Genomic DNA, 144,179 nt, shown 5'->3' with positions numbered 1-144,179 from the left:
TTCTTTTCTTCTACTGAGTTTAGGCTTAGATTGTTCTTCTTTTTCCAATTCCATAAGATCTCTTGTGAGATTGTTGATGTGCTCTCTTTCTGTTTTTCGAATGTAGGCATCTAAAGCGATGAATTTTCCTCTCAAAACTGCTTTTGCAGTATCCCACAGGTTTTGGTAGCTTGTGTCTTCATTGTTGTTATGCTCAAGGAAGTTAATGATTTTCTGTTTTATTTCTTCCTGCACCCATCTGTTATTCAACAGAAGATTGTTTAATTTCCATGCCTTTGGGTGGGGTCGAGCATTTTTGTTAGAGTTGAGTTCCACCTTTAGTGCCTTATGGTCTGAGAAGATACAAGGTAAAATTTCAATTCTTTTGATTCTGTTGATATTTGTTTTGTGTCCCAGGATATGATCAATTTTGGAGAATGTTCCATGGGGTGATGAGAAGAATGTATATTCTTTATCTTTGGGGTGGAGTGTTCTATATGCGTCTATCAAGCATAGTTGTTCTAGGGTCTCATTTAAATCTCTTATATCTTTGTTTAATTTCTGTTTACAAGATCTGTCCAGCTCTGTAAGAGGAGTGTTGAAGTCCCCTGTTATGATGGTATTATCAGATATCATATTGCTCAGACTGAGTAAGGTCTGCTTCAAGAATCTGGGAGCATTTAAATTGGGTGCATAAATATTTAGAATTGAAATGTCTTCTTGTTGTAGTTGTCCCTTGACCAATATAAAGTGACCATCTTTGTCTTTTTTGACTTTAGTTGCTTTAAATCTACATGTATCTGAAAATAAGATTGCAACTCCTCTTTTCTTCTGAATTCCATTTGCCTGAAAAATTGTCTTCCAACCCTTGACTCGGAGCTTTAATTTGTCTTTTGAAGCCAGGTGTGTTTCTTGCAGACAGCAAATGGATGGCTTGTGTTTTTTAATCCAGTCAGCCAATCTATGTCTCTTCAGTGGGGAATTCAAGCCATTAATATTTATGGAGATAATTGATAAGTGTGGTAGTATTCTATTCATCTTATTTGGTGAGAGTCCATTGCTTAGTTTTATCTTTTGCATCAGTGTGGAGGTTAGGTTCTGTCCTTTGATTTCTGAGTTCTTACTTTGCTGCTGATCCATTGTGGTGGTCAGTGTGCAGAACAGGTTGAAGTATTTCCTGTAGAGCTGGTCTTGTTGTGGCGAATTTCCTCAATGTTTGTATATCCGTAAATGATTTGATTTCTCCGTCAATTTTGAAGCTTAGCTTAGCAGGGTACAGAATTCTGGGCTGAAAATTGTTCTGTTTAAGTAGATTAAAGGTAGATGACCATTGTCTTCTTGCTTGGAAAGTTTCATTAGAGAAGTCTGCGGTCACTCTGATGGATTTGCCCCTGTAGGTCAAATGGCGCTTACTCCTGGCAGCTTGCAGAATCTTTTCTTTTGTCTTGACTTTGGACAGGTTCATCACAATGTGTCTTGGAGAAGCTCGGTTAGAGTTGAGGCGACCTGGGGTCTGATAGCCCTCTGAAAGCAGTGTGTCAGAATCGTTGGTGATGTTTGGGAAATTTTCTTTTATAATATTCTCTAGTATGGCTTCCATTCCTCTGGGGCATTCTTCTTCCCCTTCTGGAATTCCTATAACTCGTATGTTGGAACGCTTCATAAAGTCCCATAATTCTGACAGTGAACGTTGTGCTTTCTCTCTCTTCTTTTCTGCCTCTTTTACAATCTGAGTTATCTCAAAAACTTTGTCTTCTACCTCTGAAGTTCTTTCTTCTGCATGGTCTAACCTGTTGCTGATACTTTCCATTGCATCTTTAAGTTCCTTGATTGACTGTTTCATTTCCTTCAGCTCTGCTATATCCTTTTTATATTCTTCATGTCGTTCATCTCTGATGTGATTCTGTTTTTGGATTTCCTTTTGGTTATTTTCCACTTTATTAGCAGTTTCCTTCATTGTTTCCATCATTTCTTTCATTGTTTTCAACATGTGTATTCTAAATTCCCTTTCTGTCATTCCTAACATTTCTGTATAGGTGGAATCCTCTGCAGTAGCTACCTCATGGTCCCTTGGCGGGGTTGTTCTGGACTGGTTCTTCATGTTTCCTGGAGTTTTCTGCTGATTCTTCCTCATGAGTGATTTCTTTTATCTGTTTTCTTGCCCTAATTTTCCTTTCACTTCCTCTTGCTCTTTAAGTTCTTGTGCCTGTGGACTAAGGGTTACAGGACCAGAAAGTTGAGAAGGTTGAAGAGCATAAAAGGGATGAAAGAAAGGAGGATCGAGTGATAAGAAAAAAAAAGAAAGATAGAGAAAGGAGAGGTGGTGGGTATAAGGAATATTGACAAAAAGAAGAGAGGCACAGAAAGAGGGAGACAGGGCAATATAGGTGTACAGTAGGGTACTTTGACACAACCTTAAAAAACCCCACCTTCTGGGGGTGCCCAGTTGGGTGGTTCCCTTGAGGTCAGCAGCTCTTTGCTAACCTGATCAGACACAGTACCCCACCTCCACCAAGTAGAGAGGAAAGACAAAAATGCTATAAATCAAACCAAAACAAGCAAACAGAAAACTTTACGGGGATAAAATTGGGTGAAAAACCAAATGTTAGCAGTAGAAACACTAGCAAAAATGAAGTTGTAGTTATTAAAAAAGGCAGCAATGGGAAATTATAATTAAACTAGAAAAATTGAGAAAGAAAAAGGGATCTGTATGGAAAAGATTGAAATTAAAAAACAAAAGAACATCAACAACGTCAAAATATACAAACAAACAAAAAAAACAACCAAACAAAAAAAAAGAAAAATATACACAACCAAAAACAAAGCAGTTTGTATATGTTATTGAATATTGTCTGGGCAACACGTGGTTTTCTGGGGTTTGAGATGTTAGTCACAGTTCTGATACGACTGGAGGCTGCTTATTTCTCAAACCCCAGCAGGTAGACACCCTAAGTCTCTCTTCAGACCACTTAAAAGGCACTTTGAACTTGTAAACTTGCTGAGCAGAAGCTTTCCCATCTTTCTCGCTGGAATCACTGCTGAAATGGCTATTCACTTACCCAGTGTGCCAAAACCGGTCTCAGTCTGCCCCTGAGGGTTAGGGCTGCAAGGCGGCTCAGACCCCACCCTTAGGCTACTTGGTTGCTGGGTTACCAGCTCCCACCCGTTTCTAGCTCTGCAACCCTGAGGGCGGAGCTTGCCGGGGCAGATCACTGACAATGGTTCCGTGTGACCCACCGCCAAACACTATTAGCTCCGTGTGGCTCAGCGGCTCAGACTGGGGCCCTAGACAACGGCCAAAGTTCTCCGCACTCCCGCTCAGGCCTTCCCCAAGGCAGTTCAACTCAGTGCCAAGTCCAAGGACATCAAAACAGTTCACAGGTAAGGCCTTTCTGGTTTGCAGTCTCGCTGCTACTGAACTTACAGTTGTGGGCGGGTTTAGACGGATTGAACACACGCGACCACTTGCCGGTTTTCCACTGTTTTAGTCCTCCTCTTGGGGTCCAGAAGTCTCTCGCTGACTCCCTGTATCCTCATAGGAGTGATGATAGGCAGTTCCCACCAGCCAGAGATGCCTGGAGTCCTATCTCCCCAGACTCACGGTGCCCAGATGCAAGGAAGCTGTTACTCGGCTGCCATCTTGCTCCGCCTCAGTCTAGCAATTTCAATTACTATGTAACCTTAGCATTAGTATTTACTGTCTTTTATCTGACAACTTGTTGAGATTTTCCTGTTTCTTATATATTGGAGAATTTTGAATTATATCTAGGATCTTTTGAATATTATGCAGCTCTAGGTTTTATTTAAATTCTATGTAGAATATTTAGCCATCTCTCTATTCGATTGCTTTTGCTTTAATAAGAAATTGACTTATGAGATTAAAGCAGTAAGCTTCTACTTGGTTTCTGGGGGCTGTAGTTTCATCTCAGTGTCAAAAATCTGCTCCTAGTTCAGTTCTTTAAGCCTTTGGTTAAGTGGTGTAGGGTCAGATCTGAGCATGAGTGAGAGGGCAAGCGAAAAAAGGTAATACAAAATTTAGAGTATTGCTTTCTCTGCACTTTCCGAACAGCTTCTGACTCCCAGAGGCCCCTTTTACTAATCCTCTTTATTAAAAGCTATGGCTTTAGTTTCTACTATGACATGTACTCCTGAAACTGCCCCCACAGGCAAGTGGTGAGAGGGCTACATCTCACACTCTGGAAACCACCGTTTCTCTTGGTAAAGGTAGAACTCCACCCCCTTTGAGTTTAGGCCCTGGATCACCCACTGATGCTGTTCCTGCCACTGCCACTATAGGTTTATTTGGAAATTGAGGTTCCTAAATTTTTTTTAAATGTAAGACATTTCCCCCACTCCGACTGATTTACAGGGCCTCCTTTTCTGCTCCCTGGAGGGACCCAGAAAGAGAAAACATTTTTTATAACTTTTTCTATCTGCACTTGGTAGACATTTCTTGGTTTCAGGCTGCTTTGAAGTCTAGGTCAGGAGATACCGGGGGAAAAATGAGAGATTATGGGTTGCATAGTACCTTACTTTCTAGTTTCTGTTCTCAATCTACCAGCTGAAAAGAACTAGAAACGTCTCAAAAATTTTAAAATATAATTATTTTTCACATGATAGCATTTTGACTAAGATACATTGTTGAAGACTTTGGATGGTACTTGCTTCAAGAACTCCTTTTTTTTTTTTCTGTCTGGCAATTTTAAGGGTAAAATGGAATAAGACAGTCATAAGGTGGGAGTGACAATTTCTCGGCAAAAGTACACTGCATTTGTGAATATATCAAGACCTTAGCAATGAATCTTTAAAAAATAAAATAAGTTAACTGAGCTGTGATTTACAGGAGAAAAGCTGATTCTAAACAGAATAGCCTCAAATAAATAAAGAAGAAACTAATTTGTACTTTAATTCTCTAAATTAGAATCAGAGAGAGTAGGGAACTCTCCTCAAATACATGTGTTAGAATTTGTATTTATTTTTGATTATTTAAGTTTTTTGTAATTTAAGTAGACTTGTGAGAATCTGTAAATTAATTATGAAAGAAATAATTAAATTTTTGGTGTAGGAACTGGAGAAGATTTCAAGGGATCATTTGCTACAGGAATGATTATTTCCAATATACAAAAGCAAGAAGTGAGGGTGAAATAGTATTGTGCAAAGGGAGCATGTGAGAGGAATTATGAATTACAAACAAAAGTAGAAAGATTTGAAAAAGTCAGAGGAGTGAGGAGATAAGAACAGTGGGAAAGGTAAGATGTTATTGTACTCTGCGTGGATCATGAAATTGGAATATTTATTATAGTTCTCTATAGGGCCAAAAATTAAAATAAAAAATAATGGAATGCATTTTCCCAGGGGGAGTGTGAGAAACTAAAGTTCCTGATTAATATTATCTTATTTCTACTTGTTAAATTACGGGAGGACCCAGAACATTTTTCTTTCTTTAGCCTCATTCTATTCACAGCCAGCCTGAGCTATTAGAACTTGTTACCTAGTTACTTCCAGAAAAAATTATATGATGTTTTATTGTTTCTTTCAGATATTAAAAAGGATAAAAATCGAGTTTCATTTGTACAAATAGAATCATTTCTTCTGGGAAATAACTTCAATCCAATTAAATGTATCATTATGATTTTTACCTTGTATTCATGTAAAATTTGTGCCCAATTTTATGCTATTATAATCCACTTTCATCTTAATCTTTACAAGTTCAAGTTATTTTAGTGATTACTTTGTTATCCACTTAATAATAATTAAGTTCTATTATTAAGTTATTAAATTATTTCAATCTTGTTCAAATCTCTCTGCTTCCTAATTATTTCTCTTCTTTTCAAAATTATCTTCAACTTGTCACCTGGGTCCATATCTTTTATAGATACTATTATACTTTTATCATAATAGCTTAACTTTTACTTTTAATCCCAATAACTCCCTGAAAGTTTTAAATATCTTTGCTCTTATCGACTTTTAGGGTTGGGTATGGTTTGCATTAGAAAAACTAAATACAGAAATAAAAGAGAAAAAAAATGTTGGCCAAAATATCTCTCCTGCCATGTTCATCATCTTTTACGTTTACAATCTGAACAATAAAAAATTAGGATTGAAATGTAATAACGTTACAGATAAATATACATCTGCTATAATCAAATTGAGTAGGTTTCATGAACCTCTAGTGGATAATACCAGTATAGACCACCAAACAGATACCCTTAACTTTTTTTGATGACTATTCAGTTCTGGACTGTGTTTTGGCACTTAATCTTATCCAACCATTGTGCCAAATGCTTCCGATTGTTGAAAAGAGCCCATTTTTTATTTCACATAACAATGTGATATAGAAATGGTTCACCTTTATGATGTGACAGCAAACAAAGGCAAGCTTCGAGATCATTTCTCTTCTGATGCTCCTTTATTCATGCAGAACCCAAACCTTGCCAATTTGTTCAAAATGGTTCAATAGTAAGTCTAATGGACTTAGAATAGTAAGTCACATCTCTCTCTCTTTTTAACTTCAGGTTAATTTAAGGGTACAAAGAATTAAGTTAATATTTGCATTTTGGTCCATATCTGCATACCCCAGAAGGTATGCCATCTACCCCCACATTGTGCCAGTAAGTAGGAGCACACCAATCCTCTTCCTTTCTCCCTCTTCTCTTTTTCCCACTCCCCCCTTCTTGAATCTAGTTTTTCTCTTATATGGACAGGCATTAGATTATCTACTGCCTTCATTTTATTATTTAGTACATTGGATACTTGCTTTGACATTCTTGTGATAAATTACTAAGAAGAATGTGTTTCAACTCCACCCAGGTTAATACAAAATACGTGAGGTCTCCATCTTTTTTATGGCTGAGTAGTATTCCATGGTATACATACACCACAGCTTGTTAATCCATTCTGGGTTGATGCACATTTAGGTTGTTTCTACATCTTAGTGATTATAAATTGAGCTGTGATAAACATCTAGAGCAAATGTCCTGACGATAAAATGATTATTTTTTTTCTTTGGGTAGATGCCTACTAATAGTATTGTGGGATCAAATGGAAGGTCTCTGTGGAGCTCGATGAGCATTCTCCATACGTCTATCCATAGAGACTCTATTTGTAAGCAGTCCCAACAAGTGTAAAAGGTTTTGTTCCCTTCTCTTCACATCAATGCAGTAAGTCAAATCTTGCTGCTAATTCATTTGTAGATTGAAATGGTTTTGCGTCCACTACAGTTTTCAGTTCACATTATCCACCTAGGTCATGGAAGTGGCTCATTTTCAAAATTAAAATCACTGGATGGGACCCTCTCGACTCTTTAACATACTATGCACTCATTAACCACATCCTTCCCAAACACTTTTTTGATGTTTTGAGCTGTCTGTGCTGCATTAGTTCCATGACAAAACGCATATTAACAAATTTCACCTATCCAGGATTTCACACTGATTGCTCTTAAAAAAAATTTTTTTTTAAAGATAATCACAAACCCAAATGTGTGTTTGAAAGAATGAGGATGTACTTTCAGTATAATAATAACCAAAATGAGGCTGGGTGCCCATAGCAGAATGGTTCGAGTGCCAGCCACGTGCTCTGGGGCTGTTCGAACCAAGCCAGAGTCTGCTAAAGAAAAACAAAGAGTACATACAATTTCTCTCTCCTTGTCACAGATGGATGGGTAAAATATAAAGGAGCTCCACTGAAAACAAGCCTTTTTGGCTTTTATTTATTTATTTATTTATTTATTTATTTATTTATTTATTTAATTAAATCATAGATGTGTACATTAATGCCATCATGGGGCACCATACACTGCTGACTGCATGTAAAATACCGCCACTTTGGCAATCTTCTTTTTGTTTCATTTGCTATTTTTAATTTTTTCTTTTTCTTTTTGAGACAGAATCTCACTTTGTTGCCCTGGGTAGAGTGCCCAGGTGTCATAGCTCACAACAACCTCTAACTCTTGGGCTCAAGCGATTCTTTTGCCTCTGGAGTAGCTGAGACTACAGGTGCCCGCCACAACACTCGGCTATTTTTTCTTTCTTTCTTTTTTTTTTTTTTTTTTAAGAGACAGGGGTTTTGCTCTGGCTCAGGCTGGTCTGGAACTTGTAAGCTTAGGCTATCCACCCTCCTCGGCCTCCCAGAGTGCTAGGATTGATTACAGGCATGAGCCACCATGCCCAGCCTGCTTTTCTTGTATATAGCTATAAAAGTGTTCCAGGACCTCAGGCAATTATCCTCCTATTTTGTTTTAATTTATGATTTTTGAAAGGAGGAAATGAATGAGCCATGCATTTCATGCTATAAAACCCAAACTTCCATTGCTATAGCTAAATAAGTTTATAAATGCCTCTCCCAATCATCCTGCCACTTACGACCCCTTGTGGTGACCCTGGCATATTACCTCTAGGTCTCCAAACATGGACTGATAACATTCAGCAGTATCTTCAGCTTAACAATTTGCTGGTAGTTTCAGGTCCTAATATAAGGAAGAGAAAAATTTCCCTTGTTCTTACTTCTATCTGTGCCTTTTCTCATGCCATAGAAGATTTAACTCAGTCATGAATTCTACAGGAGGAAAAGTTTAAAAGTTCCACCATTTCAAAATGGTTGCTAGGATGAAAATATGTTTATGGGGCACTTGGGGGTAGACGCCATGCTTTGGAATGTGTTCTTGGTAACAATAATTCCTCCTTTGGGGGAGAATTGTTCTTACCTTCAACTTCTCTTTCATAAATATGGATATCAGGCAGTCATGTTAGTAATACAAGTAGTTAATACTATCACAGGCTCACAAGGATTCTCCTTCTTGAGAATTTTCAGTTGGTGCTTATAGCCAAGGTATGAGTCTCCACGCACTGGGACTGCAAAATGACGGTAGAGAATGCCTGTGAATGATCTAGAGAAACTACTGATGCTTTCCAGTAATTTTACTCTTTTGTGGAGGTCCAGCTGCATTCTTATTCTGGAATTCTTGCGGCACCTTGAATTTTTAAACCAACTCTCATGTCCAGATTTTTGTTTATTTTTTGTTTAGCTTAATAAGTTCTAGTAGATTTTGAGTACAAAAGAATTCTGAATTAAAATGTGGGATTGTGGGTAAATAGATAAATATATATTTTTGCGATGTTCTTCTTTGCTGTAACAGAGCCTAATGTTAATTTAATGGAACAGGAAAATGTGGCTGTGAAAAAGAAGGCAAAACACAGAATGGTATGTAGATTATTGATATGTAGCTTGAAAGTGAACAAAATTTAGAGCTTTTTATAATTTTAATATAGATTTAAGAGGTTATCTTCTCTCCTAAGCAGGGATTGCTAGGACCTTTTGCCTGCACTCGGAAGGGAATAGAACAAAGATTCTGTCCACTGCATCACACTTGGCTTCACAGACATCCTCTGCATTTTTGTAGTAACCAAACCTCAAAGCAGTTAGAGGATACAAGGAGAAGAATTAGAATGTTCTTTAATTTTTAAAAAATTACAACAAATACATATTGAGGGCTTTTGTGTTATTAGCCCTGTACGAGTGAGGGGGATTCAGAAGCAATCTGGAGCAAGTAGTTCCCGTGCTCATAGAGCAAGATAGACAATGTTCCCGCTATGATGGAGGGGAAGCCAAAGAGAAGAGAGAAGAAAGGCACTTCTTGGCTTAAGGACTATACAGATCCAAGAAGATGGTTAAGGCTTCCAATTCACTGATTATATACATTCATCGCTCTGGCTCTATCGTCCCTGTGTTTTCCTGATTCTCAATAGGTTTATTCCACGTGAAAGCCACATAGTCACCAGCACCTGATCCTACTAATAGCTAGTGACCTGTTAGTCAGGTCTCTGACAGATAGTCACCTAAATATGATTAAACATGCAAAGATTTTATTAGGGAATGTAGAAGACCGTGCACCAAGCTTGCGGAAGGTGTCACGGGTTCTTGAAGGCGCCGGGAGCGAGACAATCTCCTAGCTCAGGGAGATGTTTTGCTGTCCAGAGACAAACCCTCAAAAATGCCATAACAGAGGTTGCTTGGGGGATCTCCCTGGAGATATGGGAAGCCCGCCTCTTGCAGGCATTTGTACCTTCAGTCTGTGGTCCCAGCTGTTCTTATTCATGCGGTGAGGAAGTGCCAGTGTGAGCACCAACAAGGGAAAATGTCTGTGAGAGCCAACTGGAAGGGAATTGGAATAGACAGGGTATGCTCTCAGACTACAGGGTAAATCCACCCCAGAAGACAATAGAAAGGAAAGAAAAGTGAGGGGGAAGCTTTCTAGGCTGCTGTGTAATCCATAGCAGGTTCTCAGCCTCAGTTTCAGCCTCACCCTCACTCACAGCAACATCAAACCCTCCTACCTCAGCCTCCCAAGTAGCTGTGACTACAGGTGCCCACCACAATGTCCAATCAGTAAGTCTATTACTCAAAGTTGGTTGTTAAGGGAGTCCTGCATCTCCCAAGAATGGGCCTGCCTTCACATCTGTGCTCCCTGCTAGTATTGACTGGGAACAGCAAAGGAAGGGTGGCCTTGCTGGAATGTGGTGATGAATTCCTAAGTGAAGCAGCCAGGGCATATGGCTGACTCAGCTCCCTGTTTTGGTGGTCTGCAAGGTGCATTCTCTTGGTAGTTGCATGATAGGATCAAAGTTACATAGGATCAAAGTTATTATTCTCAAGGCTCACCCTGCCATTTTGCTAAGTCACTAATTTCAGGACCAAAGATTCATGGGACCAAGATTGGGTCCCATGATTACATCACCCATATGAATTCAGGTAATGGAGGAGAGGTAAAGAAATGTCAGACAGATATATTAGCAAATATCCTCTAGTATGTGTGAGTATATATACATAGAAACGTGTGTGTGTGTAATTCAGTAAGATAGTAAACATATATTAGTTTTAAAACAAAGAGAAAGCTTCAGAAACACTAAGCGACTTCAAGATAACATTTTCTTAATAATAAACTCACAAAATAAAAAATAATTGGATATTAAAGTTGAAATAATGGTTCTATAATGTGTTTGAATAATTGTTATGTAAGTTTTCATAAATTATACAATCTATAGTGATACTTAGTGTATGTATGAATTATTTAGAGGATGCTAACTGACCTTATCTTTAGGGATGAGGTGATATTGGGAGACAGTATTCCACAAGTCTTTTGCTTTATTTATTTTTTTTTTTAGAGATGGAGTGTCACTCTGTTGTCTCAAACTAGAATGCTGTGCCCTCAGCCTCACTCACAGTAACATCAAATCCTCCTGGGTTCAAGTGATCCTCCTACCTCAGCCTCCCAAGTAGCTGTGACTACAGGTGCCCACCACAATGTCCTGCTAATTTTTTTCAATTTTTTGTAGAGAGAGAGTCTTGCTCTTGCTCAGGCTGGTCTCAAATCCCTGAACTCAAGAGATCCTCCTGCCTTGGCCTCCCAGAGTGCTAGGATTACAGGTGTTACCCACAACACTCAGCCTCCACAGTTCTTTTGTATTTTTGCAGATCTTGTGATCAGAGTCACTCACAACTTTTGCTCCAGACTAACTTTTCAAGGATGTTTGTATAGTTAGAGCCATGAAAAAAAAAAATAATAGTGTCTCTCTCTCTCGCAGAAGCCAACACACCAGGTTTATTTGCTGTTTGGTGTACTAAAGATGCTAATTTCCTCTGAGGCAAAGACTGGGCTAGTTGGTATGGAGTTTCTCAGAAGTGGCACAAACTCACTTTATGCACATGAGCTAACTGGGGCCCTCCTCATTGCTCCTTTGGGACTTGGGAGCCAAAGAGAACTGGAACAAACATGAAGCTCAGGCTACCTGATGTTCAGTGAGTAAGAACAGTCCTTTGTCTCAGGCCTATGAGTCTTAACATTTTATGCTAGCATTCATGAAGTACGGCAGACTAGGGTAAAATCTCATACTCTTCACAGTTCTCAATAGATACAAAGTAAGCAATAAAAAAATTGAGTATGGGGTGGTGCCTGTGACTCATACCAGAGGTGGTGGGTTCAAACCTGGCCCTGGCCAAAAACTGCAAAAATAAATAAATAAATAAATAAATAAATATAGAAATTGAGTATAGATATTTGAGAATACTAGGCATTGAAATACTTCTGTTTAATCATTACTTTTGAAGAGTTAATATTATTTCAGATTCCTTTATACACATACACACAAAATATGGTGTTTTTTGATGCTTATAAGAATCTTCTTTAACCAGTGATTGACATATTGACAACCCAACTTGAAAGACATTGGACTCTAACAAAATATGGTGGGATGCAGAATTAACAGAAAATTCTTCCATGTATTAGATACATTGAATTTAGATATTTCCTCTCTTGTTCATAATTTCATAAATTTCTAAGTCATTTTACTTACTAATACATTGTACTTTTAAGTTATAATTATTTTCCTCTTTGATAGACCTTTTAGCTTCTTTCTATTCCTAGCTATTTACTAAGACAAGAATTGGCAAAGTATTTCATTTGTTCTTTTCCATGAGTCAGTAAGTACCAGAGCATTTTAAAATTATATACAGTGAACATGCAACAAATTACCTAGAGATATACGGACTGCAGTTTATTTGTTGTTGAAATTATAGTTGATTTATTAGCCTTTACTTTTAATTACTCTTATTTCATATCTTACTAAATTTTGGTCTTATTGAAAATTTTCAGACACATTCAGGATAAGTTATCAAATCAATAAGAACACTCTTAGCATTCAAATGTCTCAGAAAAGGCAACTGGACATGAAGAGGATCCAGTGCAGCAGGTATTTATTTGAAAGAATAGAGGACAAAACAATACCACCAAGTTATTCATTACTGCAAAGGCAGAGGCTTGGAAGACAAAGTTTAAACCAAACATCTGAACATCTTGTTTTTACTAAGGAAAACTAATGTTCTCTGAGTGAATATTTATCAAATTTACATAAATTGCCAGCACAAATGCCACAAATAGTCACATCATATGTAAAATTATCCATTATTTTTCACTTTTGTTCTCACTGTGTATTATATGGAATCTATGTTTAAAATAGTTTTTTGTATATTTACAAAGAGATATTCTTCTCTTTGACTAAAGAATATGCTTTTAAAAATTGGGTTATAAAGGATGTAAAATCTCCATTTTCTTTTAATGGCTTAATAGTATTCCATGGTATACATATACCACACCTGGATAGAAGTGGAAGACATTATTCTTAGTAAAGCATCACAAGAATGGAGAAGCATGAATCCTATGTACTCAATTTTGATATGAGGACAATTAATGACAATTAAGGTTATGGGGGGGGAAGCAGAAAGAGGACAGAGGGAGGGGGGTAGGGCCTTGGTGTGTGTCACACTTTATGGGGGCAAGACATGATTGCAAGAGGGACTTTACCTAACAATTGCAATCAGTGTAACCCGGCTATTGTACCCTCAATGAATCCCCAACAATAAATAAATAAATAAATAATTGGGTTATATACTGGCCTCCCCAAAATCTCAATTTCCAAAAGTAGAAATAAGAGCTTACCTTTGAAGATCACAGTGTACAGTACAGGTAGAAACGAAGAACTAAAAGACACCAATTAAAACAACAAATCCGGGAGGCTAAGATGGGCGGATCGCCTGAGCTCACGAGGGAGACCTTGTCTCTAAGAATAGCTAGGCATTGCTGCGGGCGCCTGTAGTCCCAGCTACAGAATTTGAGGTTGCTACGAGCTATGATGCCACAGCACTCTACCAGGGGCAACAAAGTGAGACTCCGTCTCAAATAAATAAATTAATTTATTTATTAATTAAAACAAAGGCTCTTAGAAATTTTAACAAAATACTTTCGAGTAATTCATGCATTAAAAAAAAAAGAAGACAAACCCAAAAGCAAAATTTCAGCATATCTAGAAGACACTAAAACTAATGAAAACCCTACGTATGAAAATCTAAATGATACATACAAGATCAAAACCAGAAAGGAAGATTTTAGTCAAAAGCTTTACTTAGCAAATGAGAAAGTTTGAAATTAAATGGGAACCAAGAATTTAAATTAAGAAGCTAAGAGAAAGATAAAACAAACTACAGAGTTTAGCAAAGAGTAACAATTAATGAGCAGACAGAATTGGTAAGTAAAACCAGTGATAATCTCAGAAAGCAAATAAAATAAACAAACTTTTGGTATCTCTGGCCAGATAGGTTAGTATATGAAATCAAATACTTTCTTTAGCCACTAAGAACAAGTTAGGAAGTATAACTTAAAAAAAAAAAAATCCCCAAAATGAAAGCCAGAAATTCTATATAATTCCTGGAAATAAATAAGATATATGAAAGGACATATATTAATAGACAACAATTTAGTGCTATTGGAGGATATAATAGACTTGAATAAATGAGGAGACTTAACATGCTTATTGGCTAGGCAAATGAAGTCTTACACAGAATTCAATTGTCTTTCAATTAATTGCTCGATTAAGAGATTCCAAGTGAAGCTCCAGAAAGCTTTTTTCTAGCTTCACAAAATATATATATTTTTAAAAACAGAAACCTAATAAACACATGTATATGTAAAAATAAAAAAAAACTCCACAAAATATATTTTTAAGTATGTCCAGAAGACTATATGGAAGAGATGAACCAATACAACACTGAAAATATATGATGAAAAGATACTTTCATTAGGTATCAAAATGTACCATAAAGCTACGTATGTTAGTTTTCTATAGCTATTTCACAAATTACCACAAACTTAGGGGCTTAAAACAACACCCTCAGGAGTTCGCAGTTCTGCCAGTCATAAATCTGAGAAGGTGTGAATGGGTTTTCAAGATTTTACAAGACCAAAATCAAAGTGTTAGCCAGCTAAATTCTCAAGTGCAGGATTTGGGGGAAAATCTGCTTTCAGTCTCATTCTTGCCATTGGCAGATTTCAGTTCTTTACAGATGTACTGCTGAGGTTCCTGTTTTCCTGCAGGCTATCCGCCTGGACTAGCACTCAGCTTCTCAGCCCCTTGCCACATGGCCCCTCCATCTTCAGTAAGGAAGACTCCTTTCCACCAAATTCTTCCCATGCTTCAAATCTTTCTCACTTCTTCTGCCACTAGCTGGAGAAAACCCTCTAACTGTAAATGGCCCACAAGATTAGGGTTGGCCCACCCATGACCTGCTTTTCTTTAGGCCAATAGAGCCATACCAAACAACCTATGGTGTTTTCAGCGGTGAAATTCATCATCTTCTAGTAGTGAGGATTAAGTTGGGAAATCTCAGGGGCTGTTTGAGAATTCTGACTACCTTATTAGAATAACAAACAACGTGGTCTGTTGTCAGAATACCTAAGCATATCAGTAGAAGAGAAACAGGACCATTTATAGTATGTGGAATGCAGGGTAACCTAAGATACTGTTCAAATCAATAGAGAAAATATGAGCTAATAGTCTAGGGACATATGGATATCAACTTGGGAAAAAACAAATTCCTGCATCAAATTCTATTCCCATTTTAGATAAAGTTTTTATGTAAAAAGTAAAATGATAAAAATATTGGAAGAAAACATATAAAATATCTTAAAATCTTTAGATTGGAAATACCTTTATAAGAACACTTCTGAGATAAAACTCAGACCAAAGAGATCATTGATTGTTATAAAAACACACATTTCTGAACAGCAAATGATAAAGTGAAAATATATGAGATAACTATTACAAAAATTATTTGATCATGAATACAAAAAAACCCCACTATCATTTTTAATTTATAAAGAACTCTTATAAATGAGTAATAAATGGAAAACAATTCCAAAAGAATGATCAAAGACACAAAAAGAAATTCTCAATCACTCACCCATGTCGTCACTTTTTGGCAGCACCTACATTTGCCAGCACTGCTTTCAACAAGCTGTGGTATATGTACACCATGGAATACTATTCAGCCATTAAAAAAAATGGAGACTTTACATCCTTCATATTAACCTGGAAGACACTATTCTTAGTAAAGCATCACAAGAATGGAGAAGCATGAATCCTATGTATTCAATTTTGATATGAGGACAATTAATGACAATTAAGGTTATGGGCAGGGGGAGGAAAAGCAGAAAGAGGGATGGAGGGAGGTGGGTGGGGCCTTGGTGTGTGTCACACTTTATGGGGCAAGACATGATTCCGAGAGGGACTTTACCTAACAATTGCAATCAGTGTAACCTGGCTTATTGTACCCTCAATGAATCCCCAACAATAAAAAACAAAAAAAGACTCTTTGAATGCCCTGATGCATAAGTTTTTGTTTGTACATTTATTTAATGTGTGGCCCAAGACAACTAAATCTTTACTTCTTTCAATTTGACTCCAAGAAGCCAAAAGGTAGGACATTCGGGTAAAGCTGGTGAATGACAGGAGTTGGGGAGAAGGCAAGGGATCCAGACTAGAGAGTTTTAGTGAGTAAAGTCCAACACAGAAAAGATAAAGCCTAGGTTAGTGTAACATGTGACATGTGACAAATGTTTTGAAGACTGTATAGACACCATTATCACGTTTTTTGTATGAAGAAAAAACAAAAAATAGTTACTATATCTAGGCAGGACAAATGGCCAGTTCTGAGTTTTTAAAGCTACTCATAATGTGAAAAAAGCATGAGCAAATTCAGTTTCAAGTTCAGTATTCCTCTCTCCTTCATAAAGCACAGTTGGCACAGGTACTACTTGATGCAAAATAAAAATACGTGGGAATGTGCTGATTTTCCTAAGCCATAATATATTTTTCCATGAATACCGTTAAACTTAATAACATTTTTCTTGATGTATGGGGATGGGTGAGAGGCTATGGTTTGGATATGATTTATTTGGCTCTGCCAAGTTTCATGTTGAAATTTGATACCTAATATTGAAGTGGGGTTTGGTGGGAGGTGTCTGGATCATGGGTACAGATCCTTCAAGAATAGCTTGGTGCTACTGTCCTAGGAATGTGTAATTACTCTCAGTTCCCAAGAGAAGTGGTTGTTAGAAAGATCCTGGAAAAATCAACATTCATAAATCGGTAGCCTTTCTATATACCAACAATAGTCAAGCTGAAAAAACAGTTAAGGAGTCTATTCCATTCACAGTAGTGCCAAAGAAGATGAAATATTTGGGAGTTGATCTAACAAAGGATGTGAAAGATCTCTATAAAGAGAACTATGAAACTCTAAGAAAAGAAATAGCTGAAAATGTTAACAAATGGAAAAACATACCATGCTCATGGCTGGGAAGAATCAACATGGTTAAAATGTCCATACTACCCAAAGCAATATACAATTTTAATGCAATCCCTATTAAAGCTCCACTGTCATACTTTAAAGATCTTGAAAAAATAATACTTCATTTTATATAGAATCAGAAAAAACCTCGAATAGCCAAGACATTACTCAGAAATAAAAACAAAGCAGGAGGAATCATGCTACCAGACCTCAGACTATACTATAAATCGATAGTGATCTAAAAAGCATGGAACTGGCAAAAAACCAGAGAAGTAGATGTCTGGAACAGAATAGAGAACCAAGAGATCAATCCAGCTACTTACCATTATTTGATCTTTGACAAGCCAATTAAAAACATTCAGTGGGGAAAAGATTCCCTATTTAACAAATGGTGCTGGGTGAACTGGTTGGCAACCTGCAGAAGACTGAAACTGGACCCACACCTTTCACCATTAACTAAGACAGACTCTCACTGGATTAAAGATTTAAACTTAAGACATGAAACTATAAAAATACTAGAAGAGTGTGCAGGGAAAACCCCTGAAGAAATCGGTCTGGGCGAGTATTTTATGAAGACACCCCAGGCAATTGAAGCAGCTTCAAAAATACACTACTGGGACCTGATCAAACTAAAAAGCTTCTGCACAGCCAACAACACAGTAAGTAAAGCAAGCAAACGGCCTTCAGAATTGGAGAAGATATTTGCAGGTTATGCCTCTGACAAAGGTTTAATAACCAGAATCCACGGAGAACTGAAACATATAAGCAAGAAAAGAACAAGTGATCCCATCGCAGGCTGGGCAGGGGACTTGAAGAGAAACTTCTCTGAAGAAGACAGGTGCACAGCCTACAGACATATGAAAAAATGCTCATCATCTTTAATCATCAGAGAAATGCAAATCAAACTACTTTGAGATATCATCTAACTCCAGTAAGATTAGCCCATATCACAAAATCCCAAGACCAGAGATGTTGGCGCGGATGTGGAGAAAAGGGAACACTTCTACACTGCTGGTGGGAACACAAATTAATACATTCCTTTTGGAAAGATGTTTGGAGAACACTTAGAGATCTAAAAATAGATCTGCCATTCAATCCTATCATTCCTCTACTAGGCACATACCCAGAAGACCAAAAATCACATCATAACAAAAGTATTTGTACCAGAATGTTTATTGCAGCCCAATTCATAATTACTAAGTCATGGAAAAAGCCAAGTGCCCATGGATCCACGAATGGTGTAATAAATTGTGGTATATGTACACCATGGAATATTATGCAGCCTTAAAGAAAGATGGAGAATTTACCTCTTTCATGTTTACATGGATGGAGCTGGAACATATTCTTCTTAGTAAAGTATCTCAAGAATGGAAGAAAAGGTATCCAATGTACTCAGCCCTACTATAAAACTAATTTATGGCTTTCACATGAAAGCTATAACCCAGTTATAACCTAAGTATAGGGGGAAGGGGAAGGGGGGGGTGGGCGGAGGGAGGGTGATTGGTGGGATTACACCTGCGGTGCATCTTACAAGGGTACATGTGAAACTTAGTAAATGTAGAATATAAATGTCTTAACACAGTAACTAAGAAAATGCCAGGAAGGCTATGTTAACCAGTGTGATGAAAATGTGTCAAACAGTCTATAAAACCAGTGTATGGTGCCCCATGATTGCATTAATGTACACAGCTATGATTTAATAAAAAAAAAAAAAAAAAATGAAAGAGCCTGGCATTGATTCTTTCTCTTCCCTTCCCTTTTGCCATGCAATCTGCACATGCTGGCTCCCGTTCACCTTCCACTGTGAATGGAGGCCCTCAGCAGAAGCAGGTGCTGGTGCCATGCTCCTCTGCAGAACTGTGAGCCAAATAAACCACTTTTCTTTATAAATTACCAGCCTCAGGTATTCCTTTGCAGCAACATAAACAGATAAGACAGGGAGTCAGAATTGTTTTACTAAATATTAATTATCTATATTGTCAAACATGATTATAATTATATATTCAAATTTTAAACTTTGAGAGAAGCATTGATTGAACATGTTCTGGGTATCCCATGATGTTAAATCCTGATAACAGAGCTGTTTCCAACCTTTTTCAATTCATATTTCCTTTAAAACAGCACTGTCCAAAAGAAAGGTAATTTGAGCCTCATGTGCATTTGTCTTTTTGTAGAAAAATAAACTGAAAAAAAGCTCAAATTAATTATATTTTATTTAAACCATTATACCCGAAATATAATTTTACCAATATAAAAATTGAGATAGTTTACATTCTTTTTTTACATTTTCAAAATCTGTTACATACTTTATACAGATAGCAAATCTCAATTCGGACTGGCCACATTCGCAGAGCTTAATACTCATGTGAATTTCAATTATAATAAAAGACACCCGGTTAAACCCTTCCATTGCCTGGCACAATGACTTGCAGACAAATGTTGTGACTCTGCAGACTCTACGTCCTGCCATTAGAGATTTAGATCATGATATGCCACTAGCAGCGTTTATTCATCACCAGACATTAAACTGTGAAACCAGCACTATGTACTAGATCAATGGCTGACATAAGGAATTTAATTCAATCATTCTTGTGTACAGATACTAACACAGATAACCATGAGACAATCCTCCTCTTCACAGCATTTGACAAACTCATTTTCTGCATTTTCTTGCTCAAACTCTGTGTGTGCGTGAGCACATACCTTTCTGAGTTTCTCCTGTGTCAGGCCCTGACGGAAGGAACTACATCTACCTTGTTTGCTAGCATATCCCTGGGCCTTACTAGAATGTGTTACACAAAGCACAGGTTCAAATATCTGTTGAATGAATGGATATGGCCATGCATCAATTCCCAACCTCAATCAGCTTGTCATTTCATTACTCAGTGTTTTCCAGTTAGTCAACACACATTTCGCACTTTCTCAATGAAAGTAGTACACTGTTTCCCCTTCAGAACAATTTCTAGTAGCCTATTCCAATCATTACTAAGTTGTCTGAAAATGTCCCACTAGTCAGAATCACACTTATCCTATCTTCATCAGACTCTTTTCTAAAACAGCAAAATGAGAATGCTTGAGGCACAAATGAATAAATATAAGAGAATAGCCGTTACTATGGACTTCTCAGAAGTAAAGAAAAAAGAAAATGATACACAGGCACCAGGAAGGAAAGAATAGTGGATCTTGTTTCCCACACAGTCAGTAGTGGTAGAGTTCTTAAGATCTCTGGAGACTTCAGAAGCTTCTTTGGCAAATCTTTCGAAGTTAAGTAACAGAAATACTATAGTAGCCATGATAAAAGAAAACCTTAAAGTGGTAAATGTCCTAAGTTTTTTAAAAAGCAAAATAAAATAGCATGTAGTGACTAAGGGTGAAACCTATTCAAGTCATATCAAAAGCCCAAACTTAAATCTTTAATTCTTTATCACATCATTCTTTAATGATATGAATAGTACTGTATCATAAAATCTTTTTGCTAGTCTTGGGATTATAGAAATAGTTTTATGTAAAGGGTAAAACCTGAAAGATTGTAAGATTCAAGAGTGAGAGATCTTACCTTTTTATTGTGTATACTATAAAATGACACTTTAAGAGTATTGGTACTCCTCAAATTAACTTATAGTCAGTTTTATAACACTTAGCAAACAGAATCTACAACTCTTAATCAAGTGTTCCCTGTTTTGTAAACTACTGGCCTATATAAGCTTTGCATATCATTCAAAACATTTTCACATCTATTGCGTATAAATCAATCTCTTAAAATCTGAACCATATTTAAAATGCACTAAAGAAAATTACTTTTCCCTTTTCTTTTTTGGTGAGCATGCCAAAGGTGGGGTAAATTCAGCTACTTCTTTGTGTTTTTTTTTCTTTTTTTTCTTTTTATGGTCACTTTGGTAACCACTGGAGTCACTGCCTTGGAAAACAGGGTCCTGGTCCTGACTTTCCTGGTGCTTTTTCTTCTTCTTTTTCTTTGGCTCTTCCTCACAGAGGCCATTCACGTTATTTGTAACCTGCAGGTCTGACTCTTCCTTTGGGGTGTCATCTGTAAAATCTGCTTGCTTTGTGGTAACTTCGTCCACTTCATACATCTCTGGGTCTTTTTTCTTTTTCTTTTTCTTCTTTGGAGGTTTTTCAACAACTTCTTCAGTGCCAGTTTCTGTTACTTCTTCAGAAACTTCTAAGCTCTTGAATTGTAAACTGCAAATTAAAGTTTAAAAGAATTAACAGAGCAATAAGCACCAAAGGCCAAAATTAAATGAAGAATATGTCAATATGCTAAAATTTTCTAAATAATGACAACAGTACAACACATGTAACTACGGCATCAATTACCCTATTATCCTTCAGCCCACTGAAATATCTGTGAGCTGTTGAATGTTAAATTCAACAATGTTACATTTAACATTAAATGTTAAATCCTTTGTTTATAAAATATTTCTCTAAGACTGTCAATAAAAATGACATACAAATCTTGTTAAAACATGTCTTCTAAATTTTGGTTTGATTCAGGAAAATTTGGTCACTGAACATTAAACATCATGATACCCAAGCTTCTTAGCCAAACAGAGAGAGAGAGAAAATATGCTTCTGATATGTATCAAAGTAATGGAGCGTCCTGTCTGCTATTTCAGTGATGCTTCAAATAACAGTCCATTGTTCTACTTAATCTATATTGAGGCAATGCTACTTCAAAGCTATGAATTATTTTACATCACGAAAATAAAAACAAGCATTAATGCAGTAGCTCTCTCTCCAGAACTGCACAGTCTTAGACACCAGCACTCAGCACATGTCATGATTTAAATTCATCTCAATCACATAACGTTCAAAAGTCAGTTCCTCACTCACACTAGGCACACTGCTAGAGCACACTATGCACATATACATTTGCGTCATCACAGAAAGTTCTAGCAGACAGCTATTCCAAAATGTTAACCCATATTCTTATTATCTAAAGGCAAAATCTAGAAAAAATTGTTAATATCAACAATATTCCAAGAGTTGTCCTCCACCCCAAACTTCAGTCCCATGGAACTACGCTCAAAATCAGAGTGATTCTTTTCAGAATTTCAATATAGAATAACACAAAAATTAAATATCTTCCTGGCAAAGATAATAATCAAATATTTTTTTGTTTTAAATATGTAAAAATAATAAATGCAGCCTAATAGCACTGCACATATAATTGTGCTTTCAGTAGTTTCCAGTTCAGAGATCAACTTTTAATTAAAAAAATAACAAACTAGAAAATAAAAGCAAAATTGAGTTATTAAAATACAGACCAGCTAGCTAGACATAGAATGGTAGAGTATATATATATTTGATACATTATTATAGAGTAAGATTACTATGTATATTGACTTTATGATTTGAAAGCATGAATACTACTATAAATAGATTTTTTTTAAAAGAGTAGCTTGTGTCCACTACTGTCAGAATTAAGGAGAGGTGATCAAGTAGCCAATGATAATTATGTGATGATGAACTAACCTGGTGATATTTAGTTTTCCCCGAATGCAGAATACTCCAGCAGCATCTGAGTCCAAACGAAATACTTCAAATTCTAGTTCATCACCCAAGTTTATCTCCACAGTTTGCCACTGCTCAGCTGACAACTGCTCAGGTTTAGGAATGGAAGCATTGAAACACCCATGTACTAAACAGCCTATGTGGCTAGAAGACACTTTATTAACTGTACCCTGGAGAGAAGGAGGAAGAAAAGATAAAACATTAAGAAGAGATCCACAAAGTTAAAGGTAAACTAAACTTCATGAGCTTCAAATAGAAAATATCAAATTAATGATATACAACAGAAGTTCCATAGTTGACCACCTCGCTAAGTTGACCTAATTTTCATAGACCCAACACTCACCATGTGTGTATTAGTACAGTAGGCCTAGTTCCTTATGTTCACCACCTCAGTATGTTGACTAGTTTGTGACCGTCCCTTGAATAGTCAACTTACAGAGGTTCTTCTATAATTTAATATAGAAAAAGTTTACCTCAATTAAAACTTACCACATGCCACACCAAAACATCACTTTATAACACTACCAAGTTTTTAGAAGGCTCAAATGTTATTTAATAAGTAATTGCACATCAATTGTCTAACTGAATAAACTACTAATCACTCCTTCCCCCCCAGCCAAAGCACCTTAGTCACCATTGGAGGATTCCTTGGGGAATAGATTATTACTCTAAAATTATTAACCACACTAAAACCAAGCAAAAAGTACTCTGATATGACCTACATCTGAAAAGACCTCAAGGCAGAAGCATATACTTTTTATAACTGGGACTCACATTACATTTTAAATTGCACACTTTATGGCAAATCTTGAGCATGGCTATTTTGGCTAACTCACAAAAAACATTATTAAAAGCTTTAAAACCACAAAAAAAAAATGTATGTGCTGATTTTAAGCTTAAAATAAAACTTTCCACAAAATTTATTTTTCCCCTTGAGACTAACATATACGAGGTATATAACTAAAGACCCCGAGATATTAAACAAAAATTTACATTTTCCAAAGCAGAGGACTCTAAATAATATTGACATATACACAATGCTGTTTAACATCAGCAACCCTTTACATATGTGACATAATAAAACTTCCTTATCTGTCATTATCAGAAGTCTGGTGTCCTCACTGGTAATTTTTGGAAGGTCTAAATAAACTGTGCTACATCAGTAAAAATGGAATATTTTTCAGCAATAAAAATAAATAAGCTCTCAACCCATAAAAAGACACAAAGGAATCTTAAATGCAAATTGCTAAGTGAAAGAAGTCAATGTGCAAAGGATATATACTGTATGATTCCAACTATGTGACATAGAAAAGACAAAACCATGGACATAGTAAAAAGATCAATGATTCCCAGGGATTGAGAGGAGAGAGAAATGAATAGGGGGAGCACAGGGGACTCCCAGGGGGGTGAAACTGTAGGATACTATGATGGTGACACATGCCACTAAGCATTTGTCAAAACTCATAGAATGTGTAACACAAAGACTGAACTCTAACGTAAACTACTGACTTTGGCTTGTTATTTTTTTGTGAAGCAGGTGGGGCCGGGTTCACACCTACCACCCTGGTGCATGGGGCCGGCACTCTAACCACGGAGCCACAGGCGCCAAGCCTAAACTTCTGACTTTAATAACAATGTATTGATATTGGTCAATACTGTACAAAACGTACCACACTAACACAAAATGATGTCAGTAATAAGGGAAAATGTGTATTTGGGGGGCACATAGGGGAACTCTGTATTCTCTACTGAATTTTTCTGTAAAATTAAAATTGCTACAAAAATAGTCTATCAACTAAAAAACTCAATGAAAAAAAGTCTTTTGAATATGTAGATGTGGAACACCTGGATGGCTACATGGAGAAGAAAATGAAATCTCAAGGCCTTCATACTACATACAAAAAATTACTTAAGAATCATCACAGCCCTAAACAGAAAAGCTAAAACTAAGAGCTTCTTAAAGTTTACAGAAGAATATCTTCACAAATGGGGTATACATAAGTTTCTCTGAAAAGATACAGAAAGCAATAGCCATAAAAGCATAAAATGACAAATTAGAACTCATCAAAATTAAAAGTACTTGTTCATCAAATGATACCATTAAAAGTTAATAGACAAGTCACAAACTGGGGTGGGGGAGAATATTTACAATACATTTATCTGAAGAGGATTTCTACCAATATTAAAAAGGATCTATTGAAATTTAATAATTAAAAATGGGCAAAGTACTTGAGTAGGCCTTTCACATATAAAAATTACTCATGAAATAAATGCAAATTAAAATCATGAGACACCACTATATGCCTATCAGTAAAATTAAAAGACTAATACCACTAAATGTTGGCAAGGATTCAGAGAAACTGGAAGTGCTAAATGGGAAATTAGTCTGACAATAATTTATCATAAACACGTATCTCCTCTGTGACCTAACACTTCCACTTCTAGTTATTCACATAAGAGAAATGAACATGTTCACAACAGCTTTATTCATAATGGCCCCAGACCAGAAATAATCCAAATGTACAAGAAAATGAATAATTATATTGTGATATACTCATATATAATTTAATATCACGAGCTATAAAAAGGAATAAACTTCCAATACACACGAGAGCATGGATGCAACTCAAAAATATATGCTGACTAAAAGAAGTCAAATTTTAAAAGAGTGGACAATTATATCCATTAATATGGAATTACAGAATAAGCAAAATTAATTTACAATAAACAAAATCAGAATAGTAGCTATATCTGGGATAGAGTGGAAATTAACGAGGAAAGGGCAGGAGAAGCTTTCTTGGAGATGCAATGATATATTGACTTACCAAAATTTATTGAAATGAACAAAATAATCTGTGCATTTTATTATATGTAAGTTAAATCTCACTAAACACAAATACGAATTGAAAATAACTGGTTAAAAGTATTTAAGGACTGACTCGTACAGGTAATAGAATAAAGGGGACATTTTGCATTCCACACTTTCTTTACAACTTGAATGTTATTTCCATATGCATGTTTACATTTATAATAATAACTTACCCAAAACAGGTGGGAGTTTGAGAATGTTAGAATACAAAAATACTGCCAACTTTAATAGTATGTATGGATTACAGTTCTATGTATGATCCCAGTTTGGCAGGCAAAAGATAACTATTTCCATTAGTTTGATACCAAAAAAAAAAATTATATTACAAATACCTTGTGGATTTCTTCATAGTTAAATCTGATCAATATTTGTATTAACAGTAACAAGGGTTAATTAACAATTCTTATCTATTAGATTAAGCAATTCTATAAATCTTATTACTTCGAGAGAAAGGAATATATATACACATGCACATACAAATTTGCATACACATATGAACATATGTATACACACGTAGCACTACTGGAAGAAGAGAAAGGAAAGTAAAAAGGATAAACGTATATACTCTAGTAGATTTCACATCAATTTCTCCATTTCTAGCTTCTGAAAACCTGGAAGAACTTCCACCCAGAGCCTTCATTTCCAAGGCACAAACTAGCTACCCTGTCCTCACTCATTCATTTTCATTACTCCTGTTTTATATAATGCTATACTCTTTGAATCCTTTATAAAGAAAAAGTGTTTGGAACTAAAAAATTTTAAAATGATAACAATAATAACTGATTATTTTCCCTTAAGATCACTCCGGTACTAATCCAAAGAATAAATTGGACGGGACATATGTTGTGTGTAGGCATGCATTTTAGGACCCTGAAGTTTAAAACTAACAAAATCTAGTTTTTTTATTGTAAAATAATTTTTATTTGCCCACAATAGCAATCTATTCCAAATCTCTTAAATTTCTCTATACAATCTCTCTCTATACAATCTCTTAAAATTTTCTAAATGACATATACAAAGAAAGCTAGAAAAAATGATATACATACCATGAGCCTCTGCCCTGGTTCTGGGCAGAAAATAACAAAATCTGCTTCAATGTTAAGATGAATGTGCCCTTGATCATCATAAATATCTCCTAGTTCACCCACAACTTTAATGTTATCATATGCAATGGGGACACCTGAGAGGCTGTAAAAGAAGGAGAAAATATCTTTTATTCTCTTTTAAACTAAGCCACTGTCATACCGATTAGCTATTCTAATTATCCAAAATGCATGTATCTCCTAAATACATCACCCATATCAAAAACACAACAGCATATGATTAGTTTGTAACTATTAGCAGTCCCATTTCACAAGGGTTCCAAGGTGCTGGCGAAGATAATGACTATTTGAGATAGATATTCAGAAACAAAATGCCCAATTACGTATGAGGAATAAGTTGACCTTTCTCTATTTGCTACCTATCTGAAATCTACTTATTGTAGAAAGAGAAATAATAAGACTTGGCAAGGAAAATGTTTGTGTATTTCCTTGAGTATAAGACTGACTCACAGGCAATTTTGGTATTATCCGCCATTGCTGAATTTCTGTACTTGATGGTGGATGTATAGTAAGGGATGCATTAGAGTTAAAGTGGAAGCCCCTGAATATTAAAGCCAATATCATTTTTTCACATAAACAAATTAAAAAACAAAGACCATATAATTTTCTCAATTGATGCAGAAAAAGCTTTTGACAATATCCAGCATCCTTTCTTGATCAGAACGCTTAAGAAAATAGGTATAGAAGGAACATTTCTTAAACTGATAGAGGCCATCTACAGCAAACCCACAGCCAATATCATATTGAATGGAGTAAAATTGAAATCATTTCCACTCAGATCAGGAACCAGGCAAGGATGCCCACTGTCTCCACTGCTTTTTAACATTGTAATGGAAGTTTTAGCCACGGCAATCAGGCAAAAGAAGGCAATCAAGGGGATCCAAATAGGACTAGAGGAGATCAAACTGTCACTCTTTGCAGATGATAGGATTATATACCTGGAAAACCCCAGGGAATCAACTACAAAACTCCCAGAAGTGATCAAGGAATATAGTAACGTCTCAGGATACAAAATTAACACTCATAAATCTGTAGCCTTTATATATACACCAACAATAGTCAAGGGGAAAAAACAATCAAGGGCTCTATTCCCTTTACAATAGTGCCAAAGAAGAAGAAATATCTGGGAGTGTATCTAACTAAGGACATGAAAGATCTCTATAAAGAGAACTATAAACTCAGAGAAAAGAAATAGCTGAAGGTTTAACAAATGGAAAAATATACCATGCTCATGGCTGGGAAGAATCAACATTGTTAAAATGTCTATATTACCTAAAGCAATCTACAGATTTAATGCGATCCCTATTAAAGCACCTCTGTCATACTTTAAAGACCTGGAAAAAATAGTACTTTATTTTATATGGAAACAAAAAAAACCTCGAATAGCCAAGACATTACTCAGATATAAAAACAAATCGGGAGGAATCACGCTTCCAGACTTCAGACTATACTATAAATCGATAGTGATCAAAACAGCATGGTACTGGCACAAAAATAGAGCGGTAGATGTATGCAACAGAATTGAAGACCAAGAGGTGAACCCAGACACTTATTGTCATTGATTTTTGATAAGCCTATTAAAAATGTAAATTGGGGGAAAGATTCCCTATTCAATAAATGGTGCTGGGTGAATTGGCTAGCAACCCGTAAAAGACTGAAACTGGACCCACACGTTTCTCCTCTAACAAAAATTGACTCTCTCTGGTTAAAGGACTTAAACTTAAGACATGAAACTATAAAAATTCTTAGAAAGAGTGCAGGGGAAACGCTTGAAAAAATTGGCCTGGCAGTTGAAGCAACATCAAAAATACATTACTGGGATCTGATCAAATTAAAAAGCTTCTGCACTGCCAAGAACACAATAAGTAAAGCAAACAGACAGCCCTCAGAATGAGAGAGGATTTTTGCAAGTTATATTTCCGACCAAGTTCTAATAACCAGAATCCATGGAGAACCCAAACTTATTACTAAGAAAAAAACAAGTGATCCCATTTCATTGTGGGCAAGAGACATGAACAGAAGCTTCTCTGAAGAAGACAGGCGCATGGTCTACAGACACATGAAAAAATGCTCGTCATCTTTAATCATCAGAGAAATGCAAACCAAAACTACTCTGAGATACCATCTAACTCCAGTAAAAGTAGTCCACATCACAAAATCCCAAAACTACAGATGTTGGCGTGGATGTGGAGAAAAGGGAACAGTTCTGCACTGCTGGTGGGAATGCAAGCTATTACATTCCTTTTGGAAGGAAGTTTGGAGAACACTCAGGGATCTAAATGTAGACCTGCCATTTGTTCCTGCAATTCCTCTTCTAAGTGTATATCCAAAGGACCAAAAATCATTTGACAATAAAGATATTTGCACCAGATTGTTCACTGCAGCTCAATTCATAATTGCCAAGTCATGGAAGAAGCCCAAGTGCCCATCAACCCATGAATGGATTAATAAATCATGGTATATGTATACTATGGAATACTATGCAGCATTAAAAAAATGGAGACTTTACCACTTTTATGTTTACATGGATGGAGCTGGAAAATATTCTTAGTAAAGTATCTCAGGAATGGAAAAAAAAATATCCAATGTACTCAGTACTACTGTGAAACCAATTTATAATCACTCACATTTACATATTAAAAATGAAACACAACTATAGCCTAGGATGAAGGAGAGATGGGGAGGGAAAAAGAAGGAGGGGGGGTGATAGAGAGAGGGATTGTAGGGGGACTACACCTATGGAGCACATTGCAAGTACAAGTTGCATCTATCAGGTGTAGAACACAAATGTCTTAATGCTGTAATTGGGTAAATGAGGTGAAAGCTATGTTGATTAGTAGGATGTAAGCACTCCAATTTGTACAAATAATCAACACATCGAATCCCATAATGGCACATGTATTTATGGTGTACAAATGACTTAATAAAAAAATAAATTCCTACAATTTCCGAGAATTCATGGAATTTCTGAAGGGCAAAGATGAACTCTAGGGAATCCACTCACCCTAGTTTTTGAGCCCTTCTTTTGAATCAAGTCCAGAATAATACTAAAACATATCCTCTCACACCCCCATAATTCTGAGTTTTCATATCACTTTTGAATACCTTAATTTAAAGGCACAAAGAGTGTTTTGGTTTCTTTTCTCTCCCAAGAGCAATAAGCTCATCAGTCCGAATGAATAAACTCTATAAAAACAAAGCAAAACTAATGGTATTTTACTCATCCCCGATAGGGTCCGAGAGAAAAATTCCGGGGAAATTAACAGGGCCCAAACAAACAAAATCTGTCATTCATGTTGTACAATTAAACAGTGTACTTATGCTTCATGTGCAATCTTCTATGGAATGAGAAAATCTACCAAAGTACTGCATACCAAATCTTCATTGCCAAATGAGAAAATACAGTATTACCTGAAAGAGGCTAAATGTAACATTCAGTGCCAAACAGGCCTACCAAGTCTGCGGACCCCTGTTGTATTCTTCCTCATACAACAGGGTTCTGGAGCGAAATTCTCCGCTCCCTTCGCCAAACACTTCAACTTCTCCTTTAAGTTTTCTTCTCCGCCGAAGGACGAAAGGCATGCTGTACAGGTCTCTGCCAGTGCGGGGTGCTGGCTTTAAGAGGCAGATCGCGACTCTGGAAACCTGGAGACCGGTGCGAACTCATCTTTCACCCCTTTCTTTCTGCGCGGTCACCTAATACACCCACTACCTCTTCCCGTGCCCGCCCCCCCGCAAAAAATGGGCGGTAGGCCCACGCTATATCATTGCCTGCTCAGAGAAAAAAAAAAAAAAAGGTAAGAAGACCTTTTTACCTCTCGGAATAGCGAAGGAGCTCCGCATCCAGCTGCTCTCGGATGCCGGTGCGTTTCCGGTTAAGGTAGCGAGGCGCCAGCGCGATGTGCCTTCGGTGTGGCCCGGCCACCAAGCAGGAATAACGGTTATTCACCAGTGCACAAGCAGCAGCATAGGTAGGAAGCTCTAGGCAAGGCAGGACGCCTTCCGATCCTATCAGGGACCCATCAGAGGCCTTCCTCGGCAGTCTCACCTCTGTACAACCTGCAGCCATGCTGCTTGTCAGGTTTCCCACGGCGCGCGCTGATGACCAAATCATAACTGCCCCGACCCTCGGTTACGTCATCACCAACTACCACGCCCCCAGGAATTTCCTCTCCTTGAGCTGCATAACTCAAGTCTGACCAGCAGGGGGAAACCGCTTTTTCGCGTTTCGGAGAACTGGGAGACTGGAGCCTGTGTTTCGTATTGTGCATGCGCAGTAGCCAACCACGTCTAAAGAGCCGGCGAATGGGTTTCAACGAATGTCCTTATTGGATTTAGTAGTGGGGAGGAGGTTGCCTCTTAACATTTCCAGTAGTAAAGTGCTTGTGGAATCTTGCAAACTTGGACTGTACAATAATAAATAAAAAAACTCTTATGGAGTATATTTTATGTGGTGAACCCAGTTATAAAAAGCAGCCCAGATGCCTCAAAGGCAACATATCTGAAAATGAATCCACTATTTCTTTCCAGTGTAGCTTCTCCCCTCATTGTGCAATCACTAAACCAAGGAATGGCACAATTGATTCCCAAGTAGTTCAGCCCAGCTGTCATAGTTGGGGCCTCTCTTGAACTGCCAAATCAAATCAAAGCTGTATCAAGGCCCATGTTGCCCAACTCCAAAACATAACTCCATTTCAATATTTTTCTCTGTCTCGGCTGCCAAAAGTACGGGATTTCTTTTCTATTTGTGTAAGCCTAGATTAATCATCAGGAGGACACTCTGGGACAGCCAGATCTCTGAAACACACATACTATCGTGTGCCCTGCTTAAAGCTTTTCGTAAACACTGCTTTGTTCCTAGAGCAATACAAACACCTTGATATGGCTTGGAAGGTAAAAGGTCATTTTGCAATCAGCCCTTACCCTCTTTCTTCAGCTTAATTTGTCCTCCTCCCCACCCTAATATTTCCATGCTCATTAACCCACTTTCAGGTCTCTCTCTCTACTCTTATCTTTCTCTCTCTCTTCAATTTGTGCCTTTCCTTACACCAGGGAATAAGGTAGCTTCTGTCACATGGGTCAGTTCTACTGGTGTGTCAAGTTTTAGCTTAGATTTTACATTCTCGTCCTTTGTAAAGAGTTTACCCCCACCTTACTCCTCTTTTCTCATAAGAATTAGTTAGTGACCCCTCTTTGCAGGTTGTATGTAAATTTTATGTTGCTGGTCTGGTGGCTCATGCCTGTAAGCCCAAGCACTTGGGAGGCCTAGGCAGGTGGATCGCCTGAGCTCACAGGTTCGAGACCAGCCTGAGGCAGAGCAAGATCTCTAAAAATAGCTGGGCATTGAGGCACGCACCTGTAGTCCCAGCTACTTGGGAAGCTGGGGAAAGAGAATCGCTTAAGCCTAAGAGTTTGAGGTTGCTGTGAACTATGACACCACAACACTCTAACAAGGGTGACAAAGTGAGACTCTGTCTCAAAAAAAAAAAAAAAAGATTATGTGAACTACCTATTTGCTTGCCTGTTCCATGACTACTCTCCAAGCTCTCTAAGGCAGAGGCTATGATCTCCATCTTTTTCACAACTGTAGATCCCACATAACTCAACCTCCTCCAACAAAACAAAACAAATCAACCCCCCTCCTAACCAAGCATCCTAAATGAATGACTGGATAATGAATGAACAAATGAAATAACAAATGGATAAAGAGCTCACAGCCTAACTGGAAATGGGATCTAAACATAAACACAGAACACAAGTTGTGCTTGATGAGTGACAAGAGAAAAGTTCAGGAAGGAGTGGTGTGAGTGTAACATACCTCCAACTTTCCTACATACTACCCTGTTTCCCCGAAAATAAGGCATCCTCCGAAAATAAGACCTACTTGCAGGAAAGATAAGACGTCCCCTGACAATAAGACCTAGCGCATCTTTGGGAGCACACCTTAAAATAAGACAGGGAAACAGGGTACAAAGTGCCTCCAACCTCTCTAAATCTGTTTTCTCACTTTTAAAATATGGATAATAATACTTATCTTGTCTACCTTAGAAGGGTAATAGGAAGTTCAAATAAGATAAATAAAAGGAATTTTCTTTAGTTCTCTTTATCTGACTGCAAATTCAGCATGAAATGATAATGGATCAAAACTGTTTTCAAAGCCATAGTGATAGACATTTTTAAGTCCATAAATATTTAGAAAATGTAGTAGCCTTTTCCTTGATTTTCTTGCAAAGTCCTGTAATACCCCTGTAGAGGACCCCTTTGATCAGTGTTTTCAAATTTGGCTACACACTGAAATCCCCTAAGGAGCTTTAAAAACTAATGCCCAGATGACACCCAAGACCAAGTAATCAAAACTTACCTTGGGTGATTACATCTTGCATTCAGGTGGTTCTGGATTTGCTGCAGGTGATTTGAATGAAAACAAATTGTAATAAACCAATTTAGTAAAAAGCAAAGTGGACATCATGACAATTTTGCCAAAACAAACCTTACCTAAATAAAATTCCCTAGTAATCATTTTCCACAAATATTAAATGTGGTGCACCATGTGTCCAGAAGCAGTTAGAAGTTTGATTGATTTTGAAAACTGTTTTCCAAGTTTTAGTTTTAAAAATCCTTGCTTGTAGCCATTATCCATACTCTGCATGATTTAGAAGAGTTCAAGGTGATTCTGCCTACATGGGAAAGTTCACCATTATTGCAGTACTTTACCAAGTTCACCTGGTCCAACTTTCACTCAGGAAAGAAGAAAAAAAAAGTACCATTAAATGCTTGCTATCTATCTCCAACATTATACACATACAAAGTTTATTTGTTCAATGACCCGTAGTTGGACTGAACCATTTTCTTTTTCTCTAAAATTTGTCAAAGTTCAACAGAAAGTAAGGCAGTGATGGTCTCTGCCTCATGAAAAGTACTATTAAGCCATAGTCCTATTAAGCCACACGTACACATTGAGCAAATCCTGTTCTATATGGAGGAGAGAGGTTAGATATGATTTTAATTCCATGATCAATTGCCCGAGAAAGAAGAGGGAGAAAATTCCCTGCAACAATCTATATTACTTTGTCACTGACCTTGCCACTTCCAACGTCCAAAATACACCTTATCATTATATGAAAGTGTATCCATTCCTTGCAACCAGAGCATCCCTGGAGTAATGTAAATATGCAATAAATGGTGCTTTGCTAAAATAAATTATGCTGGTTGCAAAGTAATATGTGCGCTATGTTCTGAGTTTTATAAAACAGATGCCCACTTACATGGTTATAAAGGAATCTCGGTGCACAAACACAATAATGTACCACATAACAACATTTGGATTTAGTGATAGAGCACCACATACACACAGGTGGTCCCATAAGATTATTAAATTGCATTTTTACTATACCTTTTCTATGTGAGATATGTTTTGATACAGAAATACCTACCATTGTGTTACAATTTCTCACAATATTCAGTAGAATGACATGCCCTACAGGTTCGTAGCCTAGGAGGAGGAGGCTGTGCCTTATAGCCCGTGTGTGCAGAAGGCTATGCCACCTAGGCTTGTGGAAGTACACAAGGATGTTTTCACAAAGATGAAATCACCTAACATACATTTCTCAGCCTGCGTCTTCATAGTTGAGTGATACATGATTGTACCCTATTAGTTATCTCGTAAGGGTGAGTTCATGCTTTTCTTTACTTGTGAACATTTCTGTATTATTTTAATTGCTGTGCATTATTTTATATTAAAAAAGAACATTCAGAAACTTAATCAGAAGATTTTGGTTCTTACAGAATATCTTCTTGTGTTAAATAGTTTAACAGTACAAAATGAGAAGCCTGCCCTGATGCTAAAGTCATATAAGTTGAGTTCAAATCATCACTCTGCTGATTTATGAAGATATGTGAAGTTATTATTTATATTTTTTAAAAAGATAAAATTATTAGAATATAATTTTATGAAGAAGTGGAATTAGACAGGAATTTAACTCTGTATGACAGTTTACATAAAGGAATTTCAGATAAAAGACATTCCAAGTAAAAACACCATTGTATGAGTTGGCTTTTGGCACATAACAAACTATCCCCAATTTTAGTAGCTTCAAATGAAATCAATAATTCAACTCATAGTTCTGTGGGTACAAATTTAGGCTGGGCTCAGCTGCACACCTACCATCATATGCGGCTCCACGTCTCCCATCCTTCAGCAGGCTACAGTGTTCTGGCTTTCCTCATAGCTATATAGGTTTCCAAGAGAGAGGGAACCCCCATGACCTCTGGTCTGATACAGGTTCAATCCAATGCATGGAATGCTTCTCATCTCACGTACCTTGTTCTTTGCCTAAGAGAAGTCCAAAAGCTAAGTCTTTCTTATATCAGGTGTGTACAGGAGTCTTTAGATATGCCCATCCTGGATAGGGAGCAAAATTATTACTGCCAGGAAGGGTTTAATCTCCCTTATTTGGCTGATTTTAACAAATTGGAAGAATTAATGATGAGCATAAACATCACTGCAACCAAGCGGATTATCATCCTCATGGCTCAGCTTTATTACAAGCCCCCCAGGTGCTGTGCTAAGTGCCTTATGCAAATCACCAATACAGAACACTTATGACTTTATCAAAATTATTACATACATTTACAGAGGAGGAGACCGAATTCCAGGGACAATTACAGAAAAGTTGGGCCAATGATGGCAATCCTACCTGTATTGTTAGCAGTCATTTGTTCAGGGCCTAGCATGGACTTCTTGAGTGAATGAATGAATGATTTTCCCAAGGACCCATAGGTATTAGTCAATCAAGGAATCTACCCAATGCATGACTTGTCCTATAATTACTCTTTGAGTCACTAAATGTTCTCACTTTTTCCAGACATATGACAAAAACTGATAAAGAAAGAAATTTTAATAGTCGGGAAAATGGATGTCTTATTTTTGGGGGGGCAGCAGCTAAACTGGTAGGATCAGAGAAACCTGGTAAATATTACCATTTAAAAAGACTTGGGGAAGTGTCAAAATAAGCATCAGTTCTATACAAAGTATGGATGTTGGTGGTCTTGCAGAAAATAGTTTAGGCCACATGGCTATGGCTGGTAGGAGCCAGACACTAAAGTCAGGTATCTGAGTACAAATTTTGGCTCTGTCATCTTGGATAACTTGCTTAGTGGTTTTAAACTTTAACTTCCTAATCTTTAATGTAGATGTATGATTTTAATGTAAAGTTGCAAGGATCTAACAAAATAATGACAGTGTGACACTAAACACAAAGACTGCCCTCTGTTAAGTGCTCAATGATATACTTTTTTCTGAGTCCATGATTGATGGCTGTGATCTAATACACTTGATTCAACCTGTTTAAAGCTGCAAAGCTTAACTTTAAACAGTAGCATATCCCCTTCTTGAGTAAATACCAAAGTAAAACATGAATATAAGAGGAAGATTTAAATAAGAGCATGAATAAAAAGTAGTGATTACTATGTGACCTCCCATACTCTAAGAGTGATTCCTTTTTGTTTTGTTGTTATTACTATGTCCAGTTTCACTCCTAACTGTACTATAATTATAAGCAAACTATAAAGGACATAAACATTTGACTCAGCTTAAAATAATTGCAGAATTTTATATAGCATATCTTTAAAATATTTTGTTAATAAAATTTACTTTAAATAGAAATTATGTGTAGTAAGATAGAAATTTTAATTTCATTTCTCAACAGAAAGAATTTAAATAGCTGCAGTGCAAACCAGTTGTTTGAAATAAATGCGATTTTTTTTTTTTTTGAGACAGAGCCTCAAGCTGTTGCCCTAGGTAGAATGCCGTGGCATCATAGCTTCTAAGCGATTCTCTTGCCTCAGCCTCCCAAGTAGCTGGGACTACAGGTGCCTGCCACAATGCCCGGCTATTTTTTGGTTGTAGTTGTCATTGTTGTTTGGCAGGCCTGGGCTGCATTTGAACTCGCCAGCTCTGATGTATGTGGCTGGTGCCTTAACTGCTTGAGCTACAGGCGCCAAACCTAGTTCAATAAATTTTAAAGTATAGTTATTTTATGAAATATACCTATTTAAATTTTTCCCAATAGGTTTAGAAATGAAAGCACAAAAAAAACAAAGAAAAAATCTGAACACACTATACATAGTATAGCAACCAAATGTTGATTGAAGCACAGTACTTGTAATTCATCCATTTGCCAGCAGATGGCAAACATGAACTTAAATTTGAGAGCTTTGCTTTAGCCTAATGGTTAGGCTAGAAAAATGGTAAAAATCGATGGCACCTATTTATCTACAGCTGGTTTGTACCTACATTGCTTCAAAAGAGGATTAAGGATCAATTTTTGACTCATAAAGTGCCTCCTATTTGCGTGTTAGATGGTTGTCACAAACAGACGCACACTGTACCTCTAGAAAGTGAAAAAAAATAACAGCATTTCATCTCTCTCTCCACCACTCCCACCCCCCTATGGTTTAAAACTGAACTTTAAAATATGGACTCAAGTAAAGTCATGCAATCTTTTAGCTGCACCCACCTGAGGTTGCAATTATCTCTAGATAGCTAACAATTATTAGCAAAAAGTCCAGGCAAGCAACTACAAAATACTTTGGATGGCTACCTAGAAAGGATTGGCTTACACAATAAAATTAATCTGAGATGTGTGTTTGTGTGTGTGTGCATGAATGTGTACACATGTAGTTGAGAGCATTGGTAATTGCTTCTCTTAGAGGTCGGGGTGGGGATAAAGAAGTTATCTCATGGAATGGGGCTACTTTAGGAGAATAAGAGAGAATCTTTATATTATTGAAATCTTCCTTTTATGAAAACTAGAATCAGTGGTTATTCTAAAGCCCTATTTCCTCTCCAGTCAGACCTTTATGTAACTGAATTTCAATGCTCTTCTATCAAAGTTTTCAAATCCAAGGAGTCAGTCTCATAAAATGAACCATGGTGCTTGCAAGGGAGTCTGAGCAAATTCTCATTTACTTCTACCTATCTTCAGCTCAGTGCACTACAAAAATAGAAAACCGTTTCCTTTTTAAAATTTTTTTATAAGTTACTTTTGAGAGAGATAAAGCGTCTGTCCAGAGATATCAGATGCCAGATCATCTAAGAAAGAAAAAAAAAAAATCTTAGATGAAAAAGATAAAACAAACAATGATAGATTGGGTGGAATTCTCAGGGAAAAGTGCCAGAGCCTATAATAGATTCCATAGAAAGAAGATGCAGAGCAGACCAAGAAGGAGCAAGATATCTGCAGAAGACAACCCCTGATAGGTTTAGAGTCCAGCAAAGAGGGTAGGTGGAGCAATTTATTTCTCCCTCCCTCACCTCTTGGGCAGTCAGCAGGCTCCTGAGCTGCTGGAGAGCCTTACTACCCTTTAGAGGCCAAAGTTGCTGCAGCCAGGGAACTGGGATCTTTTTGAGGCCAAAGCACCAGGCTGCTAAGGTCACTTCCCATCACCTCAGACTGAAACTGATGGGAGGTGGCATATTATTTCTGCACCCACTGTGTGCCTTTGTTTGGCTTTAGCCCCTCAGATTTCATCTTGTTTGTTCCCACATAAACGTTTTCCAACTGTAGCCCAGACTACAGGAGCCATGAGGAAATGATGGGTGGGCAGATATGTGTAACTCTAGTGACTGGTCATTCCAGACAAGCTGCCTTCCAGAGAGAGGGACAGAGATGACCAGAGCGCTAGCTTTCCTTCATCTAGAGTCTATTCCTCCCCTTTCCTATTCCACACATGTACCAAGCAACTCTCAGGAACTGCTTGCTCCTGTTGCTGCATACACCACACTGGGGCTTTAACAAGAGATGGGCTCACTCCTTCTTTCTTAAAGACCTGGAGAGGACTAAGGGGTGGGTGAACTGTGAGCTCCCTGCTCACAGATCCTCCCCAGTGTTGCCTCCCTGGCTGCTTCATCAGAGCAGAGCACACCCTGAAGGGGAGGAACACCAAGCTTGCTTGAGCACCTCATAGCAAACTAAGACCAGCAGCTTCTCCATAGCACAATCAGGGCCTTATGTTCTGGGACTTGGGGACAGGCCCACAGATCAGATTCTGTACTCCCAGGACTTGATCATGTTGCTTGGGGGCATGGAGGGGAGATAGGTGTACTAATCCCAGTGGGGGAGCCTGCATGGGAAAAAGTGAAAAGAGCAGAATGTGGGTCCCAGCTGCAGCACAATGGGGAACCCTCCCTCCTCCACAGGAGAGTGTGCTTTCAGCCCAGGGCAGGATCCTGAACATGGAAGCTCTCAGCCTGCAGTGCCATCATGACGGAGCTCAGCTACTTTGAGCTGCTGCCTACTGATAGAAGGGCAAGGGAGACTGTAGAGGAGGGGCGGGGGTGTGTGTGGGGCGGGGGGAGAAAGGAGTGACGCCCTTTCCTAACAGCCAGACTGAATCTCAGGCTGCACTCCCCTCCACGAGCAGACTTTCTGGCTGAGGGGGTCGACTTCAACACCTCTCTGGCAGCTTTCCCCAGAAGCTGGGAGCAGACATTTGATCTCTACCAAAACTCCTACCTTGTCAACTTTTGTGGAGCTGAGGGAGGGTTCACCCAACCCAGCCCCACCCAGCCTCATTCCCCAACCACTTCTGCTGTGGCTGAAAATAGGGAATCACTAGGAAGTTCCAGGGCCCCACCCATCACCTGGGGCATTCACATGCTTCTCCTGAGGGGCTAGAACTGGTCCTCAGATCAACACTGCAGCTCATTCTTCCTGGCAAGCACCACCTACTGACAGGGAGGTCCATTTTCACAGTCTTTATACTTATATATATACTTATACAGTCACAGAGGGTGTGGTTGATTCTTACCCACAAGCACCACCCACAGTCTCAGAGATGAAATTAAATTAGGTGTGCCAATACAGTTCCTACAGTTAAGAAGACCACAAAGCTGGAGCTGTAAACATAGGTATTTTTAACTTTTAAATTTCATTCCACCACTATCAGATGCAGTTCCCTATTTTGTTTAATGAAGGGATATATAAACTTTCTAATGGTATTTTCAGAAATTTATAAAATGTAAATACTGATTTGATTGGTCTTTAAGATATGTTTAACTGAGGCTATTTAACTAATAGTGTGGATGTGATTTGTTGTCTATTGTTAAGTTCTTAGTCATTGATTTTGGGGTTTTAAAAATAGGAAAGAGGGAAACTGCAGCTTTGATTACAGATTCCTTGATTGGTAAGCTCTTCAAATGATGAGTTCTGGGAAACTCTGATTTTTGCAATACTGGATCTTGAGCATTTCTCTCAGGTTTTACTTTGCTAAAGCTGTGTAAAAAAAGAGAGAGAGAGAGATATTATTTTAGGGGAGATGTAGGTGTAGAATTAGTGTTTATATCATTTGTTAAGCAGTTATTCTCTTAATGCTTAAAAGGAGGCTAGCATTGTTTTCACAAAAATGTTGGTGATTCCCTTCCCCCAATAGTAATGAAATTACTTCTGTTGAATAAATTTTTTATTTCATCTTATATTAAAAGCTAAAAAAAAAAATCCCTTTTTTTCTATTTATAAAATAAAATGCTTTTCTATATGTACCCTTAATAATAGATTTTGAAGAAATCATGTAAGGTGATAAAGCATTTGAACAGTACAATAGATGTTTTAAAAATTCAGTATAAAAGAACATTTGTTTTTACATTAAATGTTTATTTGAAATCAATTTTGTACATGAAGTTTTGTACATAAAGTTCAATAATATAAAAGCAAAAGTAAAGAGGACCACAAACCTTGAGAAAGAGAATGAATTTCAAAGACCTCAATCCTGGGTTTTCTCCCTTTCTCTATTTAGAGAGAACACTTGGGCCTAATGAAGATCAGCGCCATGTTGGAGGCTCTACAACCCATGGAGACGGCACTACCTTCACATCAACATAAATCTTTGAGGAAAAGACAGACTGAACTTCCTGTTGGGAGACATCGGTCCTTTATGTTCTTCTAGAAGAAGTAGAACCATCTATCAGGAAGAGCTACAGCCATAATTTAAAACCACATTTCTGTTTCATGCTGAAAATACCAAGACTTAAAAAGGACCTGATGCCCAGATCTGAAGGCTGCAGAGCCCCCATCCTCATCAGAGTCCATCTCTTCCAACGTACGCACATGTGCAGTCCATCTGCCGGGCACGAGCTCTGCAGTGAACATCACTGGATTTGTCTTTGTGTACACATGTGTGAAAGTTTGTCAACAGAGACACCCAGAATCATCCGGATGCCTGTGACTATTCCGCTTTGCCCCTCCATCGAACTACTGGACTGTGATCTTGGCAACTTTTCATGAAGATTAATCTAAAAGAAAACAAAATTTACTGGTCAACATTGATTATGATCCTTTGACATAACTAAGTACTCTAATTCCACAGGAGGACTACAGGACTGTATTAGCCCAGTTACATACCTTAGGAGAAACTTATGTTGGCTGTGCTTATCTCTATTAATTTTGAATCAAAACATCACCTTACCTGAGTAATTTTTTCTTGGATTAATTTCACTGGAACATTTAAGTATCATTCATTGGTACATGTTATGTTGATGATGAAAAATCCAGCAGACTGGCACTAAAGTAGACATTTAGTTTTTTGAGTATATGTTACTTGAATCCCCTCTATGATAACTTGTTTCTCGCATTCTATTTGATTCTGGTGGCTCTATAATCGCTTGGCCTCATGATCCCTCCATAGTGGTGGATATGTCACTCAAACAGGTCATTCATAATAGTCTTAGTTACATAGTTACATTGTGTTTGAAAAAGAGAAAGTTTGATTATGTGAATGGCACGTAATCAGAGACAGGATATATGAGATGAGGCTGGGGAAGTAAGCAAAAGCCATCAGAAAAGATTGAAGGGCTGAGCTAGCATTTAGGAGGCTATTATAGCAGTGTTTATCAAAATGATACTGACTTGGGCTAGGGTAGTAGTAATGGAAATGGACAGGAGTTGATGGACTCAGAATAACTTTTGCAGGTGGAGCTGACAAGTTTTGCTAGCAGATTGGATCCAGGTATGTGGTTAAGGGAGAAAGATCAAGGATGACTCCTTGAACAAGAAAGTATGGTATTGCTATTGACTAAATGGAGAAGGACAGGAGGAAGAACATGGTTGAAGGTACAATTAAGAGTTTTGTTTTAGGCTAATTAAATTTGAGAGTAAAGTAAAGATGTTAAGTAGGCAGTTAGCTATGACATTTAGAAATACAGGATTAGTAAAGACCAATTTTGGAATCTATCACAGAAACTTAATATATAAAGCCATAGACTATAATGAGATCACCTAGGGAGGAAACGTTGTTAGAAATGAATCGGGTTTTATAAAAAATAAATTAAAAAAAAAAAAGACCTCAATCTTTCTTCATCAAACAGAGACAGGAAATATGCCCACACACATAGTTCACCACTGTTACAGCCTATCAACGACAAACAACCAAGAAAAACACCAAGCTAAGGATATCTATAACCAAGCCATCCACCCAGAACCTAGATAATCATAAAAGCACCCACAAGCAAAGGCAAAGATTCTTACTTCACATATCCTACAGACATTCCATTGCAAATGGGCTGGGGGGGAACACTATCTAAGCAAAAGAAATCCAAAAACAAGAAGCAGCACCTGCTCCAGAGGTGAAGGAATCAGGGAAAGATCTCTGCAAGTATGAAAAATCAGAGCAGAAGGACATTACCCAAGAGGAACACCAGCTTTCTAGCAATGGATACAAACCAAAATGAAAATATTGACAGGTAAAGAATTCAAATTATGGATCATAGGGAAGCTCATTAAATCTAAGACAAAATGGAAACCAAACCACGAAACTAGAAAAAAAACTTAGAATATGGATGAAAAATTCACCAAAGAGATCAACTTGTAAAAGAAAAAACAAATAAAACTTCTGGGAAAGAAAAATTGATTTACAGAAATATAAAACACAAAGTAAAGCAAGAGGGACTTTACCTAACAATTGCAATCAGTGTAACCTGGCTTATTGTACCCTCAATGAATCCCCAACAATAGAAAATAAAAAAAAAAAAAGAATAGATTAGAACAGGGAGAAGAAAGAATTGCAGAGCTTGAAGACAACTCTTTTGAATTAAATCAGTTAAAAATAGAGAATAGGGAATTAAGAGAAGAAAAAATCTATGAGAAACATGGGATCTTGTAAAACAGCAAAATAAAAGAATCACAGGAATCCCTAAGGATGAGTAAACACTGTGCAAGGGCTGTAAAATTTATTTAAGGGAATAATTAAGGAAAACATCCCTACTATTGCTAAACATTAGACGTCCATGTACAAGAAGCTCAATGAACATGTGGGAGATTCATCACAAAGAGGCAATCAACAGGATGCATAGTCATTAGATTGACCAAAGTCAATACTAAGGAGGAACTCTTATGAGCCATGAAGCTCAGAAGGAAAGCCTGTGGAGCTAACTGCACACTTCTCAAGAGAGACTCTACAACCCAGAAAACATTGAGGCCCTCTTCGGTCTTCTTAAACATAACTACTGCTGGCCTAGAATTTTGTATCCTGTAAAACTGAATTTAATATATGAAGGAGAAATAAAGAGTTTTCCAGAAAATCAAACACTAAGGGAATTTGTGAAGACCATACCTGCCCTTCAGGAAAAACTTAAAACCACATTATACATGGATCAGAACAATAGACACCCACCAGTTTATAACCATACAAAAACTAATGCTCACATGTTATATAAAACAAAATTTTACAAAGAGGTGCCAACATGTAGAGAATATTTTGTAAATATTTTGTGAAATTTTGTTATGAATATTTTGTAAGTAAAGGTACATTTAGCTACAATTTCCCATTTTTTCTGTGTATGGTGACTTTCTGGATGACATGATCCTGTATAATGGTAAAGATAACAACTCAAGAAGAAGACCCAACAATCCTAAATATTTATGCATCTAACACAGGAGCACTCATATTCATAAAGCTACTATATAATATAAGCAAAGAGATAAAAAGCAGCATTTTAATTTCTGGGGACTTCAACGCCCATGTCAGGACTGGACAGATAATCCAAACAGAAAATAAAGGAACACTGTACTTAAGTGAGATTCTAGGGAAAAAAATGGGCATAACAGACATTTACAGAACATTTTACCCCCAACTACTGAATATTCGTTCTTTTCATTTGCACAAGGAACATTCTCCAAGATTGGTTTTATCTTAGGCCACAAACATAACTCAACAAATTCAAAAATTAGATATCATGCATGATGTGTCTTCTTAGACCACAGTGAAACAAAAGTAGAAATCAGTTCCCAAAGAAACACTCAATTTTACACAAAGCCATAGAAATTGTTGCTGAACGATTATTGAGCCAATAATGAAATTAAGATAGAAGTCAAAAAATTGTTCACACTGAAGGAAAAAGGGGTTATAATCTATCAAAATCAATGGGGTTTAGCAAAAGCAGTCTTAAGGAGAAAATTCATGGCTTTAAATACCTGCATCAAAAAGATCAAAACATCAGAAATCAACAATAGAATGACATGTCTCAAGGAAGTAGACAAGGAAGGGCAAAACAGACTGAAAGCCAGCAGAAAAAAATAACGACTGAGTACAAAATAAAGTCAGAGTACAGCTAAATGAAATGGAAAACAAACAAACAAACAAATACAAAAGTTGGTTCTTTGAAAAGATAAAAAAAAGACAGACCTCTTGCTAAATTAACAGGAGTAGAACAGAAATGACTCAAATAAGCTCAATCAGAAATGAAAAAGGAGATACTGTGACTTATACTATAGAAGTACAAATTATCATCTGTGAATACCTTGAAAATCTCTACACATATAAACTAGAAAACGTAGAGGAAATAGACAAATTCCTGGAAACACACAACCTCCCACAATTTACTCAGGAAGATGTAGAACTTCTGAACAGACCAATGACAAGCTAGGAAAATGAAGCAGTAATAAAAAGATTCCAATAAAAAAAAAAAAAGCACCCCAAACTAAATGGATTCAGAGCTGAACTTACTAGATCTACAAAGTAGAGCAGGTTCTAATACTTCATAAATTATTCCATGAGGAATTGCCCCCAAATCATTTTATGAAGCCAGTATCGCTTTATACCAATGCTGACAAAAGTCACGGGAAAAAAAAAAAAAAAAGAAAGAAAGAAAACTGTAGACCAACATCACTACTAAACATAGATGTAAACATCCTCAATAAAATACTAGCAAACTGAATTCAACTGCACATGAAAACATAATCCACCAAGACCAAGTGGTGGGTTACAAAGATTGTTTAACATACAGTAATCAATAAATGTGATTGTCCACATAAAGAGAAGCAAAAACAAGAACTATATATTTCAATATCATATAGTGATATTTCACTATACGGGACTTCAAATATTTTGGGACTTAGGCTTTGTGTAAAATCAAGTATTTCTCTTGGAACTGATTTCTAGTTTTGTTTCACTGTTGTCTTAGAAGACACATCATGCATGATATCTAATTTTTGAATTTGTTGAATATTTACAAGCTATACATCCTATAGAGGAGTAATGACTCTTAACATTTCATGATAAAAACCCTCAACAAACTAGGTATAGAAAGAAAATATGTCAGGATTATAAAAGCTATATATGACAACCCCCCAGCCAACATCATACTGAAGGGGGTTAAGTTGAAATCATTCCTACTAAGAACTGGCAGAAGCCAAGTGCCCACAGTCACCCCTTCTATTCAGAATAGTGCTGGAAGTCCTGGCCTGAGCAATCAAAGAAGAAAAAGAAATAAAAGATATCCAAATCAGAAAAGAGGAGGTCAAACTATCACTTTTTGCTGATGATACGATCTTATATCTAGAATAATCCAAACTATGGATTATTCTAGAGACTCATAGAATTGATAAACATATTCAGAAAAGTCTCAGATTATAAAATCAACATACACGAATCAGTAGCATTTCTATACACCAATAACAGTCTAGCTGAGAGACAAATCAAAGATTTGATACCATTCATAATAGTCACAAAGAACATAACCTAGGATTAAACTCAAGGAAGTGAAGTATCTTTACAAAAAGAGCTACAAAACTCTTAGGAAGGAAATCATAGATGAGGCAATCAAATAGAAAAGCAGATTATGCTCATGGATCAGTAGAATCAGTATTGTCAAAATGTCCATACTACTCAAAGGAATTTACAAATTCAATGTAATCTCCATCAAAATACCATAATCACATTTTACAGACCTAGAAAAATAATTGTGTGTTTCATTTGGAATCAGAAAAGAGCCTGAATAGCCAAAGTTATCTTAAGCAAAAAGAAGAAATCTGGAGGCATACCATTACCAGACTTCAAACTATAGTACAAGACTATCATAATATATTGGGACAAAAATAGAGACATAGACCAGTGGAACAGAACAGAGAACCCAGATATAAAACTATCACATAGAGCTAACTCTTATTTGACAAAGCAGACAACAATATGCGATGCCCTAACTCCATCTATTTTGAGCAATTGAACCAGACTTACTTCATTTTGTTAAGAGCTTGCAGCCTACCCCCATCCCCCTGCCTTCTGTAACCAAAATAGCCCCTTGAGCAAGACACAACCCTGCAAAACAGGAAGGAAAGTTAGCTGAGAGCTGCAAAATCCTGTGACAGCTGAAAAAAATCTTGTGGAAACCACAATCCCGTCACAAGTCTGTCTGTGTGCGGAATTTAGATCCCCTGTAAGACTCCTTCCCATATCTCTTAACCTTGCAGATACTAGCTTCTGTAAAATTCTGCTTACGCTGGTGCTTCCCATCCCCCACTTGAAGTGCCATATAAAAAGCTTGCAAAGAAGTCAAGAGACTTTGTGGCATAAGCCTGTTTTTGACTGGCCAGCCCCATAAATGACCTTTGCTTAATTTGAACTCAGTGTGCTGGTGTTTCTCTCTAATTCCGCTTGCGGTGGGTACAATAAATATACACTAGGGAAAAGAATCTGCATTCAATAAATAGTGCTGGAAAAATTGAATAGCCACATGCAGAAGATAGAAACAGGATCTATATCTTTCACCCCTCACAAAAATTCATTAAAGATGAATAAAAGATATAAATGTCATGAAACCATAAGAATGCTAGGAGAAAATGTTGGAATATCTCATCTAGATATTGGCTGAGGCAAAGAAGTTATGAAGAACACTTTAGGGGCAATCATAACAACAACAAAGCATATTAATGGGACTTGATCAAATTAAAAGCTTCTGTGTAGTTAAGGAAATAATCAACAGTAAAAATAGACAATCTACAGAATAGGAGGAAATATTTACAAGCTACACCTCCTACAGAGGAGTAATAACCAGAATCTACAAAGAACTCAACTAAATCAGCAAGAAAAAATTAAACAACCCCATTAAAAAGTGGGCAAAGTTTTTCAAAAGAAGATAGACAAATGACCAATAAACGTATGAAAACACAATCAACATAAGTAATCATCAAGGAAATGAAAATTAAAATTACAGTGAGGTGTATCACCTGATCCGTATTAGAATGGGTTTTATTTCAAAAGTCCTAAAACAATAGCAGAGAGGCAGAGTGTAGTAGCTCACTCCTATAATCCTAGAACTCTGGAAGGCTGAGGTCAGTGAATTGCTTGAGCTCAGGAATTTGAGGCCAGCCTAAGCAAGAGCAAGAACCCATCTCTACTAAAAATAGAAAAGAAAAAAAAAAAATACCTGGATGATTGTGGCTTCTTGGGAGGCTGAGGCAAGAGGCAAAAGAATCACTTGAGCCCAAGAATTTGAAGTTGCTGTGAGCTATGATACTACAGCACTCTGGCCAGGGTGATAGAGTGAGATTCTGTCTTTAAAAACAGACAAACAAACAACAACAACAACAACAAAAACAATAGTAAATGCTGGTGTGCTGGTGTAGCTGCAGAAGAGAGGAGGGTACACTGATACATCATTGGACTGCAAATTAGTACAGCCTCAAGGGTAAAAAGTACAGAGATTCCTCAAAGAACTAAAAGTAGACTTAGCATTTGATCCAGCAATCCCACTACTGCATGTTTACACAAAGTAAAAGTAGTCAATTTATCAAAAAGACTCCTGAACTTGAATGTTTATTGCAGCACAATTCACAATTGCAAAGATGTGGGATCAGCCCAAGTGCTCTCACTCAACAGTCAACACAATGTGATGTATGTATACTATGGAATACTACTCTGCCACAAAGAAGGATAAATTAAGGCCTTTTGCCACACATTGGATGGAGCTGGAGACCATGATCGTAAGTGAAGTATCTGAAAAATGAAAAAACAAAAACCACCACATATACTTGCTATTAAATTGTAACTGACCAATGAGCACACATGTGCACAGAGGGAAGTAAAACTCCGTGGAAATCAAGCAGGGGAGTGGGGGTAGGAAAGGAAGGGCCCCAAACTACCGAATGGGTACAATGAACACTATTCAGGGTGATGGGCCACTTATAGCCCCAGCTCAAAAATAACAAAAGTGATCCATGTAACTAAAAATATTTGTTCCCCGATAATAGGTCAAAATAAATAAAAAAACATTAATTTAACACTGTAGTTTAAGAAACCACCTGCTGGCTGCAGAGTCTGTGTATGTGTGGACACAAAAAGCCTTGACATTAAAAGTTTACAAAGAATGTGATATGGAGAGTTTGTCACTGACAATTCAATAAAAGTGAAATTTAGATTCAGTGCTTCTTGATATACAATCTATTGAGAAGTGACCAAAGAAAATTCTTCTTAATATGTCATGTTCTGGATCCCCATTTATGGCCACAGGGTATTCCTAATAATTCCCTACTTTGGAAATTATGACAGTAGTGAATTTATCTTTGGAGGCAAAGTGGACTTACCCAGGCCTGGAAAAAAAAAAAAAAGTAGTCTGCAAAAACTTATAAGGGATGACATTTCTTAAAGGGCACATTTGTTAATAAAATATCTGGGACTTCAAGATTTGCATTGAAAGATGTCTTTCTGAGGGGGCTGGGTGGATGACTGAGTGAAAGCAGCTCTATGGCTGTGTCTCTCCCTTTCCCTTCATGTGTCTTGCTGTGACTGCTGCTGTCATGTAATGGGCCTTAGTGTGGTACTGACATTATTAGATCCAGCTTGAATAACATCTCTTCTGCTATTCTTTGATAGTTGAGTAGGTTAAACTAGATATTAAAAAATGGGAAACCAGAGCCTATAAGTTTATCTTTCATAAGAGGAAATAATTTTGTTCTTAACAAAATTAATTTTCCCTATAGCTTCCAGGTTCAATGCCTATATCAATAAAATCCAGGAAAAAATGATCTTGTTTTGTTTTCTCAGTGACAGCTCCCTGCCTGTCTTCAGTGACCTCCTAGATTTTCAAACTTCTGCACATTTAAAGTGTGTGGAGTTCAAGTTTTGTCTGATACCCCTTCATTTAAATTTCTATTTCCAAACTGGGCACAGGCCTGTTGTCCAGGTGTCTAAAATTCTTGAAGCTATTCCTGTCACTAGCTGCTGTTAGCTCAGTGACAAAAGCTGGGTTTTACTGTCTGACTCAGGAGTGTGGAGTTCTTTTAAACAACCTTGAGGACCAGAGTGAAATAAAGGAGGGTAGCTGTCGAAACTCCATAGCTTAAAAGATGAAGCATCATGTTAAGTGCAAGAACCAAACACTGAAATTAAGGCAGAATCTCAGAACCAGAAATTTGAATTAGAGATCAGAAGAAACAGATCAAATAAAAGAGAGTGGTTCATATGGGATAGAGTTGTGGTTTATTTTATGGACCCAAGTGCACATGTGTGTGTGCACACGCATGTTGTCTGATTGGGTTGAATGGCTTTGAAGTTCAGGGTTATATCCAGAAATGTCCTTATCTTTTAGATGAAATATTGATATGTAGCCACTTATTTCATGTTAAATCAACAATATTAATAAGAGAAGCATATTCACATTTGAAGTGTATATTATAATAGCATTTGGAAAATAACATTTCATACATGGTTATCTTTCTCTTGTTTGACATGGTACTTTTGCTAGTGGATAATAATGGGCTAATATTACCATTGCTCACTATACTGTGACTTGGAAACTTGACATTCTCTCTAGCCATTCTTTTTAGTATAGAAGATATTGAGGCTTTTATTTTATTTTGTTTTCTGAGAGGTTGATGTGAAAAAACTAATATACTTAGAAGACAGAAAGACAGAGAAGTCTGTATCTCAGAAGACTTTTGGGGTAGTACTGAAGTAGTGAACACAACATCTAGGCAGCTAACGAAGCAGGACACTTAGAGAACATTTATATCTACAAGTTGGATGTCATCTCATCCCTGGGGTTACTTATAGCCTGGAGTGAAGGGCCGGGTTGACTGATAGAGCCACCCTCCAAGGACCTTGGCAGGCCCAGGTCACCACCAGGGCTTCTTTTAGCCCTCCCTCTGGATGTTATATAAAGATATTTAAGAACCTCTGTTTTTATGATTAGGTGAGGACCAATGTCCTGATTGGTTAATAGCAAAGAGTGGTCATGAGTACCGATTCCTTGTGATTAATACAAGACTTGGTGTAATTTTGACAAAATTTTAGATTTTTCTGTAAAGTTTCAGCCACGTTCTAGAGTCTTCTTGGCAATTTTTTGGCAATTTTTAGTAACAATACATTTTAACTTTAGGGAAAGGCTTGTAATATGTTGTGTGACTAAGGAAAGTAGAACCTTTGGGTGTTAATGAAGAAGACACTTTGAAATCAATCAGCAGTCCCTAGTTGATGTGAAGAAAAGTAAGTTTAGGTGAGTCTCAGTCCTTCAAGATTTCCAACTAAATCAAGGCAACATGCTTAAAATGAATGAGTCTCGTAATTAGTTGATATAGATAATATTGAACTGTTAAAATATTGAAATAATTTCTTTAGATCTAACTTGAATTTTTAACGATATATTATTCGGGAAATGCATTCCTAGTAAATGACTTTTGTAGTCAGTAAGTAGTTTTCCTGGCAAAGGGAGCAAAAAATACCCCTTCATATAATTTTACTAGGCATCCGCATCCCCAGCAATTTCTGAATTGGTTTCCCCTGAGATGAGAAAATGACAACCTGTGATTTATGGATTTAGAATAATTGAATTTCTTGGCTTTCATATGCTTTGAGTAAGAAATATTACATATGTTTCCAGGAAAAAAAATGACTTAGAGAAGAAAAGAATGAAGTGATGCCAGGCTCAGAAACTTTATTTGAAAACAGTGCTCTCACCAAAAGGTGCTTAAAATAAAATGCTCCTTCTATATCTCTAAAACATGTTTGTTAAATAATCTTTGAAAGTGTAGTTCTGCACATAAGGTTTTTAAACATGCCATTTTTAAGTTTAGTCAAAGAGTAAAGTGGAGGACAACATATTTATTATTCTCACCTTTCTGAGAACGAGTCATGCAGTATTATTTACTGACACTTGGTAATAGGTACAATAAATTTCCAAAACAGGAGATACACATCTCATTTTGCCTGTGTAGAATGTAATATTTAGTAGTTTAGCAGAATCCTTCTGTGAGCAGAATTTTTATTTAATGTGAAATCTCTAAAGCAAATTTTCAACTTTGTTCTGGGTTGGCTGTACTATTACTATTACTTTTGCTGGTTTTGGTCAGTCCTTGGTCCGTCAAGTTTTATTTATTTATTTTTTATTTTTTTTTTATTTGAGACGGTATGTCACTTTGTCACCCTCAGTAGAGTGCTATGGCATCATAGCTCACAGCAACCTAAAACTCTTGGGCTCAAGTGATTCTCCGGCCTCAGAATCCCAAGTAGCTGGGACTATAGGCACTCACCACAATGCCCAGCTATTTTTTTAGAGACAAGGTCTTACTGCAGCTCAGGCTGGTCTAGAAACCAAGAGCTCAGGCAATCCACCCGCCTCAAGTTTCAGATTCCATGCAGTATTTATTGACTCTTTTCACTCTTTCTATTTTAATAATAATTTGTTGACTGTGGAAGAACTCGTTAAACAGCTGAGGGAGAGTAGACAGTTCCCCTCTATGTACTTTTGACTAGCACTGTCCACTAGGGCTTTCCCAGATGGTGGAAATATTTGATAGCCGTCATCCAGGGGTAGCTATTCTGCACTTGAAATGTGGCTAGTTTTTTGGAGAAATCGAGAATTTGATTGTTTAATTTGTGTTTAAATTTGAATAATCACAAGTGGATAACAACCTATGGTATTAGATAGTACAGGTAGACCTTAGCAGAGTGAGTATTGACCTTAAGCAATTCAAGTCTAACATTTGTGGGCAGCATAACATCGGCTGCTCTGGATCATGTTCATGGGGTCCTAAACTGGGTAATGCTTCCCTAACACAAATGGAGATAGACAACTTTTAGAACATTTTTGATTGTTAGAATGGTTGGGATTGTTCTCCTGGCATTTGGTGGATGGAGACCAGAGATGCTAAATGCCTAAAATGCACAGGTCAGTCTGCACCAGGAGTCATTGTCCATCCCCAATGCCAGTAGCAACCAACTTGGCAAACTCAAGCAGGCTCACCCACTTGTTTAAATACGGTGGTTTCACTTGTGAGATCTCCTGCAATCTCAGCCCTACTTGTAGTTAATTCTCTCTCCTGTGATCTGTATCTTATTTCCTCCTGCCTCCTCAGGGTCTTCGCTTTCTTATTATGATTATTTCATTCTGTACCTTCAACCATTCCCTCTCTCCATTTGAACATGTTCTAACTTTTTCTATCTAAAATACTACTCTTTAACTTGGTATTCTCTAGCTGTGACTGTTTCTTTTTTCTCATTCAGAGCAGTCTGTTCCTGCTCAGAACAGCATGTTTATTCATTTAGCCAATGGGGTGAACACTTTTTGCCTTTTAATACAAATAAGTCTGACACTATATGTAGTTTCAAAACACACTGTTTTATTACATACACATATCAGCAGAGTCATCATACTATGGTCCACCCCTAAACCATTGTGTGTATATATACAAATGTATACAAATATACAAGCACACATACATACACACTTACACATATTTTAAAACTTCCAAGCAAAGTCCACTTTTATTTTTTTATGTTCATAATAAATCCACCTCCTTATAGCTAGTTTCTAAAGAGTCATACCACCACACCAGTTTCACATATTTTTTTCTGGTTTAATATCACATTACTTGTTCCAAAGAAGAGGTTCATACTACAACTGTGATGTAGTTTCATTCTGTACCTACAGAATTTTTTCTGTAGGTAAAAAATTCCAGTTTATTGTTCAATGTATTATCAAAATTAAATTTTCAAGCACTTGAACAATGCCTTTCTAATATCTCCCACTTATCTCAAAAAGAATCACAACACATCCTGTCAAATCACTCTAAACTCAGCCCTGAAAACATTGGGTTGAAATAATTACATTTAAAGATATATCTGTACTTGGTTAAACATACACTGTGGATCATTCAAATGATCATGATGATTGCATCTCTTTTCCACATGAGGTCAAAGCAGCAATGTATCTACTTGTGTTCTTTATGGTGATTTTATAAATTAGTCCAAAAGGCATCAAAATTTTTTACTAATGTATTAAAATTCTGTATTGTTCAAATGTATCTACAGACAATAGCCACCAAAAGGTAGGGTCAATGGTTATTTTTCAGTACAAAACTATGTCCTTCCATAAATTCAGTAGTCTCTCTCTCTCACACACACACACACACACACACAAAATATCTGCATTGTATATTTTAAATTTTCATTGACAAAGATCATGCCTGCTTTTGGCATCAAATAAATAATTATGATGTTGCTTCAGTATTTGAGGTTGCATTTATGGACAACTTCTATAACCTACTAAATAATGAAGTTATCTGAGTGAGCTGGAAGACTTCAAAAACCACACCAAACAATCAAAGACCAATTATTTCTGTTGAACTCAGAAGTTTTTAATGAGATGATTTAAAAGGTTCAATGATGATCACGTTGCTGTAAAATAAAAAACCTTCAAGTTTTCATTAACTCAAACTTTTCTTATTTTGTTCGTCTACTTGAAACCCATGATTTTTAGAAATAAATTATAATGTTCTAATACTGGGTTTTAAATATTTTATTTACCTACAAGTCAAAAAGTAACTGATAAAAATGACTTGAAAAAGTGATTAGCTTTGGTGAAAGTAAAAGTAAACAATACAATGAAAGTTACGTAATTTGAAAAGGTCAAATTGGTCAGAGGTTATAGTCTCGTAAATATTTCCAAAGACTATGCTATTTTTCTACTTATAGTATTGCCATGGGTTGCTGGTTTAGCATTCCATTATGGAAGGGCAGGATTAAATCTAGCTATAAAAATATGAGCTAATCTTTTCATTTCCTTCCACAGAGAATTCTCTCAAGTTCTTTGGATATACGCATTCTTATATGTGATCTGTTTTATGTTATACCATGTGAATTGTAAAACAAAAAAAAAAAACCTAAATTATAGAAAAGTTAATTACATCTTCATTTTTGGATATGCATCTGCCTTTTGCATCATATGCTTGGCCTGTGAGATGTTTGAAATATCAATATAATGAATAAGTGGAAGTCAGAATGTCTTTATTTATAAATAGGGCCGTATGTAATTTAAAGTCATGTTTATAAGTTAATCTTAATAATTTCTATAGCATAAATACTATAATCATAATAAAATTTCCAAGTAATTAAATAATCTATCTTTATACTATGCTATTTAGGTCACACAGCTCTGCAAATATTAGGCACGAAGATATTTACACAAAACAGACCTAAGAAAAGAAGGAAAAATTGGCAAATTTAGTAGAAAGTGAATACATGATTTCGTGGGAGAGAAAAGCATTTAGCAACTGCCTTTCCATCTCTGTTGGAATTGCATCCTGATAATGCCCCACAGCATCAGAATTTCTTTTCTACTACCTATTTACATTTATGTATGCTATAAATATATGCTGTATACATTTGGTATATTTACAGTATATATACACACACATACTTTATTCTCAGGCTCATTCATGAACATGCAGATCAATCTACATGGTAAGATCAAAACACGTTTATTTTCCTTAAATGATACTCACTTACAACTTTTCACTCTTGTGAAAAAATGCAAAAATATCATACTGATTAGTATCCTTTCTCTCTAAAAAGAAAATCTCTTTTTATGTTTTGGTTTACAAAGAAATTATGAAATATTAGTTCATTCACAAATTGAAAATAATTACAATGTTTTTATAACAAGGCATTGCTGAGGTTTTAAATCGTGGCATTCTTGAAGCCATCTGTCTTTCAAAACAAAGACATTAGTTAATTATTGTTATTTCTTTATATTTGTACTTTTCAATTACTCATATGAACTATGTCATTACAAATCTAATACACATGCTAGTGAAATAGTGTAGAATATGAATCTTATTTCTATTTTATTTGTTACTTTTTCCTGAAAAGTCTTCTTTAGAACAATCTGGAAAGTCTCTTGAAAGTACTGTCCTAGAACATTTCTGGAAAGTTTCTTACCCCATAAAAAAGGCTGAAGAAATAAATGAGGCAAAAGTGAGGAAGAATAATTTTGGTGGATGCTCAGAAGCAATAAAAGCAAATGCAGTAATTGTCTTAACTTTATCTTTTAGTTCGATAGTATTTCCTTGCCTCATGAAAATCCTATAAAGTGTCCAGTTCTTTCAAATATTGATTATACTCTCCCATTAAATATCAGTTGTGGTCCTCCATTGCTCATGGTGTCTGTCATTTCCTGTTAGGAAAATAACATGAATTAATTAAATTTCACTTTCAGAGGAAGATATTAATTTGGTTAATAGGTTTGCAAAACAGAAATCTCAAGCCATTGAAAATCTTTCTGAGTTTTAGGGAAGGACAAGGATTGACATTGCTGTTGCATTTGAGGAAATGAAATTTCATGGCATCTTGGGGCACATGAAAATGCAGAAGTGACAGTTTGTTAGACCAAAGTCTTCTATCCAGAAAACCAGTTCATTCTCTGCCCATTTCCCTGAGTTTCTTCTTTCTTCCCTCAATTATATTTCGGAAGGAACTCACCTAGAAAGAAGATGGCTAAATGCCCAAAGATTTTCAATGCATAGGCCCCTCTGGTGAACATGTCAACAAAGTGCCAATACATTCTAGGGGTTATCTTTATTTTATAGAGAAATATGTGGCATTTTTGCTAATAACTGAAAAAGGCCCACAAGGGTATCATTACTTATAGTGAACTATAGATTGCTAAAAATTCATAATAGGAAAGATTGGTTTTCATGACACTATCACTCATACAGTAAAAAGCAAAACAGCAAAGTCTCTTGAAATGTTTTTAAGAAATTAAATACTAAAGAGTTAAAAGGGAAAACTATGTAGGAAAGCAATAAAAATAAAGGGGTAAAGGATAAAATAGCCTAAAATGTTGCATTTGCAATTATAGGAAATGTATTAAAGACACATTTTGAAGCTTTAAATTCGTACATGTAGGTTGTACTAAATAGTAAACCCTTGTGAACACAATAAAAGATGATGAGATGTGAGGCCCATTCACATTTATAATGGTTAACGTATCATATTATAAATAATATGTTGGTAAAATTATCTAAAAATAGATCAACCATATCTTTCCATGCTTGAACAAGCCTATTTGCAAAAAAAGTGGTAAAGAACATTTCAAATGAAAACATTTTGTCAATTATCTCATTCATATATCTAGTTAGTTTCTATTTGGAAACTCTGTTTGAGATGTACATGATGAAAGTCTGCCAGAGATATACTTGCTGAAAATCTGAAAATACATTAGAGTTATTGGTCTATGATTATATAGTTAATAAACCTAATTTGGGGCTTTAGTCATGACCTTGTGGTAAGATAAATAAAAATAATTCCCCCCAAATGCACTTCTATGTTTTTACCTAGTCCTCCTGATGCAAGAAAAACAAAACAAAACAAAACAATTTCCTAATGGGTTCATAGAAATAAGAATCTAGGTGCCTTCTCTTCTCCTGATTTGATTTTGCATTAAAAAACCTCTTAAAAACCATTAAACAATCTAAATGTGTTAGCCTTTTATTGCAGTATTTATAAGAAAAAGCAGTTTTTAAAGATTTTATAAAATAAAATAATTTTCTTAATTGAATTTAATATGGACACAGAAAAATCACTGATAGGAAATAACAGTAAAAATCAGTTTTAAAAGAAATGCGTCTCTTCAATGTATTTGCAAACAGGCATGCTTATTTTAACAAGATGATTGTACTTTTAATTTGGGCAGGTCCAAATGTAGCTCTTTTTAAATGACACGCTTTCTGCAAATGGGCCATGATATCTATGAGAATTTCTGCAGTTTCAATTATTCTATTCAATCAAAGCAAGAACTGCTACTTGTTATTTTCAGCAATTTGAAATATAAGAAATAAATTATAAATATATCATGCTAGACAATTTTACAAGAAGAAACTTTTCATACAGAATTTTTACTGCATTAGTGTCAAACTTTGGCTATTTGCTCATGCAAATATGGCATGAGAAAGATACGCAGTTTAACTTTGTCCAGACCTATCTATTATTAAAAGCAAAACTCTGGTCTGTGAATGATGATATTGAGTCAAAATCATGATGTAGCAGAGAATAAAAGGAGTCATGAATCATCCAAGCAGAAATGTGTTTGGATGTTTATAGGCAGGCTGAATATTTTAAATACTCAACCAGATTTCAAGCTGCAAGACTCGGCCATGAACTTGCAGGTCAGCTCTTCAAAGTAGCTCTTGTGGAAGTGATACTTTGAGGAACAACATTACAGCCATCAGTCCGGACTGATCTGTTGTCGCCATGGCTTCTAAGAAGAGGTAGTGCTTTATGCAGCGACATTACAACATGGTAACTCCCTAGAAATCAGCGTACCTTGTAGGTAACTCTGGTGTCGGGGGCACCACCGGGCAGCTGGGCAAGTCGGTAATTTCAATAGCCCTCAATCTCTAATATAAATATAACAAGTATACAATAAATATTGCACAAACATATACACAAAAGACCAAATCACACTAGTCTAAAAATAAAGCATGAAAGAGTCACTAGCCAAATATAGTATAATGATAATCTATTTTTACTTAAAGCCTGCATCTTTAAGTTATAATTGTTGAAGGGCACGCACAGATGTTTAAAATTGCCCTCTTGAGATGAATTACAAGCATCTACTCTCCTCATTTGAATGTATATAGACTGTACACAAAATGGAAACACAAACTGCAGGATAATTTTTTTTCCTTCGAAATAACATTATGAAGAAATGTTGTAGAGTCTTGCTATTCCTCTATTCTGTGTTCATGCAATTTTATTCTCATGATTTAAAGCAAAATATAATGTAGTCATCATCTCAGTTCATTTTACAGGTAAATTGTCTTTTTAAAAAGTAGATCCAATAGTAGGAACTAAACTAAGAAATGTGTGAAAAATTTAGTGAGCAATGCAAACATTTCACTATGTCCGTGAAAGGACCATTGGTCCTCTTATGCGATTAATGTAACTTCCTGTTTGAATGATTTCCATGAAACAATTATGCAAGGACCATTATTTACAATACAGGCAAAGCTATCAAAATATGCATACAGTTTAGATGAGAATTAAATGAAGCTTTACATGTATTGTAATAGCTGCACTGATAGACAAGTCTTTTTGTCACCTTATTAAAAAAAAACCCTTCTGCTTTAAATCTAATTTACATAATCAAATGTGTCTACTTACAAGCACGAGGGATGAACTAGTAGAGGGAATTCATGCAGTTTCTAAAACCGGAATTATTGAGTGGAGGTTGTATTTAGTTTAAGTGCTTCTCCTCAATAAAATTTATAATAATTTATATTTATACAGTATTCAATATTTTATGAAATGCTGTTTTAGGAACTGTGTCTTTGAATAGACTGGCTACAAAATTATAATGAAAATAAGTATACCCATGAGTTACAGGAACAAATTTTTTTTTTTAAGTTTCCTATTCTTAATCCAGTGGGGTCAAATGTCTAAAATCTCATCTTCAATTGTCATCTAAAGTTGCAAGTTGATTCACCTAGAGTGGACTACAGTCTTCATCACATGATAGCAGTGAGAGGAAAAGGTAAAAACTCACTTTCTCAGCCATTTCGTGAGAGTGATGCAGAGAGTGCTCCCTTTCTGAGAACATCCTCCTCTGTTCATAGCTGGCGAGTCGACAGGTGAGCCAGGAAGAGAGAGTGCAGCCCCCAATCCCAATGCAAGCAAGGGACATGGAGGCGAGGTGTAGAGGGTACAGGGAAGAGGTTTTCTTTGTGACTGCCCGCAGGAACTGAAAATTCAGGATGCCGCCAATGAGTCCACAGATACAGCAGGCTGAAAAGAGGATCATCTGATAAAAAAAGGAAGGTCGTGTTAATGTCGAGGAGCAGAGCTTACCAGAATGGTGCCCCTTCCTGCTGCACGTCAAGGATGGGTAGCCTACGATGAGTGAAGAGAAGGTGCTTTTGGTGTGTCACAGAGGACAAAGAGTTATCCCTGCAGCCCAGTCTCTATTCAATGTGACTCACGGGAGAGAGTGTAGACCATAGTGTTTCAGAAGTTGATAGCTGACAATATTAAAGCCAAGCATATATTTAGAACTCCAAAGCAAACAAAATTGATCTTCTATGTAGATTCAGATTTAAATACTATTTATTTGATATCTATTGTGTGCTACTGTGCTGGGAATTTTAACAGATATCATCTCAATTAACCCTCCCAGAAATTTTGTGTGAGAGTTATATACGTTTTGAAAAAATGAATGGTGATTAGCTAAAACTCAAATTGGGGATCAAACCCAGATTTACTGACTCTAAATCTAGTTTTACTGCGTCAATCTTCCCCCTACACCTAAATATCATCTCATTAAATTGTTGTCAGTTCCACCTAATTTCAAATCAGAGCTGAGGAAATTTAGTCAAATCCTTTTCTTATATTCACTGTATGTGTATATCTATTTCCCTAAACAAGTGTATATCTATTTCCCTAAAGAAGAGGTTTAGGAACTCTGGATGAACTGGCCCTGCATCTCACAAATTTGTTGTTATTCTGTGACACCACAATGAAGACTATATAATACGTGCTCCAAATTTACTCTTTGATTTTCTTTCTTTTTTCTTTAAGACAGGTAGGAAGTGGGTTTGCCTTTTTCTTTTATTGGCTTGATCTGAGTCTCTATTAATCTTAGTCAACTTGAATATCATAGGATCCCTGGGAGAACCAAGAACAATGCCTTTCATGTAGTAAATATCCTGTGGGCGTTTAATAAACTTAATTGACTATTCCAGTAACTTGCATAATTTTACTTTCTGTATCATTTTAAATTATTTTGTAGCTTTTTAGATACTTTCTTGTCCAATACTAACTTAATTATCGAGCTTATTTACATTCTTCTCTGGAACAGAGTCTTTAGTCACCTCCCTTGTCTATCAATAGAGCTCTCTCATTCCCATTTCAATGATATTGCTCATTTTGTTTTGCTTTTACATTGGACTCCTAGATGGAAAGGCACTAATCAAATCCAAAATTTCTTAGAAAGACATCCTAGACTTTATTGATTTTCCCCTCTGCTATAATCACGCAGGGAAACAGCTTCATTCCTATTTTAGTATTTAATTTTACTTTATCAGGTATTGCCTTTTGTTAACAGGTAGTTGAGCACCTAATATCTGTTAGGTCCTGAGCAAGGCAGATTCTGGCATTACAAAGAAAAGCTAATAATGATTCGTGTATAGTGAAATCTTATGAAAGAGAAAATTCAGTATCTCAACATGGCACGGTAAATATTAAGAAAGAAGGATAAAGGGGTTGCCCTTGGAGCAGGGAGGAGGGGAGTTTAGCCCAACCAGTGTTTTTAGAGGTTTCCCTGAGAACATGTCGTCTTGACTAACTCCATGCAGTTTCTGGCAGAGGGCACTGGCCTTGGATGTATGAAATAGCACAAGGAAAAGCCTGGTGGGCAGAAAGAACTGCGAATAGTTCCTCACGTGTCTGCAGCTTAACTCAGCGTTCCTCACTGTGTCTGCCTCCTGCTTATCACCGGGGCTGAAAACCCAATGATGAATAAGTATAGAATCTTTTCAGACTTGATTAAATATGATCCGGAAAATCAATTATCACATCATGAAATCATCCTGTGAAGCGGGAACTTGGGGTTCACAGTTTAAAACAGAATCAAACAGTTAAACTCGGTTCAAAATTATAGTTAGATGGCATGCAGTTTCTTGGGCATGTGTTTTGGTGTTTACTCAGAAAATATAGTAAGATTGCATTCTAGCCTTCACCTAATAATTACTATTGATTGAGAGAGTAGATGACACATTTAATTTTCTAGCACAGGAAATGCTACATCTTTCCTAATGTTATTCTCATTAATTCTTTAAAGACATGATACTTCATTAACATGTGTTGACAAAACATTTTCACCTAGAAATTAAAATATTAACATCTGTATTCAAGTTTATAACCACATACTATTTTCAAATCTCATCAGGCTGTTAATTCTAGACTGCAGAGATATTTGAAATGGAGATGTTTTACAAAATTTGATTTGAGGATAGAGACTGTCGATAGCTAAATTCCAAAGGATAACCTCTGATAGTAGATACATCTTTCATCTGGATGATGTGTGCTAAAAAGTTCAGATCTTAGGATGTTTTTCCTTTCATTACTTGTTGAAGAATTAGAAAGACAAAAAAGTGACACTATTGTCTTAAAAACAAAAAACTCTTCCTTCCCTCCTTTTCTATTCCCTTCCTCCTTCTCCCTCCCTCCATCTTTTCCTTGTTTCCCTCCTTCTTTCCTTACTCCCCTTTTTTCTTCTCCAAAGGATTTATTCCTACATACTCATAAAGAGTCTTGAAAGGAATAATGTCTAAAGGATAATGGGAGAATCATAGATGCAAATTACAAGCATCTGATAAAACATTTTTTTTCCCAAATGGGAAAGGAAAGACATTTTTTCCAAGAAAACATTTTTCCTTTTTCATTTTATGTGATTTTTAAAAATTACATTTCACATAGCTAAAGCAATGAGAGCTTCATTCTTCCTGTTGCAATATATATTCTCACAAAGAAAGATGTGATTAGAAAAAGAGGTTAAATGAAAATAATTGCAATACTCTCATTGCCTGCACTACTCACATCACTGACCTCCTGTTGGAAAATTCTGTTTATGCTCAAAGGGCACTTCCTAGGATCCTTGTATAGCATTAATTTTTCTAATTTGTGAAGGTCTAGGATCTCTTCTGTAGTACTCAATAAAACAGACCATGCCTTCTTTCTAAACGCTCATAAAACCCCATGGAAGGCAATGGGGAATCACACTTCAGGCTGCAGTGGTTCTCCAGCCAACGTCAGTGTTAACTGGGAGAATGTTCCTTACCCAAGAAACCCATGACACTACCATAAAACACCTGAAAACACTTACACATGCATTCACAGTAATAAAATCAATCTTTGAGCATTAACTGTAACCATAGCAACACAGCTGTCTTGCTGCTTTGTAAAATTAGCTATACAGCCAAAGAAGACCAATAGTGCTTAGGCCCAGCTCCATATTTAAACAGTTAAATTCCTCATGAAGTCAAGCTCTATCTCTTTTAGCTCACTGAAGGATTCAGGTGATTGTCTACAAGTCTCTAAATGGAAAGTAGGATGGAGCCTGTCACCCAGGGCAGTTATTAAAGGTTGCATATTCATGCATTTCAAGTGTTTATCAAGCTTTCTTTTTGTTGGTAGCGTTTTGTCATGGTCTCTAATAATCTTGATGGTTTTATTGAAAACTGAAAAAGGCCAGGATTTATTTGTCGGTCTCCTTTTTTCCTAAACTAGTAACATTCAGTATGTGAAAGTTGGCTAGTCATCGCTTTTGTTTTTGAATTTTTACATTTGAAACATGTCAATATACAATACAAATGAGGCACAAACTTACGACAAGTCCTGATTTTTTTTTGGCGCACAATATTCCACAAATGCCACAAAGAAGAAACTGCAAAGGAAAAGAAGAACAATTATTCCATATCCAATGACAGAAGAACCCCTACATTTTAGCTCATAGTTCATTTATAACACTGCTCCAGGGAAGGTAGAAAATGTTACATTCCCATCAGAAGCTGGAAAGAAAAACATCACATTCTGGAATAATAAAGAGTAAAAATGTAAATTCTAATGAAAATTTATTTTTTTGTAAGGTTGATAGAGGTAACCATGGGATTTAAGCAAAATTCAAATCAGGTTTAAGTTCAGACAAAATTATGAAGTAAACAAATTTTAAGTTTTGTTCCTCTGATTTCCTTTCAATATTTTCTCATCCCTTCCTACAGTTTTTCTCCCCTCTCAGGCATAAAACGATATGATATATTCATTCATACTAAGCAATAGAAGTCAATAGGTTATTTATACTACAGGAAGAATTAGCAAAAATAAAAAGATAAGGCATAAGACAGGGAGGTGTTTTTCTATAGAGATATTCTTTGTAACTCTCAAACTGGTACATGGAGGTCTCATTCTGCCAGAAAAAAGGTCCTGTGGCTATGTAAGAAGAACTCAAGGGGATGAAGCGATTGATGGCATGTTTTTTCTTAAAAACAAAAACATCAGTAATATATTGCTTTGCAAAAGCAGCCACATCAAATCATCTACCAATGCTGAACTATTAGACATTTTGGCTACCACTAATGTTAAATAGTTTATTTTGAATAGAAACATTCAGGGCCATTTGGTGAATTTGTACATACTTCTAACTTGAGCCAAACCATATACATAAAATAATAAATTGTTTATTAATTAATAAGTCTACTAAAGGCCTTCAAGTTTACAAAGAACACTTTGATGTTCAAAGAAAACTTGCTTTCATTTGATTTTTTTAAAAAAAATTGCTATCATAAGTCAGAACTAATGATATAGCTAGTTTCAACTCAATATGAAAATATTTTAAAACAGATTATCTGAGATAATATGAATGGAAGAAGCACCAAAGAAATTTGCTAAAAAATGATGAGCAGGGGTAATTGCTGCAAGGAAACTTTCCCCATAAAGAAACAAAATGATTAGCAAGCAGGCAATGGTACAGAAGAGAGTTAGAGAACACAATATGGATGGGAATTTGGTATACAATTTAGATGACTTTTCAAATTAATGGGGGAAGCATCACGATTATTTATTTTATAAATGGAATTAGAACAACTTGTTAACCTTCCCCAACATCACACACCAAAATTAACTTGAAACGTTAATATTAATACATTAATATATATTATTTAAATATATAAACATTATGACCATGTTAGGATACAACAAAGTAAACATTTACATAATTTTAGAAGAGTGGGAAGGAGTTTCTAAAAATAGCCCCAAAGCATAGACCAAAATAGAAAGTACTTATAAATATTTATAGAAAAATTATAATTTTGATAGTCAAAAATATCACAACACTCAAAGGCAAAATAAATTGAGATTATATTCAGAAAGTATGTGATTAAATAAAGGGTTAACATACTATAAATAAAGCTAACAAAATATTTTTTTTTTTGGTAGAGACAGAGTTTCACTTTATCGCCCTTGGTAGAGTGCCATGGCGTCACACAGCTCACAGTAACCTCCAACTCCTGGGCTTAGGCGATTCTCCTGCCTCAGCCTCCAGAGCAGCTGGGACTACAGGTGCCTGCCACAATGCCCGGCTATTATTTTGTTGCAGTTTGGCTGGGGCCGGGTTTGAACCCGTCACCCTAGGTATATGGGGCCGGTGCCCTGCTCACTGAGCCATAGGCGCCACCCTAACAAAATATTTTTAGTGCTTTAAAAACATGAGAAGATAGAAACTCAGAACTGTATAAAACCTGAATACTTATATAATTTTCAGAGGGCTTATAGAGGTATTTGGGAGAGACCATTTCTCAGCTCCCAGTGTGTCCAGGTATAGTCGACCATCTTCTTTTTATTATTGATCTCATGTCATAGCTTTCAAGGTTGGGCTCAAGAACTTCCAATTTGGACAAATTCTGTACCTTTCAGTCTTCGAGATACAAATAAATCAAAGCCCCAGTATGTTCTTATCCTTAGGTTTCCCTGACCAGCTTATTATTCAACCCAGAAGTTCATTCACTCAGAATTCATTCTCAAAATCATTTGAAAGGTTTTGTGTCCCCCTTGTGTAGTTTTGTTTTCCTTCAATCTGTTTCGAAATCTATAAATATTATTATTATTTACTTATAGTAAAGTCCAGGAGGGGTTCAGGAGCATAAACAAAATTTGTCGCAGTTCATTTGCACGGAGCTCGGAAGTGGGAGTGCAGGCCCTGGGAGGGAGAGGGAAGAGCGGGAGAGGAAGGAAGCAGTAATTCCCATGCTCCCTCAGGCCTGGAATGCTAAGTGCTCTCCCGTAGTTACTTCTGCTGGTATCCAAAATCACATTGGTTACAGGAAACCTGTAATCTAAGAAAATAAAAGATACCTGTAACGGGAAGTATATAAAATCATGGGATTTCTGAAGAAGATCAATGATCTTGACTGAAATTTTGTCATCAGTTTATAGAGATGAGAGAAAGAGGCCTGATTTTTTATTTCCTTGGCTGCCTTTATTTGCACCAAGTCATAGCACAGGAAGAGATCTTAAAAGATGATTTAGTTTAGCCCTCATGTTTTACATGTGGATACTTGGGGAACTACAGGTTCAGTTGGATTTTGCAACTTGCTCAAGGCTCAGACAACAAGGTCAGAAATAACACATATGGGGGGCACCTGTAGCTCAGTGGTTATGGCGCTGACTACATACACTGAGGCTGGCAGGTTTGAACCTGGCCAGGGCCAGCTAAAAAAACAATGGCAACTGCAACAACAACAAAAATATGGGGCATTGTGGCGGGCGTTTGTAGTCCCAGCTACTTGGGAGGCTGAGGCAAGAGAATCGCTTAAGCCCAAGAGTTTAAGGTTGCTGTGAGCTGTGACACTACAGCACTCTACTGAGGGTGACATAGTGAGACTCTGTCTCAAAAAAAAAAAAAACAACATATAATTTAAGCCTTTATGAAGTATCTTAATTAATTTGATTATAATAATGTAATGAAAATGCTTTTCTGAAGTATTTTTCAGTTCTGGCCTAGTGCGCACTGTCACAGCAAATCCATCCAGAAAGGTTCAGTGAACACCTGTACACTAACAACTGCCCTCTTTGCGCTGGCCATTGTTACTTTCTGACATGATAAAAATAATTTAAAAATTAGTCATTTGGGCTACGTTCTAAAATTTAATGTACTTTATTTTAAAAAGGAATTTGCTGTACTATTTCAAAGATTTTTTTGCTAAATATAACTTATCCAGGGTGCAAAACATTTATTCGTATTATGGAAAGTATTTAACAAGTAAAAAACAAATTAGCTTTAAAAAGTTAAGCTCATAGCTGTGTGTGTGTGTGTGAAGCCTAAATATTTTTATGTGAGAATAGAGAATTTATAGGTTGTTTAAATGTAGGAAGGGTTATTTGCTTTGCTTATACTATGAAATAATATAAATGTAGAAATCCAATGATAGGGCATCAAGTTCTACACCATGAAATAAAAATAATTCTCCAAGTGATAATTAATTTCATTCCAATTTAAATTGTATACAATAGATAACTAAAGAAGTGACTCTTTGGATAAAATGAAGGTATTACGAAAATAGCATGTCTACATTTTGAGTAGATTTTCTTTATGGAAGGTCCTTGGAGATTTCTACTTTTAAGTCAGTCCAAAATTGTGGCACCTGTTACAGATTATGGACAGAAGAGGATTTGTGGCAGGTAGGCACGACTTGGAGTGGGGAGTTGCAAAGCTCTGCTCCTTCCTTCAACCTTCATTTTATGAGGGAAAATCTTAAACCTATGGCAGAGGGGATAGCAAAGCCCATCATTTCCAGGACCTATGCAAATATATGTTACTATTAACTGAAGGAACTGTGGAAGAAAAATTTCTTTACATAGGGAGAGAGGCAGGAATTCATCTTGGGCCTGATATCCTATGCTTATTCAATAGAGGTCCTGCTGAAGACCAGCCACAGATGCAAGGCTCAGTTTGGCTCTCACCAGAGGAGGAAGGTGCAATGTACTAAGAGATTCCCACTCATTAGGCCAGGGGCACAGGGCCATCCTAAGCTCAGACTGGTCTAGAGCAATAAATAACCTTCTACTTCACAGCCACTGTCCATGAGCATAACAAATGACAGCAATCTAGCAATGCGGAAGAGGTGAGGGCATGAGAGAAGACCCCTCTATGATGAAGGTTAGTGGGAACTCAAGCTGATACCCTGAGGGAGGGGTATCAACACTGAGAAAAATCTTCCAGCACCTCAGCTCCTGCCCAGAGCATCAGGCAACCACAACCTAGAACTACAGGAATGTGAAGATTATGGAAGACCAAAGATAATCACAGCAACCACGAAATTTAATTACTTCCTGGAATGACTCCACCTATCCCACTAGTGATGTAAAAGAAGTTATCAAGATAAAATATTTACAACATTCTGAAAGCAAGAAAAAAAAAAAAAACTTGCACTCTGATCTGTATACCCAGACAGATTCTCATTCAACCAAGGAATTGTAAGAAAGACACAATTCATTTGGCCAAGGGCCAAAGGACTGAATTATGGCCTTCCGAAGACATCCATGCTTTAATCATCAGAATCTGTAGACTATTACCTTATACGGAAAAAAGAAAGGCTTTGCAGAGATTAAAATAAAAGTCTTGAGATAGAGAGATTATTGCGGATTATCAAGAAAATCCCTAAATGTGATCACAGTAGTCCTGTAAGAGAGAGGCAAGGTCAAAAGAGACAGAAGGCTATGTGTTGACAGAAACAAAGGGTGGAGAGAAGAGATTTGAATATGCTACACTACTGGCTTTGCAAAAGAGCACGGGAGCCCTGAAGCCAGGGATGTAGGTGGCCCCTGTAAGCCAGAGAGAACCACAAAATTGCTTCTAGGAACCTGCAGGAGGAAGATGTCTTTGACGACCCACTTTAGACTTCTGGCCTGTAGAATTGTGAGGGAATACATTTCTTTTTTTTTAAGCCACTAAGGTTTTGGTACTTAGTTACAGAAGCAATAGGAAACTAATATAGGCTGTAAAACATTATTGCACATGAAACTCCAGAAAAAATTACTAGAAGCTGTTCATCAGAACCACAAATAGAGGAAGATATGGGATAAGAAAGGGATGTAGTACCAAAAGCACAAAACAAAACAGTAAATCCTTTACATGGAAAAATATTGATTGAACACATAAATATCTGTTTACAGTGAATATCCCAGGTGATTTTAACATGAGCTATAGGGTGCTGGGAGTAAAGAACATGCAAGTAACATGTTCTAAGATTCTTGTATATTTTAGCAGAATAGTTGAGATCTTAGTTCTAGATATCAAAAGAAAAGCAGTGCTTTACATTGTGGACTAAATTATAAACGTAAGACCAGAAAAATAAATTAAAAAGAAAAATACAAAAACAAAAAAGAGTCAACAGATGTGCATGTATTGAGAAAGTTAAAAAAATAAAAGATTATAAAGTAGAACTGTGCAGTAAGTAGTGTAAATAATTCTAATAAGGTGAGCGATCACATTAGATGGGAATGGATTCAGGATAGAAGCAAGAGAGAAAAGAGACACAAAGAAAGGACTTTATTAAAAGTTCTCCAAAATGAATAAAAACCTTTCCTTTGCTTATTGGTTTGTTCTATCTTTCTTTTCCTTTCACTTTTTCTCTCACTGTCTCTCTCTCAGCCCTGACTTAGCTGCTAGTTAATGAGTTCCTTTTTAATATTCCTTTCTGTACAAAAAAAATTTATTTTGAGAAAGACACGCTGAGACTAAAAAAGCTTATTGTAGGATCTCCCAGTTTGAGTTGTCGAATGGATAATTTTAGAACCGTGATTATTGTGGAAGCAGACACGCATGTAAGTTTATCAAATTGGAAGCCTTGTGGTTCCATCATTTGGCCGGAAGAGCAGGAAGGTTTAACTGACAGAATTATCAATCTTGCTTTCAGATAACTAATTAAAAAACTTTCTCACACATAATTTAATGCCTTCAGATGAAATAATTTTACCAAAAAACTCTAGCCATTACAGAAGAAATGCTCATTGGAATGTAGAAGCAAGACTCCTTTTTTTTTTTTTTCCTTTCCCTCAAGATAATGGGCTGGGCCACAAATTAAATTTAATAATTTGATAATTTTTAATGATTCATACAATTTTATCAAATCTGGTTTCTTTAAAATGTATAGAAAAATTATTAGGAAATGTTAAATGTTAAACACAAACAATATTAAATATTAAAAAATTAATTAAAAAGAATCTAGCTCTGACAAAATAATCCTGTAACTGGATTAAAAGTTGTATGACTTGTGCTACTACTAGTTCTTAGATATTTTTACTATACGTTAATCCCCTTTCAGTTAAGGAATGATTGAGTCCTCTAAAGGATTATTTTATAGTTTAGGAGACAAAATGCACTCGAAGTGCAGTTTGCATTTTTCCTGATAGTGTGCGGATGTTTTTCTGTTTTTCTTTATGATAACATAAAAACTGGCTAGACTTGTAAGAATGTCTCCTTTGTCATGGGCTTCACAGGGACACCATAGTTCCAGGGATTCCTGCATAAATTATCTCTGTAAAATGGGGAAAGTTCATCAAGTTGGAAAGCCTTGTGGTTGGAAGGCAGTGCTTTGTCAACTTGAGTGCATATTCACTTATAAAAATTCCTGATACCTTAACTAATTAAAAATTAGAACCTTCAAGGTAAGACTCAAGCATGAGTATTTTAAAAATTTCCCAGGTGATTCCAGAACACAGTCAAGGTACAGAAACACCTCCCTAACAGTCACATGCAGGGTGTTCACCAGTGCTTTAGCACCAGACCTAATTTTGGGCATTTCATGGAAGCCCTAAAATTCACCTAATTTCGCTCAGTGAGGTAAGGACAAACATAAGGGGAAATAAAGTACCCCTGGGGGGCAGGGGGCAGGGGGAGACACAAAGCCGGTGTTTATAACACAAGTCAATGAATGAGAGTTGTTCAATCTGTAATGGCTCCTAGAAATAGAGACCATTATTTTATCCTTCTCTAATTTATTCCACTGAGCGCCTTTTATCATTGCTAATAGATATTTTTCCCTAAGCACCTAATTTTCCTAACCTTTCTTCAAATTTTCATTTTTGCTTTAGTTAACTAGACTTAGATTCAGGCAGGATACAATATTATGTGGCCAGAATCTGACTAATTTTGTCATAAGAATTCAGAAAACAGGCACAAGAAAGACCTCCACACAAATACTCATCATTGCAGAAAAATATTAAAAGGAAAGAAAGTGAAATTAAACAAAATCAATAATAAGAGAAAAAATGAATTACAATATGGGCAAAGTTTTGAATAGATAATTAATGAAGAAGATATATAGGTGGAAAATAAACATATGAAAAGAAAGTCAACATTATTTGTCCTTAAGAAATTACAAATCTAATATAAACAATGAAATTCCAATGCACACCTATTAGAATGGCTAAAATTAAAAGAAAAAAAACTGATGATACTAATTGCTGGTGATATGGAGAAATAGGAATTTTTGTTTGTTGCATACAGCAATGGAAAATGACATCACCACTTTAGAAAACAGCATGGTAGTTTCCCCAAAGTTAAATGTGACTCAACAGTTGTGCTTTTAGGTATTTATCCAACTAATTTTAAATGTAATACAGTTTTATCCATCATTGGCAAAAGCTGAAGGCTATGAAGATGTCCTTTAATAGGTGAATGGGTATATCCATAAATTGCATTACTACTTAGTAATAAAAAAAATGAGAGGTCAACATATTGAAAGTCATGGATACAATTTAAATGCATATTGCTAAATGAAAAAAGCCAGTCTGAAGGCTGCAGACTGTATCATTCCAATTCCAGAGTATATAACACTCTGAAAAGAGTAAACAACAGAGACAATAAAAGCAGGAGTAGTTGTCAGGGTCTGAGAGGAGGTAGAGGGCTTGAATAGGAAAAAAATGGGGGCTATTTTTAAGGTAGCGAGACTATTCAGTATGATATTGTAATTGTGGATACATGATCCTCTGCCTTTGTTGAAGCACATAGAACTTTATAGAACAAAAATCCTTAGTGCATGAAAATTTTTTTAACATTTTACAAATACTTAAGGGGTGAGAGTAATTCCAGAATGGAATGCAGTATGTAATCAAACAATAAGTCTTTAATAAAATATATAAGGTGATTTTAATGAAGGAGGTCAGGTGGAAGATTCTGACCTGAATAACTTTGAAAATAAGTGGGATTCATAAAACTAAAAGCACGTAAAAAAAAAAAAAAAAGACAACTATACTCAAGTACTATACTCAGTTTGACTAAATTGTTTCCTATGGGGTTACTGGTTAACAATTCTGATACTACTATACATGTACACTGAAATTGAATGATGAGGTGAATGCATGGTTTAAGCCAGATGTCTTATTGTTGTAATGGGAGTTTTAAGACAAGCAAGGAGAAGAGGCCAGAATAATTCATATGGTAAGGAATTTGAGTTACAGATATCAGTATTAAGCAATCTTTAGCTTACTATAGATACCGATGGTTATATATAGACATATTTATACAAATTTCTACATACATATTAGTGTACATTCATATATTTTCTTGTCTTATTATCTCACAGGGTCTACCAGAAATAATATCTCAGTATAATGAGCTATTGCCCAAATCTTGGTTTCCATGCAAGGAATCATGGGAGACCTGCATCTTTTGAAAAATAGCCAGTTTTTGGAAAGGAAATATACAAGATAAACTTGACGCATATAAAAAAACAAAAGCAGAGGATGGAGGCAAGATGGCTGACTGGAGCCAGGTTTCCATAGAGGCTCCAATCCAGAAGGAGAGTTAAAGGACAGAAGTTTAGCAAGTAACCTGGTGGATTAGAGGTGAGCCAAGAGAGAAGGTTGAAGAATGCACATCAACCCTGCAGAGGCGAGCTGCTACCCCAAGGATACAAACAAAAGGTACAAAATCCATCACCAAGCAGATGGGAGTCCCCTCCCTCATGAGAATGGCTTGCAGTACTCCATACAAACAAGTGAGCAGAGTTCAAACGTCCTCCCATTTTATCCCATGGGAGAGACCCTCTAAAAACTGGACCTACTTCCCCTCCTAGGTGCGGCGCCACTCTCCTGCCAGGCATAAAACTGTATAAAACTGTATATATTCTCTACCTGCAATTCTGAACTCCCAGCACTACCCTCCACTCTCACTCCAAGGTCTGGAAGCCTGTCCCTATGTAGTCCAGATTCTTGGGTATTTTCTCAAGAGATGTGGACAGGGCATGGACTGTTGCTGGTCAGTGCTGATTCTGTGGCACAGGAACAGGGAGAGGATGGTCAGATGAGAGGGAACCTCTCTGACATGAGAGGATGGTCAGATACAGGAGCGGCGGTGCCCCAAGGCACAGAGCAGCATCTGTGGTGGGAACAATAGGGCTCAAACCCCTGGATATTCCAGAGTCTCACCCCCTGTCTCTCTGGGCAACCAGAGGAGGCTGGGCATCTTCTCTGGTGGCAATCACTGGCAGAACAAATCTGGGACAGAAACACAGGTCCCATGAGTAAAAGGTATGCCTGAGGCAGGACCGGCCTGGGTGGAGTGCAGGGACTAGAGTACTCATGCACAGAGACAGTAGACTCTCAGGGCAAGGCTGACCCAGAGGACTGCTTTACTGAGCCTAAGATGCACTCGGCCCAAGGTGATAATAGCTGAAACAAAGGCAGGCAGGCAGAGGCTGCAACTGACAGCTGATTGCGAGCTATAACTGGCCCGCACCAACATAAAAAGCAGCCGAGATGGGCAGTGACACAGACTGGGCCTGAGTTGCAGTTTCTGTCAACTCAAATCGTGTCTGATCTGCAGGGGAAAATAGCCAGGACAGAAACAAATTCTGCAAAGTTGTTATGTTCTGTCAGCAACATTAATCAGGGATGGGGCTGGAACTGAGTGAACAGCCCCAGCCTCCATTAAGCACCCGAGGTTGTCAGGCCTCACCTCCCCCTGCTGGATAGAGAGAGCAGAAGCCTGGCTGAGGAGACAAAGATCTCCCTTTGACTCAGGCAGGTGCAAATCCCTGGAGTATCTGCTCATTGGAGGGAACTGGGTCACAGCCCTGCGGGGTTATGAGTGATTGGGTGTGACAGAGGTGCAAGGTGGGGAAGGAAGCATCACTGTTCCCAGACTAATCTATTTGCTGGGTTTGTTCTTCTGACCTCACAGAGCACAGGAGTGAGTCATACTTGAGCTACCAGCAGACCCCTGCTATCTAGTTGCCAGAGACCATTTGAACTCTCCCACCTGAGAGAGGTACTGAATGAGACAATTGATTTGGACTTCTTGAACTAGGCCAATCACCCGAGAAGTATCCCAGTGGTACCCTGGGTGTGTGGTTGTGGGAAGGTTTGATTTTCTGTTTCCAATTGTTGCCTGTGGTGGGCAGGGTGACTTAATTTCTGGTATTTCTCCACAGCTGAGAGTTAAACAACTGATTAACTGGAGTAGGACAGAGACCAGCTGAAAACAAGACAGAGCCACTTAGCTCCAGTACACCAAACAGGTCCACAGTTTCTCAGGCCGTAACACTGTATGGGTCCTTGGCAAAGCTCCAGGGCAAAAGGTAAAGACAGCAGTCCCAGCTTTTGGGCAAAAGAGTTGTTAATGACTACTCCTAGAGCCCCCAACCCAACTTCTCTTTATCTGCTCATCTAGTCAAATGGTGTAAAATAATCATGGGGTGGAATCAGAGAAAAAACTCAGATAACATGAATAACCAGAGTAGATGAACCCCCCCCAACCCCTCCAGAAAGATATGGCAGACACAAATGAAGATCTCATTCAAAAAAAGATGGCCAAGATGTCAGAAATCAAATTCAGAATTTAGATTGCAAACAAGATTAATAGAATAGAGGAAAAATTGGAATCAGAAATTCAAGAAGAATTTCAAAAGTTGTGTCAAGAATTCAATGAATTTAAAGACAAATCACCAAAGATTTTGACACACTGAGACAAAAATTTGCAGCCCTCAAAGATCTGAAAAATACAGTAGAATCCCTCAGTAACAGAATGGAGCAAGCAAACTAAAGGATTTCTGACATTGAAGATAAAGCTTTGAATGCTCCCAAACTCTCAAAGGGGAATAGAAATGGAGTGCAAAAATGGATCATTCTTTCAGAGAGTTCTGAGATACTTCAAAGAAAACTAATATCCACCTCATAAGAATCCCTGAAGGCGATGAGTGGCTTCGCAAGGCATAAAGGCTCTTCTTCATGAAATTATGAAAGACAACTTTCAAGACATTCCAAGAGATTCTAAAATCCAGATAGCAGACCATTTCAGAACCCCAGCATGACTCAATCTGAAAAAGACATCCCCCAGGCACATCATAATTAACTTCACTAAAGTTAATATGAAGGAGAAAATTCTGAAAGCAGCCACATGTAAGAAAACCATAACCTACAAGGGGAAGAATATTAGAATGACTGCAGATCTCTGCTGAAACCTTTCAAACAAGAAGACGGTGGTCATCAACTTTTAATGTCCTAAAACAAAATAACTTTCAACCCAAGATCCTGTATCCAGCTAGACTGAGTTTCATTTATGATGGAAAAAAGAAAAACTTCAATGACATTCACATGTTGAAGAAATTTGCCATAACTAAACCAGCTCTCCAGGATACTTCCAGACCTAATCCTCCATAATGACTAGCACAATCCTCCACCACAAAATTAAACTCACTCAGAAACTTTTGATCAAACTCCAACTTCCACAGTGGTGAAAGGACTAAAAATGTCCCCTGGACTTTCGAAAAACTTGGATACCCCAAATTCTACCAGGCTTATCAATATTCTCAATTTAATGTGAATGGCTTAAATTGTCCTCTAAAGAAGCACAGGGTGGCTGACTGGATACAAAAACTCAGGCCAGATATCTGCTGCATACAAGAATCTCATCTTACCTTAAAAGATAAATATAGACTCAGGGTAAAGGGATGGTCATCTATATTTCAGGCAAATGGAAATCAGAAAAAAGCAGGTATTGCAATTCTATTTGCAGATACAATAGGTTTTAAACAAATGAAAGTAAGGAAAGATAAGAATGGTCACTTCGTATTTGTTAAGGATAATACTCAATATGATGAGATTTCAATTATTAATATTTATGCACCCAACCAGTATGCACCTCAATTTATAAGGGAGACTGTAACAGACATGAGCAACTTGATTTCCTCCAGCTCTATAATACGTGGAGATTTTAACACTGCTTTGGCAGTGTTGGATAGATCCCCCAATAAGAAGCTGAGCAAAGAAATTTTAAATTTAAACTTAACCATTCAACATTTGGATTTAACAGACATCTACAGAACATTTCATCCCACAAAACTGATTAGCTCACGGAACATACTCCAAAATCGATCCCATCTTAGGTCACAAGTCTAACCTCAGTAAATTTAAAGAAATAGAAATTATTCCTTGCATCTTCTCAGACCACCATGGAATAAAAGTTGAACTCAGTAACAACAGGAATCTTCATACTCATATAAAAACGTGGAAGCTAAATAACCTTATGCTGAATGATAGCTGGTTCATAGATGAGATTAAGAAGGAAATTACCAAATTTTGGAAAAAACAATAATGAAGACACGAATTATCAGAACCTCTGGGATACCACAAAGGCAGACCTAAGAGGGAAACTTATAGCACTGCAAGCCTTCCTCAAGAGAACGGAAAGAGAGGAAGTTAACAACTTAATGGGACATCTCAAGCAACTGGAAAAGGAAGAACATTCCAATCCCAAACCCAGCAGAAGAAAAGAAATAACCAAAATAGAGAAGAATTAAATGAAATTGAAAACAAAAGGATTATACAACAGATCAATAAACCAAAAAGTAGATATTTTGAAAGGGTCAATAAAATAGATAAACCTTTGGCTAACCTTAGCAGGAAAGAAAGGGTTAAATCTCTAATTTCATCCATCAGAAATGGTAAAGGGGAAATAACAACAGACTCCTCAGAAATTCAAAAAATTCTAATGAATATTAGAAGAATCTTCACTCTCAGAAATATGAAAATCTGACCAATACTTGGAAGCATGCCACCTTCTAAGACTTAGCCAGAATCAAGTGGAAATGTTGAACAGGCCTATATCAATTTCTGAAATAGCATCAACTATACAAACTCTCCCTAAAAAGAAAAGCCCAGGGCAAGATGGCTTCACATCAGAATTCTATCAAACCTTTAAAGAGGAACTAGCACCTATATTACTCAACCTTTTCCAAAGTATAGAAAAAGAAGGAATACTACTCAACACATTCTAGGAAGCAAACTGAAGCAACATCACCTTGATCCCCAAACCAGGAAAAGACCCAACAAGAAAAGAAAATTATAGACCAATATCACTAATGAATATTGATACAAAAATATTCAACAGGATCCTAACAAACAGAATCCAGCAACACATCAAAGAAATTATACACCATGACAAAGTTGGTTTTATCCCAGGGTCTCAAGGCTGGTTCAATATACGTAAACCTATGAATATTATCTAGCACATAAACAAATTAAGAAACAAACACCATATGATTTTCTCAATTGATGCAGAAAAGGGTTTTGATAATATCCAGCATCCCTTCGTGATCAGAACACTTAAGAAAATTGGTATAGAAAGGACATTTCTTAAACTGGTAGAGGCCATCTACAGGAAACCGACAGCCAATATCGTATTGAATGGAGTTAAATTGAAATCATTTCCATTCAGATCAGGAACCAGGCAAGGTAACACATTGTCTCCACTGCTCTTTAATATTGTAATGGAAGTTTAGCCACTGCAATTAGGGAAGAAAAGGCGATCAAGGGTGTCCATACTGGGTCAGAAGAGTTCAAACTTTCACTCTTCGCAGATAATATGATTGTATATCTGGAAAACACAAGGGATTCTACTACAAAACTCTTAAAAGTGATTAAGGAATACAGCGGTATCTCTGGTTACAAAATCAACACTCATAAATCTGTAGCCTTTATATACATGACAATAGTCATGCTGAAAAAATAGTCAAGGACTCTATTCCATTAACAGTAGTGCCAAAGAAGATGAAATATTTGAGAGTTTATTTAAAAAAGGATGTGAAACATCTCTATAAAGAGAGCTATGAAACTCTAAGAAATGAAATAGCTGAAGATGTTAACAAATGGAAAAATATACCATGCTCATGACTGGGAAGAATCAACATTGTTAAAATGTGCATACTACTCAAAGCAATATACAATTTTAATGCAAACCCTATTAAAACTCTGCTGTTATACTTTAAAGATTTTGAAAAAATAATACTTCATTTTATATGGAATCAGAAGAAACCTTGAATAGCGAAGACATTACTCAGAATTAAAAACAAAGCAGGAGGAATCACACTACCAGACCTCAGACTATACTATAAATTGATAGTGATCAAAACAGCATGGTACTGGCACAAAAACAGAGAGGTATATGTATGGAATAGAATAGAACACCAAGAGATGAACCCAACTATTTACCATTATTTGATCTTTGACAAGCCAATCAAAAACATTCAGTGGGGAAATGATTCCCTATTTAAAAAATGGTGCTGAGTGAACTGGCTGGTGATCTGTAGAAGACTGAACTGGACCCACACCTTTCACCATTAACTATGATAGATTCTCACTGGATTAAATATTTAAACTTAAGACATGAAACTATAAAAATACTAGAAGAAAGGGCAGGGAAAACCCTTGAAGAAATCGGCCTAGGTGAATATTTTATGAGGAGGACCCCCCCCCCAGGCAATTGAAGCAGCATCAAAAATACACTGCTGGGACCTGATCAAACTAAAAACCTTCTGCACAGCCAAGAACACAGCAAGTAAAGCAAGCAGACAGTCCTCAGAATGAGAGAAGATATTTGTAGGTTATGTCTCTGACAAAGGTTTAATAACCAGAATCCACAGAGAACTCAAATGTATTAGCAAGAAAAGAACAAGTGATCCCATCACAAGCTGGGGAAGTGACTTGAAGAGAAACTTCTCTGAAGAAGATGGGGGCATGGCCTATAGACATATGAAAAAATGCTCATCATCCTTAATCATCAGAGAAATGTTAATCAAAACTACTTTGTGATACCATCTAACTCTAAAATGATTAGCCCATATCACAAAATCCTAAAACAAGAAATATTGGTGTGGATGTGGAGAAAAGGGAACACTTCTACACTGGTGGGAATGCAAAGTAATATGTTCCTTTTGCAAAGATGTTTGGAGAACACTCAGAGATCTAAAAATAGGCCTGCCATTTGATCCTACAATTCTTCTACTAGGTATATATCCAGAAGATCAAAAATCACATTATAACAAATATATTTGTAAATTCATAATGGCTAAATCATGGAAGAAGCCCAAGTGCCCATCGCCCCATGTGTGGATTAATAAATTGTGGTATATGTATGCCATGGAATATTATACAGCCTTAAAGAAAGATGGAGACTTTACCTCTTTCATGTTTACATGGATGGAGCTGGAACATATTATTCTTAGCAAAGTATCTCAAGAATGTAAGAAAAAGTATCCAATGTACTCAGCCCTACTATGAAACTAATTTGTAGTTTTCATATGAAAGCTATAACCCGATTATAACCTAAGAATATGGTGAAAGGGGAAAGGAAGAGGAGGGGAGGGGGAGGATGGGTGAAGGGAAGGTAATTGGTGGGACCACACCTATGGTGCATCTTACAAGGGTACATGTGAAACTTACTAAATGTAGAATATAAATGTCTTAACACAATAACTAAGAAAATGCCAAGAAGTCTATATTAACCAGTTTGATGAAAATATTTCAAATTGTATATAAAACCAGTGCTTGGTGTCCCATGATTGCATTAATGTACACAGCTATGATTTAATTAAAAAAATAAAATAAAATAAAGCAAAAAAACCTTTCATTGATTGAGGTTTTCCAAGGAATAAGGGAGCCGAGTGAAACATCTTCCAATGACCGAAGCTACAACAATTTGCATAATAAAATAAATAAAGTAGTATCCGACTATGAGTCAATGAATGCAATGAATATCCATCGGGCCCTAATGACAAAAGTAAATAGTTGAATAAATCAGTAAATTTGGAGAAGTGAAAACTCTCTTGTGCAAAAGAAAATCTGAATAATTTACATAAATAGTACTTTGTTCTCAAGGAGATGCAACTTAAATTTTTACTCCTTTAGTATGGACCACTCATAAATGATTTCCTTACAAAGAGTACCATATGAAAAAGGGAAAAGGAGTCATTTTAAGATGGGAAGACCAAAACAAACTACCTCAGTGAGGTGACCAAGGTCAAGACTAATAGTGTTGAATGGTGTTGATAGTATGTATCCTTCATATTATGTGATGAAAATGACAAGGATGCTTATTACCACCACTGTAAACATTGGAATGGACCCATTAGACAATGCAGTTAAACAATAGAAAGAAATTAAACGTATTCAAATTGTAAAGATGGAGGTGAAACTATCATTCATTCTTTGCAGACAGTAAGATCAATATATGAAATTCTCAACAAAAACAACTCCAACAATTACCACAAATTAAAGGAAATTTAGAAAGATAACAAGGCATAGATTAATATATGGAAATTACTCTTATTTTTCTATATAAATAACATCCCATTAGAAGCTATAACAGAAAAAGAACATTTTTTAAAGAGTGAATAAAATTAAAAAAATAAATTTTGTGAAAAGTACAGATTAATGAAGAGAAAACTTAAAAACATTAATGAAGAATACTAGCATAGATTTGCACAAATACAAAAATATAATATAAAATTCAGTAAACACAATTGAACTTCTGTAGGTTGACCACTCAAGGGACTGTAACAGATTGGTCAATATATGGAGGTGGTCAGTAGAAGGAACTAGGCCTGCTATACTGACGGATGTGTGGTACAGTTCCAGTCTGTGAAGATTAGGTCGTCTTTAAGAGGTGATCAATGTAGGAAGGTGGTCAGGTAGGGAGGGTTCCACTGCAATAAAATGGCATCTCTAAGAAATTATGAAAAATACACTCACAAATGGTATTTGGATATCTCTCTGGGGAAAAAAACCATGAAATTTGATGTACATTTTCTATCCAATATTAGATTAATATTTCTAATTGACTATGATTTTAATTTAAAAAATAAAACCACAAAAACACTATAAGAAAATATGATTTTTATTACTTAGAAATGGCAAAACTGTGACTAATAATCTATAAAATTAAAGACTGATTAACTCTAAAACTAAAAGCAAGAAAAAAAATCCTGCATAGCAAAAAGTTACCATCAGCAAGTTCAAAATATTGATTGGGGGAAATATTTGTACCTGTAAACAAAAGATTATTTCCTTAGTGTAAGACAAACTTCTAAAAACTAATAAGGAAAAGACAAATGATCCAAGAGAAATAAAGGTGAAGGATCTGAACCGATACTTCCCTGAAATACAAATGAGTCTAAACATGAATATGTTCAACCTCATCCATAATGACAGTAATTAAATTTCGAACAATTAAATAGTTCAGATGTGTTTTATCAGCCATCAGATTAACAGAAATCCTTGGATCCTGTTTGATAAGGTCTGATGATCTTGGCAAGGATATAGAGAACCAGTCACACATTCCTGGTAGAAAGATAAATTGATAACACCTCTACTGAGAGGAATTTGGTTATAATCATGTGTGCATGTACGTATACAGATATCTCCTTTGCCTCAGCAATCCCATAGATGAGAATTTATCTGCCACGTTTCCCCAAGTGAGCAAACTGATCTATGTGCCAAATTTTATTTATTTTAGCATTGTTAGTAACAACCCCAGAGAAGTAAGCCCAAATGTCAGTCTGAAGAGAATTGGTTAAATTCGACGGGATTCTCCACACTTGTTAAAAATATATGAGAAAGATAACTATTCATTGATAGGGAAATTTCTCCAACATATATGGTTAAGTATAAAAAAGAGAAAGGTTTAAATGGGTGGTGCCTGTGGCTCAAGGGGTAGGGTGCCGGTCCCACATGCTGGAGGTGGCGGGTTCAAACCCAGCCCCGGCCAAAAACCAAAAAAAAAAAAAAAAAGAGAGAGAAAGGTTTAAAATTGTGTGGGTAATATATTATCCTTTTTGTAGAAAGACAAGAAATACGTAATAATCTATATATCATTTTGCTCATATACAAAGTAAATGTGGTAACTTACATAAAAAAGAAATGGCTGTGATTACCTGGGAGGAGGAGTGATGGAAACCTGGTGAAGGAGGATTTTCACTTAACATCTCTGGATTTATTTATTTTTGAGCCACATGCAGGTTTACCTATTCAAAGATTTAAATACATAGACTCCTATTTGCACAGGCAAAATTCTTTTTAATATTAGGGAAAAAATAGCACATCATGATCCATCCTGGCTAGTGAAAGACTCAAAATCAAGTTCCCTGTGTATATATTAAGAATATTAATAAAAATCCCTAATTGGTACATTATCAGAATGCATATTTGGACAGAGGGAGTGGCAGCCCAATCACAACGCTAAGGCCATTGCCTGGCCTGCCTATACACAGTACTGGTTTTGTATATTGAATTGAATTGAATTCAGAATCTGCTAGGATCAGACCTTCCATGACAGGCGTCATTTATTTCAAGAAGAACTGTACTCAGTTATTGAAATAAATGATGCCTATCATGGAAAATTGAGGTTGAAGGGTAAGCGTGGTTTTCCTTCTCAGTTAAATAGAACTGAACTTAAATCACTACATTTTAAAGTAGATGCAGCCTCACCTTCAATGACTACCATATTTTGTCTTTATTTAGAAAGGATTTTACAGTTCCATACATATGTCCTAATAGCCGAAATAAAGTTTTTGTTCTGCAAAACATTCTCATAGTCTCTCAACCCTCCAGAGGAAAACAAAAATCAGTGAAAAAAAGGGAAGTTTGCTGCATGATGGGGACGTTTATGAAGAAAAGGAATTGTGGAGCAAAGAAACTGTTTAGAACCTCATATAAACCTTCATATGTGAAAATGGAATATGATGTGTTATTTCATTTGCCATAATTAGTATTAGGGTGAAAGATCATCTACTTGTTATTATCCGACTTCTAAAACTACTATGGCAAAGCTGTGTTGTCGCAATAAGATTTCTAGATGGCATAATGGAACCTCAAACTGAATGAATGAATGAATTAGTGGATGGAAGGATGAGTGCATTTCTAGTCTGTGTGGGGAGGAGCAAAAATTAATCAATTCCAACCAATTCTAAGACTGGTAACTGGGTGCAATTAATCTATTCATTGAATAAAATCCAGTTAATTTCAGTATTGGGAAACATGCATGATAGATCAGTTCTCTTCTAAATGGTAGCTTTGGAAAATAATATGGATGGTGTTGACCTTTTTTAGTGTCATAGTCATAACTTTTTGAGTTTTAGAAGGTTCTTAGTCTTCAGATCCACTTGAGATATCAAGACAAGTAGACTTCTCTACATAAAAGTCACTGAAAAAGTACCTTGCTTCAAGTGATGACTAACAGAAGATTTTTATTTAGAAGTGAAAAGTCATTTCTAAAACTAGAAAACACTGTGTCTTTTTTTTTTTAACAGGGAAAACAAACTTTTTTTAATGAGAAACAAATCTGAGGTTAAGACAGATAAACTAATTACAAAATTCTTCCTAGACAGAAAAAGTTATGACCCAAGACATACAGGTAAAGGAAACAGCAAATCCTTATCCCCAAAGCCTAGGAAAAGAAGGGAAAATAGTACGGGGAGAGGGTTTCATCACTGGATAAAAAGGACATTACTTCTTTTCATTCAAAGTCACATCTAAAGAGAATATACAAAGAAGCTGGAATCAGATTTCTTAACTAACAACTTGAATGACACAGTAGCAATGGAAGCACTCTATATATTCCATATATCCTGTTATTCTAAATAAACCAAAGGAAATGTAGTAAGTGATGCTTTATTCATCCTAAAATATAAGCATTCTTTCAATAAAAAACAAAAGAACTAGAAAAAATTGCTTGCATATAATGATTAGCAAGCTTTACTCTAGAGGTATACATTAACCAGTGTGATGAAGCATTTCTAATTCTATATGAAATCAGCACATAGTACCCATAAATGCATTAATGTATATATGATCTAAATGTTTACAATTTAGATAAAAATAAAAATGCATTCAGACTTGATCTCGTTTATGAAAGGATTTTGGGATCTATGTATGACTTATGATAGTCAAAATCTCTATGCATATCAGTTAATCATCTCAGTTTTCCTTGCAGGTACATGGCTACATTTTGTTCCTGGGAAAACTAAGAAAATCTTGCCCCAGTTCCTTTGTTTTACAGGGCTATCATTCCATCTTATGAGTGCCTGCTTTGTAAATTTTGTAAGCTGTGTTCTTCATTACTGAGTCAGAAAATGGTCTGGGAAGCTACCTACGCGTATATATTCCAACAGTTGATTCACTTTTTCTCAAAGCACCACGTTTGGCTTCAGAATAGACACAGGATAGCTTTCCTCCTTTGGTGGAACTAGAGGATGGATGGCACCTCAGCACCATCATCTGAATGCTATTACATCCTATCAACTGGTTCACTGCTCAATCCCCTCTTTATTCTTGGTGTTGACACTATCCTAATACCATTTAGAAATTTGCTTCTGAAAGAAATCCAGATAGTTTTCATTCCATCAAGGTCAAGTAATTTTAGAACAATCAAAAGATATCAGAAAGACCAGCAGGGCATTAACTATATCAGAATACATTTTAAAAAATAGAATCAATTGCTTTGTTACTTTATAGTTTTCTTTTTTAACGTACTGTACCTCATAGCTATGCCTGTCTAAAAGCACAACTTCTTTCTGTACCTCGCAAGTTATGCCTGTCTAAAAGCACCTCACTTTCTGATGATGAGTAATGGCCTGTCTTAGAAGGACTATGCCTAAAAACAAGACTGTGGCCATTTCTGTGTGCATCCTCCGGGGGGAAAGAGAATGTCCTCACAGGGAGAATAGGTCCCCCTAAGAGGGACTTCATCCAACCTTAGGGCTTATGTCACACATTCATGATAATCTCAACTTTACGTACCCTGCTTGAAATCCTTTAGTATGCAATAATCCCATCGGAATATGTGTCCATCAGGTTTCAGGCACAAAATTTTCCCCAACAATCTTAAGATTTACACAGAAGCTTCCCAAGCTGCCTGCCATTTTCTTCTCCAGGTAATCTTTGAGAATCCCCTTTTGGTTTTCCTAACATTAGGACCCACTTTAGCCCAAATGACCCGAATTGAAAGTATTGACAAGAATTTTTCAAAGAATGACTTCCACAGGCCATTTTTATCAGAATGACATGGGGACACTTGTTAGAAAAGCAGATTCCTGTAAAAATTCTAGAGGGAGCAGCAATGGGGATATCTGATATTAGAGCCCCACCAACTTCCTGGGCTTATACATAGTGTGATGTATCAACGTTATTCTTTATCCTGAACGTTTTAAACTTTCATAGAGAACATTTGTCTCTTTATTCTAGAATATAAAGCCTGCTGCCAGAAGTACTCTAGCACGAGTTAGGGTCTTGTTTATACTTTAATCCATCAACCACGGGGAGAGGAAGTTAATGTTTTCTCTACGTCTTGTAGACATTTGATGCCTTTGCACAGCAAGTTTTATGTGGTTTATCTTTGATGCACTCATTTCCCCATGAAAGAACTGGTGGTATATTTGGGTTGTTAAGCTCTTTTAAGTTTAATTTTCTCTGTTTCCCATGATGATGAATCATTTCTGGCAGGCAGAACACCTGGACTGAAGGGAAGATGAGGCTAACATTATTCCAGATATAGTCCCTAAGGAATGAGAGAAAGGCTTGTTCAAGGGGTATTAACAAAAATGGAAGTTTTCTTGCCCCGCTTGTTCTGTTTCTATTTTTCTCTGTCTCCCTTTCTCTTTTAAGAGAGTCTGGAACAGTGATTAGAGGCGTGTGAAATAAACACAAGGAAGAATTTTACTTTCACTCTGTGGGTCAGCATTATAGTTTATAGTATTTAACCATGCTCTCTCTGCTTCCAACAACTGCACATACCTTGGATCAGGTATAACATTATAATTTTCTTTCTGAAGATATTTATGCCAGAGCCCATCAATATACAAGATATATTGCAAACTCATCAATATACAAATACTCATCGATTTACAAGGTATATTGAGGTATTGCAAACTCCATGGGAAACCAGTGAGTTGCAGAGAACTATTTATAATTCACCTGAAAATTCCTGAGGGGGGAGTGTTTTCTTTCTACATACTCATGTTGCTAGTTTCACAATTTTAAAGGACAGCCAACATGCATTACATCTTTCCAATAGCTGGTTCAATCTGATTGCCACAGATCCCTAAATCCTCAATGAGGTAAATTAGGGATATTTGTAAATCAAATCTCAAAAGGAAATATTGGAAAATTATAAAAAGTGATTATAAATTTAAAACTGAAAAGTGATTATAAATTTCTCATTGCTCAAAAAATCTAAAACAAGATCTGACTAGAATGTGAATCAGGCTGTTAAGACGAGCAGATTCTGAGAAATGAATCTAGAGAGTGAGGTTTTTAAGATTCTGCAAGAAATTGTAATTGAAATACAATAACGGTCCAGGTGATTTATGAATTGAAGCTAATAACAGACCCAGGAAGGATGTTGGGTTTCTGAATTGTTTAAGAATAGCTGTGAATGGTGGTTTCTGAGCCCCATTGATCTATGTTATTAATGTAATAGCTTTCAGCTTTCTCTGGACAAAGAAGCTCATCATAAAATGACCTTAAACTCTTTTTCTAACCTTACATTGGTTCATTTATTTGTTACTCAACAATTTTGTTAGGCTGTACACTTGCATAGAGGAATTAACACTTGTATATCTTTGTAGTATTACAAGATGAAACGACTATGAATAAAAAGTAAAGTATACGCTCAACAGGGCCAGCCAACAGGTGCTGCCTCTTAAAGAAGCAAAGAGATTGAGCTTGACAGATTTTCTATTTCCTGGAATGAAGGTGTGCTTTTACTGAAAATCCCAGAAAGGTTGCAAGAAGAAATAATAACGTAGCAAAAAGAAATAATTTAAGAGTATAAAATACACTTTAGTTATGGACTTCAGAGAAAATATTAAAACGCTTCACTCTCCATCAATATCCTACAGCATAACAATGATTAGTCTTACTGGAAGAAAATTACAAGCTATTTTAGCAGATGAACCTTTACCCTTCTCATCCATTTCCTTTTCCTTTATTTTTATTCCTGTTAAAGGACTCCAAATGAAAATGAATGTTTCTGAAGTATTCTGGGGGAATAAATTCACAAATTTCAATAGTTTACTTCAAAACAAATTGGCAAAATTTATTATCTTGTAAATTGGCAAAAAAACTGTTTCTCTCTCCCAATATTTCTGAAAAAACTGGAAACACACATACATACTCTGAAATGTTTCTATTTTATGTGTAAAGAAATTAAGATGCAAAAAAAAAATTAGTAAAACACTGTCAGAATTTCATTGAAAACGAAAGCTTGGGATTTAGCCTTTGCTTCTTATATCCTATACAGACCTTCCTCAGTATCTGGGGGTTGAGGGGAACTAGTTCTAGGACAGCCCAGGATACCAAAATCTGAGGATGCAAAAGACGTAGAAAGACGTAGTACTTGCATATAATATACATAAATCATCTCTAAATTACTTATAATACATGATACATAGTACATTCGATATAAACTGCTGTTAAACTTTATTGTTTTTTTAAGTTTTTTTTATTATATTGTTATTTTTACAGTATTTTTTTCTGAATATTTTTTGCCTATGGCTGGTTGAATTCCCTGGTGGGGAACCTGTGATAAGAAGAGCCAGCTGTAGTTCATTCATTAGCTCTACCTGTATCAGGAACACGTTGTCAAAATATTCTTTTTAATATAGAAACCATAAAAATGTTCCCAGTTGAAAATATTTGAAGAAAATCTCTGGTTGGAAAGGCAGCAGCATAAGCATGCCTTTCACCTTAGTTTTGACATTCCCCTTGAGATTTTTTTTCCTCCTTTTCCTTACAATAATTATCAGGCTCAGGTTTCCTTTTGTATCACTTGCCTAGTTGGGGATAAGCTCTCACTTAGTTAAAATAAGTCCCTTTCCACTTAACCTCTAATCACAACTAAAATCAGTTGATATTTTCAAAGAAAAATGACTAGAAAACAAAGGGGTGCAAAGGGAAGTCAATGAAGAAATTGTGAGGTGAGTCTCCTTCCTGCTGCACAATTCATCTAACAGGCAGGCCCTGTTCTGCCCCACATCCCATGTAAGGGATCCAGTACCGTGGATCCAGACAGGGTGTCAGACCTTAGGAGACAAAGGACAGAGTCCACTTCTGTGGCCATCTACTCTCAATTGAAATTATCCATTGGTGTATTCTGTGGGTTAATAAGAACATTATGCTTTTGCATTTCATCTGATTTCAATCCAGATTTTAAAAAACTCAAATAGAGGATCTATTTCATTTATTTTAAAGTGCTAAGGTCATCAAAATATTTGATTGCTGAAGGATAAGCTGTACAGAACCAGGATGTTTTTGTGCTGCAGGATGTGTCTGGTAAAACCAAAAATTCTGTTCTTTGGCCTATCTGGGAACTGGGGTAGACTAAAATATTGCTATTATTTCCGAATCTAAATTCTAGATTCAAGAAGACTAGAGAAGAGTTATATAGAGGCAGTTTTGAGTCATTATCAGAAAAAAAATTTCCAAAAATTTTTGTTTTATAAATAGACCTATCCACAGCTTGGGCTTATTACATAACACAAAATCCTTTAGCTGGAAATGTTTGGAGAGTGGGTGCATTGCCACCTTTTAGGGGTGCAGAAGATGCGAGTGGTACAATTCTGACAAGGGGTTGAAGTAGAATCCTATGAAATACACTGATATTCTATTTGATAATAATTTATCCCATGGCTAGACGCTGAATTTACAAAGAATTGGAGTTCAGTGACATCGTAATTACTATCTGATAAAACAGAAGTCATTTTAGATTCCTTCGGTGTCTTGGGCTGTTTACAGTCGTAAGCATGTGAGAAAAGTCATAGTAGAAATGCATGGATGTATTGTTTAATTGAGACTACTGACTATAGAGCAAGTCAGATAACAGTTTACTCTAACTTTAGAAGCAACCTCTCTATTTTTACCTTTATTTTCATTTGAGGTTAATAATAGATGACTCTTGATGGTTACTATTATATATAGTTTTAGTTGGCATCCACATATGGATTTTATACTTTAAGCCATTTTCCGAAATCATTAATGATTCATGTTCTTTATAGCATTCTGTGAGTTGCTATCAGGAAGCTGATAAGGGGCTTGGTTGCCTTGCTCAGAATCTCAGCAAGAAGGAGGTGCTGCTACTGCCTGATTTAAATTTAGAACTTCATGGATTTTTCATTCCTGTCTTCTCACTGTGGCTCTCTCTTTGGAGCTGGGGAAACAATAGACCACTATCTGGTTGTTGCAGTGATTTTACCTTCCTAGCTTGTACCTCCTGAGGGTTGTGTTGAATTATAGTAGTCATAATTCTAATGACACTCATTTTATTTTACATTTTAGAAGGAAGTGGTAGTATATAGTCATAACAATAAAAAAAGAATGGCCTAACACTTACAGAGCACTTGCTAGATACCAGGCTCTGGGTTAAAAGCATTTTTCACACATCATCTAAATTTGTTTCTATATTTCAGCAAAGAAAATTGATCCTCAGATAATTTTTTTACATATCATACAGCAAGTGAGTGGTAGAGCTGGTGTTTGAACGCTAGCCTTATAACTCTAAAGGATAAACTAATTTGGAATTTTTCCCATCATAATTTTACTCCAACGCTTTGAGTGTTCATTCGGTTATAGTTCCTTCTTTCTGAATTAGAGGAAGCTCCTAACACAGAGATTGAAATAAGCCCTAAACTTAATATACTTACAGGAGAATATTTTGGTAGCGTGGATAGAGACCAAAGATAACTGGACATGTAATGAAGATCAGATTGAGAGGCTCTGAGATAGAATGGGATAAATTTAGGTGCCCGGTATGATGAGGGAGCTTTTCTCCCCAAAGGCTTTTGGAGTCTGGTTGCTGAAGTTTTTTCCTACCACTTGGTGGCAGTAGCTGCCAATTAATTTGTAGTAATTTCTAATTTACAACTAAAGAACCAGTTGGTCTTTACCTCTAGTTGGGAGTGATTTTTTAAAAAGGAATTCTCCCTTCAATTAATCTTTTTTTCTAATGTAATATACGTATTGCTATTATTTTCTCCCAAGTATATTTATTGCTGTTGTTGTTTTGGATATCCCTCGGGTCTGCCTCTGTACCTCTCCCAAGTTAAGATACTTGGATTTCCCTTTACAATAAAAACCATAGCTAACAGCACTAGAAAATACTTTTCATTCATCCTTATAGATTTAGAGATGCTTAATGTGGATAACCAAAATAGGGTGATGACAGAGCTTGGAAAAAATGAAAGCTTATCAGTATTGGAAGGAAACTTAAAATGACTGAGCATTAACTCATTTCTCTGGGTTTGCAATAATCAAGGAACTTCAAGCATACTATCTCAACCCACACAACAGGTCCATTTTACACAACAAGAGACAGGTTCTGAGATGGTTAAGTGAACTTGTCTAAGATATACTTGGAGAGTGTACATATCTAATAAATGGAAGAAGAAAGATTCAGATGCAGAAGTTCTGACCCAAGCCATACACATTCTCAATTGCCTGGGAAGCCTCTCTGATGATTCTAAGGGAATTCAAAATTAATAAAGACTTCTAATTTTCAAGCTCAAAGGAAATATCAAATTTCTACAAATGCTCAATTCTCCAATATAGAGGTAAGTAGAAGAGTTGAGTTTACAGTGATAAAGATACTTTTTGTTTAGCTTTAAAGATAGGTGGAAAGCTAAATTGGTCCACTAAAATGAGCTAAGACAGAATCTTTTGTAGGAGCTATAGAAAATATTTATCTAAAATAATTATATGGAATTATCTGAAGGCAGAGGACTGAAGAATTATGAAAATTTAGTTTTTAAATTTTTGTTTTCTTAGAAGCACAATATTGTTAGGCAATAGTAAAATTCTAAAAATATTTTTAACAAAATGACAGAATGTAAATGTGTGCCCATTTTGTTCATATATTGCAAAGTTCATTGTGAATCAATGTAAACAGTAATTATCTCTGAGTGGTGAGATTATTGACAATTTCAGCAAATGTCACTCTTGCACTTTTGTATTTTCCAAGTTCTCTACCGTACACTTGTATAAAATAAAAGGATATTTACTATGATATTCCCAGAATTTTTTACTGATAGCATTGTTTGGGCCATTGGTCAATAGTTTTTGCATTTAGAGGAGATAAGAACTGCAAATAAGATAAAAAATAAGCTAACAGAGCCAATAGTTCTTAGAATTAGAGAAGGATCAGCCTAAAAAGTCTAATATGGAAAGTGGGAATCAAAATATTTCCCTTACTAGCCTTCACATTCCTACCATGTGAATATTTTATTTAAATCAAGTCACAGAATCTCAAAGGTATATTTGTTTAAAATTCAACCTATAACTGGGGATTTACACACACAAAATTAGTCTTCAAATAGGGAAAACACCATTGTCTTTCTTTATGTACATGTCAGAAACCCTTAGTAATAGAGCAGGGTTAAGTGTCTTGGGGTATTGTGTTTCATTTCTTCTTTTAAAATAAATTTCATTGTGTATATTTAAGGTGTACAATATGATGTTATGGAATACCTGCAAATATAAAACAGTTACTACAGTGTATCGAATTAACATAACCATCATCTCTTTCAATGAAAAGGAAGGTCCAAAAGGAAGGTCCTTTTGGGCGTTAGTCCTGTATTCACTAACAGTACATCCAGATTTTCTTTTCCATTTTCACTCTCTTTTCTTTTCCTTACTCACAGTTCCCACTTACTAAACAACACTCACAATGTTCCTATTTACTGAGGCTAAGCTCAGCCTGCTGCAGCAGAAACCAGCGCTGTCAGTGAGTCATGCAATTATAAGTTGACCAACATCACCATATTACTTGCATTTTTTTACTTGACAAGAGATTTCACATTTTAGCAGTTTTTTGGCCAGAGCTGGGTTTAAACCCACCACCCTTGGTATATGGGGCTAGCGCCCTACTCCTTGAGCCACAGGTACTGCCCCAGATTTCACATTTTAGGATCAATCTCTTCCATTAACAGAAGCAGTCTTATTTATCTTTAAGTAACTGATTATTAGAAAGTTCTTTCTTTCATGAAGCCTGAATACTTTATCCCTATAGTATCTTAACATTGTCCACTTTTTAGGGTAAGTGCATCATTAATTCTGGATAATTTAGGATATCACGCCCAATGTTCTGTTGCTTCACTTTTTGTCTCTTTGAAAAAGAGTCAGAAACAACGCCCAGTCCCCCAAGAAGTAGGCAAGTGGGGAGCTGTATTTAAGTGCTCCCATCACACACACAGAAAGATAAATATACAAGGGGATAGATGTGTTAAGTAGCTTGATTTAATCACTTCACTATGTAAACATATCTAAAACATTTTATTTTACCCCATAAGTACATACAATTATTATTTGTCAATTAAAAATAAAATTAAAGTATTGGCAACAAATTGCATGAAAAGCAAATCAATCAATGGCAGGCCTTTTCTTTTAGTGAAGAGTCTTTCTTTCTAGAAAAATGTCCGAGAGTTGATGTCTGTAATCACCATTAATGTCTGGTCCGTATACTTCTTACAATAACTCAGAAGAATTTTTAGCATGTGTCAGCCTTAAACTTGGAGAATTGCTGTGGGTTGTAGATACTTTTAAGCAGTGCTCATCTTTGCCTATTCCAGGCCATTTTCTACTCCAAAACAGGACAATAGAAATTATAATATATGGGGCTATCGTGTTTAGAATACTGTAACTAAGTACCATCTAATATCCAATTCCTTCCATCATGAGCCTCTTGTCCTTCACAGACAGAACTCAATAAAAATAACATTGTCCCTTCAGAAATAGACTGAATCTTGTACAATTTACCCCCAAAATACAACTTCAGACTCAATGAAGGAGACATAATCATGTGTTCTGTATTTTTAAGTCTTTAAGGGTTACAATTACCCAATACACATTGCCTTGAACAATGTTTCGTTTCCAAAGGTATATCCCCGAGGAGTAACTGAAATACTTGGACCAAGTTAAAAGGAATGGTTAAAAATATAATGCAATTCAAAATGGTGTCCTGATTTCTGGGTTAAAGAGTAGGGAGACTACCAGGTTAGAGGAAAGGGATATCACGGTTTTGTCTGTTTGCTTGCTTTTTAGTGCAGAACTGGGAAGAAAAAGGTTGGCATGGTTTTTCTACTAAACTATTTGAAGAGGAAACAGAGATTGGAAAAGAAACTAGTTTCTATCCCTTAAGAAGTTAGACAGCACGATGACTGTGTATCTCCTGACGGAGTGACATTACAGGTGGGAGGAAGGGATCTGCTGTGGCTTTTCCTGTCAGTTTCTGAAGCACTCGAGGAGCTGTATTTATGCTCCAGGACACTCTTCACTCCGGGAAAAGGTTAACTGACTGCTGCTGTCCACAAAGTTCTAGAATATAGAATGAGTGCTGCTTTTAGAATGAGGGCTTAAAAGACATTTGCTGAAGTACCGTACAGCAAGATGATTACAAGTACAGACTCTGGAGTCAGGCATGCCCACAAGGGCTGTAAATTTAGCTGTGCCACATACTGGTGGGACTTGCAGCAGCAACTTGAACTCTCTGAATCTCAAGTTTCCCATCTGTAAAATGAACGTACTACTGTACTTACGCAACACTTATCTTTCGGAGCCATTAAAAAGATTAATGAGATAAAGCTAATGATATTTTTGGTATTCCCTAATATCTAATAAATTATAAATAAATGGAACTACCCATGATAATTATTAGAATTATGTAATTTTGAACATCTAATGGATACAGACCAGTGTCTGAATGTTTTTTTTGACAGAATAAAAAATATTTTATACATATTTTTTTCTCATTCAGAGAATGTTTTCTTGTCCCAAAACCATGTACAAGTTTGCTTCAGAATGCTCATGTTCTCTTTCCATGGAAAGAAAAACCACAGCACCTACTCAGGGATTTGAGGACCATCACTCTCTTCCGAGGGGTATCAATAATTTTGTTTCTGAATGTGATATTTCAAAGGCAAACATTATGTCTAAAATGAGTCCATTCTTCAAGAGACACATGATGTTGGTTATCATAAAAGATTTTGCCCATTTTTAGCTTACCCTACAATCATTTTGCAATGTTGTGTGTACATACCCAGATGTACAACAGTTAATGAAACAGATCCATGCTCACATTTTTAGCTACAGACTCGCAAAATGGGTCTCAAATCTATTGTTATTCATAGCTTTCCTATGTCTAACACTCTCACTACTGTTCTCTCAAAACTCAGAGACACTATTTATTTTGCTCCCCCTTGACATATTTTTTAATTAAAAAATGACTGTGTACCATTAATTCTACACTCACAATGAACTTATTTCATTTATGCCCTCACCAGCCCTCACCTGGTTTATCTAAAAGTTTTCGATAGGGTGTCCCTGCCTTTTGTTTGTCTAATATCATTCTTAAGTTAATTCTAAGCATGATTTTTAGCAACTTATTACTTTGTTCAATTTTTTTCCCATAGGCATCAGGGTCCAGATGGGTGGTTCAAATCCAATTTGCCAATTGGTCTCTTACTAATCTTCTCGACCCACTGTGGACGTAGATAATTCCATTCGAGCTCAGTTTGTTACATTTGCTTACTCTGCTTTTCTTCTTGGAAAGTTTTACTTACATTCTTACCTATTCTCCAGGGTCTATCTTACATTCTCTGATTATATATGAGCCAATTTTTGTTTTTTAACAAAATTCTTTTTTTTTTTAAGAGACAGTTTCACTTTATCGCCCTCAGTAGAGTGCAGTGGCGTTACAGCTCACGGCAACCTCCAATTCCTGCCAAATTACTTGGGAGGCTGAGGCAAGAGAATCAGTTGGGATTACAGGCACCCACCAGAATGCCTGGCTATTTTTTTGTTGCAGTTTGGCCATGGCTGGGTTCGAACCCCCTACCCTCAGTATATGGGGCCGGTGCTGCCCACAAAATTCTTATAGTAACTTTTCATGGGCCTAATTACATTTTGACTCATATCATCATACTTTGTTGTCTATGTTACCAGCCCTTAAACTCTTTAAAGAGGAGACTGTTTTTTTACTCATCTTTATAATTACTACCAGCACCTTACTCCCACTTGGAATACTTAACATGGTCCCTAGCTTATAGTAGGCATTTATTAAAATGTTAGAATGGAAGGGTAAGTTCTTTAGTTACAGTACTTAACAATCAATAGACTCTCAATAATTATTTATTGAATAAACAAAGTAATACTTTTTATCCCTACATTTCACTAAAATTGCTCTTTCAAAGATTAGCAATGCCATCCCCTGTTGACAATTCCCTTATTTTTGAAATACATCCAGGCTGCTCCCGTGGCACTCTCTTGATTGCCCTCCTACTTTTCTTCCCATCACTCCTTAGTCTTTGCCATTGGATTCTTTCCTCCTCCTCATCCTTCAAGCCTACAAAATTCTTTGATTTTTGTAGTTTCAGTTCTTTTCTTCTCCCTCTAGGACTCTGACAATTATGTTCCCTAACTTGCCACTGTGCACTTACATTGGAAGCACTGTAGAAAAAGCTTGGTAAGGTTTCATAACCTTGGTATATCAGTGTCTCACAACTGTGTTTGTGTCGCCATGTGGTGGTGTCTTGTTGAGTGTCATTCATTACTGTTGTATGATTTCATGTGCCATAGGGAGAATGCTGGAGCTTGAATTAGAGCTATGAACAGACATTTCATTTCTTGTTAAAATTAGTAAGAATGGAAGTAAAATCAGGGTCAGGTAATCTAAGTTTATGGGGGTAAGCCATGAAGAAAACAGCAGTGTACAAATGGGTTAAACATTTTTCTGAGGGAAGAGAAAGCATCACTGAAGAAAATAGGTAAGTGTGGCCAGTAACAAGGAGAACTGACAAAACATTGCAAAAATTCATCAAATCGTGAGTGAAAATTGTAGCTGACTGTGAGAAGCATAGAAGACAAGTAAACACAGATGGTGGAACTGTTAAAAGAAAATCTTAACTGAAAATCTTGGCATGAGAATGGTGTGTCTCTTACATCACAACGGTGCACCAGCTCACATGACACTGTCTGTGAGGGCGGTTTTTAGCTAGTAAACAAATATCTGTATTGGCACACCCTCCCTATTCACCTGACCTGGTTCCCAGTGACTTGTTTTTACCTGAAGATAGAGGAAATATTAACAAGAAGACATTTTAATGACATTCATGACATCATGGGTAATACGATGACAGCTCAGATGACCATTCCAGGTCCAAAATTGCTTTGAGGTGTTCTAGATGCTGGGGTCAGTACACAGCTTCCCAAGCAAAGATCCTTCCTTTGAAGGTGATCTTAGTGATAATGAGCAATGACATATGTAGCATTTTTTCTAGCATGAGTTTGTGAACTTAATTGTCAGATCTCATGAGCTCTTTAATAACATGAGGAGTTAGTATTCCTCTCCAACAACTTTTCACATGTATTAGCCAGTACCAACTTCTATCTGGACTCATAAAGAGAATCCCAGTTGCCTTTTCTGCAACAACGCTCCCTCCCCCTTCCAAGCTATACATTATCTTTCCTGTCAGCCACTTTAATGGCACTAACTACCATGTATGGCTGTGGAAAGCTGTTATTTTGCTGTTCAGAATTTATGCATCTATCTCCTGGCATGAATACCTCACTAAAAAATTATCATTGCTGTTTTAAAAATGAGGTCCTGCTCTGTTTTCTCAGCTGAAGTGCAACAATGGTTATTTACCATGAGATCATAGCACAGTGTGGCCTTGAAGGCCTGGCCTCAGATTATTCTCCCATCTTAAGTAAATCTCATTTTTTGGCTGAAAAAATAAAACCATCTATTTCTTGCCTTGTCATGTGCTTCTCATCTTCCAGTGTCCTATGGGCCACATTTAACAAATTAGGATCTTAATATTCTCCTGATCACAGTGATTGGTTCCCATACAACCATATCAGTAGGGTCTATCAGAGAAAAAGAGAATAATTCTAGATATTTTGTTGCATTGGTCAAGAAAGCATACTCTCTTTTCTACCAGATGTAGTTATGGTAATGATATGACCCCAGAACTTCTGGGTACCATAATATGGGATGTAGGAACAAAGGACCCTGAAGAATGAGGCACTGAGATGTCTCACAAAAAGCTTTACATTCAGTGTCCTAATGACTGTCATCTTTCCTCTGAAACTATTTTCCTCCTCCAATATTTCTTGCTTCTGGAAAGGGTACGTTCATCTACTCTGTTGTCATCCTGACATCAGAGGCTCCTTTATTGACATCTGCTTCTGACCCTCACGTATTTTATTTAGTGAATTACAAAATGTTGAGTGTTAAGGTTTTTTTTTTTTTATCTCTAGCGTATACCTAATGTATTGCTTCTTTTCACTTTTGTTGTTCCAATTCTATTTCAAAGCACTACCATTTCTCATCAATGTTACTGCAAAATCTTCCATATTATTTTTTCCATCCTTGTCTTCATTGAATTAACTCTTCTCTGAGCTCACTACTTCCATGTTCAAAAGTCTTTCAATGTTATCCCATTCCCTTTAAGACAAAATCTGAAATCTTAACATGGCCTACAAACTGATCTTTCTTTTTCTCCACACTCAGCCTTTACTAACCTCTCTTTTAACTTTTTGAAACTCAACAAATTCCTTCCCAACTCAAAGAACTGGCATCAGCTGTTTCCTTTGTGTGAAGTATTCTTATTCTTTGGAACTGGCAAACTTCTGTTCATGATTCAGCTTTCTGCCTAAATATGTCACCTCTTGCTGTAAAACCTTGTTAACTTTTTGCACTCAGTTCCCATTTTAAACTCAGGTGGCACCATCACTTTTTCCTTTAGCATTGTAATTACTCGTTCATATAATTATTTATGTGATCTTTGTCATCCCTCCAGGGACATCAATGTCTCAAAGGCATGGACAGTAATTTCTTGTTTTTTGATTCATCTTCTATTCATAGCACAATGTACGATGCATAATTAATGGATGGATATTTTATGAATAAAGAGGCACATCTTGTCTAAACTTATTTTTGTGCTTCTTCTTAAACCTACCTCCATTTTAGTTTCTAATATCAATACATTCTCTCATTCTTTTTAACCTAGGCAGAAGTCAGCCTTAACTGCCAATCTCTACCATTCGCATTTTTCAAAGCCTACCCTTTCTTTAAGTCTTGTAGAGCTTGCTTTCATATAATTTTTCACATGTGTCCTTTTTATTTCCATTCCTACTGGTGTTTTCTTCATTTTGACTCAATTTTAATATTTAATATGTACATAATATTTCTGACTCTAATTCTTCACACTACTTCCTGGGTGATCATTCCTAGAATAAATTACTTCTGGTCACTCACATCTTCAAAACCTTCAAAGCATTGTTGGTGCCTGTCCAATTCTAAAGAAGTGTATAATTCAAATTCCATAGTATAGTGCTCAAGTTTTTCAAAGTCAGGCCAAGTCTACCTGTTTGGGTTCCTTTTTTCCTGTGCATTCTATACAATGAAACTAACAGCCTCTTTGTTATCCTCAAGGTCTCATGAGCCTCGCCTCCACCAATCTGCAATGCCTTTTTCTGCTCATCTTCATCAAGCCATCCCTACTTCATTTTTTCAGGTTTGCACCAAAGGCACAACTTTTATGAGGTCATCTATCTCTGGATGCATCTTCTTTTGTTGCATTTAGATTTGCATACACTTCATTCTGTATTGAGCTATATATATTGAGCTTTAGTAGGAGGTAGAATATTGCTAAGTGACTTAGAGTGACTTCTCTAGAGTCATATTGACTGGGTCTGAGTTGTGGCTCCCTTATTTCCCAGCTTTGTGGCTTTGAGAAAGTTTCTTACATTATTCTTCCACATTTTCTTCTTCAGGTAGATACATACAAGTGCATAACTCATAGAATTGTTGTAAAACATTAAATAAAATAGTAAGTATAAATCACTTCGAAGAATTCGAGTGCTCAATATCTATCATTGTTTACAAGTATATTCCCCTACCACCTACAAAGTCGTTAGATCTAGAGTCCAGTGTATCTATCTCCAAATTCTTAGCAAATTGCTTCACTAAAATTTAACCTAATAATTATTGTCAAATTGATTCATTGAAAAGGTTTTATATAATTTGAAGCTTTGTATTACCAAAACTACCTCTATAATATCTGTTCTGTTAAAGCAACAAATATTTAGAAAAGCAAGCAAGAAACCATTAAAATTTCCAAAAGGGAAAGTTACGTGATAAAAATGTCAATTATATTATAGTTGCAGCTCATGTAGAATACAGACATAAAGCTTTTACAAATAAGCTAAAACCTTGCAATGAATCATGGGTAGTGTTTGAAGTGTGTTGGTACCAGTGTTTTCGATGGAATTGTTTTCTGTAGTCTGTGACTAAGACATTGTCAGTCAACTAGATATGGCCATGTACTACTGAGGAAAAGTTCTGCACGCGGAATCCCTAGGCAATCATTCCATCTCTCTTTGCCATTTTACTTACATTAGACTAGTCAGTTAAATTTTCTGGGCTTAAAAATTTTTTTTAATTGGGCTTCATCTTTAATAAAGGAGAGCGTTAGATTAGATGGAATTGTGAATCCCTTTCAGCTCTGACATTCTCTGATCACTAAACTATGTGACCCTGTTTTTTCCATTCATTTTTAGCCAATATTTCTCCAATATTAACCATAATACACATCATTGTTCTGTGACATGGAAAATATCATTTCATTATATAATTTATAATGAAATGATATTTTCCATTATTTTTATAAGAATGAGGAAGCTATCACATGATTATGGAATTAAAAGGGACAATTCATGTGAAACTGGTTAGCTTTAGCTACGGGGCATGGCAGGTGACTGTCAATATCTACTTTTTCCCTCCATGTGAAAAATTCCTTCTTGAATATCAAGATGCAGTGTAAATATTAACATTATTTGTTAAACCTTCTTCAATCTCTCTATGAAGTCCTAGTAAAGTCCTAGTAAGACATACTATATTGATGCCTATCTTAACCCTAATGCACTGATCATATTTTATGATTCATAATTATTGATTATCTACCTGCCATTACAAATGACTTTGAACTCTTCCTTGTAAACTATTATTAAAAAACCATTTGTTGATTAATGGATAAATGAATTTCAGGTTAAAGGGAAAAGTAGGATAAAAGCCTCTTCCCAGTTTTGGTACTTGCCAGATGATACTTGAAATCCTTTTAATAAAAAGTCACACAGAGACTTTGATTTTACAATAAAAAAAAATAAAGATCAAAAGGATGGAAGCACATATCTTAGGCATCTATTTTGGGAAATGCTACCCTGTTATATTCAACTGTTTCTGGTTTTGCTACCTATTAGCTAAGCCATTTCTGCCTTTCTAGTTCACCAACAACTCAAAGTGTCTCACAGGCTTTTACTCATCTGTAGTTAGTATCCTAGCAAAACAAAGCATGAGGAGTTTCCTCACCAGCTAATCACTTCTTTTAATCAAAAAGTATCCAGGGCGGCGCCTGTGGCTAAGTGGGTAGTGCACCAGCCCCATATACCGGTGGGTTCAAACCCGGCCCCAGCCAGCTAAAACAGCAATGACAACTGCAACAATAACAACGGTATCCAGACAAGCTCTGTGCAAGAGAAACCTAACCTAAATACGCCACAAATACAAGCCATATTAGATAACCACACTTGCTAGTAGTAACTTTCTAGCTATAAAGACAAAAAAGGTAAATTTAATTTTACTAATATAGTTTCACCTGACATATAAAAAGTATTATCATTTCTCCTGCAATTACCATAAAACATGTTATATTTTACATTCGTTCCCCCCCATACTTCATCTTTGAAAATCCCTGTGTATTTTATGCCAAATAAATTTGGACTGGACATAATCCTATGGCTCAGTAGCCACATGTGGCAAGTGGCGACTGTGTTTGACTGAAAATCTAGATAACTCTCAGTTCTAGTAATGGCCACAAGTCAAGGAAAAAGAAGTTTTGTCCCAAATATTTTATCATCCAGGAAATAACAATGCTTTCTTAAATTAGATGCTTTCAATTTTATGAGAGCTCTAAACTTCTAAAGGAAGTTTGCCCTCTTACTTGCACAAGTTTCCTGATAACCTACTGTGTGATCATCCCTAATGTCACCCAAACTTGCATCCTTTAAGGTGCATATACCTTCATTTTAATTATGTATAATCCTCTCCATATCTCCTTCTAAAATGACTATTCTGAAGGTCTGAGGACCTCAGGTAGTTAATGATGTACCCTGATTAGAACTGAAAAAACATTAGCAAAATCATAAATCAAAGTTACACTTTTTCCTTCAAGATAACTTTCCTTGAAGAAAATCCTATACTTTAGTTACATGTAAGTGGCACATAAAGGTAGTGAATATTGCTTATATTTCATAATGATACTATAATTTCTTAACTTCATATTAGAAAGCTATGTTCACCCTATCACAAGTATATTCTATATCCATGGTCAAAAATAAATTCATGAACAAGGTTACCTTTTATATCATGGCACTATCAAAAAACATTTATCTTTATAAAGTATTGTGACAATTTTTAAAACAGTTTTGGATGAAGCTATTATATTAGACACACACCAATTTTTCTAAGCACGTTGGGCAAATGGTATAGAAAATCTGTTAATTTGGTTCTATATATATATATATATGCTACTTAAAAAGGAAACATTCAGCAAATATTTGTAACTACAGGACTTTGACATTTCCAGTCAAACTGTTTTGAACAGTCATCGCGTGATAAATTAGCTCTGGAATCGGTTTTTAAAACCTTCTTAAAAGCAATTCACACACACAAAATACCCTAAATTTATCAATGGCTCCTGTGGGTTTAACAATATTAGCTAACCTCTAGAAATTTGTTTTTGTTTCCCAGTTGGTCTGGAAGAGCACCACGGAAAACATGCCAAAATTTCTGTAGACAGTCATTTCTTTGAAAGTTCCAAATGGGTGGAAACCCCTTAAATTTGTTCAAATAGGTACTTCTTATATTTCCATCACTGTTTAGCAGTACCAATAATTTAGCATCATTCCTCTTTAGTTTGGGGCGATAGCCATAGAACTTCACTTTACTTTTGACTGAGAACTTCTTTTGAAGATACTTAGTATTTTGGACATCTGTAGAAACAGTGTTAGAAGCAGAATTTGGTGATTTGGACTCTTGTCCTGGTTTTACAGCTTCCAGCTGGGCTTCAGTTTACCTATCTGTAAAATGATGAATTTAGAATAAATTATTTCTAAGTCTCTACCCAGCTTATATTGTGACTTAATTAAAATTTTCAACCAACAGGGAGGAAAAACATTTTAATGACATTTTCAGTTCATCTCAAATCAGAATTCTACCACTTTTTTACCCTCAGCTACCAACCACTTGAGTCTAGGACTATATAATAAAAGAGAAGCTATCTTCAACTCCTCTCACCATTGGCCATTAAATGCACCAAACTTTGCATCTTCACTCAAATTTGTCCTGCTCTCCCTTTTTTACAATAGATAAAACTTATTAGCAAAAACATTTCCCACTTCAGTTCTAAATTGTTCAAGATTTGTTCAAGATTTTTTCTCCCCATATCTATATTCTCCCTTCCTACTCCATCAATCACATCAGCATGCAAAAGTGTTCCAAAATCTCTTGTAAAAGTAAAACTTTCCCTGACTCCAAATCCTTTTATCTTCTTCCCTGTCTCTACACAAACCCCATCTCTATGCACCACTAAGTCTCTCACTGTTTCTGGAATCTTATTTCCCACCATTTCTTTAGTCCACTTAGCCAGACTTACGTTCCCATCGCTTTACTTCAACTACCTTGCTAAGGTAAACAATGGACAGCACACCGTGGTCCTCACTGCTCCAGGAAGGTCTCTCACTGGGCTTCTCTGGCACCACACTCTCTTGATCCTCCGCATAGCTCTCTGGGCAAACTGCTCAGTCTCCTTTAATGGTGTCTCATCACTATCCAGCCTCCGAATATTAAGGTAACTAATGGCTTTGTTTGAGTGGTTTCAGCCAATCACGTGGCTTTAAGTAAGCAGTATTTACAGATTGCTCCCACATTGAGATTCCCAGCACACTCTTTCTTCTCAATTCCAGGCCCACCTGTTTAATCGACCACAGCATCTCTCTTGTCTGATATCTCACGGACACTTCTACCTTTATAGCTTACACATAGATTTTTGATCTCCTCCCACCCTACAAATTCTCCACAAGCCCCCCAATATACAGAAAGGTTTTTCTCTGCTCCAATCATCTAATTCTCAAAAGAGGAAATGGAAACTCTGCCCTGTGAGCTGCTTATTCCCCAAATATAGGAGTCATTCTTAATACCTTCCTCTACGACAGCATATAGTATGGTGTCTAGTTTTCCTTTACCCTAACCACCTTTACCCTAACCACCACCTAGTGACCATGACATCACACATCCTAGCACTCCCTAACTACACTGTGACCCCTTAACTTGTCTGACTCCAGTGTTTTCTAAACAGCAGCTCAGAATGAGCTAATTAAAAAGCAAATATAGTCTGGTCATTTTCCTGCTTAAAATCTTTCAGTGATCTTAAAATCTTTAATCTTTCTATTAAAATTGGGAGGAAATCAAAATATTGTTGTATGTATATAAAGTTTTTTTGTTTGTTTTTTAGAGACAGAGTCTCACTTTGTCACCCTCAGTAGAGTGCTGAGGCATCACAGCTCACAGCAACCTTGAACTCCTGGGCATAGATGATTCTCTTGCCTCAGCCTCCCGAGTAGCTGGGACTATAGGCGCCCGCCACAACTCCCAGGTATTTTTTTTGCTGGGGCTGGGTTCGAACCCGCTAGCCTCAGCCAGCACCCTACTCACTGAGCCACAGGTGCCGCCCTGTATATAAAGTTTTAAGTGATTCTTTCCCCAGTTTGCCTGTCTACCACCTCATCCTCCTTATTTGCCATACTCCAATCACCCTGGTCTTCATTCAGCTCCTCAAACACACCAAACTTTCACATCTTAGGGTCTTTGCCCACGCTGCCCCCTGGCTTGAGACAATGCTCCTTCCTCTCCGTACATGAGAAATGTCTTATCTGCTTTAGGCATACTGCTTTCTCAGAGATGCTTTCTCTGATCACCCCATTGTCAATAAAATTATGTTTTATTCTTTACAAGCTCACACATTTTCCTATAATTTTAATTTGTGCATTACTTATTATTTATATTTCTTTTTAAATCAAATTCCAGAATATTGGGGACCATGATTACTTTATTCACTCCTAGATGCTCAAAACCTAACTCAGAATGCGTTGATGGGAGAGTCAATATTTGTTGACCAACTCTATGGCCAAAGAACTGAGGAGAGGGAGAAGCTGGCTCATGAGGATGAGGACAGGAGCCTGCCCTCCTGGATTCACATCCAGCTCTTCTGCCAAACTACACTGCCATCCCTGTTCTTGTCCCATCCCAACCCAGTGTGGACCAGAGAGCTCAGGCCCATCAAGTGTCATTGCCATTGACTTCAGTGTTGACTTGGCTCCATCTTCAGGAGTCTAATCCCTGGGAGTCCCAGGCCCTGCACTGTGCTATCTCATTATCCAGTTTCTTGAGCTTTCTCTGCCTTCGTTAGATTTACAGAGCACCCCAAAGGCCTTGCTGTCAGCTTTCTCCTCTCTCAACTCTTCTGCATTTTTAGCAGAGTGTTCATCTTTAAAAAAAGCCACTTTTCTACCTTTCTATTTTTATTTCTCTCTTTTCTTAGTCCATAGAAAACCCTGCTAATTATGCAGTGTTCCTTTTTCCCCCTTAAGTTCAAACTAACTTCTTATTTTCTACTCCAGAATGAAGCACTGAGTTAAAGAAAGGCACATAGATCCATTACCATGCTTCCTCCACTCTGGAAAATTTAGCAGTCCAGGTGTAAAAAGGTAAATACACATCATTACATGTTCTCACAAAAATATAATCGACTACACAGAAAAAAATTACCAAGATGCTAAAAAATATAACAGATGTGTTGATGTGATAAACTCTCCTCCATTAGCCTCAGGCCATCTTGGTGGCTTAGCAGTCCAGATGAAATAAGAGACAACCACAACAAACGCAGAAATTAAATCAAAAGCACGTAAGGGACTGAAGAAAAGAATAATGTCACAGTGTTAAATGCGGATGTATATCAGGTGGTGCAATAAAACTGTTCAGAGACTACAAAGTATCTGAAGAAAGATGAACATAATAATAAATGTCCTAAGAAATTATCAAACATGAAAATTAGCTAATAGGCATGCCAGACACTTCTAAATAAATACAGGTATTTCCAAATAGTTCTCAGACGCTCTCCTCTGGCCTGGGACCCAAATCCTTCAGTGCACATAACAAATCATCCTGATTCTCAAAATCACATTTCCTTACATCTCCCCACCCTAGAGTTCGCGTGATGAATCCTTTTCATTTTTAATGCAATATGCATTGTATTCTTTTCTAATTCTGTTTTGTAATAGTTTTTCTTTTTTTAAAAAATAATCTCTGGAATATTTTGAGCATGTTAAATAAATAAAGCTTTTTGATGTGATATCTGTTTCTGCTATGAAAGTGATGAGGAAAATTATAACTAGTGAATTTTGGTAAGAGGGACTTTAAATTTGTTGTACATTAAAATGCCAACTTCAATTGTCTAAACATTAGTTCTAGTCATTATTAATATTATTTCTTAAAATAAAAAACCCATCTCATAGTTAAATCAGAAGAGTTTATATTTTGAGTCCAAAATTTTTTAAATTAGTCAAATACAATGAATGGGTAAATTTTAAAATTAAGTTTATATAAACATTTCAGATTATGATTTCTTCTGTAGGAAGGTATTATAAAAAGGGATTGATCAATATTAAATTTCAAGGTATACGTAATATTGTCAGTATCATTTTATGTATTAAGGTAGCTTAGACTTTTTATATAATTATGCAGGACCTCTGATATTCATAATTATAATTTAATAATTCAATAATTATAATTTACTAAGTACATTTAATAACAAGATAGTTTTATGTTAATATGACTTATCCCTATTTGTATGACCTTTGTTTATATTTTTATGTATAAGATCCTTTCATGCCGGATATGAGTAAAATGAACTCAGATGCTATAAGATATTAGGAGAGTGTTCAAATAAAATGCTCTGTACTTGACACATGTGAAGTGTGTTTAAACTGCAGAGTTTAAAATGTAGATGATAGATTTGGTGAAAGAGAAGGGGAAAAATTATTCCCTTGGGTTCATGACAGCTTTGAATATGATTTGTGACCTGTTATTACAGAGTCAAAAATAGCTGGTGAGCCCGGGAGATTAGAGAATAAACGTTTTGCTCTTCCCAGGGATTGCCAACACAACAGATGAATTTCCATCCAACATGCCTGGCAGTTTCTGAGAGCCAGCCACTTAGAGAAATAAACTGCAGCTGTGCAGACAGTCACCACATTATGAGCTGTTCTCAAACCGGGGTTCCAGTGGCCCAACTGCAGCTTATAATTCATATCAAAGACTATTAGCAACTTCCTCCCGAGAACTGCTTACCTTCCCACCTTTCTTGTGCCCACGTAAGTACGCACATAGATTCTTTCTACAGGTGATTTGGTTTATGTCCTCCTCCTGTTACTGATTTCACCTTCTGACCTCAAAAATCACTAAATTCTACATTTCTTAGGTTCTCATTTCACAAGAGAGGAAATTTGTCTGCTGAGATAAATGGTGTAATGAAAGCTGCCGGAATTCTTAGGCAATGTGCCATATTAGAAACATAAACTGCCATTATAAATGCCATCGCTATTAATGCCTCAGAATAATCCACATAGAAAAAGAATTGGCAGGGGAAAAGAAAAAACTGAGAATTCCAACATGCAAGTCAATAATAATGAGAAAATCAAACACACATCTCTATTTGGTAGAACAAATGGGAATCATGCCTCATTCCCTATTATTGCAACATTGACCTAAAACAATTATTTCTGGATTTCTTGAACATGTATGCAAAATCACAACTATTACCAACGTCCAAATTCAGTTATGAAGTGTGCACATTTTCTAGGAGAGAGTATATGATCTAAATGTTAGCAAGCCTAGCTTTCAAAGTCAATTTCATCAATGGTCTTATAGAAGGATTGCCTTCAGAAATGTTTTTAACAATATGTCTGTATTATACAAATAGAAACCACATATGGAATATGGATTTTCCAGAAAAATGGCAAAATCATGCAGTCATTGCTGTGGGTTAGACATGATTATTGAATATCTAACATGTACACTGAATACTTTTAACCAATATCGCATTTGATGTTTAGAACTCCATGAAATAAGAAGTAGCATTTCTATTTTTCAGATGAAATAACTCACTGTTCTATGAGATACTGTAACTCACTTAAACAACTCAAACGATCTATGAACCAAGTGTATGGTGCCCCATGATCATATTAATGTACATAGCTATGATTTAATAAAAATAAAAAAAGAAAATAAAAGAAAGAAAATGTTAGAGCTAGAATTTGAATGCAGGTCTTAATAGTTCCCATGCTTATTTTCATTTTTCCATCTTATGCTCATACCTCCAATCAAATGTACATGTTTCTATTTTTATATGCCAGCCAGCTGTGAGAGAGGAATTGAACATGAGGAAATTATGAGCTTTCAAATCCACCATCAACAGGAATGACACATGAAAATGTAGTTGTACTGGTGGTGGTAAATTTCTCTTTCCTTAAATTTCAAGATTTCCCTCAAGTCTTTGTTTTGATTCAGGATAAACAACTTGGAACAAAGCTGGTGTTCTGTCTTGAAATTGGGCAGCAATGCATGGGTCCACCTGCCTGGGCCTTACAGTCATTGAGTTCTACCCTGCAGAGTTCTCCAAGCCTGGGAGGGGATCAAGTGCAGACTAGACTTACCATTCTTGCAGGACCCTTTGAAAGCTGGGACCTTCTTATATAGATGAGGCAGATCTTCATTGACCAGTTTTTATAAGAACATACCTCTGCCCTAACAAGGCTCATCTTGATCCCACTGAAACACTCCATTTCACTGACCTCTCCCTCCTTCTTCATGACTTTTCACATTGAATAGCTATACTTAGAATACCTTACCTCCTCTGCCCGCTGAAAACCTGCCCTATCTCCAAGGCCCAGATAAACGTTCTCCTTCATATCTGATCCCCTCAATGATACCTCTTATTTTGAACTCCATTTAAATTTGTTGTATTGTGCCTTCCTGATTTGCCATCCTAATACTTAAGGATAATTTGAGATGCATAATTTAGTTGTATTTTTTGAGGCTAAACCTTACAATTTAAGGGCATGAACAATTTTGACCCAATATCTTAGAATGCACAATTCTGAGAACATGGTGTTGTGCTTGTTGCTTGGTTGACTATGCCAGTCCCTTCTGGAAAAATAGATTTAAAGAATGATTGAGACCTGGTCTTTATTTCATCTTATCTGATTCATATATTTAGGGCTGGAGAGCAAATGATAAGGTCAGACTCAGTGAATGACTCTTTCATGAAAATTTCCAAAGTTCCACACAATGCAGTAAAAAAAGTGCAGGCTTTGAAATAAGACTGCCCTGGCTTTCAATACTGATTCAGCTGATTAAATAGCAGTGGATCCTACGTAAGTTCCTTAGAACTTAAAATAACAATGCATGTGGAACATTTGGATATTAGCCATTATTAAGTCATGTCTAGTATCATTTCAGTTAAATAGATCAACCCACCATATTTCTCAAGTTGACCTATTCAACTATTAATATTTTCTTTTTACCTTGAGCACATCATGTATCCAATATTTAATAATAGATTATGAACTAATGAAACTTAGAATTGCTTCTCAGAAATTTTAAAACTGGTGCTAAAAAGTTATGTATTGTAATTGAGATTTTAGTGGTCTTTGTTGAGATCTATATATTTAATTGATACATCTGTTCATAATATGATAGGTAATAAACACTGCTTCTAAAGCTACTTGGGCAGTTCAAACAAAACTGTTGTAAGTTTCCAAGATACTAAATATTTTTTACTAGAGGTATTAATTTGTACTTTTGACTTTTTAACAAATACTAATATAGTTTTAGATGCATTTTGAGGACTTTGCTATATTCCATCGTAGTAGTCACCATGTCCCCATTGTTTGATTTGCCTAATTTCTACATATAATTGTCTGATTACCAAATATTTTTACAATAAAGTTTCTACACCCTCTCCCACTCAAAAAAAAAAATAAAAGAATTACAGGGGGAGGTGTTTTATATGACAGCAGTTTCTTCATTTACTTTTAGAGGAACTATTTCCATGACTTTTCTAATGAAGATACTTGGTATATTTTTGTAGTTGCTAATGCATATACCTCAATTAAATCAAAAGCTGACTAGATGGATACAGCATGCGAACAGTGATGAAAAGAATGCATCAAACCACTGTTGATTAGGGTGTTGCAGACTACTGAGAACCAGGGCACGGATGGTGGACTCTCTGGGTCCCAGGCAGTCAAGGACGTGCACAAGGCAGCACAGGGAGGCAGTGAGTGATGCCCACTGAGCACTGACTCCACACTTAGCTCAGCACTAGCAGCTTTGTAAGCACTGATTTCTGAGCTTCACCACAACTCTATAAAATAGGTACTAGTATTTTCTCCTTTTACAAATAAGGACACTGACTTAGTGAGAAAACATAACTTTATCCACTACCACGGTTTGATTGAGTTAGATGTCATTCAATTTGAATAAAGTATAAATAAGTTAGATCTGCAATCATAAAAAGGATTACATGGCTTTGTACCTCATAGAGAAAAATATTTATGTAGTCTTCTCTTTCTCTCTCTCTTAGAAATAAATGAGAGCCTTTAAATATTGTCATCTGATTATCTGGGCATTATCAATTTGGCATGTGAAAACATTTGTCTGCAGAATGAACAACAGGTGATTTCATTAGATTGTCAAAATAACAAAGTCAAATATTTTTACCATCCTGGACCTAGTTATTTAGGTATTTAGGTAATAGAAATGAAATTTGACTGAATAGGAATATATATGTGTACGTGTGTGTGTGTGCATATAATTGCAATAATATATACTGATAATGTTTATTATCTTGTATTTTGAATCTTGTATCTCTTGTAGTTGCAGAAGTCAAACATTACTTGAGTATTACAATTTTAATACAGTTTTTCTTTTCTTAAAATGTGTATGCATTTTTTGGCACCATTGTGTGCATAATTTTTTTTTTTTTGCAGTTTTTGGCCAAGGCTGGGTTTGAAACTGCCACCTCCAGCATATGGGGCTGGCACCCTACCCTTTTGAGCCACAGACACCGCCCTGTGTGTATAACTTTTTAAAATGCAATGGTGAAGTGCAATTTGTTTCACGTCACAAGTGAAATGATCTTTCCAACTCAACGATCTTTTGAAATAAAACTGTGCTGGACTTTCCATCTTTGGCCGCGTAGGTATGTGTTCATGTCCATGTGCATACACACCAAAATCTACTGTAGTTTTTACTGAAGCCAAAGACGGGCATTTAAATTTGAATGGATCTACCAATACAATTAAGGGTTACATAACTAAATGAATGTACAAAAGTTATTTGTTTGGCTATGTTGGAAGTATTTACTGGATAATTTGGCTAAAAATTAAGCCAATGAAGAGAGTCAACTAAGATATTTTAGAAAAGAAATATCCAAAGTAAGAAGTTTGATTTTATTTAAATCATGTGTCTGTCAAGCTATGAACAAGTAGGTGATTGAGGCATAGAGTATCACTTATCTCTAATGTTTCTACACACAATTCAAGACTAGTTATACCCCTGATAAAGACCAAAATCCCAAAGCACTTTTTCTCACAGACTCTTCATAGAAATTCTAGTACATGCCACTTAAATGTGGACAGAATCTAGACTAAGAAAATCTCATCAGATAATGGCAAATTTGACCATTTTTCTTCCATTTGTACTAATGTCAATCAGCACCAGAAATGGACATATATTTATATTTCTTTTGATACATGATAATGGTTTTTTGAATAATAACTGTATTTTTTAGTAGCTTTACTTGCTTATCTTGTCTGATTGCCATTTGTCTAATTGCCTATTTTAGTAGATGACCAGTAACATTTGAGAATGAGAGCGTGAATTGTGTAAGAAAGAGATTCTTTACTTGGGCTCTACAGAATGCACAAATAAAATTTAATTATATCAAAAAACTTGATCAAAATTGGGTTATATGCAATAAAACATCTTATTTTGTCTACATGGAGAAATGTCTATGAGATTGTAATAATATGATGGTGCTAATTTTGGTATGGAGGTAAGGAAGAGGATGTTAGTTTAATTTCCTTAACCATTTAAAAAGAATATGTTCATGAATTACTTGTATACTTAAAACTGATTTTAAATGGGGCATACATGTGTATTTGTAATTTTTTACTGAGGATAGAGGCCATGTTTCATGTCATAGAAAATAACATCAATCTCTAATATTGTGTATTTTGTCTCTGGAGAAAAATGATGTATTATCAGGTCAGAGATGTGCTAGCCTCAGATTGTGTACATTTAAAGTAACTGGAAGGTTTCTTTCACTTTATTGTTTGTTTTTAATTATATTTGAAAGATATAAATATTAAAAATATTTTGGAGAAGGTATTATTTGTATGCAATACCTTATTTATGTTGCTATGCTATGGATCAGAATGTATAGAGGTGAATTTCAGTAAAATCTTAACAATTGGCTGAGTTGTTGCCATGGTGAATCAGGAGTCCACAGAAAAGGTATGTGCATTGATTATCCTATAATCAAATTTCACTCAAGCACAACATAAAAGTTATTAAGCAGATAAAGTTATAACAAGTCAAGTATATCCAGGAAAGTAAGCAATAAAATCACCGATACATTATATTACTTAGATAAGAAAAATTTGAAATATTTAAAAATACTACTTTATGGTTTACATGTGGGAGAATGAGGCTTAAAAGAATTCTTTTACTAAATTAAATTTTACAGAATATGATCAGATATAGATGGATAGAAATGTAGCATAGTATATATGAAATATAGTTTAGCATCAGACTTTGTTAGGGATGTCACTGTATGAATCTCTAGATGTCCAAAATGCCATCCTAGAGCAAGAAAATAAAATTCTCAGGGCTTTATGATTCTTCACACCACTAAACACAGTCCATTCTCATTATACATGATATACTAGTGGCTGAGAAAAGGGACTTTCACACAGCCACTTGAAAACACAGCCCTGTCTATTTAAATACCTGTCTATAAATCTATAAATAATTCATGTGACTATCTCTTTTCCAAAGCTTCTTACTCAGTGGTTTATTCATTGTTATCATAGGTTCCTTTGCTGTCGGTGTCTATATCAGCTATAACAAAGATGGAAGAGGAAACAAAAATGCCATGAGGTTCAGTATAGCTTTCTTCATAGCTAAATAATTATTTTGTTTCTAATTTCCCACAATTTTAGGCTTATCACAGGAAGCATCCCTGCCTCATTATGAAATAGTGACTGGAAATAATCTGTAGAAACGTCAGTCGAATACATTTTTAGCCCCTATTTTTATTTTGAGGCAACTCTTTTGTATTTACATATTTGTTGACAAATAATCAAATGCAGTAGTTACCTAAATCCTTAGTTCACTTCTCATAGATAAAAAGACTATGATTTCGGGATCTTTTCACATAAAAGTAATCCATTCATAGTGCAGCTTTTATTTTCATTGACTTTTAAATTTAATTTAGAATCATATAATAATGATATTAATACGACAAAAAGCATTAGGCACCAATCAAAACATAACCTGACTATATGGACTATGTGTATCCTGGCAAGTTAATAATTAAAATCTCATTTGGCATTCACAAATAATACAATTTTTAAAATTCATGAATTACCACAAAGATTAATAATTTTTTATCTGGTTTCCCTCTACATTTCCCTGGAGTTTCTTTGGGAAGTAAGAATTGATATTATTATTATTGTTACTAAAAATATGAGGATATAAAAATATTGACTCAGATTGGCACACAGCTTCCCCATGGTCTGGCCCTAATCACTCTTTCTATCCCTATCTTCCTCTTACACATCTACACACCAGAAAAATAGAAGATCCTACTCTTCCTTGGATACAAGTCATCCTGTCCCAGTTCTTTGCTTTAATACACGATGCCCAGAAGGCTATCGTTTCTCACACCCTCCACTGCCAGTGTGAGCATCAAGCATAAGCTGCCTGTATTTATTCAATGCTTCATACATGCCATTCCTTTTGCTGAGGGCATTACAATCACCCCTTTGTTTCACCCACTTCCATGTCCTAGGATTCAACCAGTCTCTGATTGAAAATATTAGAAAAAAAAATTAAAAAGTCCAATTCAATAATCAAGAAAAACAAAAAAGTATATAACAACTATGTACATACTATTTACATTGCTTTAGGTATCATAAGTAATCTAGAGATGATTTAAAGTATGTAAGAGGATGTGCCTAGGTTCTATGTGAATACTGTACTATTTTATACAAGGGACTTAAGCATCTGCAGATTTTGGCAGGTGTCCTGGAACCAATCCCCCATGGACAGAGAGGGCCAACCATATTTAATTTGTGCTTGTAACAAGCCTACTTTATACTTGAGGAAATTAGTAAGTGGCAGATCTGAGATTTGCAACCACATAGTCTGACTCTGAATATTATACTGCTTTATATTAGTTAATATTGTGGTGTCTTAACTCTAAGTCCCAATAAGCTTCCAAGATCAAGAGTAACATAATACTTCCTTCATGGATATATTGTTGACCACCTCAACCTTTCTACTGTTTTCCGTCCCTGTGTCTCTCTGAAGTCACACTCTAAGTTCTTACCATTGACAAAGTTAGCAATGTACTACCCATCATGTTTCATCTACCAGGCAGTACTCTTTTGAGGGCAGTACTCTTGGAAAAAAGTGCTCTGAATTATCTTTATATTCTCTGTAGAAAGTAGTAAAATGAATTTTACATGCTAAGCCCTTCATAAATATTGGTTATACAAATTAATCATTGTAAGAATTGAGATAGTTTGGACTGTGCCACGAAGGACTCTCCAAAATAATTTAAAAATATACTTAGCTGACCTATCATTTAATAGTCACAATGATCCCAACTGGGTATTTATTTCTTCACAAATTTGATACTTAACTTAGGTTTATAAAAGCGAGCAACTGGACATTTCAAACCCATTCATTTGGTCAGATGTATAGTTTGATTTTACTGAATCGGACAATAAAATTCAAGCTATCATGCCAGGAACCTAGGAGAATTTTGCTTACTCTAAACAACCAGTTAAAATGGAAACGATTTTTTATAATAATGGCTACATAAATATGACTAATTTATCTGTTTTTTTTTTCCTGAGATGATTCAAAATTTTGATTTTCTATAAATACACATATGTCAACCCATCTAGGTAAGACTAAATAGTCTGGGAAGATAGAAAAATTATTTAAGTGTTTTTATTACATGGCACCAAGCCAATGTAACTCTTTTTTTAATTCTTAAAGACAAACTAGATGCTTTAATATTATTTACAGACAACCTAAGTTCATTCACTTAATTTGCTAAATTTCAGGGGGATTCACTTTAGTATACTTGAGTCTTCTTCTTAGCCATCAAAAGATTACTATTTCTTCCTCTCATTCTAAACATTGATACTATAATTCATTTTGACAGTTATCTAATAGAAGTTTTAAAGTCATTTATGTTTGTGTTACAAGAAGTATAAGAACTACAACTCTCAAAAGAATTACTACAGCATATGAGATGAAGACTTATAAGAATTAAGATGTACCTTTTACCTTTTCAAATTCAAATACAATATACACATTGATGGAAATTACATAATAAAAAACAAGATAACTATTCAGAGGTTGACTGTGACTTACTGAATTAAGAACAAAGATTCTTGGATGTATTCAATGTTAAAATTGAGCACAATTTTCCTTTTTCTTTTCTTTTAAGTTCAGCAATTTAAAAACATTTATCTCACTTGGAAAAAATCAACATATAAAACTAATTATCCAAAGTATATATTTGCCAGTTTTAAGAACGCTATGGCATTTCTCATAAATGAATTACTTTTGAATGATTTTTCTTAAACTCCTAAATTATTTTCTTTTAGTGACTGAAAGCATAAGTAATTAAACTACAATTTTTAGCAATATTATGAATTATCAGTTCAGAGTAACTTCATATTAAATTATTTTGAAAAATAGAATCATGCCAGAAACCCAGAAATGCATGGCAGCTATATCACTTAAAGGAGAGAAAAGACCTGTTTTTCACAATTAATTCCACACTAGCAATAGTTCTGAGTTGTTTTATTGATCTTCGGTACAAGGAATGGGTCCCTAAGGCTTTGCAAGGGATTCACCCTAAGTAAATCAACAAGAAGCTTGTTGAGTCTTCCATCTGACATAAAGAGTTTCTCTGAGCAGTTACTCTTTAAGTTGAATTACTCTTCAATTAGAATGTTGGTATATATCTTATCATTTGTTGTTTGTCTCTAACTTTCTAGTACTCACAAGAGTTTTCAGAGGTGAAGCTTCAGATAGCTATCCTGGGAAAATTAAGAACACTGTTTTCTGGGATGGAACGCAACCACATGCTTCACACCCGCAACACATCTCTCTTTTTGTCATATTGGTGTTGTATCTGGGCCCTGTTGCCCCGAGATAAACGCATAACTACCTCCGTTTTGTCCTCTGGTACAAGAAAATGGTGTTACTCTCAGATTTTGGTCTTCCATGCAAAAGGAAACACAGACTAAGTGAGTCTGCCCTTGACAGGTGTGACCTCACCGCGCCCCCTCCGCCAGCAGCGCCACTGAGAGGCCCTTTGCAGGATCAGCCAGCAGCCAGTGGAAACTGACACCCCCCCTCCCCACACAACCCCAGTCCTCCAACTTTAAACAAAGCCATTCAATTTGATCTTAAGCCAAGGTAAGAAAACAAAAACACTAATAAATAAAAAGACAACATAAAAAAAGCACAGCCTGCCATCAGGAGCCTACATGCACGGCAGAGGAGGGTTACAGTTCGTTTCCCAGGGCGAGAGTGACTAAGGCACGCACACTGACCACCACCGTAAAGAGGTAAAGAGAGAGTGAAATGGCTCAACGTACACACACCCCGCTCCATACCGGGGACGAGTCTCCAAGCTGCGGCTTGTGCTCTCGGAGAGCCAGGCTGAAGCTGACCGCCCCCACGGCCACGCTGGACACCCCCAGCCCTATCTCCAGCACGGAGAGCACCAAGAGGCTCCCAATAATCTGGCCGCTGGTGCACATCCTTCCTCGGTCATCATTCCTTCCAGATCAGACAGGGAAACCAACCATCTACCTTTTTTTCTTCCACTATCCTTACCCCCTCCACCCCCTACCAGAAACCCAAAAGTTTTCTTTCTTCACCAGCAAGGCATTATCCACAGGAAAGGATTTCCAGAAACGGGGACCCTCTTCCCTGACCCGGCCAGAGGCAAAAGAGCTGCTCCACCCCCTGGCACGTTCAGTCGGGACCGCTGAAAAATCTTCTGGGGTTTGGTGGTGAGAGTTCGGGAGCGAGCACACCAGTGGCTGTAAGACGAGCCAGAAGCCTGGGGGGCCGAGGAGCTCCGCGCCCCGCTCGGGATGCGCTGTGCAGAGTTCCGCGGGTCCCGAGTCCCCGCCGGGAAACGCCGCTCGCTGCTCAGCCTCCCGACGCTCCCGGCACCTAGCTCTTCCCGGGCGGAGGAGACGAGCTTTGCTTCCCGGAGATCCGAGGGGACACTCCTCCCAGCTTCTCCCCCTCGCCCTGTCGCCTCCTCGCCTTTGTCTGCGTGGTAACGCGAGGTGTTCCCGCAAGTCTCACGGTCCCCAGGCGAGGCCGGCGGATGACATTCAGCACCACGCTCCCCGCAGTTGCGGTGTCGCCAGAAAAGGCGACCTTGTCTGATGGCCTCTTTCCGTCTGGGTTTCTTCTCCCTCGTCGTCGTCGTCCTCCTCCCCCCCTCTCTTGATCCGATTCTCTCTCATTGCTATGACCTCATAGGGATTTAGCAGGTTGACGGAGGCGGGGAAGCCTGACGGATGCGCGGTTGCAGGGCCAGTTCTGTCGGTGGCCTTGGGTCTGCCCCGCCCCCGACCGACCCAGACCTCCGGCTCCCCCACTCGCTGCGGTCTGGAGGAGGCGAGGCCTCGGTCAACGCAGGGCTCCTCTGTATAAAAGTTTGTTCCTCATGTCCTCAGGGTGGGGGGATCCCTGAGCAAAGACAGACAGAGCGCAGAGGACAGACAGACTGCTAATTCCACTGGGATTCCCAGGACGCCCACCGGAGGCCTTCTCCGTCGGATCAGTGGATCCAAGTCTACTCATCAGGGAGTAGACGGAGGGAGAAGACGGTGCGGCTGGGACGGCGGGCTCCTCTCTTCCTAGAAGCTTCACCAAACCTTCTGGAATGAATAGTTACCCCAGCTCACCTGTCATCACGCAAATCCAGGAGATGCTTATGCATAGGATCGGGCATAAATTAAAAAAGCAAAGTCTGGCCCAGGGCGTAACTGCTTTCATAGTCTTCTGCCGTCAGAATTACCAAGGCCATTGCAGGCCGGGCTGGCGCGGGTAGTTCTGTGCTGTCCTCTTTCATTCATGAGAGACTCTAGATATCTGGGGATTGCTGTGTTTGGACCCCATTTTTATTTCCCTAATGTTGCTTTATGAAAAGTCTCAAAAAAATCTACCAAGGAGATCTGGGAAGTGAGAGGCTGAGGAGAGGTTTAGGTGTGGGTGGGTCATCTTTCTCAAAAACCGGGTTCTCCAGTTGGAAGTGGACTGAAGGAAAATAGAAGAACGAAGGATGAGACTAGGGTACATTAACACCAGACTGGGGCACCTTGAACTCTAAACACACGCAAGTCAGGGCAGTGCGGGGGCCCTCTTCAAATGGCTTCCTTTTAAACCTCCAGGAAGGCGGACAGGAAAGTGGAGCCCCTGGCGCCCGAGTCCGTAGCATGAGCGCCAGCTTCAGTTTTCTCAAATTTGATTGGAGATCTGTTTCATAGTTTAAATTCTACACCATAATTTATGTCCTGTGACATAAATACTCATATTCTACAATTTTAAAAATTTCAGTCCTCTTCCTTTAAAAACAAAACAAAAAGGGAGGAAGATGTTACAGTTCATTAGGCCTTAAAGGGTCTTAAGTCATCGTTGTTACTGTGATATTTGGAAAATGATTTAAACATTTCTACTGAATGATAATTAATGGGTTCACCTTATGCTTCTTGGAAATCTGTCCCATCACATAGCCCAGTTACTAGATTTATTCAAATGGCTTATGGATTTAATGAAGCACAGTTTATTTTATTTAAATATTGGAGAAGTCATCTAAATGATCTAATTTATATTCAGAAATAATGAATCATCTATGTTGCCTAAACCTTGGTTGTTTTAGCCACTACATTTTTTTCCTTTTAAGTTATTCTTCCCTTTTAAAAAGAGAACAAATTTTAGTAACTATTAAATAAATTGTTTAGAGCAGAAATGTAGAAAAGAGGGTAACTTAAAGGAAGGAAGAGTAATTTTTATAGAGAACATAGGGATGAAATTTCATAGAGTCAAAGAAATAAACAAATCATGTATTATCATTCAATCATGTATTATCATTGAATTTTTGTCTCTAAATGTGATAGCTAGAATGAGTTTAATATCCCCAAAGCCTAATGATGTGACTGAATATAACCAATCTTCATTTATTCTAGGTTATTGGTGCAAAATCCAAAACTTTTGAAAATTAAGTTGTACACGGAAAAGTTTCTATTCACATAATTTGCCCACTTTTTTCCAACCTGGATGGAACTGGAAATCATTTGTCTAAGTGAAACATCACAAGAATGGATAAAAATCACATGTAGTAAGTATCAAATTGGAACTAAACAATCAAGGCTTAAGTGCACACCTGAAGTAAATCTCAGAGTCAATCAAGCTGAGGGGAGGCTGGAGGAGGGGCTGGATAAATTCACACCTACTGGGCCCTGTGCATTATCTGAGTGAAGGACATACTTAGAACTTTGACTCAACCTGTAAAAAACAAAGTATGTAAACAAAATATGTCTGTTCTCTAATATTTTGAAATAAAAAAATAAATTGTACATAGGAGAAATTAAACACATCTTCACTGATAAGTAAATACAAAGGACTCATAATGAAACAGACATGTATTTAGAAATAAAAACAATCATTTTACACAGAAGAAATTACCATTTTGTGTTTTAAAATATAAGTATTAACATTAGAATTTTCAAAAAAATTTGACATTACCCTTACTGGGGCACAAAGTATATTTTGCATGACTTTTTAAGCGACACAAAGATCCAACCAACCAAAATGCAAATATACATTCCTAATAAATACAATGTAACTTAATTGTATTACCCTTACATCAAACTGAAATTTTTTAAAATGCAAATATATCTAAAATTTTCTCATAGTCATGGAAATCAAGAACAAAAATGGGTTCAAACTTGCAAAATTATTTATGATTGTTACTATTATAATTATCCTCTCAAATTGTTTGTTAGAGAAAGACAGAATATAACCATAAATTAAGAGAAAATTACATAAAACACATCGCTACTATCCAACACCTCTGGCTCCACAATTTGAAGATTAAAAATTTTTTAATGCCATGGCACACCAAAAGAGCTCTTCATGAGATCTTATTCAAATTATTCAATTTCTATAATTTCAACAAGAGCATATGTATAAAAAACTCAAGTTTGCCACCTGCTGGCTTATACATGGTACAAGTGAAATGTGTGGGCAGCCTCAAACTAATTCTTACTAAACTCCTTAACTAATACAAACATCTTCATATTCTCTTTAGAGCCCTAAATACTACCAAAAAGTATTCAAGAGTTCTGAGGTCCTCATGCACCCATTTACCCAAAATTAGATTATAGAAATGTTAATGTGTGGATATAGGAAAATCCAGGGATTGTTAGACAAATACCTCCTGTCTTAATATAATAAAGTATGATAAGGTCACAAAATGATCAAAGCAGTCACTAATATAGAGTTAGTTATAAAAAAGGCTAAAAATCGAAAATGATTAATTTTGAAATCTGATTTAAAATATCTAAACTACTAAGAATCAAATTTATATGGAGACCTCAGGTACTAGACTGAATAGCCAATGTAATACAAAAAAAAAAAAATTAGAAAAACCACAAAATGATTTCAATCATTTGGAAGTTTTGAATACTAAAAATCCATCTAATATTTTAATACTTTTGTCAGTATGGTTAAAAAAAATCATACCTAAAGATTTACCTATGACCTGATGAAGTAGTTCTTCTAAAAAGAGAGAAAAAGGCAACATTTTGAGAGTTTTTTAACTTAACGGCCAAGAAGCAGAATAATAAAATCTGAATTTATCTTCTGCCTTGTCTTGACTTTTAGTGGTAAGGCAGATCTCAGAACTCCCTATCCGGAAGTAACTGCAGAGCTTGTAAAAATAATCAGAGAACGTGTAGTACTTAATATTATATATATAGCATGATTTCCATTTATGTTCAAAGTATTTTCTGATTATGAGCAACTTTAAACATGTAAACAAATCATATGTAGTTTATCGTTTCTAATTTTAATAGAGTGTGGGTACTTTCACTCCTGCATCATGAAGAAAGTGAGACTAGATTTATTTAATCTCCAATTATTTACAAAATATAAAAATAATTCTCTATATATTTTCATTTTGTATTGTTGGCCTAGATTTTAATTGTAAATATGTTATCAAGGGCAAAATATATTACTTTTATCTCTCTTGGCATCCAGTTGTCCTTTTAGAAGATTATAACTAAGAAAAGTATTACTTACAGTTATGCGTATGAACCTTTATGGTGCTCAGCATTCCTCTGTGTAGATCCAATTTTCCTTCTGCTATATTTTAATTCTGCTTGAATATATATGTATTTCTTTAAACATCTTCTATGGTGAACATTTTATGGCAGTAATTTTTTTCAGTTTTTGTTGGTCTGAATGAGTCTGTTTGTTCTTCATTTCTTTTAAATTGATTTTTTGTCTTTAATTTTCACTTGTCTTGTGCCTTGAATTATTTAGATACAAAGTCTAGAATTCTTACTTTTGTTCCTAGGTACATAACGTACCCTTCTCTTTTGGTTATTCTTACGTTTTAATCCTTGTCATTGGTTTCTTACAATTTAATTGTGATGTTCTTTGGTGATTTTATCCAACCTTCAGTTGTTTGTGTTTATCCCACTTGCTATTTATTGATCACTTTAACAATAAGTGCTAATATATTTAGTCACCACTTAATTATATGTTCATTAACTCCACAATAATTTACACAATTATTGCAAAGAGAAAGACATCGATGGAAGCAAGTTATTAGATTGTTAACAAAAATGGAGAGTAGATTAAGAGAGAATGGCAGAGTTGAAAGCGTTAGGGAAATCTCTTGTTACATTTCATCCTGTACAGTATTTAATTCCTCTTGTTCCTGGCCTGTTTACACTCTTCTAGTCACCAGAAGCACACTGCATTGAACAAATCTGACTATTAAACCCATCCTATAAATTCCATCTTGTGCTCTCTGCTCTATTTTCTGATAAACAGAAAACAAGAAAAACTGTTTTTTATTATGATAATTACTAAAATATTTTAAAATTTTTATGCCCTGTAGTAAGTCTAACATTTATAGGAAAAATTTCCAAATCCCTTCAAGAGAATATGTAAAATGGTCCAGATCATTAGCACTAGGGAGTCTTAACTGGCATTCATCTCTCTAAAATAAAAAGACTTGTAACTGTAAAAGGAACAACAAATGTGTCCTAAAAAGGACCAAGTAGTGGAGGATAATTATTTCTGTATTCTACAGTTCTGTAAATAGTGTTTCCTGTAGTGATTGTGGTCATTTTTGGCCATGCTCTGAACCACTGATTCATACTGAGTTTCAATAAATAAAAACCCCAAGAGAATTTTTTTTTCCCTGTAGACTTTTCTGTTTCCAAAGTTTTGTACTTGTACAGTTAATTTCTTTTAACTTAAGGGCAGGTAGATTCATTATTATTTAATTTCGTCTTGTTACCTTCGGCTTTTTGTTCTTTCCTGTTGAGATCTTTTTGAATCCTCTTTCTGTCATCCCCTGAATTAGTTATTCCTTCCAGAATTATGTCATATGCCCCCAAGCAGTGGGCCTATTCTGGGTTCATTCTTGTTCTGAACATTTCTAAAAATGTCATTTTCATAGTTTTTGGCATTTTAAACAAGCCTTTGCTCATTTATGCCTCTTGCTCTTCTGTTTCTGTATTTCCAGATTCCTGCCGCTCCAGAGTTTATCATTGTTTACAGTCTCCCCCACCTTTCAGCTTTTCATCTTTGCCTCAGAATGTATGCTTATTGTAGTAGTTCCTGGGAGCCACAAAATAGAGGAATTTTTATCTATTTCATTTCCCTCAAAGAAAGAATTTGTAGTTATAATCAGAATTTTGGTTCAAGGGACATCCTCTAGTCCAATTAGTTATCTTACAACTAAAGGGTCTGGCTAGGGATTCATCCCACACCTTCTAGACTCGGATGTACATCTCACTATGTCATATCAATGCACCTTTTCTCTCCTCTATTGTTTAGACTTTAGAATTTTAATATAATACTAACTAATAAATTCATAGCACAAACAATAGACATTTGTGGAACAAATATAGAAAAAGAGAAAAAAGAATCTGTGAAAAACTAAAAGGATAATGCTATTTTTCCAAGATTCCATCCATTTCAACTTTATTGACTCCCTGTATTTAATTATGAAACTTTAGAATAACATGATTATTCCTCTCCTTGATTCCTTCACCGATTCATTTAAAGACAAAATGGAAAAGGCAAATTATAAGTGTAAACAATGCAAATTGTTTATGACAAATTTTTATTCTTTACATATAAGTAGCTATTTCAAACTCAAAAGAAAATAATCTGATGGAAAAACTTACAATGTAATGAAGAGGGAATTTTCATACTCTCAAAATATTACAAAGGGCTGGTGAACATTTTAAAAAATGTTCAGACACAGTGATAAACAAAAAGTGCAATCAGTCCCTACTTTTCTTATTAGACCGAACATATTATTTTAAAATGATAATTTTAAGATGTTATAAAATTGTTATTCTACCAAATACTGCTGTAAATATAAATGGGAACATTATTTAAAAATTATATTTAATGATATTTATTAAGTGTATTAAAAATGCTATACCCTTGACTCAGTAATTTAACTTTCCATATTTACACTAATAAATGCTTATTCACTGATGATTCAGTTTGCACAAAGGAATGTTCCGAACAGTATTATTTTAGAAAGAAAATTTAAAAGTAGCCCAATTACCAATTAGAGGCTAATGATAAATAAGGAGTGGCAAAACTATATAATATAGTAATTTCTAATCATTAAAATTATATTTTAAAATCATATTATCTAGCTATGAATACAATTCAAAATAGTACTTTAAAAATTACATATGAACAAAATAATCCCAATCTCCTTTAAAATTGTGAATATAGAGGATACCGTAAGAAATTATACAATCATTATTGTTTTAGGTGGTGAGTATGGATTACAATTTCTTTTTTTTTTTTTTGTAGAGACAGAGTCTCACTTTATGGCCCTCGGTAGAGTGCCGTGGCCTCACACAGCTCACAGCAACCTCCAACTCCTGGGCTTAAGCTATTCTCTTGCCTCAGCCTCCCAAGCAGCTGGGACTACAGGTGCCCCCCACAACGCCCGGCTATTTTTTGGTTGCAGTTTGGCAGGGGCCGGGTTTGAACCCCCCACCCTCGGTATATGGGGCCGGCGCCCTACCAACTGAGCCACAGGCGCCGCCCTACAATTTCTTTTTTATACTTTCTGTACTTTTCAACTTGTGAGCGAAAATATTTCTATTAATTTTTAATCAAAAATTTCATATTAACAGAAGCAGGAACTAAAAAGCACAGCAGTCTGGAATCATTTGTTGGTGAAAAAATGCCAATGAATCCCAATACCTCCAGAGAACATCATTACATTAAAATTTAATTCAAAATTTTAAGTTAATGTGATAATGCTTAGAAAATGAAGTTTTTTTTGGGGGTGGGGTGGGGTGGGGTGGGCAGAGTCTCACTATTGCCCTTCATAGAGTGCTGCATCACAGATCACAGCAACCATAAACTTTTGGGCTTAAGCAATTCTTTTGCCTCAGCTTCCCATGTAGCTGGGACTACAGGCGCCTGACTATCTTTTGGTTGTAGTTGTCATTGTTGTTTAGCAGGCCCAGGTCAGATTCTAACCAGTCAACTCCAGTGTATGTGGCTGGCACCCTAGCCCCTGAGCCACAGAGCCCAGCCTGAAGTTTTTTTTGTGTGTGTGTTGAGTATTCCTAGTTTAAGAATGAAGGCAAATAAATAATACATTTAAAAATATTTTTAAAAATCAGAAATCTTTAAGCTTTAAGAAAAGTATTTTTCTACCTTTAAAAGATGATACAGAAAATCCAACAATGTGAAAGACTCATTCCTTCACTGAGAGACCGTAGCTGTTAGACCATATGCAATAGAGACTGAATGAGCATAAAATTTCTGCAGATTTCAAAGAAAGGCTTTTCTGCTCAACCAACAGTACATTATCTTAGTATATATGCCAATTTATGGGAATAGATAAAAAATACCAGAAGTTTTGTTCCCGTTTTAGGCTATTAAAACACAAGCAAAACTATTATTTTATTTCATTTTCTACATCTTCAATCAGTCAAATCTCAAGAAGTAAAAGTGGTTTTTGTGTTGTTCATATACCTGTGGCTTTTGTGGCTTTTTCATATACCTGTTGGCCATTTGTATGTCTTCTTTTGAGAAGTTATTCAGATCCTCTGCTCATTTTCTTAATTGGATTATTTGATGTTTTTCCTACTGAGTCTTTGCCACTCCTTACATATTCTAATTATTAGTTATTTGTCAAATGGGTAGTTTTCAAATATTTTCTCCCATTCTGTGGATTGTCCCTTCCCTTTGTTGAGTATTTCTTTTGCTGTGCAGAAGCTTTTTTTCTTTTTTGAGACAGAGTCTCAGTATGTCACCCTCGGTAGAGTGCTGTGGTGTCACAGCTCACAGCAACCTCCAGCTCTTGGGCTTAGGTGATTCTCTTGCCTCCGCCTCCTGAGTAGCTGGGAGTACAGGCACTCGCCACAATGCCCGGCTATTTTGTTGTTGTTGTTGCAATTGTCATTGTTGTTTGGCAGGCCCGGGCTGGGTTTGAATCTGCCAGCTCCAGTGTATGTGGCTGGCGCCTTAGCTGCTGAGCTACAGGCTCCCAGCCTGTGCAGAAGCTTTTTAACTTGAAGTGATCCCATTTCTCCAATTTTGCTTAGGTTGCCTGTGCTTTGTATTACTGAAGAAGTCCTTGCTCATACCAATGTCGGAAGTGTCTCTCCACCATTTTCCTTTAGTAGTTTCATAGCTTCAGGTCTTGGATCTAAGACTTTAATCCATTTTAATCTGATTTTTGTATATGGTGAGAGATAAGGATCTAGTTTCTTTTTTCTGCATATAACTAGTTTTTCCCAGAACCATTTATTGAAAAGACTGTCCTTTCTCCACTGTATGCATGTTTTTTGGCATGTTTGGCATACAGATAAGTTCACTGTATGTATGGATTTATTTCTGGATTCTCTATACATATCAAATATTACTATAATGGGCTCAGCCTTGGGAAAAAAATGTACTGAGAAGAATTTCAGGGAAAGACTAATTTATGAAAAATATTGAACATGAATAATATTCAATATGTATGGAGTGCTTGCTATGGTCCAGATACTATTCTAACTGTGGGGGTTAAAATGTAAATAAAAAAGCACATCTTTCCTAATGCAGTTTACATTCTGCGGAGGATTTGTGCAACAAACAAGTAAACAAATAATTTTATGATAAAATTTCAGATAGCTAGTTAATTAAATCAAGGTACAAGAATGAAGAAGTGATATATGAATATTTTTAAAATGTCCATCAGGTGACAAATGATCAGAGATAACTGATGAAGTGTGTATGTGACCCCCAGGAAGACCTGGGGAGAGAAGAGAATAGGTAAAGGACCAAAAAGAGAATTGAGTGTTTCTAGAATAGGTAAAACCTGGTTAGTTAGGGCAAAGACATTGAAAATAAGATTAAAGATGTAGCATTCCGGGGAATGAGACTACTTAAGGTCATTTGACTATTGCAATGTTTTACATTTAATTCTAAATGGCTAGATTAGAGGGTTTTGAGAAGGGGAGTAACATGATCTGATTTATATTTTAATAAGATCAATCTGCTGATCTGCCATCTCTAGACACGACTGCTGAGGGATGGAGTAGGGATATAAGTAATAGGAGTCTAATACAATTATAAATGAATTCTTGGACTACTGAGGTAGTATTGGAGGTGGTAAGAAGTGTATTGTGACAATACAATGTGATGAAGAAATCGAAACCTTAAAAAAGTAGAGTATTCAACTGCAATCTTATTTTACAGTTCTGGGTTGAAAAACTGAACCCAGGCCAAGAAGACAAACGAGAGATAATTAAAAAGAGTGGTTCTTCTAAAATTTCCTAAGGCTGAGGTTGGTACTGCTGTGTGATCACATTGTGGCATGGTAAAAGTGCTATACATGTGCCAAGAAACATTTGTCTTCAGGGTTGCTGATGGGGTGAGCTATAGGTGAATGGAGACCATCGTCCATTTCATCACCTTTCCCATACCCACTGCTAGATGCTTCTCACTGTTGGTTGCAATCTGCAGTCACCACAGGCAGCAGAGTATTCAGTGTTTCCTATTCGCTGTTATGTTTCGTGATAATGATCATTGCCAAAGAGGTGGTCTGTCTTTTGGGAATCTATTTCAACAGCCAGATGCAAACATACTCCATGGATAAAGTGGCCTGTGGAAGCACCCTAAGTTACCTAAGGATTACTAGAGAACCACAGGGATAGAAACAGAAGTAGGCATGAGGGGGTAGCTGGGTAGAATTTTCTGGAGAGTGGATGCAGCTTTAGGTAGCAGTGTTGAACCTCTGTCTTCACATTTTTACTGGAGAATTCTTTGTGTGGCCCTGTGCCCTCTGAGTTCTATGCAAGCCAGTTGTAAGAAGTTTTTCAGTTATACATCATTAATAGGAAACTCTTGATATAAAAAACTGTACTTGAATTTAAAAAGCATTCATATCACCATAAGAAATTTCAAAATTACATTTGTAGGGAGAGTGATGACAGCAAGATTGTGTAATAAGAAGTTCCTAGATCATATCCACCCCCCAAATATAATCTGGCTGCCATCTACAGACGAAAGTGCCTTTGTGGAAGCTGTGGGACCCAGTTAATCAGATTGAAAAACTCAGGAGAATGTGAAAAATTAAGGCTGAAGAAAGTTGATTGATTATATGTGGTCACTATGAAAGTTTTGAGACAGTCTGTGTTATGGTCCATTATTTATTATTTCACTTCCTTCTTTCTTTCTAGGTTTTTTTTTTTTTTTTTTTTTTTGGAGACAGACAGAGTCTCAGTATGTCACCCTTGATAGAGTGCTGTGGCATCACAGCTCACAGCAACCTCCAACTCTTGGGCTTAAGCGATTCTCTTGCTTCAGCCTCCCCAGTAGCTGGGACTACAGATACCTGCCACATAGTCCCAGCTATTTTTTGGTTGTAGTTGTCATTGTTGTTTGGCAGGCCCAGGCTGGGTTCGAACCCACCAGCTCCGGTGTATGTGGCTGGCGCCCTAGCCACTGATCTACAGGTGTCAAGCCCATTATTTCATTTCCAAGAAACACAGATGACCAGCACCCTTTCTCATTCACCCATGTCAATTTCAGCTTGCTGGACTTATTGATGTCACTGGGAGGGCTTCACTTGTTTCCATCCATGTGGATTTTACATTTTTTTATTTTTCTGTATCTCAAAACTGCTGTAATGACCCACATAGAAGACAGGACCATGCCCCAGTGGCAGACTTTATGAATCTGGCCCTGCTACAGAATGAATACAGATCCATTCCCCTATCTGTTCAGCTCCAGCCCCACTTGGCTAGAGTCCTCCAAGTAGCCCCACCTGCCAAGGGACCTGGGAAGAGCCACACCTATCTATGCCTCTGGTAATAGGCCCACTGAACTCAGTCCTTGAAGTGACCTAGTGACTTGGTTCCACCCAATATGCCACCATCTGTGTGCAGTTATAGCCACTAGGGAACCAGTGGGAGACTTGTCCATCTGAGCCCTCTGACAAGGCCACTGACCTGCAATCTGGCTGTAGACCTTGAGGTAGCACTGGGAACCTGGCTTCATCCCCGCTCAAAGGCAGCCCTGGAGGCAGTCCTACCTGCCCAGGGACACAAACAAACTAAGCCCAAAATTAGCCAAAGAAAGGAAATAATACAGGTCATTGCAGAAATAAATCAAATAGAGACTAGAAAAACATTAGAAACCATCAATAAAACTAAGAGTTCGTTTGGAAACAATGAAATGAGCTAGACTGAGAAAAGAGGAGAGAAGATAAATTAAGAAAATCCGAAATGAAAGCAAAGATATTACAAGGGATTCCTCAGAAATAAACAGGATGGTAGGGATTATTATAAACAATTTCATGAAAACACATTGGGCAAGCAAGAAGAAATAGATACATTCCTAGAAACAAATAACCTATTAAAACTAAATGAAGAATAGAAAGCCTGAGCTGGTCAATAACAAACCAACAAACAAAAGACTGAATCCGTAATCAAAAGCCCCCAGCAAAGTAAAGCACAGAACCAGATGGCGTCATGAGTGAGTCTGACCAAACGCTCAAAGAACAAACACCAATATTTCCTTTTTTAAATTTCAGAACATTACATGGGTACACATGTCTTAATTACATAATTTGCTTTTATACATTTTAAGTCAAAGTCGTAAGTGTGCCCTTCACTGGGAATGTGTGCATTGTACTAGTTAGGTGTGAATTTACTCAACTCTTTCTCCCAACTCCTACCTCCTTGATTACTGTTGGGTTTTACTTCCACAGGGGCAGGTAGGTGTTGATTGACTAGTTCCAGGTTTGTACTGAGTACCTAGGTTTGTTTTCTCAATCTTGCAAGACTTCACTTGAAAGAATGGTCTCTGGTTCCATCTGGGTTGTTACAAAAGATACTAGATCACCACTTTTTTATGGCTAGATATTACTCCACAGTATTGATACCACATTTTATTACTCCTCATGAATTGATGGGCATTTGAGTTTCCACATTTTTGGAATTGTGAAGTGTGCTGCTATGAATATTTGAGTGCAAATGTCTTTTTAGTAAAATCTTTTTTTTCCCCTTTGGGTAAAAACCCAGTCGTGAGCTTGCTGAATCAAATGGTATGTCTACTTTTACCTCTTTGAGGTGTGTCCCCACTACTTTCCTAACAGGTTGCACTAGTTTTCAGTCTCACCAACAGTGTGTAAGTGTTCCTTTCTTTTCATATCCACACCAGCATTTGTTGTTTTGGGACTTTTTGATAAGAGCCATTCTCACTGGAGTTAGGTGATCTCTCATTGTGATTTTTATTTGTATTTTCCTGATTATTCGAGTTGTTGAGCACTTTTTCTTGTATTTGTTGAATGACAGAATTTCTTTTAATTCTTCCAAAAAACTGAAGAGACAACACTTTCCCACTAATTTTATGAGGCTATCTTGACCCTGATACCAAAGCTAGACAAAGCCACCACAAACAAAAATTGTTAATCCCCAAATCCCTGATGAATATAGAAGCAAAAATCTGAAATAAAATATTAGCAAACCTAATTCAACAGTTTACTGTCAGTTTCATAAACCATAACAAGTGGGATTTATCCCTTGAATGAAAGAATGCTTCAACACACACAATCAGTGCCATACACCTATTAAAAGAAAACTTGCACAATAAAAACTTTGAAGAGTTTATTTGAGTAAATAATGATTCATAAATTAGGAAGCATGAAACTGAAAGAGGTTAGGCTTTTTTAGGATGGATGCAGAAGTAAAACAAAGGCAATATTTGATTGGTCATGTGGTATTTGTACAAATGTTGCTTTATTTGGTTTTCATGTTCCTAAACAGCATCCTTTTGTCTGGTGGACATGACCTCTTTCATCTACCTTTCTTTTCTTTCACTCTCTCTCTCCCTTCCCTTCCCTTCCCTTCCCTTCTTCCCTTCCCTTTTCTTCCCTTCCCTTCCCTTCCCTCCCTCCCTTCCATTCTTTTTTTCTTCCATTCCTCTGTTCCTCCCTCCATCTCATTCCTTTCCCTCTTTTCTCCCTCCCTCCCTCCCTTCCTTCTTTCCTTCCTTCCTTCCTTTCTTTTTTCTCTTCTTGACTTGCCTTGAAAAGTTTTTATCTCCTCTTCACTTTTGAATTATGGCTTTTCTAGGTCTGATAATTTGGTTGGCAGGTGCTTTTCTTTTTTGTTTTCTTTCAGCACATTGAATACATTATCTCACTATCGCTTGGATTGTAAAGCAGCTGCTTAGAAATCTGCTGACAGCCTTGTCCTCTTTGGTTAGGCTTTCATAGAATGAAAGCAGAAAGACAAATATTTGATTTGGTTATAGTTACACATTTACCTTATTAGTCTTTCCCTTCTAGAAAGTCCCTGGTTATATAGCTATCACTTACGTGGCTGCTTCTGACTGACTGAGCATAAGTTTTCTTTTTCTCTGCTACAAGCATTTTCAAGAAATGGCCCAAGTTGTCTTATGTTTGCCATTTAAACAAGGTAATTTCAATGCCTAATGGGCTGTATCTACTCAGGGATTTCCTTTTCTTTTCTTCTTCTTCTTTTTTTTTTTTTTTAATTTTCTTTCAGGCCTGGTCCACATTTTAGTTTGCTTTATTATATCATATTTTAAGAAAGAAAGAAAAAAACTAATCTTAATAGTCGCAGGAAAATACATGACCAAGTTCAGTATTTACTCATAACTGAAACGCTCAACCAAGGCAGGGCCCAGAGAGATGAAAAGACATCCTTGGAAGTATTATGTTTGTTTGCTGATACAGGCGCCTGGTAAAAGTCAAAAGGTTTTGGTGTGTGAGACAAGAATGAATACTGTAAGCAGAAAAGGAATAGGCTTACAATGGACCACATGGCCTTTCCTTCCCTTTCCCAGTTGTGGTTTGAGTAGAGAATTAAGTCCCCCAGGAAATGAGTATTTTGTCAATTTGCTCAGGGATAGTTTACAGGTGTTTACCATTCTAAAAACATAGGAAAAAAGTTAATTCAATATATACAATGAATGCCTTGGTACTTTAGGCCTTAACGCTTAAGGAACTCTTGGTAGAGAAGGGCTGATTTGGATCATGATCTTGTCAGGGTAGGTCATGAAGGACCAAGGGAAAAATCATTTTCCAACTTTTTTGCATTCTGTATGCTCTCTTTACCTTCTATTCAATAATTATTTTATTTTATTTTTAGTTATTCTATAATAGTTGCAAATATATATGGGATAAAGAAATATTCATCGCTGTGATGTGAACACTCAAAATTCTCTATTCTTGCTTTTTAAAAATATACAATAAATTATAGTTAACCATATTCACCTTACTGTGCTTGAGTATCACAAGTTATTCCTTCCTTCCATCTCATTGTAATTTTGTATCGATTTTTCAACCCACCTCTCCTTTCTCATACCCTTCCCAGCTTTTTACAATTTTACTCCCTACCTCCATGAGCTAAAAAGTAATAATAATAATTAGCTTGCATATCTGAGGAAAACCTGGAGTGTTTACCTGCCTTTCCTGACTTATTTCACTTAACATGATGTCTTCCAGTTCCATCTACATTGCCGTGAAGGACATATTTTATTCACTTTTATGGCCGATTAGTATTGCATTGTGAACATATATCACATTGTATTTGTCTACTCATCTCTCAGTGCATATTTAGGTTGATTCCATATGTTAGTTATTATGAATAGTGCTACAATAACCATGGTACTGCAGATATCTCTTTGATACTCTGATTTCCTTTTCTTTGGCAAAATATCCTGTAGTAGAATTGCTGTATCATATGGTAGTTCTAATTTTAGCTTTTTAAGAAACTTCCATACTGTTTTCCATTCTGGCTGCACTAATTTACATATCCACCAACAGTATACATGTATAAAGCTTTCCTTTCTCTGCATCCTTGCCAGTATTTATTTTTTGTCTTTTTGGAAGTTTTTTATTATTTAGAATAATGATCTTCCAAATGGGGTGAAATGGTGCCTCGCTGTGGTTTTGATTTGCATTTACCTGACAATTAGTGATGAATGAAGCTGAGTCTTTTTTTCATGTATTCGTTGTCTATTTGCATGCCTTATTTTGAGAAAAGTTTGTAAAGCTCCTTTGTGCACTTTTTAATTGGATTATTATTTTTATTGCTATTGAGTTGTCAGATACTTCGCAAATATTTTCTCCTATTCTACAGTTTGTCTCTTCAATCTGTTGATTGTTTCTTTTTTTAAAAAAATGTTTAGTTTAATATAGTTTCATTTGTCTATTTGGAGGGCTTGAGGATGTGCTTTTTGGAGTTTTAACCTTGACAATGCTTGGGGAGAGGGAAGTGTCTCCCTCTGCCTCCTACCATATGACTTATGGAAATTCTGGAAATTGTGATTTAAGTCAGAGTATTAGAATTTAAAAACAATGTGTTATTCCTTAATGTATAAGTTTTAAGGAAAACGTTTATGCCAGTAATATATAATAAACAATTTATAATGAAGAAGCAGCTAAAGAGTAAATAAATACTACTTTATGAGAATTTAATTAGCCTCTAAGGTAAAATTGGTCTGTGATGAAATCTTCATTTTTACCATCATATGTTGTGTGATATGTATAATGTTCACTTCCAGAGGAGATTAAAAGAGATTAAAGAAAAGAGGTTTCTTCTGTATAGAGAAGTGGTATCCCTCTACAGGAAGACCTGTTCGTTTTATCTAGTATGCTTTTGTTTATTGTTCTATATTATAAATTATATTTCTAAAAGATTTGGGAAGTAGGAGTAAAGTCTGTGATTATTGTAATTCCATTTCTACATAGAAAATATAACAGTGTACTTCTTTTAAAGGACCTTCAAAACATTTTAAGGGGAAAAAAAGACAAAATTTGATTTTCAAATGTGTAAAAATTAAACTTATTCCATACAATTTAAATACTCTAACAAAAACTGTGTTTCAATGTGGTACTGAAAATTGAATTTGGCATAGGATAATGATTAGGACATCTATTTAAATAATGCAGCTAATTTAGAAGTGCGTTTTCCTCTAAGTTCAATCTTTTCGTTATTTATTTAAAAAAAACTTATTGACTATATATTTTCCTTTTATGCTAAAACTTGCAAAGTAGTATTAGTTTTAATGTCACTATAGGAGCATATTAACTTCTGCCATAAAACGGATCTTTTATATTTCTTAATCCATGTACTCTGAGATAAACATTTAATAATAGGACAAGTTAAATGCAAGAAAAACAAAAGACAAAACCCAAATTATCGTAAAGTATGTGTCTTTTAATATATGTTTAAAATGAGATAAGTTTCTGAATCTTGGATTTTAAACCACACCAACACCTTCTCTGCAAAGTATTACAACCCATAATTCATCCTCTGGCTGCTTATTCTATCAGACATAATAGAATGGATAATATACATTAGCAATGTATACTGGTATATTATTATTGGTATAGCCATATACCACTGTCTGGAGAAATGAAACTCACTGTCTTTCTGAAATGAGTATTCCATAGCTTTTACTCCCCCACTTTTCTTCCTAAATTGCTTTTTAAAGATAATGTTCTGCTACTCATTAATACACCTCCTTTTGGCTATATTTACACTCTCCTTATTTTAGAATTTATACTTTCCTGATATTTGTAGGCCATTTTGCTCATTCTCACGAACAAAGCAAAACTATGTGTATTTTTCAGCCATCATTCTTCTTCATTTTTGTTTTGCAGGCAGAAAACTTCATAGATTATCTTTGTACTACATCCTAGGCCTCCTACCATTTGATCTACTGCTAGAGGCTTCTGAGCTGCCAATTTTGTTTAAAAAACCTTTCTCAGGTGCAATCTTAAAATAGTCATCTTAAAAGTGATAATAATCCTCTCACCATGACACACAGCTCAAAATAGCATTGGCATCCTTTGACACAGGGAGGAAGTAATTTTTATTTTATATTCTTTCATTTTATATCCACTTGGCAGTCATACCACGTTTTACGATTTCATAAATACAGGAGCTCCTGGATGACTCAGTTTGACATAATCATTCTCTGGATAAAGAGTTTGGAAAGTAATTGAAAATGAATAATATACCGGTCATTTCTTCAGATCAATGATAATGACAATTCAAAAGTCTGAAAGTTATTACATAGGTAGTCCTGATTAATACTGATTGATTTTTTTTGTGACAGATTCATGTGTTTTGATTTTATTTAATCCTCACAATAACCCCATGACATATTATAAATGTAGAAACTCAGTTTCAGAGTTTAAGGAGATCAGCCTGTCATCGCTACTTACTGAGATCTTTCATAAACACAACGTCCTTTTTATGACAACATAGTGTCTCTCTGTTTTTATATTTTTTAAAAAGTATAATATACAGTAGAACCTCCATAGTGACCACCTCCCTATGTTGACCGCCTCCTTGAGACGACCTAATTTTATTAGACCAGGCATGCACAACATGTACATATCAATACAGTAGGACCAGTTCCATGTGCTGACTACCATCATATGTTGACCAGCTTTTACACTCCCATGGGTAGTCAACTTACACAGGTTCTAATGTATATGCACAGAAAAGTACATATAAGTTCTTAGATGATGGAGTTTTGAAAATTGACACACCCATGTACAGTACTCAGACCAAGAGACCTGGAAGCTCCCCCATACTCACTTCTACTCATTATGCATCCCAATCAGCTTTGTTGTTGCTGCTGTTGTTGTTGTTGCAGTTGTCATTGCTGTTTTAGCTGGCCATGGCTGGGTTCGAACCTGCCACCTTTGTTATATGGGGCCAGCGCCTTACCTACTGAGCCACGGGTGCCGCCCCATCAGCTTTTAAGAGTTACCAGAATCCTGAAGTCTAAAGACAGAAATTTTTGCCTGCTTTTGTACTGTATATCAATGAGCTCATATATCATAATCTCATTTATATTTGGCTTCTTTAATTTAACATTGTGTTTGTGAAATTAATCACTATTGTGACCTGTGGTTGTAGATCGTTGTTCTTGTTGTCGTATGCTACCTCAGAAATTGAAAATATACCACAATTTATTTATCCATTCTATTGTGCACGATGTGCTAGTTACTATGGGTTATCATTACTTGTTGACCTTCTCTGTTGACTGGACAAGTAATATATGGATGTGTATGTATAAACTCATGTTTACAAATACATCTATATGTAACTATTAGTATCTATATTAAGCTGACCATAAATTCATTCTGGAATGTAACTCTAAATGAATCATCCCAGACTCCTCCCTGTACTTACGTGTAAATCCCCATGACAGTGAGAATATGACTCCCACCGCCCAGTAAACATTATGTCATCATTCAATTTCAGTGTATATCTATAGGAGTGTCAGAATTTCCAAGCAGCACTCCTGTGGAAAGCAACTTTGGCACCTAAAGTCCAGGGCTTACACATAGTTCCTTTTGCCTCGAATCCAATCATTTCTAAAGTTGTTTATTTACTTTAGCTCATTTTCCTCCACTCTGTTCAGTGAGGTTGCTTCTTACATTTGTAATGCTTTCTTGACTCAATCTATGGCATCCCTGATCTCATAAATGATGTTTATAGCATTTGCAAACATTAAGATTAGCTGCCTATGTTCTACAGTTCTGTGGGTTTTGACAAATTCATAATATAATCACATATCGCCCATCACAGTATCGTATAGAATAGCTTTATTTCTCCTAACAAAGCCTCATGCTTCACATATTCAGCCCTTCCCTTGGAACCATAGTACTATCGACCTATTTACCTTATCCATAGTTGTGCCTTTTTTAGGTCACATAATTGTAGGCAGATACTAAGTAGCCTGGCAGACTTGGTTCTTTCACTTAGCCAATATACATATAAAATTTGTTCATAGCTTTTAGTAGCTTGATAGTTCTTTTTATTGCTGCTATGGTGTGAATGTTAGGGTCTTCCCAAAATTTGTATGTTTAATCTTAGCCCCGAGTGCACTAGTGTCAAGAAGTGATGCCTTTAAAGGGAGGTAAGTTCTAAGAACGCCCCTCCTCATGAATGGGGTTAGTGCTCTTATAAAAGAGTTTTTTTTTTTTTGTAGAGACAGAGTCTCACTGTACTGTCCTTGGGTAGAGTGCCGTGGCATCACACGGCTCACAGCAACCTCTAACTCTTGGGCTTACGCGATTCTCTTGCCTCAGCCTCCCGAGCAGCTGGGACTACAGGCGCCCGCCACAACGCCCGGCTATTTTTTTGTTGCAGTTTGGCCGGGGCTGGGTTTGAACCCGCCTCCACCCTCGGCATATGGGGCCAGCGCCCTACTCACTGAGCCACAGACGCCGCCCATAAAAGAGTTTTTTGGTTTTTTTTTTTTATAAGAGAGGTTAGTGGGAGCTGCCTTGTCCCTTCCAACCACCTGAGCACACAGCAACAAGATGCTTTCTAGGTAGCAAAGAGTGAGCCTTACCAGATGCTGCATCAGCTGGTGCCTTGGTCTTGAACTTCTTAATCTCCAGAACTGTGAGAAATAAACTTCAAGTATTTATTAATTATTTAGTTAAGATACTTTGTTATAGTAGCCAAGTATAGTTACTAAAAAAACAGATAAATATACATCTTCAATTATATGAATATTCCACAATTTATCTATTCATCTATAGAAGGTTGTTTTTAATTTTTGGTACTTATAAACAAAGCTGCTATAAATACATGTTCACATTTTTGTATGGACATAATATTTCAAGTCTTTTGGGTGTTTCAGTTCTTGATCATGAAATATCTTCTCACTTATATATATCTGTAAATTTTTCCCCTCAGAATTGTATGGTTTTCTACAGATAGACCTCATGAATAATTTATTAAGTTTATGAGATCTGACAATTAACTTATCCTAGAAAAAGTGCTACACACCTCATTGCTGAATATCACCACAGTCACCTTTGAAGTCCTGTCCTTGGGAAGCTATGCATTAACTACAGCATCTAGTCCACTTTTCAAAGCAATTTTGGAACTCTCTTTCCAAAATGGCCATCAGTACTGTTATCATATTATTCTTAAGTTCCTTAATGTCATCAAAACATCTTTTTTTCAATATTTCCTTTATTCTCAGTTAAAGAAAAGTCATTAGGGCCAGATCAGGTGACTAGGGAAGGTGTTCCAGTGCAGTTATTTGTTCACTGGCTATAAACTCCTTCACAGACAGTGCTAATTAGATGGTATATTGTCATGATACAAGAGACACACTTTCCTCATGCCAATATTATCAGTTAAGATTTTCCTGTTTCTCTGCCAGCGTCTACATGGTTATCTATGCTTCTCTCAGTCACCTGACAATTTCCAGCCATAATTCAATGAATTTTTGTAATGTTTTCATCTGTTCTGCTCATTACTGACTGTCCTGAGCTCTCTTCATAAATGATGTTTTCTACCCTTTCAGAAAAATGTTTAATCCAGTTACATACTATCATTATTTTCATGACATTATTCCCACAAACTTGGACTAACATGATTTAATTTCTGTTTTTGCCAAGTTTAGAAGAAATTTATGAATTTCTGTTCATTACTCTGATTCAAGTTTGGACATTGTTGCAATGGCACACAAAACACATAACAGTAATGACTGTTACTCAGCAAGGCACCACTGCACATCAACACAAACACAGCTGTGAGACTCTGCTATACCAAGGTTATGAACCCTTCATGAGTTGTTTGTTCAGTGGTGCCAACATAAGTACACGATGACAAGTTCATGAACTTAAATATCAGACTTCATAATATACAAGTATTACATTTTGGGGGTGTATTATAAGTGAGATTTTTTTCCCAAGAATTTTAATTCCAATTGTTTATTACAGGCATATAGAAAAACAATAAAATTTTGAATATTAACCTTATATTTTGGAAGCTTGGTATAACAGTTTATTAATCCCATATATTTTGTTGATTCTTGACCTTTTTTTAACAGAGAAAAGCAAATCACCAATGAACAAAAACAATGTATTTACTCTATCCCAAACTGTGTACCTTTTATTTCTTTTTTTGTCTCATTATAGGACTTCTGATATGATGTTGAATATGAGAGATATGGGAAGACATTCTTGCCTTGTTTCTAATTTTAGTGGGGGGAAGTATCCAATTACTCATTATAAGTATGATATTAGTTAAAAGATTTTTGTAGATTTTTTTTATCAAGTTAAGGAAATTCCCGTATATTCTTAGATTTCTGAGAGCTTCATCTTGAACGAATATTGAATATTACTAAAGGCTTTTTCTACATCAATTCTAGATGACGTAGATGAATCAGAGCTACTCTACCAAGTGGGCAAGATCATTTTAGAAATCAATGCAAATGTTTTCTGTAGTCACCCTTGAGCATAGTGAAAGTCAACAGAGAAGGAGGCACACGTTTAAAAATAGCTCTCATAAAATGTAAATTGGTCAAAAGAAGAAATATTGCGTTATTTGTTGGGCTGAGATTTGCATGGTAAATATTTCATCACTCATTCTATTCCCTTTCCTCTCATTGAGTGACTCCAATATCCTTAGGAGGAGAATACATTGAAAATACTATTTTTATAACAGCCCAGAAAGCAATAAGCAGGTTACAGAACTGCTTACAAATCGGTCGTGATTTGAAATGGAACACACGCATTATATTTTCCCTTGGCATTATTTCAACTCTTTGTCCATGATTATATTTCATATTTAGAGAGATAATAATAACATACTGTGTCTAGTGCAAAGAATATATGTGATAATTTTGTTCCCTTAAATATTATTTTTTTGAGACTTACGCTTTGACCAATCACCACCTGACTTGTTCTGACCATTAATAGATAGCTTCATTTCATTGTCTAGGAAGCCACATTTCTAAGACATCATTGTTGTAGGAGGTCTGTAGAAGCCATAGCCTTGCTCTCAGCCACTTGATAACTTTCTTTGAAGAATAAATCCAGGACACTTCAAGGAGGAAAGGATCCAGTCAAAGCAACTCAAAAAGGGAATTAGACTCAAATCACCCAAACCAGATGGTGATCCAAGCCATATCTCAGCTCCGCAAGCCTGACTATTGGTTAGTGAAGCATTCTGCCATCAAATCCTTGCTTTAGTCTATTCATGGATGCATGAAAGTATAGCAGGAAGAATGATTAATAACTTATAATTTACTTTTAAAAGCTTGAAGTGGAATATACGTATTTCTTGAAGGAGATTATTTATCATATCTAGTCATTTGTCATCTTAACATTCACTTCATCTTACTCTTTTAGCTCAATGAACCCTTATTAATTATGTAGTAGGTAGAAGACATTCCACTGAAATGAATGACATACAGCCCTTTCATCTACAATCTGGTGAGGAAAGATAGACACACACATTACAGCACAAGGCAGAATAGAGGGCTGCACAATTTATAAATATTTTCACATATTTGTTTAGTTTGAACCTCACAAAGATCATTTAAGGTAAGACTAGAATCCCCAAATCCAGTAATTCCCCTTCTTTCCTTTTCCTCCATAAGAGCAGGGAGGAACCAGATCTGTTTATGTCTTCTCTTTTTTTCTCAAGAATCTGGAACATAAAAGCAACTCAGTAAATTCTCATCAAATTACTGAATAATTGAGTATGGAAATAAAAGAATTAATTCATAAGTGGTAAAAAAAAAAAAAAGACAGGTCTTATCTGGAGTTAGAGGTGGTAAGAGATAGAGTAACTTTGTGTAACCCAGATACCTGATGTCATAACCAGGCAGGTGTGTAGGGTTGGATTTGATGGAGGGAGGCTGTGTACATCTCTGTAAATGCAGACTGAGAGGGGAAATAATTCTATTGAAACATTCAGGCTCAGTAAAGAGAGAGAAGTGTGGATCTCATATGAACAGGACGTGGTACAGATGTAGAATAGGGACGTCATGAGTGTGAATGAGAGTGTGAAATATAGATTCTCTGGTAATGATGTTTTTTTTAAGGCTGGGGATTACAAAAAGAAAAGCCCTTTCAATGGAATTCACTGCAGTTTAATTTTATAAGACCAAAGGTCCCAACCTTTGTTTTTTTGTGTCCTCTTTAGATTTTGTTTATTTACCAAAAGAATCCATTTTATTATGAGAATTTTGAATATACAATAAATCATACAGGATGATTTTTGTGGACCTACATGCATTCAAAACCCAACCTCACTGTCAATCCATGGCCATTTCTACCTCATTTACACCTCTCTTATTTATTTAATGTTTGGAAGGGAACCTCAGACATCATACAATTTCATCTATAAATAGTCAGCATAATTCTCTGAATGACAAGGGCTTTTGAAAACATAAATTCCTTTAGGACCCCAATATTAATATTCATGTTTTATCACTATCAAATATTCAATCAATGTTTAAATTTAAATTATTTCGTACACAACAATCTTTTTACTCTTTTTAAAATTTTTCTTATTTTTTCACAATATTAAGGAGGTACAAATGTTATTGCTTGGGTCAGAGTTATAAGTGGGCATCACCTGAATAGTGTCCATTTTACCTGTTAGGTCATCCTTCCCTTCTCCTTTCTTCCCCAACTGATTTCCAGTGACTTTTACTTTTCTCTGTGCACATCTGTGCCCCTCCCTTCCAATTTATTAGAGACTAAGTGTGGTGTTTGATTTTCCATTCTTGAGATACTTAGGATAATTGTCTCTAGCTCCATCCAAAATTGTTGCAAAGGGCAACTGCAACTGACAATTAAGAAACCTTAAAATCCCAGCATAATAGTTATCTAATAATAATCTGAAGATGCCTATGGGTAACACATAAATATTTAAATTTCAAATAGTTGTTCTAGAATTTAAATCTAACTGCCTGGTGTTTTTAGAATGTGTTATATTATCTGTGTGGTGACTTATTTTAAAATGTTTCAGAATAAACAGTGTGCTGTGTGTGTCTGATTTACTTTATTCTCAACCCAGGGGGAGTGATTTTTAGCATCTGAATTATCCTAATTAGGGATGAATGCTCTGGAGGTGGCTCATAAACACTATAAATATCATTATCAAACTTGTTATCAAGAGTATGCTAATTAGAAGAAAGGATGATAGAAGTGATTCATGCTATGTAATTAGCTGAAAAACTCTATGAAATGTAAAAGCTTTACTTTTAAACTAAGGAATGGGATAAGCTGATGAAACCTTTTCCTAATATATAATGGGTGATATTCTGAACACAACTGGAAACAAACAAACATGGTCATTTTCTGTGTAACCAAAATGTACAAGTATTTTTATAGGATATTGACTTAATATTCTTGGGAGAGAAGAGTTAAAAATTCTATTTCAGGTTATGACTTTGTTGAATTCAATGGTACCATAATTTAAATAACAAATGACACATTACAAAAATGTACATTAAGAAATAAACATTTTATATTGATTTTATGTCATAGTTCTTTGGAAAGTTTGAAGGCTCTTAAAAATATGCAAAATGTAGTATGTCTATTTAAAAAAAGAAATGACACTTAGAAACAGTCCTACCTTACAAAAAAAGCTTTTTAAGCCTTTCTACACCCTAGTCTGCAAAATATTAGGATATAAAAATATTAGGATTTTTTTTCCTAGCAGATTTTGATATGCCTTCCTGTGAAGGGGATAGGGCATATTTTGCTGAGCATTACTATCTATTCGCATTTAAAAGAGCAATAGATTTTTGGAAAATTATTATAATTAAGTTTAAAGATGCTTTATTGAATAGACTCTACTGGCTTCCTTTCAAGTTTCTGATATTTCCCCAGAAAAAGTACTTCTTTTCTCCTGATTGGGAATGCTGTCAAAGAATATAAGAGGGAAACTGAAAAAGACACTCATTTTCATATATTCTGTTTTATTCCAGATAATTATGAATAATAAATACCCATCATGGACAAAGTTCTTGCCCTGACTATTAGAGATTTCTACTTTGAATTTTCCGTGCCTACATTGATCAAATTCATAAGATAATTATTTGATTTTCTTTTCGTTTTTATGAGACTATTTTAGTGGTAGAAGGTATCTCTTCCTACTGAATTAAAAGTATTTACAATAAAGCAGTGGCCATAGACTGTTTTTTGTTTGTTTTGTTTTAGTTTTTAATGTGAAAATATAATGGCACAATTTTAGAGAACAAAATATCTCAAATTTACCTTTTCAGCAACATTATCCCAGGTAGCTGCTAAAGTTTGAGGGTCCAAGTTGAGCTTTGATTTCATTTTGTCATAAACGATATAAAATTAATGAAATTCAGGTATGGAGATAGTTCCTGCTCTCTGGAGTGTTGGAGAACTGCTTGGCAAATCTGAAAATTAATTTCTGAATTCCACATATGTGTGTTTTCTTCTTTCTGCTTAGGAGTACAGTTCTACCGCACTAAGGAAACTCTGCTAACATTTAGTTTAGGAAGAGTTGGTGAATGGTATTTGCAGAACAAGCAAGATAATGACATTTTTCTTAGAAGTACAAGAGCCACATCTCAGAGAGAAAGTTCCCTGACTACGCCAAGTTTCCTTATTTGAACTGAGATGATTGGGCAAACTTTCACATCATGAACGTGGGTACCATTGCATCATGTGCCTTATCAAGATCTGGCTAAATCAGCTTCATTTGTGGTGTATTAATGAAGATTTTAGGTTTTCAATTCAGCCTTTGGCATTCTAGCTGTTTCTATTGACTGTTTCTCAGTTTCCTCTAGACACACATCATAATACTGAGTTCCTTGCTATGGTTTCTAAGTAATGCAATAATTCTTCATACCTTTTCTTGTTGTTTTGGTAGGCTTAAAAATTAAATTATACACTGTGATAGATAGAAAGAATCAAAGCAACACATAGCTCTTTCTATTAGTTGTTACAAACCTTCCTCCCCCAAATAAATGTAAATTGCAAAGAAAAGTCTCATCATTGGCTTGTGATGGTTAATCATTGTGTCAACTTAACTGATTTAAGGGATATCCAGCTAGTTGGTAAAACATTATTTTGAGGTGTGCCTGTGAGGGTGTATCTGAATAGCCAAATGGTTTTGAACATTCCAGTGGGTCAGCATATGAATTGGTAGTCTGAGTAAAGAAGATCTTCCCTCCCCAATGTAAATGAGTACCATCCAAGCTGTTGAAAGTCTAAATAGAATTAACAAGCAAAGGAAGGCCAAATTCTGTCTCTTTCTTTCTTGAGCTGGAGGACATACATCTTCTCTTCCTGGATGAAGGAATTCCTGGTTCTCAGATGGAAGTTACAGGTCTTCAAACTTGGCTTGAATTACACCATCAGCTTTCCTGGTTCCCTAGCTTACAGACTACATACTATGGGATTACTCAGCCTCCATGGTATGTGAGCCAATTCTCATATTCAATCTATTCTTATATAGCTCTATCTCTATGCATCTGCATGTGCATCTGTTATTTGTCTATGTATCTATATATCTAGCTATATCTTCAATTAGTTTAGTTTCTCTGGGGAACCCTCATTCAAGTCTTCCACTATAAGTTCAGAAAGGTTATTTCTAGATAATGGTAATGCCTAGTGTCATGGAGTTAGTTTGCATTTGGTAGGAGAAAGGTAGGAAATAAGGAATAAGGCTACCAGGTGTCTACCTGGTATTTCAGATACTCTAACACAAGAACAGAAATATTCTTATTTCCTTAGACGGGTTAGTAAGGATGTGGAAATTATTACCTCATGCATTCTAGGAGATATAAATTCTGTATAGATAATATGCAAAGATACCTTGCATTCCATTTTGTTTCAGCTCATCTAAATATAGAAGTTTTAAGGGGATGGAGGGAGAATGACCACCTTTGTCTAAAGGAATAAGGGGCCTTTGCCCCACCTCTCCAGGGTTACTGCATAACTCTACACCCTGACACTATTATATGTGTAACTGATTTGCCTGTGTGAGTGTGTGTAGGAATATGCTATGGCTCTGATTCTCTCTTTGAGTAGGAGATGAAGTTGGCAAAGAAGGCTCTTTTTCCTGTTGGGGATGTAAAACTTCATACTAGTTTTAAGACGTTCTGAATCTTATCCTATTTGTTTATCAAAAATAGAAAACTGTTAAGAATTGTTTAACGTTTAAAGTGAAACTCTAAGGCTGTATTTTTTCTCATCAAAGTTTTTGAGATGATGCATTTCTGATGTGATAGCATGATTTTCACTACTATGACACCCAATGATGTCTATGTTTTCTATGTCAATTTTCTATGTGTCATCAGCAACATCTGAATAGATCATAATCCTAAATCAACAGGAAAGGCTCATTTCTCCTCCTCCAAGGCCAATATACCCTCATCTTCTTCTCACACCACAACACCTGACTTGGCTTGACCTGGTTTTTCTCTCCTTTATGTACTTAGTGGAATGATAAGATTGTGAAAATGTTGAACAAACCACAAAGGGCCCGAGTACCTGAATCTTTAGAATCTTGGCCCAGCACTCTTATCCTTGGAAAAAAGCTAAAGCTGGAATTCTGTTGCTGTCAAGAAGTCCATTGAGATCACAGTATTGTTGCTTTCTTGAATGCTCTAAACATTCATAAACCTATAACTAAGCAGTTAAACATTGTGGATGTGTGTGTATGGGGGGGTTTAACATGTTACAAAATTAAACAAATGCACAACACTGTGTACACTTGTAAATAATGTATCTACTGAAGAAATTGTATCTAAAATATACAAAGGATTCTTAATATTCAACAATAAGAAAACAACTCAATTAAAAAAAATTGTAAAAAATGTAGATACCTCCCCTCAGAAGAAAGATGGCCAATAAGTATATAACAATATACTTAACATCATTTATATTTAGGAAAATATAAATTAAAACAATAATTATTTCCTAAGAACCAGGAGAGCTAATGATTCCAGTCTAAACATGAGAAATCTCTAAACCAGAAGAAAAACAATGTTTCAATTCTATTCTGAAGGCTAGAAAAGAAAAATGCTG

At 36.2% G+C, this 144,179-nt stretch overlaps 2 protein-coding genes across 7 annotated transcripts; both read right to left on the bottom strand.

The window, feature by feature from the left end:
- Nucleotides 1-18,869: 18,869 nt before the first annotated feature.
- POLR1F (RNA polymerase I subunit F) lies at nt 18,870-30,765 on the bottom strand. The gene is made up of 4 exons (XM_053553823.1): nt 30,474-30,765; nt 26,602-26,743; nt 22,648-22,856; nt 18,870-21,354 (listed from the first exon to the last, which is right to left on the bottom strand). Exons 1-4 carry the CDS (start codon nt 30,725-30,727, stop codon nt 20,949-20,951), a joined length of 1,011 nt encoding a protein of 336 aa, XP_053409798.1. The 5' UTR covers nt 30,728-30,765; the 3' UTR covers nt 18,870-20,948.
- Nucleotides 30,766-55,019: 24,254 nt separating this feature from the next.
- Nucleotides 55,020-115,861, bottom strand: TMEM196 (transmembrane protein 196). 6 transcript variants are annotated; one of them, XM_053609365.1, is made up of 5 exons: nt 115,441-115,861; nt 62,582-62,638; nt 58,745-58,999; nt 57,523-57,596; nt 55,020-55,375 (listed from the first exon to the last, which is right to left on the bottom strand). In XM_053609365.1, the coding sequence occupies exons 3-5, from the start codon at nt 58,997-58,999 to the stop codon at nt 55,369-55,371; spliced, it is 336 nt and encodes a 111-aa protein (XP_053465340.1). In that variant the 5' UTR covers nt 62,582-62,638; nt 115,441-115,861; the 3' UTR covers nt 55,020-55,368. The 6 variants fall into 6 exon arrangements, with proteins under 6 accessions (XP_053465340.1, XP_053465334.1, XP_053465335.1 ...); XM_053609359.1 differs by having other exon boundaries at nt 115,156-115,579; XM_053609360.1 differs by having other exon boundaries at nt 115,174-115,579.
- Between the last annotated feature and the right edge of the window lie 28,318 nt (nt 115,862-144,179).

This window comes from Nycticebus coucang, chromosome 11 (assembly GCF_027406575.1).
Source record: "Nycticebus coucang isolate mNycCou1 chromosome 11, mNycCou1.pri, whole genome shotgun sequence".
Classification (NCBI taxonomy): Eukaryota; Metazoa; Chordata; class Mammalia; order Primates; family Lorisidae; genus Nycticebus; species Nycticebus coucang.
Note: the sequence above shows the minus strand (reverse complement) of the source record. Positions and strands in the feature narration are given on the sequence as shown.

Excerpts from the sequence above, each read along its gene's own strand:
- TMEM196 (XM_053609359.1), bottom strand. The coding sequence starts at position 115,320 with ATGTGCACCAGCGGCCAGATTATTGGGAGCCTCTTGGTGCTCTCCGTG. Across the intron at positions 62,639-115,155 it reads CGGTATGGAGCGGGGTGTGT|TTTCTTCTTTGTGGCATTTG; the intron begins GTACGTTGAGCC and ends TTTCCTTTGCAG. Across the intron at positions 57,597-58,744 it reads CTCACGAAATGGCTGAGAAA|AGATTGAGGGCTATTGAAAT; the intron begins GTGAGTTTTTAC and ends TATTTATATTAG.
- POLR1F (XM_053553823.1), bottom strand. The coding sequence starts at position 30,727 with ATGGCTGCAGGTTGTACAGAGGTGAGACTGCCGAGGAAGGCCTCTGAT. Across the intron at positions 26,744-30,473 it reads CTCCTTCGCTATTCCGAGAG|CCTCTCAGGTGTCCCCATTG; the intron begins GTAAAAAGGTCT and ends CTTCTTTTACAG. Across the intron at positions 22,857-26,601 it reads AACCAGGGCAGAGGCTCATG|GGTACAGTTAATAAAGTGTC; the intron begins GTATGTATATCA and ends CCTTCTCTCCAG.